Source organism: Dunckerocampus dactyliophorus, chromosome 13 (assembly GCF_027744805.1).
Source record: "Dunckerocampus dactyliophorus isolate RoL2022-P2 chromosome 13, RoL_Ddac_1.1, whole genome shotgun sequence".
In the NCBI taxonomy this organism is placed as follows: domain Eukaryota; kingdom Metazoa; phylum Chordata; class Actinopteri; order Syngnathiformes; family Syngnathidae; genus Dunckerocampus; species Dunckerocampus dactyliophorus.
The window spans coordinates 8,329,351-8,451,576 of record NC_072831.1 but is presented as its reverse complement, the minus strand read 5'-3'; the positions used below and the strand labels follow the sequence as shown (position 1 = coordinate 8,451,576).

At 43.1% G+C, this 122,226-nt stretch overlaps 7 protein-coding genes and 1 long non-coding RNA gene across 30 annotated transcripts; 2 read left to right on the top strand and 6 right to left on the bottom strand.

The window, feature by feature from the left end:
- Positions 1 to 11,548: 11,548 nt before the first annotated feature.
- On the bottom strand, positions 11,549 to 16,874 carry trmt61a (tRNA methyltransferase 61A). Its single transcript, XM_054796796.1, has 4 exons — positions 16,733 to 16,874; positions 15,869 to 16,210; positions 14,150 to 14,416; positions 11,549 to 11,995 (listed from the first exon to the last, which is right to left on the bottom strand). Exons 2-4 carry the CDS (start codon positions 16,197 to 16,199, stop codon positions 11,709 to 11,711), a joined length of 885 nt encoding a protein of 294 aa, XP_054652771.1. The 5' UTR covers positions 16,200 to 16,210; positions 16,733 to 16,874; the 3' UTR covers positions 11,549 to 11,708.
- A 610-nt stretch (positions 16,875 to 17,484) lies between these two features.
- Positions 17,485 to 23,404, top strand: ckba (creatine kinase, brain a). Its single transcript, XM_054795541.1, has 8 exons — positions 17,485 to 17,649; positions 17,916 to 18,117; positions 18,386 to 18,540; positions 19,216 to 19,348; positions 19,455 to 19,626; positions 19,688 to 19,811; positions 22,229 to 22,418; positions 22,495 to 23,404. The coding sequence occupies exons 2-8, from the start codon at positions 17,925 to 17,927 to the stop codon at positions 22,671 to 22,673; spliced, it is 1,146 nt and encodes a 381-aa protein (XP_054651516.1). The 5' UTR covers positions 17,485 to 17,649; positions 17,916 to 17,924; the 3' UTR covers positions 22,674 to 23,404.
- On the bottom strand, positions 22,116 to 63,532 carry mark3a (MAP/microtubule affinity-regulating kinase 3a). Of its 23 annotated transcripts, XM_054795530.1 has the most exons (20): positions 62,948 to 63,532; positions 55,666 to 55,848; positions 53,370 to 53,423; positions 46,884 to 46,932; positions 44,642 to 44,707; positions 38,979 to 39,049; positions 38,554 to 38,610; positions 36,614 to 36,850; positions 36,401 to 36,541; positions 35,042 to 35,141; positions 33,674 to 33,786; positions 33,449 to 33,596; positions 33,149 to 33,366; positions 32,884 to 32,987; positions 32,469 to 32,645; positions 31,131 to 31,400; positions 28,941 to 28,967; positions 25,850 to 25,929; positions 25,157 to 25,201; positions 23,981 to 24,203 (listed from the first exon to the last, which is right to left on the bottom strand). In XM_054795530.1, exons 1-20 carry the CDS (start codon positions 62,996 to 62,998, stop codon positions 24,127 to 24,129), a joined length of 2,268 nt encoding a protein of 755 aa, XP_054651505.1. In that variant the 5' UTR covers positions 62,999 to 63,532; the 3' UTR covers positions 23,981 to 24,126. The 23 variants fall into 23 exon arrangements, 18 of the variants coding, with proteins under 18 accessions (XP_054651497.1, XP_054651499.1, XP_054651500.1 ...); XM_054795522.1 differs by lacking the exons at positions 25,850 to 25,929; positions 28,941 to 28,967 and having other exon boundaries at positions 22,116 to 24,203; positions 62,948 to 63,129; positions 63,200 to 63,532; XM_054795535.1 differs by lacking the exon at positions 25,157 to 25,201.
- Positions 63,533 to 64,595: 1,063 nt separating this feature from the next.
- Positions 64,596 to 70,038, bottom strand: eif5 (eukaryotic translation initiation factor 5). Its single transcript, XM_054797272.1, has 12 exons — positions 69,945 to 70,038; positions 69,122 to 69,342; positions 67,710 to 67,989; positions 67,539 to 67,620; positions 66,623 to 66,795; positions 66,334 to 66,445; positions 66,132 to 66,262; positions 65,899 to 66,060; positions 65,614 to 65,775; positions 65,371 to 65,535; positions 65,155 to 65,295; positions 64,596 to 65,041 (listed from the first exon to the last, which is right to left on the bottom strand). Exons 3-12 carry the CDS (start codon positions 67,779 to 67,781, stop codon positions 64,943 to 64,945), a joined length of 1,299 nt encoding a protein of 432 aa, XP_054653247.1. The 5' UTR covers positions 67,782 to 67,989; positions 69,122 to 69,342; positions 69,945 to 70,038; the 3' UTR covers positions 64,596 to 64,942.
- Positions 70,039 to 70,264: 226 nt separating this feature from the next.
- Positions 70,265 to 76,144, top strand: vps29 (VPS29 retromer complex component). Its single transcript, XM_054797274.1, has 4 exons — positions 70,265 to 70,347; positions 72,538 to 72,729; positions 72,827 to 73,062; positions 75,684 to 76,144. The coding sequence occupies exons 1-4, from the start codon at positions 70,345 to 70,347 to the stop codon at positions 75,799 to 75,801; spliced, it is 549 nt and encodes a 182-aa protein (XP_054653249.1). The 5' UTR covers positions 70,265 to 70,344; the 3' UTR covers positions 75,802 to 76,144.
- On the bottom strand, positions 71,929 to 76,763 carry LOC129192870 (uncharacterized). Its single transcript, XR_008573513.1, has 3 exons — positions 76,669 to 76,763; positions 76,452 to 76,506; positions 71,929 to 75,392 (listed from the first exon to the last, which is right to left on the bottom strand). It is a non-coding gene; the product is annotated as an uncharacterized LOC129192870 (long non-coding RNA).
- Positions 76,764 to 80,766: 4,003 nt separating this feature from the next.
- On the bottom strand, positions 80,767 to 91,634 carry LOC129193060 (tumor necrosis factor alpha-induced protein 2-like). Its single transcript, XM_054797670.1, has 12 exons — positions 91,475 to 91,634; positions 90,149 to 90,340; positions 89,314 to 89,965; positions 89,038 to 89,149; positions 88,010 to 88,132; positions 87,791 to 87,885; positions 87,615 to 87,707; positions 87,413 to 87,539; positions 86,420 to 86,539; positions 84,693 to 84,848; positions 84,423 to 84,544; positions 80,767 to 81,560 (listed from the first exon to the last, which is right to left on the bottom strand). The coding sequence occupies exons 1-12, from the start codon at positions 91,482 to 91,484 to the stop codon at positions 81,419 to 81,421; spliced, it is 1,944 nt and encodes a 647-aa protein (XP_054653645.1). The 5' UTR covers positions 91,485 to 91,634; the 3' UTR covers positions 80,767 to 81,418.
- Positions 91,635 to 94,729: 3,095 nt separating this feature from the next.
- On the bottom strand, positions 94,730 to 112,511 carry exoc3l4 (exocyst complex component 3-like 4). Its single transcript, XM_054797587.1, has 14 exons — positions 111,894 to 112,511; positions 111,170 to 111,409; positions 110,670 to 110,762; positions 110,370 to 110,600; positions 107,270 to 107,888; positions 105,915 to 106,032; positions 105,239 to 105,364; positions 104,637 to 104,737; positions 104,344 to 104,442; positions 103,062 to 103,185; positions 102,435 to 102,557; positions 101,998 to 102,150; positions 99,950 to 100,071; positions 94,730 to 95,620 (listed from the first exon to the last, which is right to left on the bottom strand). The coding sequence occupies exons 2-14, from the start codon at positions 111,360 to 111,362 to the stop codon at positions 95,386 to 95,388; spliced, it is 2,337 nt and encodes a 778-aa protein (XP_054653562.1). The 5' UTR covers positions 111,363 to 111,409; positions 111,894 to 112,511; the 3' UTR covers positions 94,730 to 95,385.
- Positions 112,512 to 122,226: the final 9,715 nt, after the last annotated feature.

Below are 122,226 nucleotides of genomic sequence, written 5' to 3'. Positions count from 1 at the left end.
TGCGAAGCATTGCAACTATAACACGCACTTTCATAAAGATACTGTATTTTATCATATAATAAGCAATTATGTCATGATTACGGGCTGCATACCCGTCAAAAGATGTTTCGGATGAATTTAATATATTTTCATGTCATTTGTGACCAGCTCTGACATGTGCTGTAGCTGCTTTGTGTGTGTGTGTGTGTGTGTGTGTGCGTGCGTGCGTGTGCGTGTGTGTGTGTGTGTGTGTGTGTGTGTGCGCGCATCATAAACATGCATAGGTGACTCACATGAATAAAGTCAATGAATACAAAAATAACCACATGGATGATCGTCGGTGTGTGTGTGTATGCGTAGAGCCTGAGGGATGGAGGTAGGCAAGCGGGTAGGGGTTGTATCTGTGCAGGGTTATGTCACATAGCAGGGAGGGGGGCTGGCGGCTTATATAATAGCCCCAACCCCCATGTGTGTGATTAGTGTAAGCTGCTGTAATGGAGCTGAAGGGGTTAAAATCAAATGCTTGCTAATCGCTTTGAGCAGGAAAAAATATGGATTGAAATCCTCAGCTTGCAAACACCATCTTCATCACATCACAACAGCAACACTCTCTTGGATTGATAACAGCATGACATAAAGCTAATATTGTGTCTTATTCTGCTTAATGATGATTCACGGAGAAATGACATAAATGTGCGCCTGTGTGCGAGTGTGTGAACTTGCACAGAGCAAACACAGCTGCGCTACGTTTGTTGTCTTTATTGACAGCTTTCCTCGAAGGCCGCGGGAGTCGCACGCCGACGTGAACTTTGACTTGGACTTCCCCTGCCCCCACCCTCAGACATTAGAATATGCGGCGACGAGAATGAAAACATCGCCGGCAAGGAGGATGTAGTCAAGTGCAAAGCCAGGCAGGGAGCTGATTGGCTGGCAGAACGGAAAAGGCAGGGCTAAAAGGTAACCTGATAGGTGAAAACAATGATATGAAATGTCCACTCATGGGAAATGTATCATAAAATATATCAACCATGATGATGTCTCGCTTTTCTTCCTCTCACTTCCAGCAGAAATGATGTGTGGCGGTTGTAAATGTTTTTTTTTTTTTGCAAGTGCACTGAGGACATTTGGACAGTTTATTACGCTCCACATGACACAAAAGTTGCATAACCCCATTGAGTCCAGCTCAGCACTCAGCAAGCCACACAGTCTATTCATTCTAATACAACACGCTACGCTAACTGAACTTTAGAGACTGGAGAGTTTGTTTACTATTATTCATTTAATTGTCCAAACACGCAGAATGCCAGGCTACAAGTCATAGCTAAGTCATTATTTTAAACACACTCTCTTGTCATCATTAAGCACATTTAAATAAATCCTGTTTTCATATAGTTAAATTTGTCTCGCAAAAGATGGAAAAAAGCAAAGACGAATTAGCTAGCAAGATGGCTGCCAGTAGCTTAGCAACTCTTAGCTACATATTGTAAATTCATGTAGAAAACCTGTAGAAAAGATTGTGTGGTTATTGGGAAAAATTAGGAATTGAACGGGGTAAGTAAATATGTTTAAAATTAATAGTTTGAATGACTGGATCAACTAAGAGGAAATGCTCATTGTAATTGCTAACTTGAGTGCTACTATTCACTTTCTTCTGGTGTCTATATGATGTTATTTAGGTGCAATACAGTGCATCCCCACATGTTCCCGATTCAGCATTCATGACCCTGCAAATTCACAAATTTTAGGTAAAAAAATAAAAAGACAGTCATGCCTCGCTATATCGTGGCTGCCCTCTATATGACGTTTTTTCAAAAATATATGAATTAATAAATCATGCTGTTAAATGGCTATTAGTAAAAAAATTAATGCATTTTTAAGCAAATTGTACATATTTTTTGCCTAAAGCATAAAAATGGAGAAATGAACTCAAATACAAACATAAGACACTAAGAAGATGCATTCAAATTGTGATATGTAGTATTCTAACTGGTCACTAGGTGTCAGTAATGTTACTTTAATGTTTGATGAAACATACAAGCGCCAGACTTGATCACTGGAACAACAGACTTTTATTGCAGGTTTTTAATGTTCTAACAGGCACAACAATAATAATAATCATCGCATCATCATCATCATCATGCAACGGGCTATTGTTGCGTCTGTAACGCATCTTTGAACCCCTGATGTCGCCTTCTGTACTCAACACTTCTGGAACACATTTATTGCAACACACACGAGCACAAGTTTTATTTACGTCTTAAATGGCTTATTTTTGTCATGATATCTACTATATTGGGTAATATGAGTGTAAAGATGACTATGGGGTGTTATTTCATGTCTAGAGGGCTCTAACAATGTTAAAACCCGTATTTACAAGGTCGTAAACAGGTTTTCTATGTTGTCACTCCAAAAATATTCCCTTTATAAATAAGGAATCCAACTTTCCTGCGGAAATTCATCTACAACCAATTAACCGCCATAAATGTGGGATTGCTGCATCTATATTATTTTTGTCTCCAATAATTGGTGTTTTCCCCCCCCACAAAAAACACATCTCATTCACCCTTGGTCAGTAATTTAATAAATAAATACGTGATACACACACATGCATATATGCATACCATACATGTACCACAGTTAGAAAAGCTCACCACTTTTATATGTTCACATATAATAATGTTTTTCCTGAAACGTTGAAATTTTCCACTTTGTTTGACGGTCCTTGAACGCACCCTAATTGCTGTGAGCCGCAAAAGTGACATATAAATTGGCATATAAATTACATTCGCTGGTGGTCCCAGAACCCACATAAATGATGCATACGATTATGGTTGTGCCCTCAATTCAAACATAAATGTCATCTCCGTATCTTATATGAGCACCAAAACACTTCGGTTCCAATTGATTTGAGTTCCTTTGTTGCCGTTTCAGACGTTGAGAAGAAACATGGAATTAGTTTGTGACTTTACTTGTGTCCAGTGGCAGAAACGAGGCGAGGCAGCTTGAGATAAACGGCAACAGCGGCACCTGACAGTGATGGGTCGTAGTCGGCGAGTCGCCACGGCAACAGCAGGAATTACTCACTCTCAGCTGCCTCGTGAGCGTGTGTGTTGGTGTACGTCCACTCCGAACAAACACATCTGCAACAAGGACAAGAAATGTCACGTTGGTATTTTGAGAGGGATTTCATCCAATCGAATCAGAACCCAAACTCAGGAGTGTTCTTTTTTTTCAATTCACTATAATCCGGTTCAGTATGTACTGTAATAATGGAAGCCATTCAGTGAAGCAGGTCGCCATGTTTTATTCACGTTCTGCTGTCAGCAGCACTGCAGGGTCTGGAGCATGAGTCCAGCCTAACCCACCAGCCTGCCGCTAAGTCCTCTTTTGAGTCCTCTTTGAGACACGTTGTCTTTTTAGGTCAACAGGAAGTGGACTTTTCCTCCTCCTAAAATGCAATGCCAAAGTCTAGACAATGCCACGGAGGTCAAAGGTTGCCACTGAAGAGAAAACTACAAGGAAGCGAAAGGAGACAGAATCTTTGTCATTAATAGTTGTCGAAAAAAATGTCGCACATGTCTAAATTGATCATCTTGTGATTACAGACATGGACTATCGGAACACATGTTAAAAGGACGAACAATTCAAACGAGGCAAAAGTGACTTTTTGATGACATCCTAACACACTTGTGACAAAGCAGTTCATTGAGCATCTGATACACTCCTGATCAAAATTTGAAGACCAGAAAAATTGCAATTTACATTTTGCACTGTTGGATCTTAAGGAGTAAGTCGGGCTTCAAAATGCAAAAAGAAGAAAAGGGAGTGTGACAAAAAAAATAGAGTAAGCAATTTACTGTAAACAAGCATTAAAGTGAAATACGCTGTTCACCAGCTGATCAAGAGTTTAAGACCACAGCCTTTAAAAGCCAAAATCTTCGCAAAAATGTGGATTCAGTGTCTTTTTCTTTCAGGTACTCACACTGTTTACATAAGATCTCTTGATGGCGAAGGCCAAAAAAGCATCTCTTCGAACGCGGTCGGATTGCGTCCAACCTCAGCAACAATGGCGCGCTGCAAGAGGCGTTTCTTATGCAGCACAGCAGTAAGACAGCCATTTAAAACTTCCTCAAAGATCCTGAGGGTTATGGAACACAAAAGTCAAGTGGTAGACCCAAAAAAAAATTCACAGGCCCTAAGCTGGAGGATCCAATTGGCTGTCCATCAAGACACGGAACTATCCTCGGTCCGAATGAAGGTTGTTACTGATGCAGAGTGCAGTCCAACAACCATCAGACGGCATCTGCATCAAAGGTTTTATGAACAAAAACTGTCTTCAAAGGCCTCGTCTCCTTCAACGCCAAAAAATTGTCTGTGTGGAATTTGCACAAGAGCACCAAACATGGGACATTAAAAGATGGAAGAAAGTTTTATTATCTGTTGGGATGTATCCTTGGTGTAACCCTTCCAAGGTTACTGGCATGACAAGATTTTCCACACGGCACAGTCGTGGCGGCGCCATCATGATCTGGGGTGCTTTTTCCTTCAATGAAACAATGGAGCTTCAGGTTGCGCAGGGGCGTCAAACGGCAGCTGGCTCACTCTCATTTTTCTTTTTGCATTTTGAGAATCTACTTAGAACCTCAAGATCCAACAGTGCAAAATTTTAACTCTAGCAATTTTTCAACTGGTCTTAAAATTTTGATCAGGGGTGCAAGACACACATAAAAAATCAGCCACAACAGGTATGTTGCTTGACTGGCAGTGACTGACACTGACAGATCAATGCAGAGACTTGAAGACACAAGACGCGCAATACTCCCTATTTAAATAGCCTGGAAATTTGGCATGAAACCTATAGTATTAGTCTAAGATTTGTAGACTATATCTAGTAGAAAAAAACTGGATTTAGTACTTACTGCCACCTTGGCACGCTTTTCCACAGTCAAACATCTTCTATTGTGTCGCAGATCACTTGCATATCCCGATTTGAGTCAAGAACAGACAGTCAGGACAGCTGGTGCTAGAAGCACCCTACGGTGATACACATTCAACCCCAAGCGTTTCTTTATCTGAGGCACAGGATCAAAACAACTGTGTGACTTTGAAACTGCGAATGGCGTCTTTTGGAAATGTGCTTGCTCTGTCAGCGCAAGTGTTCTAGCATAAGCCCGCCACATGAGCGGGCATAATATCAAAAAATATATATCCAGGAAATCAACAAAAAATGCACTAGAACAATATGAAAACATTGTACTCCACGTGTAGGTCCAAAAGGGCATGTTCTCCAAGTGCCGTCATTTCGTCCTTCTTCCTCTAGTCTCTGAAAGGATTGTTTTTCATTGGAGAAAAAAGTTTTAAAAAAGGGTGAATATTAGGGATGCTCCGATTGATCGGCCACCGATCAGTATTGGCCGATTTCCGTGAAAAATCATGTGATCGGCACATGCCAAAAAATGCCTTTCAACACCGCTGGTGACGCGTATGGTGACTTTTCGAGGCTCGGTGGGCAACACTCGCCCGTATGTGCGTGACAGTCAGAAGGCTAAGCAAGTAACCCAAAAAATAAGTGAATTCATCCGACGAAATGACTAGCCTTTCTCAGCGGTGGAAGACACCAGGTCTGCCGACTGCTCTCTCACTTGGAGCCCACCTACAGTACATGCTACCTGGAAGTCCTGCTAGGGACTCCCATCCAAAGTCTCCTTGAAGAAGGCGTCTCATCCTCTGTAAGTTTCATGAGTGATATATGTTCTCTTGAAAAAGTAAGCCAAATGTGTTTTTGTCTAAATGAAGGTGATTTTATGGTTCCTTTTTCATACCACATAGCCAATAGCAGGGTTGTATTTACCTATTTTTGGGCCCCCTGGCAGTCAGGGGACCTTGGAATTGTCCTGACCTTTCCTGTTTATACGGCACCCCTGGCCAATAGCACTCATCATTAATAAATAGAAAATGTTATAATTAATCAATGTGATCGGTGTCGGCCGATTTCACTCATCAAATCCAAGTTTATTTATTGTATAGCACCTTACAACATCCCAGTGGTGCCCAAGGTGCTTCACAGGAATAAAAACAACTTACAACAAATAAGAACAGGGTAAGATCGAATAAGATATAATAAGAACAACTAAAACAGAAATAGATATACATGTACAGAATCACATGTAAAATACCTATACTCATCAAATGAGTTTTTAAATGAGATTTAAAACCTGATAGCTCCGTGATAGACCGTGGCGCGGGTGGAAGGGAGTTCCAAAGCGTGGGGGCAAAGGCAGCAAAAGAGCGATCCCCCCATTTTTTGTCTCTCGTCCTTGGGACTTCCAAAGTTGTGTGCTCAGAAGGGCCCTAAAATTGGTGAGGGACAGTTAAAGGTTCAGCCGAGTATGCTTGAACCCAAACAGGAGACTTTAAAATGGATTGTAAAATGTATCGGGCGCCAATGGAGAGAAAAGAGAACTGGTGTGATAAGGGCGTGTTTTGGAGCATTAGTGAGAAGGTGAGCAGCTGCATGGATGATTGGTATCGGAATCGGCAGAATAGAATCCTGATCGGAGCATCCTTAGTAAAAATGTCGACATTCGAGCACAAATCTAACACAGGAAATACGCCTTTTAATGTTATTTTGCATGGCAAAAATAACAAGATGAATGTGTTTTGGTGCCATGAACACTTTAAAGTTATAGCAGGGCTTACTCATAGCATTTTTATACTGTCTAAATTCGAGCACCAAAGCTAACAAACTTCTAATCCACCATTGTGGCACCTCTGACACCTGTAAATAAATACTATTATAATGACACCTTTAAGGTGCATGGATGACATCATCAGCAGCCAATCAGCAGTCAGCTTGTTACATCACCATCATGCACTCATTGCTCTTGTGCTTAAAGTCCAGCAAGGCTCGTCAAATGAAAGACAGTCCAAAAAGGTCTTGTTTTATGATAAGGTTCTTTCAAAGTGTTGGTCGTGCAAGTGAAGACGGGCTAAGCAGCACGTAGACACTTCCTGGCAGGATAAGAGTGGACTTCCAGAAGGAACACCACAATCGTATACTTGTAAGTTGTTGTCGAAGAAGGATGCTTGTCGGCAGGGGTGCCGCTTGCCACCAGGCATGTCAGGAAACCGAATGGGGCTCCTGCCTAGTTGGGGGCCCCCGAGGGCTGACAAACTTTGAACTTGAGTAGTGCTATGCAAAGGGGTGCCAACAGACTCTAGAATCACCTCAGCTTGATAGTGTTCTGCGCGCACACACACACACGTACACACACACACACAACCTCCATCACAAACAAGTCCAGTTCCTGACAACAAGGTCACGTGATCAGTCCACAAAGCATCCCAGTGTTCCCACTGTGCAGCACTGGATCCTGGCCAAACAGACACTTTGGACCTAGAAGTGAGTGACTGCAATTCACAAATGGACGACAGCGGCCATTTAATGAGGCTCATTCCCAGAAGAACACACACCCTGGAGGAAGTGGCCTTCAACTTTGACTGCACATTTGATGCTAACGGACTATTTGACCAATCCCTCGAATTCCGCTATTACGGACTTTCAACTGCTGTCTCAACTGATAACTTGAACACCACTAAAATGTCAGAAACATTACATAATGCTACCCTAGAATGAAAACACCAGTGCATCACAGCATATCATAGCAATCCCCGCATTCATTCATTCATCTTCTATGCCGCTTGTTCTTGCCAGGGTCGCGGGGCGATGCTGGGCCCTATCCCAGATAAATGCACTTTATGTGCAACATTCTATTTATGGTTCTGACCGGGGTCACTCCACAGTGCAGCAGAACCAACATGGCGTCGGAGTGTAAGCATTTTTGCATGTCTTTGGTCTCACAAATGGAGGATGTCCAAGTGAGCGGAACCATGACCCATTTGTCTTATTTATAAACTGTGCTCGTACTGAACGCAAGAAGCAAGAGCGTACTTATAACCTACTGAGTTCTGGAGTTCCTTGCGTGGCTCCAGAGAAGCACGTTCACCCCTGCTGAAGGTCAGACTGGACTCTATTCGGGCTCATGAATGTCACGGGGGTGCATCCTCCAAGGGGCTGACGGGACCAGAGGTGCCGGGGGGGTCAGGTCTCTGGATGCTGACATCATGGTGTATTCCTCCCTCGTGGTCCTGTTTAAAAAAACACAGCAGGAAAACCCACCAAAGTCTGTGTGAGTGTGGAAATTACAGTTGACTTCATGAGGAACACCTTTCTTTGCTTCCTTGTTGTCTCCTCAAGGGTTAAACGTCTGCTGACTTGTATGAGCAGGGTACAATAAGTCACGTTAGCGCTTTAGCAACGTTAGCAAATCACCTACACTGACTGGACACTTATCAGGGACACGACCCAACTTGCAACTTGAGAAGAACGTATTGTATTGGATCTCATGAGAGGGTGCGCCTAATGTGAATGCAAAGCATGCACGCAGGGGCGCTACCAGGAATTCTGGGCGCCATGAAAAAAAAATCACATTGGGCCCCCCTTGTTATTTTCTAATGTACTTATTTAGTCAAAGTAAATTGTTACCTATTTTTGGGGCCCATGATTGAAACACTCCCCGCCGCCATACGGCACCCCTGCATGCACGCCAGGGTTTGTGCCCTCTTGCTCTCTAGTCGTGGTGTGTAACACCATAACCTGAGGTCAGGATGTTTGTCGGTTTTCAGCAGACAAGCTGCTTACGCCGCGGGATCAGAAGCTCAGAACTCCTATTTCCAGCCTAGAGGGAGCCAGATTAGAAGCTCCGGAGCCGCCCGCTTGACGCTCCTCTGCCGCGCGCTAACATGCTTTGTGGATCTTTAGCTTTAGCAGTTAGCTGTGAGGACACGCTCGCCTAAGCCTAATGTGAATACACACATCATGTATTTTTCTTAACTCTCCTGTTTTGCTTTGTTGATTTTATTTTTAAGTCATTACGTTTATTGGGACACTTTTGCAGAGTTGGTGGAAACATGACTTTCTCTTGGAGATAATGAAGTGTCCATCAAAACATCTTAGCTTTGTGTTATAGCTGACAAAGCTACTTAGTGTAATATCTAATATCTAAGGTGTGTCTGAAAAGTATCGGGGCTGGGTGTGCTGTATGAGCCACGGGCAAAAGAGGGATTAGCATGATATCTAACATGATGTCTTGGGAGTGTGTAACGGCAACCTTTACGTTTTTTTTTACATGCTTTTGTATTCAACTCATCTCAAAGCAAGACAGTCAAAGTCAAAGTCGTGTCGATCACGTTCTTCGATGTTAGAGGCATCGTCCACCGTGAGTTCTGACGGTCAATCAGCATGTTTACAGTTGAAATCAATTGTTTGTGACACCAGTCCCCTTACTTTTCAGACACACCTTGTATAGCTCATTAATAATCAATTCCTTTTCCTTTTACAGTATGCCGAGGGACAATAAAAAACAAGCTGTGAGCTGAAAATGGCGCCCAGGGACGCATTTTGGACACTGGAGTTTTTGCAACGGCGTTGCTCAAAATGATCACCAGGAAATGTCCTGGTAGGTCAGATCCTCCCTTGTTGACTTGAAAGCTTGAAGATGAGTTTAAAAAAGTTGTTTTTTTTTACAATTACAAATACTAGCCGCATCTCAATCAAGTAGGATATTTTGAAAGTGAATTTATTTTTGTAATTCAACTCACAAAGTCAAACTCTTCCACAGCTTCACAGCAAACAGTGAAATATTTCAAAACTGCACTTCATGTTGCTGATAAAAAAAAACATACATTCAGTCACCCACAAAATTTGACAAATTTTCAAAACATATTTATTTATTAATTTATTAGTATGTAAATACAGTATATTTACTCTATTTATTAGTGTATATATACACTCCTGGTGAACATTTTAAGACCTGGTGAAACATTGCAAGAATTTACATTTTTCACTGTTGAATCTTCAGGAGGTTCTACGTAGAGCTCCAAAATGGAAAAAAAATTAAAAAATGGGAGTGAGAAAAAAAAATTGAGTAAGCTATCAGTTTAAGACTATATCTAGAAAAAAATCTCTCTCTCTCTCTCTCTCTCTATATATATATATACTGTATAATGTATATACAGGTATATAAATAAAATTTTCAAAAAAGTACCCGGTAATGAGTAGCTGCACCAAAAATTGGTTTCTGCATTCTTGATGCCAGTGTTTCCAGGAGGCTAGCGGGAATGTTGCTCCAGGTGGTGAAGATGGCTTCAACGAGGGCATCCACTGTCTTGAAATGATGTCCACTTTTGTAAACTTCACTTGTTATGTCTCCGGGAGAAGTCCTTTATCAGGCGGGCATTGTGAACTGCAGCTTTGTCCTGTTGAAAAAGCCAGTCATTACCACACAGATGAGGACATTCAGTAATGAGGGATGCTCCCTGCAACATCTCCACATAGCTAACTGCCGTTTGACGCCCCTGCACAACCTGCAGCTCCATTGTTCCATTGAAGGAAGAAGCACTACTTGTCATGCCAGTAACATTGGAAGCCATCAGGACCGTCAAGGTTACATTATTTCCTCATCAAAAAAGAAATCTTTCTTTCACCTTTCAATGTCCCACGTTTGTTGCTCTCGTGCAAATTCCAAATGGGCAATTTTGTGGCGTTGAAGGAGACGAGACCTTTGAAGACGATTTTTGTTCTTAAAACCCTTCTCTCTCAGATGCCTTCTAATGGTTGTTTGGAATAAATTGCTTACCAGCTTACTCCAATTTTTTTTTTGGTCTCATTTCCATTTCTTCTTTTGGCATTTGAAGATCTACTTAGAACCCCCTTAAGATACAACAGTGTAAAATGGAAATTCTTGCAATTTCAACTGGTTATTTATTTTAGTGTTTAATATTTAACTACTGGTTAACTGGTTCACGCTCTAAACAAAAACGGAGCCTTTAATTTGTCTTAACTGAACTCCTGACATGAAATACATTTTGCACCAGTTACTCTATTATTGACATGCGCCTGTAAATACATTTGTATGTAGATGTGTTGGACACCTAATGAGTTAAAATGTATTTTTTAGACTATGCCATTGGCCAATGAAAATAAACTACAGGCCAAAAATGGCCCCCAGCCCACACTTTGGACACCCTGCTTTTGAAGGTCCTTAAAACCTCCCAACACTAAATGCTGGAGATGTTCCCTGGAAAAGTGTTGTCAAAGGTACGACAGCAAGTTCTACCGGGAAGTCCCAACAATAGGAAGTGATCTGTCTTCCACTGATTCACGTTTCCCTTTTGGACTCTTTCCGACTGATTCTGAGTAGCGAGTTGCCACTCATGACTACCCTGCCGAGCCAAACGGGACACACAGTGCTTTTTATAACCTGGAGTAGTAAGTAACAGTGGATTAGCGGGCACGTCGTGTCGCCAACGCATGATGCGGTGGCTGCGGTCGAGTCAGATGGCCGCCCCCACCCGAGTAGGAACACTGAACTGATGTGAGGCGAAGAAGGTACTTTTTTTGGTGAAGGGGGGCACATGCTGGTAAAACGCAGCAGGAGTATCACTTTGCTTAAAAAATGAGCAAACATGGAAGTTGTTAAAGGAAGAATCTTTTCATAAAAACCAGAGATGAAAAACTTCAGTTTATTGTTTTGATGTGAACACAAAACTTCCTGATTCATAAAACTCAAATATGTTCTAATTGGATGTTTGCTTGATGCAAGCAACAAATAAAAAAACAAATTAGCAGTTTTGATGTGATCGCCACAAGCCACGCCCCCTTCCAGACTCTAGGTTCTAGGTTTGGTGGCAAAGGTCAAGTACCCCGTGTGACCGGGGATCTCCCGGGGCGGTGTGGTGGTCTTCAGCATGAAGACGGTCTGATTGGGAGGGGTCTCCTTCTCTTGGGCGGTGTCGTGGGGACCAAAGTCAGGCATCGGCAGCGAGACAGTGCGTACGTCGTGGGTCCTCAGCAGGACCTCCATGGTGCTGATCTCCTGGAAGCCGTGCTTCACCAGCGCCTCGCACGTCCTCTGGACCTGCTCGATGCATGGCGAGAAGGAGCACACGCGGCCTCCTGCGGGGTGGGGGAGACCGACGTGGAGACATCTGATTTAGTTAAGATGCTGAAGACAACTATTGCAATCAACCAAGTAGACTTCATGAAGATATTTAGTATGGCTAGGACATTTTAAATGGAAGCACCATGACAGGCAAAAACAGCGGCGCTATTAACACGATTTGCATGGTTGGCGAGGCTAACGCAAACTTTGTCGATTGAGATATACTGTAATCCCTTGTGTATCGCGGTTAATTGGTTCCACACGTGACCGTGATCAGTAAATTCCACAAAGTAGGATTCCTTATTTATAAATCGGATATTTTCGTAGTTACAATACAGAACACCTGTTCATAGACTTCTACTGTAAATATGAGTTTTAACATTATTAGAGCCCTTCAGAAATTAAATAACACCCCTATAGTCACCTTTAAACTTGTATTACCCAATATAGTTGACATAATAAGAGTAAATAAGCTATTTAAGACATAAATAAGAATCGTGCATGTGTGTGTTGCTATATACAGGTATGTGTTCTCTAGGGGAGATTAGTGGCAGACAGACAGGAAGTAACGTCGGGGGTTGGTGTGGGTTACTGCAGCAACAGTAGCCCGTGTCTTTATTAGAGATTAGTGTGCCTGCTGTGCGATCATTCAAACCTGCAATAAAAGGTGGTTGTGCCAGCGATCGTGTCTAGCATTTTTGAGTGTCTCAGCGAACATTACTGACACCTAGTGACCGGTGGAGAATACCGCATGTCACTTACTTTGTCTTTGAACGAGTCTTCCGAATGCCTTATATTTTATTTTAGTTCATTTTTGGGCTTGTAAATGTTTAATTCTGGAAAATGTGTATAAACAGCATAATTAATTAACATAGTTTTCAAAATTTGCAAAGTAGCGAGGGACCACTGTACATAAAATTTAAAGAATGAGGGTGGAGGTGGGGGTACTTTGATACTTTTTGTACATTAAAAATGCTAAAAGCAATCCAATGTAGGTCAATATACGCTAAACTATCTGAACAAAACATACACATTTTAGCTTTGTGTTATAGCTGACAAAGCAAATTAGCGTCATATGTCATAATATATCTCAATATAAATAAAAATACAGAGCTGCGGGCTGACAATGGCCCACCGACTGCACTTGACACCCCTGAGTTAACATGTTTTTATGATGGCGTACGACGACAGCGCTGCTCAAAATGACCAACAGGAAATGTTCTGCTAGGACGGCCAGATCCTTGCATGTCTTCTAAGTATGAAGACGTTTTCTAGAAAAATAAATAAATCCATTAGTATGTAGTTGTATTAGAAGCCTGCGGGGGGCAGCGACATGTTTTTGAGCAGTGCATGCCCTTCCTTCAGCTAACAGTGGCTGGGAGTGGAAGGATAAGGAAGTCGAGGTTAGGCGACCATAAAGCACGTAGTCTCCATAGAAATCAGGAGGAGCAAATATGGCGGGGTGGGGGGTGGGGGTTGATGATTAAACAATTTCAACTAGCAACAAAGCGACACAATCACTAACAACGCAACGCAAGCTACATTGTTCAAGTGAAGGCCTGTCTTCATGTTTGATTTCTGGGCTTGCATAAAGGGGATGGTGGAGGAGGGGAGTGGCGGGGTTTAGATGTCAAGGCCCTGATGGAGAGCAGCTTCTTCTAAACAAGGAAGCCGGGCTGCCGGCCAAAACACGCCAAGAATTACAAGCAACGAATGGAACCTTTCTGTTGCTCCTCGCTTCAGACCGCTTGAGCAGAGCTGGAATCTGAGCGGCAAAATGTGCTTTAAATACAACGAGTGAAGAAAAAAGCTCTTGTTTGTTTGCTGCTGGCAATGATGCTGCCACTGAAGGACAGATCCAGTCTGAGGACCAGGAATCCTTATGGAGTCACTTTGTGTCCATGCTGTATGACCCTGTATGGGCATGCGGCACTCCTGCAATGCACGCCATGCGTCCCTGCGCATGAACATGAAGCCACACCTCCATAAAAGGAGTCGGAGAGCATCTTCACCCTCATCGTCCTCTACGGTCGGTTTTGGCTTCATCACACATTCAAGTGACCGTAGTGCGCTACAAGCTGAAGCAGGTGGGACGGTTGCTCAGTGACCTCAAACATTTGCATTAGCGACCACTCTTGACCTCATCTGACCACACACGCTCTCCTTACCGTGCTTCTTCATGGCTGCCTTGGCGTGGCCCACCGCCTCCCAGGGGCTGGGGATGTCCAGGAAGACGGCATCAGCAACACCGGTCACGCCGAAGCCGTCCTTGCACACGTCCTGGTTGCGCACGGTGACCAGGTGGTCCACGCGGTGCTCCCGGAACTCCTCTGCCACCTTCTCGGCGCGCTGCTGGTGGAACTCTACCGTGTGCAGGTAGCCTGTTGGCGCCACGGTACGCAGGATGGCGTGGGAGAGCGAGCCGCTGCCCGTGCCTACAAACACAAGCACACACTTTAAGGTGGTTCAAAACCACTGAAGGTTGCACCAAGTGGGACAAAATTTTGTTTACTTTTGTTCCCTACAGCAGCCTGACTAGGCAGCAGAAGAGTCGGGTCTACAATGTCAATCAATTATTGTCAATTAAATGTTGGACTTCATAAATGTCAATTGAACAATCAATATATCTATAAATTGATTAACCATGCCTAAAGCTAAGACATGACAAATGCAATCAGATTGGCAAAGATGGGCGCCAACATGGAGGGTGTGTGTGTGATAGAAAAACACTCATCATCAGAGAAGCTCGCCACATACACAGCAAAAAGCCCCTCCCCCTTCCTCTGCCGCCATGACACAATGACTGTGGCTTGCTGACACGCACAAGCGGCAGCACAAACACATGCAGAGAGACGGAATGCGTGATAGCGAGTTCATTTGCCGATAAAGGCGGACGCTATCTTAGCGGGTGAAGGACCTCAACGGGTTAATCAAGTCATGAACTGCTGAGGGGAAGCGTCATGGTCGCCATGGGGACCCACGGCAGTAACGGGAGCCTCATTACCGTGACTCCTGACCTCTATGATTTATCCTTCCTGTCCCTGAGCTTCAAAGAAAGAATCAATCAGCTGGGGGGTGGGGGGTTGTTGCCATGGCAGCCTCCAAGGGGTCGGGGGTAAACACAGCAGTCACCTTGGGTGTGACCAGGAAGTACAGTAATATTCACGTGTGTGTTGGTTTCCTACGGAATGAATTCATCAGCCACAGACACACACGCGCACACTATTTAAGCTAAGTGCACTCAACAGAGTGACCTGCACTGTTGCAGCAAACATGATGAAGCACTACTGCACCAAACACACACACACACACACACACACACACACACACAAGCATCCTCCACCCCCAACCGCACTCACTGCCGCCGCTGGCACACACACAATTGATGGTGGATGCATTCATGGAATGTGAGGATAGAGCAGGAAGTGCAGCTGTATCGCAGAAAATAAAACGTACACTTCTTAATTGATTGTTAATTATATTTACATTGATGCTGGTTTCCATCAGTATTCCCATACCCAAGTAAATTGTGTTATCAATTAAACTGCTCCGTACCACTTTTAGGCACTCTCCTGCATACTGGGAGGGTAGCGAAAGGGGCGGAGCTAGACAGTGCAGTATGTTGATTGGTGGACAGAGTAGCATCACTTCCAGTATGCAAAGAAGACCAAAAACAAGAAAAAAGATGTCCTCCATTATTGTTTACTTTGTTGAATTCAACAGGCGACAACAGGTCGATTTTGGATTTACTTTACATTTCCTTGAGACTCTGATTCAAGATTGACATTTCTGAGACGCAGTCAACTAGTGGGGGGCAGCATACAACCAGGGAGAAAATGCTAACTTCCTTAACCTTAGCTAGAAGCTTCTGGCAGGGTGTTGCTCACCTGACTCACACACGACCGAGCCGGGCTTGAGCTCCAGCATCATGGTGATGGCGGCGATATCAGTAGTGTAGAGGATCTGCGTGCGGTGTGGCAGCGTGACGGTCCACAGCTCGGGCGTCGGGTGGAGCACGTGGACCCAACCGCCTTTGGTGCACGTGACCTTCAACCCGTAGCGCTGGCCTATCAGGTCCGTGGAGTGGCGAATGGCGCCGTAGCGTGTCTGCGTCTGGGCACCATGCTGCACCTTGATGGGCGTCATGGAGTCGTGGCCCAGGTACACGATGGCCACGTCGCCGTCCTGGATGATGTCAGAGTACTCCACGAAACTCATGATGGACCACTCTGCAACATGACAAAATTCTTATTATACCTAAGGTGCAGCAAAACATGATAAAGTTGTATTACATTAACAAACACGTCACGTGTGTGATAATGTTAATTAGGTCAAATATTATCTTAAAAAACCCTTAGACAAATCGGACAGGCCAACACTGATAAGATAAGCCTTATTATTCAAATCAAATATGGTGCAACACCAACAATACCTCCCTTAGCTAATATTCCATAAAAACAGAACATTTCATGTATAAAAGGAATCATAGGATGAATGAAACCACACCTAACGTTGGCTAGCATTACAATAACACAAGCTAACGTTTGCTAACACAGATTAGGATGCATCTATCAAAAATGACATCAGTGACAACATTCCAGATACACAGAAAATGTACAGTGACGGAACAGGAAGCGTGACAAGACAACTTTAATTGGAACTTCTCTGCTTGAAGCATGCTAACCACGTTAGCTTGGCAAATAAAGGACTGCACATACTAAAATTAAACAACCATTTGGCCCTCGACTTACCGTGTACACAACAGTGCTCGTTTAATGTCTCCGCAAACAACAATTAGCAACAAAAACACTACTTTAGCGCCACTTCTGTGCATGCAGAAGCACACCCATTGAGTCGCCACATGTGCTTGTTTTCACAGGAAGTCGGGCAAAGGAGACCGGAAAAGGAATGTTTTCGCGGATTCATAAAGTTCCTGGACTGGATGGTGAGTTAAAGCGTTAGTGCTCATGATTTGTAGATTTACTTTTTGCCTCCTCAACCCAAACTACGAAAGAGTTTGTCTAACGGGTTAAGAAGTTGGTGTATAAACTATATTTGAATTTCAGATAACTGATGAGAACTGTTAAGAACAAGAATACATGCAAAAAAAGTCAAACTATAATATTTTAAAATGTCTGCAATAGTGGTTGTAACCTAATAGTTTTGGTCATTTATTAATTATACAGGCAATACATTGACTGGTATATTTTGCCTGCGGAAGGTAGTTTTTAACTCTAGTAAGCATATGCATGGGTAATTCGTGACATACCTTTTTGTTTTCCAGCATGGACACTGTTTTGACTTAAAACTTATCGCCTCAATGCAACATTGAAAAGAAAATACACTTGTCTTGAATCATAGTTATTTGGCAGCCATATGAGTGCAGAAGGGTGAGGAGGAGGCAGGCTGAGTATTCCGACGGTCCAATCAGAGGCCTCCGTGGCGTGAATGGAGTGAAAAGAGCGTCCAATGGGAGGAGAGCATGGAGCCTATAAATGATGATGTCAGCTGCTGCTTGTGAGCGCATACTAGCAGATATTGTTGGGACCCTTCCACTGCGGTCTCTGTTATTGCTTTCTTTGCTGGCTCATCGGCTGGAAAAATAGGGATCTTTGTGTCTGTCCCCGCTAGTAGTTGTAGCAGTCAACCACACATCCGCAAACAAAAGGTAAGGATGTTGATTTTACTGCACACACAAGAGAAATGTTGATATGATGGCATGGATTTAATCATGGGATGGTATGTGATCGAGGGTGGCCTTGTGCACAATGGACACAGTGGCTTGCATTAATTAACATGAATAATGTGCTTCCAAAGTCACTTTCTACAATCTGATACATCTGTCTGCACCTGTGATGGATGCCTACACTATTGAATATTAAAATGCTGCCTGCTGGTGCTCCTTACCCCTCCTCCGCGACCCCGGGCCTGCAGGGAGCAGCCATGCCGTTCGGGAACACACACAACCAGCTGAAGATGAACTACGCCTCGGACCAGGAGTACCCGGACCTGAGCAAGCACAACAACCACATGGCCAAGGTGCTGACGGCTGACATGTACGAGCGGCTGAGGAGCAAGCAGACGCCCAGCGGCTTCACGCTCGATGACGTCATTCAGACCGGGGTCGACAACCCTGGTAAGAGAGAACAAAAGGCCTGTCAGTCACTGAATTAAATGAGTGCGCCTCTATTGGGCGCATTACTGTGCTTTTACGGCAAGATTAGGAGTTGCATAACACGCAGGAAGAAGCTGACAATCCTCAAATGATTTATGCTGCTACTTGTCAACAGAGTGCATGGTGGTTTATGTGAAGTAAGCTGAAGTAGGCTCCAGATTCCTGCAACAGGATATAAAATGGATGGATGGGAACAGGAACATGGGTCTGTGTGTGTGCGTGCGCGCAGGTCACCCGTTCATCATGACTGTGGGCTGCGTGGCCGGAGACGAGGAGACCTACGAGGTTTTCAAGGAGCTGCTGGACCCAGTCATTGAGGACCGCCATGGTGGATACAAGCCTACAGACAAGCACAAGACCGACCTCAATTCTGGCAACTTGAAGGTACCGTACGCACGCGTGTATTTGATCATTTGGGGGCCCAAGACAAACCCGGTCATCGGGGCCCTCCACTTCCTTGTACTGCACAGACAAGTTTTATTCCACGTAACACGAACATTTAATGTGGTTTACCACTTTAATACTCGCATCTTTGTGATGAAAAGCGTCACTCTGGGCTTCATCTCTACAACTACTACGTTCTCCTCGGCTGGCACGGAGAGCAGTGCCGCTGCTGTCGTGTGTCAACGTTTGTTGTGACTGTAAAAAAAAGGTTGACACCTTTTTTGGTAGTTTTGTTCATCGATTTTTGTTGTCCTCTGGCCTTCTCTTCTGAGGTGACTGCGCTTCATTTCTTTCCAAACTGCGCCAACGAGTGTTTCTGCCGTCTTCTTGAACCAATCTGCGTATGCGCAGTAACATGGAATGGTCCGTTGCATGAAGTGTGGGGGGGGGGTCGAAACTATCATGATGGGTTACGCATTTTGATGTAGTTTGAAGTACGTGAATTAAGACAAACGGCAATATGTACTTTAAATCGAGGAGGGGAAAAAAATCCAGTTTTTAGATGTTTGGGGGTTCCTGGGGCAATTGCCTGTGTTTGCCTAATGGTAAGTCCGCCCCTGACCGTCTGTCCGGCATCTCAGCTCTCTTGTCTTGACTGACACCTGGCATCCTTAGGGGGGCGACGACTTGGACCCCAACTACGTCCTGAGCTCCCGAGTCCGAACGGGCCGCAGCGTCCGCGGCTTCTGCCTGCCTCCTCACTGCAGCCGAGGAGAGCGTCGCGCCGTGGAGACCCTCTCCATCGAAGGTAAACTTCTCCAAAGCTGCATCACAGCAGCATCTCTGGAGAGTGTGATGGTGGTGGGCGCCCTCTGGTGGCAGCAAGTGGTATGACGTGATCTCCCCTGTTGCAGCTCTGGCCTCCCTGACTGGGGACCTGAAGGGCAAATACTACGCCCTGAAGAACATGACGGAGGCGGAGCAGCAGCAGCTGATCGATGACCACTTCCTGTTTGACAAGCCCGTGTCCCCCCTGCTGCTGGCCTCCGGGATGGCCCGAGACTGGCCTGACGCCAGAGGCATCTGGTAGGACTGCACCTTGAGACTTTTAGGAAAGACGGTGGGCTTCATAGTCATCTTTTTAAAGGCACAACGACAACAAGACATTCCTGGTGTGGGTGAATGAGGAGGACCACCTGAGAGTCATCTCCATGCAGAAAGGAGGCAACATGAAGGAGGTTTTCCAGCGTTTCTGCACTGGGCTCACTAAGGTTAGCAGGACATCTCAACCTTCTCCCTCCCTTTACCTGAGGAACTTCTCATTTTATGAAACTATCTATGCTTATTGTATTTCATGTTGACAATGCGTAGAAAGGCTTCACTGAAGACTCTAAATTGCTTTCAGTGTTCATGAAATGGTGATGTACGTGAGGTTGGAAGCCCCAAAGTCGCCTGTGATGTTTACAAAAACACACATGTGAGTTTGGATAACGGGTCTGTTAACGATAACATGTTGGGTTACGACTTCAAGTCACTGAGGTTCATGAAAACTTGTAAGTTCAGTGACCGAAATTCCTTTTTGAACTGCAGATTCTAAAATGTTTTAGAAAAACGCATACAGTAAGGATGATGACTCAGTCGTTGTTTACAAAAACGTGCTTTCGGGCTGTTTTTTTAAAGTGTTAGTTTTACAAAAAACATGAGGTTTGTCTTAAGTTTTTATTTTCCGAAAACACCTTTGACTTGTCTCCAACCAAAAGACATAGTTAATCGTCTTTAAACGTGCATTACGTTTACGCTCAAAGTCATGTGAGGTTTCACCGAAGACGCGAACAGTGGCATTCTTGGTGACCGTTTATCATCCCCTTCCGGGTGGTGTCATTGTAATTTGTTTTGTGTTTTGCACTTCTCGGCTACCGACACCCCGGAGCCGATTGGTCCAAACGTGATCATTTCCTATACCTCTGGGATTTAGTACGTTCCCTTTTCGGCTGGTGTAATTGTAATTTGGTTTACTTTTTTGTTGACCTGTTTTGCACTTCCCTGCCTTCATATTTCAGATAACAGATAAACTAACTCTGTGATAAAATGTCTAACAAATTACCCGTTCACTTGTAGCGGCTATTTATGGAAGGGGAGTCAATTGTTTGATTAGCTCTGCTTTGCATCCCGAACTCCACTATAGAAATGCGTGTTTTCTACACTTGTTTCGTAAACTATTTCATGATGAATTGGAAAGTGCCCAAAGCTGAAACATTTTCTATGTTGCCTCGACTTCGGCTGCATTGTCTTTTGCATAATCATCATTTCTTGTATATTTGTAATGTTTGCTAGCAAATGCTAACCGGATGTAATACATGAATGCTATGTAGCTATTGTAAGTGACATAATACTCGGGTTATATACAACCATTGAGGAATTATGTGCAATTATATTTATTTCCTTATTGAATGATAAACTATTTTGATGACCTGTACATTTTACCGGTTATTTTGTTTTATAGAAAGGGGTAAATCATTTTGACTTGTAACCTGCATGCTGAAAGTGTGAGCACCCCTGCACCACCCATATTGTTAGTTTCTGAAAACTTGTGTCAAGTTAAACTGGAAGTGTTCAGTTGACCAAAAACGTGCGTGAGGGTTGTTGAAGTGTTTCCGGTGTGAACAAAAAGACGTACATAAGTTAATCGCCTTTTTTGAAAATGTGCGTTGTGTTCAATGTTTACAAAAACGCATGTGAGGATTAGTGTTTTTTTATGGAAACACTTGTGAAGACTTGTCTTCAATGTTTTAAAAAAACAAAAAACCCATCAGCAGTGCAGTACAGCAACAGGGATCATTTAAGTGCTGGGTTATTTAAGTAAAGAGTTTCTTCTCAAGAGTGATACATTTGTATCTCAAAATGTACTACACTGCTGACGGGGCTGTCATACGACTTCATCTCAAAAAATCCCAACTATCCTTTTTTTTTTTAAGACTTTTCAAAAGTAATTGAGGTTTATGAAAACGCATCTTGTAAATTCAGTGACAATTTTCTTTTGAACTGAAGATTGTAAAATGTAAAAACACAAATTGCACTGGGGACGTGTATATAACCTTGACGTTTTGGATGTTTCTGAAAAAGATATGTAAGGTTTGACTGTAAACGGTTACGTTACAGTGTAAGTTACAAGACGTGACTCGTATATCGACTCTAAATCGTGTTCAACGTCTCATAAATTTGCTAGTCGTGGATGTTTTATGAGACCGTGTTGGATTAAGAATTATTTTTTTTTTTAAGTCATTGAGGTTTCCAATAGCAGTTTATGTAGGATCGGTGACTGACGTTCTCTTGCATTGAAGATCCTGAAATATCCTGTATGAAACCCGTACATTAGGTTAATGGACGACTCAGTCGTTTTAATGTTTACGAAAACGTGCGTTGTGAAAATCGAATGATGTTTGAAGTGTTTTTTGTTTTTATAAAACACTTTGGTAACTGTGTTTAACACTGGAGACGTCAAACTAACCTATCATCTTTTTAAACTTCATGTTTTGATCAGAGGGGCAAAAGTCATTGGAGACTCGTAGATGAGCTTTCTTGAAGCCTAAATTGTCTTCAAAGTTAAACACGTCTTAGGGTGGTAGGTGTGTTGAGACAGCTAAGAAAGGCTCCTGCACGGTTCCTCCATATTGATCTTCTCTTTCAGATCGAGTCCTTGTTCAAGGACAGAGGTCACGTGTTCATGTGGAACGAGCACCTGGGCTACGTACTCACCTGCCCGTCCAACCTGGGCACGGGCCTGCGCGCGGGCGTGCACGTGAAGCTGCCAAACATGAGCAAGCACGCAAAGTTCGAGGAGGTCCTCAAGCGTCTGAGGCTCCAGAAGCGTGGAACCGGTGAGTGCAACGCTGCTTGTCCTGCTGTCCAGACCGTCCTTGTTTGGATGAGCCGTTGACCTTGTTTGTCCACCAGGGGGCGTGGACACAGCGGCTGTGGGCGGAGTCTTTGACATCTCCAACGCTGACAGACTGGGTTTCTCTGAGGTGGAGCTGGTGCAGATGGTGGTGGATGGCATCAAGCTGCTGGTGGACATGGAGAAGAGGCTGGAGAAGGGCCAGTCCATCGATGACCTCATGCCTGCCCAGAAGTAGACCCTGAACACCCCCAACCCGATGCTCTTGTCCAATTCAATGAACGTCCAACTATCCTGGAATGCACTCTGCTTGTTGGTTTGTCCCTGAATTGTCTATTTAAACATCTTCTGTAAGATGAAGACTGAGGTGAAATAAAATGATCTGGAAGAGAACCTTCTCTCCTCTCAATGCAAAGTCAACTACATGGACAAAAGTCATGGGACACTCTTAAAGAATCAGAGGTGGGACTAAAGTCCTTAATTGTCCCCACATATGAATAATTCATCATAGTGGACACATTTTGGACTTTGAGGGGGGGAAGAAATCTCACAAATGTTCCCACAGTCGGTGGGTGCTTTTCTAGCTGTAAAAATCTTTTCCTGTAGGTCAGGGGTGTCCAAAAGGTGGCCCGGGGGCTATTTTTGGGATGCAGCATCATGTAAAAATAGAATTGTGACAAATTAGTGTCTATAGCACAAACGTGTTCAGGTAGTTTAAAATATATTGCCTTATAATGGATCCCTTTTAGCATCTTTAATGAACAAAATGCATTTAAGTGAAGACCCCCCCCCATCCTTTAATGTCTAATGTATGCAACCCTCACTGGACGAGTTTGGACACCCCTGCAAACTACAAGCACATTAGTAATCATGTTTTTTGTTGGCTCTGATTCAGTGTATTTTATATGGAAGAATAAAAGAGCGCGAGTGGAGATGTATTCAAGTTGACAGACACTTTAATTGAGGCATGTGACCCTTAAACCACGTGGGCGTTTACACGGACTCGCCGCCATCTCTACTTTTTTTCCAATTTAAACTGAAATACAAAAAGAAAAAAACGAGTCTTGAACGTGATACTATTTACAGGGAAAACAAAAATAAACGCTACGTGTTTTTATTTTTTTCTGAAGAAAAAAAGAAAATAAATAAGACAAGAAATACTTTGTTGTTGTCCACGTTCACAGCATGACAAATCAACTCGCTATGTCGCCCCCTTGTGGCCAGAATAGACAGATTAGTAGGTAATTCAGTGATTATTGCCAAAAGTCTTAGCCTATACATTATAATCAATACATACTCTGTAATTTGTTTTTGTTTTTTTGTTTTTTATAAAAGGAGACATTTGGAAACTGCTACTTGGATGATTGTACAGCTTAAATACTTCTAGATATACGGATACTTTTAACCCCTCTTCAGTTTTCCTCATAGCTTTAACTCATTGGCAACTTTGGAAGCAATGTTTTTGAAAGCGATGGATGACCCGGCTATCCTCTTGAAGCGCACGCCGTTGAGCGAGAGGCGGGGCAGCTTGCACACCTCCATCTCCCACTGCACCAGGTTCTCGGCTCGCCCGTCGCCGTGCACGCAGAGGAGCAGGAAGCTCTCCTGCTGCTCGTAGTCGCAGTTGTTGGCGTCGAGCACCTTGCGGATCTCCCTCATGATGTCGCAGGGCTCCATGGAGCTGGTGGTCCTCATGCTCCAAGTGAATCGGAGGGAGCGGGGCTTACCGTCTTTGTTTTCCCCTTTTTGATCCCCAGGTACATGGCGACTGCAAGGAGACACACACACACACACACACACACACACACACACACACACACACACACACACAGTTAACTTGGTAGCATATTTGGGGGAAAAAAGACAAGAAAAAAGCCTTGTTTTGTTGCTGCTTTCACATTCAATGGACATTTCAATCAAAATTCCTGGCAAAACAACAACAAAAAAAGACCAGACTGAAAAATATTGTTTGTCATCCAAACCCAGATTGTGCTACTCAAGCCTTCATGATGCATTTGGGTCACAGAGCTGAGCTTCTTCATGAAACAATGATCTCTGATTTACAAGCGCCTGATTAGAAGACAGTAGAACCCTCTGAGGATCAACACGAACCACGGTGGAATGCCAGTCAAACTACCGCTTGTTTGCATTTGGTCACAAGTCAACAAATCATCATCTTTCCCTGTCGTACAAGTGTAAAAAGAAGTTGACCACTGTCAACAAAACACTATATTTGAGACAATGTAACGTGAGGATGATGCACACCAGCGACGTGCATTCTTATTTGCTGTGGGTTGGAAGGGAGGAGTCAACAAAACGTCGGCGCTCAAACTCATCTCTGTGACCACGGTGGAGTCAAACCGAGGCTGGACGGGTCCATTCTGCAGCAGGCTTGGGAGGGTTCTGGGAGGGTTTGGTTGCGGGGGGAAGGGGGATGTGGGTTGGGCTAAGGGTTTCAAGGCCAACATGCAAAAAATATAACAAAATAAAATAAAATAACAGCAAAACACAATTCCGGCGTCGGCGGCCCCATGCAGTCCAAGAGAGACAAGCCAACAAGACACACTGGAGGGACGACACTCCTGAGGACGTATTCAGTAACGTCCTGTTGATACAAAGCGGAGGGGGTGGGGATAGAAAGGGGGCGGTGCCTGTGACACCTGTGGGCTGGGGACTGGGGGAGGGAAGGTAGGGGGCGGCGCTTTAGCCGGGTATGCTCACCTTGAGCCCTCAAGTCTCCCGTTTCTCTCAAACTCGGTGGAGACTCTGAGGCGTGTGAGAAGATGAGACCACGAAGGAAGAGAAAAAGAAGAAGAGGATGTGGATTGTGCACTATCAACATGTTCAACCACACAACAACAACAAAGCTACACCTGAGGGGGAGCCATCAAACACTGACCCCCGGTGAAGAACCATGAGAGCAACAGAGATAAATGCCGACACAAACAAGCCTCCAGCAGAGCGGGATGGAAGCGCAGCTCGCCGAGTCACATGACACCCCGACGACGACCTCGTTTTTGTTTAGTTGGGCTAAACACTCCAGCAGAACTCAGCCCTTTGGTACATTAAAAGGTACAAAGAAACATGTCTTCTACTCCAGATGACTCCCAGCATGCACTGCAGCATGAAGGGGGCGGGGGAGGAAATGTGGAGGTGGGAAGTCAAGACGGAGAAAGAAGTAGACAACCAGTCCATAGTTTGGACCTTAAAAGACTCTAGAACTTCCTCCTGCGGTCTACATGGTGATAGTAGAGTAGATTGAGAGACGAGAAGTGACAGGGACAGAGGACCATGATGGAGGATGCGACGTCTGCAACTGAAGCAAAAATATGACAAGAGGAGAAGGATGATGATGATGATGACAATGAGAAGGAAGAAAGGAAAGACAGAGGCTGGAGGCCAAAGAGGACTTACTAAGGCTCTTTCCTCCCTGGGCGGAAGAGACGGCCGGCCCACTTTTGGCCGTCTGCCGCTTGGCCGGGTCAATAGTGACCCTAGCGGAGAGGGAGAGCAGCCAGAGGTTAAAGGGCACACAGAGGTCAAGAGGACAAAACACACGCACTGTGAGGAGGATGGAGGAGGATGTCCTGGGAGGAGGTCAAGTGGTTAAGCAGCAGGATGTGATGAAGAAAAGTGAAAGATCATCAAACAAAGAGTCCTCCTTTCATGGAGCTCATTGCAATCAAAGATGAACCCACATCAGCCAGGAAGTCACATGATTAGGCCCGTCACGATAACAAATTTTGCTGGACAATAGTTGTCCTACAAATGATTGTCGATAATCGATACTATTGACAACATTTTTGGAGGCCATTTTTTCCCCCCATTCATTTTAAGGCATAATGAGTACATCGTATCAAAAGCAATAACATTTCATTTCTCAAGAGTATTTAACATTGTAATTGGAATGTCAAGAGCTCTTCAATAAATTAAACAAACAGCATAAATTAAACCAACCAAAAAACAAACAAACAAAAAACCTCAAGAAAATAAAAAATAAATCGGCTAAAGGAATCTTTGGTTCAAGGAGTAGGACGAGGGGGCCGACGACGAAAGGAGCAATATGATTTACAAAAACGCCACAGCCGAACGGTGCCAAGACGAAGAACGGTCAGAGGAGTGAATACGCAAGAGTCACTTAATTCCTTGTGTCCAACCTGGTAGATTGATCATTAGAATCCAAACGAAATTTGAACTCTGAGAGTGGTTAAACAAGGGAGAAATGTGAGAAAATGTTATTGCCCATCTGAGAAAAGTGTATAAAAGAAAAAGTATATTGCGAGCTATTTTGGGAACCTATCCCCCGCGCTAAACGAGGGAACACTATAAACCGTACTTTCAAGCCAAATGCTTCTTGTAAAGCGGTCATCAGTGAAATGAACACCGCAAAAGAAAAAAAGCAAAAAAAAAGAAAAGAAGTCAATGTGGGCTTCCATCTGTCTCTCGTTTTCTGCACTTTGTCATTTTTGTCTTAAACCTTCCTCTTTTGTTTATTCGGCTTCAGCTGAGAGGTGTTTACCCCGATGACGTCACTTCCTGAACGAGACTGAACAGCGAGAGATAGATCGTCATGGGTGGCGCCATGATCTATAAATGTAATTTTTTCCCAATTTACCATTTGCTTTCAAAAATCGAGCAAAGTAGAACATAATTACAAACAATATATAACATATTTAAGCAAAGCTGATGAATCATGTCAGGGACCAAATAACAAATAACAATAATGTATGTTATTGCAGTGGAACCTCTAAGGTATAACTACCCCTTCTGAGACACTGGTCCATTTGTTTGGATTTGGAACATGGGAAATAACTTAAATAGTAATCTCTAATGTTATGTACGTGGCCCACGCTGGAAAAAGGTTTGGACACCCCTGCTGTACAGGCAATGCTTTAAGTCACATTAAGTGCCATACAAGTGTAAAAAGCAGTGAAGCAGCATTAAAGGGGATGTATGCAGCAAATTCCTCCAGCTGCCTAGAGGGCGCTAACGTTCAAACGCATGAATAGCATCATATCCCGCCTCTTAGTACCCCAGATGTACCACACACGCGTTAGATTACGTTAGGAGCTGAAGCTTAACTATCATTGAATGGATAGTCTATTAGTCACATAGTGACTCCAACCTGCGTGACTCGGACATGTATGCCAATCATTTTATTCAGGCTGAACTTTTTTTTTTTTTGTGTACAAAGTTTAGCTTCGAATTGTGACCCAGACATTTATTTGTTCAATCTGTTCTTTTAAATCACTATTGGTAACATATGCTAGCCAGTAGTAGTGTTCTTAGATTTTTTGGTTTAAAAAAAAATGGACCATAATTTGCATATAGTCCCTTTAATAGCATCAAATGTTATTTTTGCTAACAAGTGAGTTCGCATTTGGGAACACTGGAGTCTCACAGCTTTGAATCCGAGTCCGCGTAGTTCATGCAACTTCCCGTCTTGTTGATGCTCAAAAAGAGGTCATCCTTTCAAGCTCTCTGAACTGAATTTGCTCGATGACAAATTTTATGACCTTCGGAGGTCCCACGTACTTTGAAGGGGTCTTAAAAAGTTGCGTTTCTGGTTGTGTTCACTGTGTCGCTGTAATTAAACTTTCACGCAAACATGAGGACACAAACACACACACACAAAACAAAAGGAGAGGTGAAAGACAGGACAGATCTCCACTAGGCCACCAGGGGGCAGAACGAGGTGACACTGCCAAGGTCGCAGAGAGCAGTTGAAATAAATCCGTTTTTATTCAAATGAATAATTACGTTAAACGATCACATTATCTGAAGTGGTCTGCAGGATTCAATCAACTCTCTTCTTGCTCTAACAAACTAAACGTCAGGACGGACCCACAGGTCTTTTCAGAAACACTCACAATGTCTGCAGCAGAGTGTAACGCAAACTATCACCATGGCAACACACAGCTACCACAGTCCTGCACAAGCTGCTCAAAGCTCTCCACCTCGTCAGGGTGATAAGTCTCCTCCGGCCAGTGTAAAGAATGCTTAATGACAGGACATGATGCAAGATCAAAGTTTTGATCACACGTGCAAGAGTGGTCAGTCGTTAAGGTGACATTTAATAAGAAGAAACAAACCATGGCAGCACCCCTGCATGCACGAGCACGTGATTAGTGGCAAAGTGCTCGCTGATTGTGCGCAACGACTCACAATCAGACCCGACGTAGACACTCGCGCACACACACACACTGAAGGGTATTGAACATTTTTGGTTGGACTGAATCCTCCACAACACTTGTTTGCCGTCCCTCAGAGTTTGATTAGAAAAGTCTTACAGTAAACCAAAAACAAACATGGATGACACACCACACACTGGGTAGAACTGTCCATGAAATTCTCTGTAAGACGGCAAATAAGCAAACTTGTCACACAAGTGAGTATAAAACGAGTATAGTGTAGTGTCATGTAGTGTGTGTATGTATGGAAGGAGGTCGTGTAGCAGCTCGGCGGCGTGTTAGTGGCGTGCCAGCAGAGCGACAGGCAGTCCTACCTTTTGGTAAACCTGAACGACATGTTTCTACAACAGAACCAGACAGAGACACAAGTGAAAATGGAGGGGGAAGGATGGGGGAAAGACGAGGACAACCTGCATGAGCGTACACAAAATGGGGCGATTGAAAATCATTGACTGTGACGGTGAAAGACTCGAGTGCGTCAGTGAGGACTGCTGCTGACCTGGCTGCTGCTTCTGAAACCTTTTGTCACAGACAAAAATGTGGTGATGCTGTTGAACTTGAGCTTCTGATGGGAAACGATGCACATTTGGACCATGCATCATCAGCACGCGTGTGACAAAGCAAAATGGTGACGACAACGCAGTGGAACCTCTCGAGTCGAGTGCACATGAGGTTTTTAAAATACAATTAACTGTGCATCACTTCTTTTTACACTTGTGTGACAGTTAAGAATGTTAAAGGCGTACTCACACTAGGCCATTGATACTGTGATACTCTCCTCTCATGGCCCCCGCCGGCCTACGCTCACACTGAGCATTCCTGCTACAGCTTGTTTGCTTGTCTTATCACTTCCATTCTGCTGCAATACTGCAATTTTCCGGACTTCGTGGATTATATCCACTATTTTGTAGTGGTTTTGGTTCTTTCAGACCTGTCAACCTTGAAGAAATTTCATGAGTACGGTACCCACACCCACAAATCTTTGTGTTATTATTAGTTATTAATATCAACATAACTTTTTCTTGTTACATTATGCATATTGCTCTATTTTTCCCCATTTTTGCTGTATTTGAATTTCAATTTGATCCAACAAAGCGCCGTGGGCCAATAATCGAGCCACGGCCCCTGGCTGCACTTTGGACACCCACGGGTTGGGCGCGTGACGTGACATCAACTCTGTGAGCAACCACAACGTCTCTCGTTGACTACTTAGCTTGTTGTTCCCACATGGGGAGTGAACGATGGTAATTAAAAAGAGAGAAGGGGAGTGGAACTAAATGCATTACAACACTCATTTTTATTGCAAATGTTGGTCCGAAATTGGAGGAGAAGGCATTCTTGGATGTGCATGTCCGCCCTCTGAACAAGTTGTATACACACAGGAAATAATGTTCTACAAGTTGACCAATCACAGCCTTAACAGCTCGCATCGCATTGTACACGTCACACCACGTGCAGGGACTGGACTACAAACTGAAACCGGCGAAATGCAACGAAATGCATACCCGGAGAGCGGTGAGGTGTATTCAATGGGCAACATGCGTGCCGTGCACCAAAGAAAGAGTACATGATAGCAGGTCTATTATTGCTTTTGTGCAAGTGGGCTGCTGTCATTGAGAGGGGCGATCACATGAGTAAAATGTCTTTATTACGCACAAGAATGTACAGTAGACGTGGGTGAGCCAGCGTGCTGTGGGCTTCTCTTAGATGAGTCTTTGCATTTTATTAATATTATGAATGGCGTTGGTTATCCTTGGTCGACAATCGCATTCCAGTCATTCTATGGCTCCGCTACATTGCATGCATGCATGACCGTGTGCATGGAATCGGAACAGGCACTGGCCCACTTCTTATAATTGTGCTGAAGGGTGTGGATCAGTGCGCTCCCACTAGCCAAATGTTTCGTACTTAAGGTGTGAAGTGGGCCCAGGCACGGCCTAGGGAGTGACCTAGCTAGAGTATGCCCTTCAAATGTTACTTAAAACACTACCTGGTTTTATGATGGCCACAGCTTTACCCTGGAAAGAACTATTGTCATTATTCCTAATTGGGAAAAAATGTTGGAAATTTGCTCAATCAGCACCCCTAAACGGATTGTGTTGGACCTTGGAGGTTCCACTGCATGCCAGATGCATACGGAAGCCAATCTAAGGTTGATTTTGTAAAGCTCAAGCAGCGAGTGTAGGACAAGAAGCTCAAGATCTGCTTGTAACAAGTAACATCACATGACTTGTTCCATCAGAGGAAAGCTAAGCACTTACAAGATGGTGCAGCTCTAATTCTGGAGCAGGTTTGTCTTTTCTTGGCAGCAACCAGGCAGCGACTGGTGACCCAATTAGAGAACAAATCCCACAGGACAGGACAGCCAGTGTTCCCCAAACATTGAACCCATCATTCTAAAAGGCCGTGTGATGATTGACTTTTATTGGCCGAGGCTATTCCTCATCTCATCAGCGAGGCACGGACGCTAACAAACACGTACTAAACCCCGACCCCTCGCCTACCTGCGGGTCAGCTTGGAGGTGAGCTTGGAGAACAGGTTACTGGTGCCACGGCTGCGCGTCTGGGAGAGCGGCGAGGCGTCGTGCGAAAGGGTGGGCGAGGCTGGCGGCCCATTGTACGTAGCGGTTCGGCGGTCCCTCAGCTGGCCGCCGTGGAAGGTGCTGCGGCTGGCGGTGCCCCGCGGGAAGCGCAGCCGATCGGGCGTGGTGGCGTTGGAGATGCTGTGGGTGGACGCCACCGGGTTCCTCTGGCCCCCCGGCGACACGGCCACACTACCGATCGGAATGAAGACAGGAAGTCAGCGTCCATTTGAAAAGCAGAAAACCAAAGTGGCAAACTTTGCTGGTTGACTGTGACGAGATGCTATCCCTACATGGAATTTGCATGAATGTAGCAGGTTAAAAAGGAGCAGGGCAGGAAATTAAAGAACCAATTGAATTCAAATGATGTTAACCATCATGGTGTGTAAATGTAGCTAATAAATACATTTTAATCCATTGAGGCCTTCTAGAAGTCACCCAGGGAAGGATACATGATGATAGATTTAGATGGAGGGTTTGGTTGTAATAGAACCGACCACCTCCCTTGCCCTCCTAGTTGTGACTCCTGATGCAAGCACAGCTGCTTTACTGGGTTAGTTGTATAGTTAGTTGTGTTAATTTAGCTGACTCCTGAGCAGGAAGCATCCCAAATTTAGAGATGAAATCTTTGAATCACAGGTAAGGATGGTGAAAGTGTACAGGTCACATTCCGCCCTGGACGTCAAGCTCAAGGTGCACGAGTGACGCTGACCATTCATCATCTTGAATGGAGGAAGACAATGGGGGAGGTCAGACAGGGCAGATAAATGGCAAATGGAGGAAAGACGAGGAGCAGAGTGGTGTTTGGGGATGATGAGGGAAAATTTAAATATCATCAAAGCACATTTCAACACCTTGTGTAGTGTCATGTGGATGAATATTTCTCTCATCACCATCAGTGTCTCAACATGCTCCAAACAGCCAATCAGAAGCTGTGGGTCCTGCTAGAGGGGGCGGGGCCAGATGTGCATTTGCACCAGTAGATGAACTAGCTGGTTACTCCTTTAGGTGGGATTTCCTTTACATTTTAGAGGCAAAAGGCACAACCTTAATAATATATTTATTTGGTGCGAAAGTGATGCATCATTAAAGCGTGTCGACTGACGAGACACTAGAGCAGAAAGCTGCAGGTTTAGTCGGCCTGTGACAGCATGAGGCTGGCTGCGTGTGCGGGTTAGCGAGGACCGAACAAGGGGGCGGAGACACGAGGAGACAGACGGGTGCAGGTGGATGGGGTTGTCAGGACCCCTGCCATCTTACTTGGGCGAGCAGTAGTCCAAAGCGTAGTAGGAGTGGGGCAGCGTGGCCCAGCCTGCCTGGCAAGCGTACAAGGGGCTGGCCGTTTGATATCTCAGCCGCACCGAGCCGGACGAGGCGCCGAGCGCGGCGGCCGCAAGGGAGGGGGAGGGGCTAGCGGCGCGAGCCATCTCGGTCATGCTGGCCATGCCACAGTAACCCCCGCCCCCACCCCACAAACACACAGGCAGAAATGAAAAATAAGATTGTGAGAAGAGGGGAAAGTAAATGCGAGAAGACGGAGTATCCTGGCGGAAGATCCTGGCTGATCTGATCTGGGTGCTAGAAAGCATTTGGACCACAGTGTATGACTCAAAGTGAATGATGGCCATATAAAGTCACTCACAAACCAAATCATCATCAAACCTCCAGCTCTCACCTGTTCTCCTTCCCGTTGGGAATGACAGAAAGGCGGTCAGTGTTGTTCCTGTCGCTGCACACGTACGTGTTCCTCCGGGTCATCCCTGCGGATGTGGTGTTATTCTGCAGGCCAACAGCACATAAGTCACGAAAAAAGTGCTTTCACGCTATGGCTACATCTACTTTACTTGTAATTGCAAGAACAAACATGGAAACATCAGGATAACGCGTTCATTTAGTGTCACTAAAAGTGTAAGGTGAACAGTTGTCATGCAAATACTCACACTCTGGCTGGTGGCGGCACCTTTCCTGCGGTCAGGGATGTCGGCTTTGTTGGGGTTGTTGGCGTTGCCCAGCAGCGGGCTGGACGGCGGAGCGCCACGGCTCCCCGGGGTGCCGGGTTTGCGAAGCTGGACGCCGCCTTCGTCCTTCCCACTGTTGTCGGCAGCAGTGGTCTGACTGCGCTTTGGATGGGCCATACCTGGAGGGACGTTCTGGCCCACTACAGGTAGACAAAATGATGCAATGTCCAGATGTTCTGGTAAAGAATTTTGAGACTGTTCTTCATGAGTGTCCCTCCTGACCTTGTTCACTGTAACGTCTCTGCTTGTGGTTGGACGAGACGCTCCTCTGGACTTTGAGGTGAGAGGGCGACTGACCGTTGAGCTCGCTGTTGGGTCTGGGCTTGGCCAGGGACAAGTTGCTGCTGGAGGCCGAGTCGCTGGGTTCCAGCTGAGGGGCAGACAGACAGACAAACCAAGGGTCAGAAAATCTACCAAAGCAAACTGTTAAGTTTGAGTAGTCTCTACCTCTGATGCCTTCCTGCCCAGCAGCAGGTAGGTCGCCGTGATCTCGTCGTACTTCATCTTGGCTAGAGAGTCCTGGATCTCATCCAGGTTGTAGCCCATCCCCACCATCACATCTGGACACACACACACACAAACAAACATGTACACACGCACGTTAGCCTTCAAAGAAACCATTAAAAAAACAACGTCACAGTAGATATTTGTCGAGAGCAAAAAGGAGCCCCTACGTGGTCAATAAAAAAAAAAAAAAAAAAAATACTGATTATAAACATGAATGCGCGCGTTTAATGAGGACCCCTCCCCCTCGACACTTTCACAGCAGATACGATTGGACACCAGGAGCGCTCACATGTGCAGACACTCGACTGGCTCCACTGCGTCACCTCCCCCACCGGTGAGCCGGTAGCAGCACAGCAGGTGAAGCGGAGCGCGTGTTTCCCGTTTCTGTGCACTTGTGGGGACCGAAGCCATATTGTGTGATCATTGTTTCCCCTAAAGACCTCAGCTTATAGCATTTTCTTCATGTCTCATGTCGCATTAACAGAAGAACATATTCATGAACGTGCTCAATAATAGTTTTAAAGGCTATTCGGATCTCACAAGCTTAGATATCTATTTTATGCATTTATTTGATCAGTTTTTAGGCTGTGCTTCCTTTATCAGTCAAAACGTAAAATAAAATTCCAAAACAAATGATTCTGGAGAGACATTTCTTATGTCTTGTGCGTGAAGGCAAATCAGATGTTTAGTTTTGTTGTCTGTGAAGGCCTACATGCATTATTTAGAGGTGAGGGATTCCTCCACACGATGGAGCTGCCCCCCCACCCCCCTTCTCCCAGCAACTGTTATGTAAGACACCCCCCGCCCCACCCCACATTAAGCCTTCATCCAGGACACGATGGGGAGGCTTCTCTGCCTCTCTTTGGCAAGAGCTTGTGTTTACTTATTCATTATCACGTTTCATCTTCAGCTCCGCAATAACGAGAGCGCCTCGGTGAAGCCTCACGCAACCTCTCCCCGTGGCCCGCCTGTATGTGTACGCCGCCAGCAGAGCGGGAACGTCTTTGTGTTGCCTTGTGGATTACACAAGAATCTCAAAAGGAAGATAACACAGCGCCATCCTTTCCCAGCGTTACAAACCATGCACACTGGCAAAACAAGGACAATTCCCCATAAAAAGATTAAATGAATGTTTGCATGGTCAACTTCCGTCAGGTGGCAACATGCACTGGCTGCTTGAACACGTGATGCCAAGGACATGCCGAGGACGGCGTGCAGCTTCTTCAACACATGCGCACACACACACATTAGGGGAAAAGTAACCCCTTTGCAGCACATATGAGCAATACCACAAAGTGTTTAATTTACCTATTCTCTTCTGATCAGTGATGTCCAGCTCAGGTTCAACATAAGGCTTGAGCTCGTCTTCTTCGAATCCTGCATTGATCCATCGATCCTTCATGATTTGCTAAAAAGAAAAAAAGTTAACGTGACAAAATAATAGTGAAAAAAATATTTTTCCAGCATTTACACAAATACAAAAACCTATTTTGAAGTGGATGGACTCTCACAGTCCACGTTGTCCTGCATGCATTTGCATCTTTGTTTTCATTTGCTGCTGATCAATGTCTCTGCGAGCAGTTAATCAGGAGAGCAGCTAATTATCATCGATCATTCTCTGATATGATCCATGACTGCCACAGGCCATCCGAGGCCGACGGCAGCATTTGTGTGTGTTGTTTATTTGTCTCAATTGCCACGTTTCTTTGCGCACAATACTGCAGTTAAGGTTCATATTGTCTTTAAGACTATATGTGTTTGCATCCACAAGCAGAATAAGAATAAGAATACAGTATTCCGTTTACATGTTAGTATATTCCCAATATTGTTGGTAATAAAGTCATGACATAAAAAAAAATGTTTTTCCCAGCCAAAAAGCTGGATCTCCAAGGCACGATGCTTGCCTTGTTACATTGTTGATTCAGCAGTGTTGCGTATGGACAAATCGTCTTGAAGTTTTTCCACGTAGTGGTATAACCGTATTAGTCTTGATACATGCACTCCGTAATACTGTAGTCTACCTTTGCCACCTATGTTCCACGCCATGTCCCACCCAATAAACTCCCACAATCCTTTGTCAAGTGAACAGTACGCATGACGAATAACCATTTTCACATTTACTGTAAGTCTTTGTACGAGTTAATATTGAGGTTGATGCAGGTGTATGAAAGGCGTCCTTATCAATAATGAAGAAGTCCATCCTCAATGTGGACGGGTGAAACTGAGGCCAAATTGTGGCGTAAATTTGACAGCAACCTAAAACACGCTAATCCGGGTGGATGCTAACCACTGCTATACATAATCGTTAATATTATAGCACTTTTGTGCAACAAACTGTACAAAGCTTTAATGGCGTTTCTTTCCTCGCACTCATACAGACAAAAGAAGATAAGATGGCGTCATGGACAATGACTGTGTGTGACGCAAACACAACAGTGAAGGTGTTTCAACATCAGGAAAGAGGAGGAGAGGAGCTTGTGATCCAGAACAGTAAACAGAATTGGACCTCTTGGGTTGCTACTTATGATGACGCAGGTGGGTGGAGGACAGATGCAGAGGCCAGGGGGATTGGATGGTGGTGAGGGGGTGAAGGGATGACATTCTCCAGACGGTGCAGACGGTGTGCTCGTGAGGCGGGGGGTTAAAAAAACTGAAAGGTATATTTACGTTTTCGACGTCCTCCCTCACCTCGAGAGTACCGCGCTTGGCTGGGTTGAGGACCAGGAAGCGCTTGAGGAGGTTCTCGCAATCTGTGGACATGTAGAAGGGGATGCGGTACTTCCCTCGCAACACCCGCTCACGCAGCTCCTGCGGGGGGGGGGGCACAGGCAGGACATTAGCAAGCCAGTCAGACATGTTTAAGGTGACATCAGGTCTCACCTTGAGGTTCTGTCCGTCAAAGGGCAGCGAGCCGCTAACCAGCGTGTAAAGAATGACCCCCAAACTCCAGACGTCCACCTCCGGCCCGTCGTACTTCTTGCCTTGGAAGAGCTCAGGTGCAGCGTACGGCGGTGAGCCACAGAAGGTGTCCAGCTTGTTGCCTAAAGTGAACTCGTTGCTGAAGCCAAAGTCTGCAATCTTTATGTTCATGTCTGCATCCAGGAGAAGGTTCTCAGCCTGTGAATGAGACGGTCAAGGTTATGACAGACAGTACCGACTTTGTGCATTACCGCCACCTACAGGACTGGAGTTGAACAGTAAACCCTGCCTAGTCATCCTTTAATTACACCAGAGAGCAAGTCTCAATGAAAGCGCTTCCATTGAGTTTATTTCTTGGCTTAGCTGTAATTTCTATTTAATTAGGTGTGATTCCATCAGATGTAATGAAACATCTGCTTGTGATCCCATGCTGCCTAGGGCAGAATAATTGGGAAGCTGACGCTGCGTGAGTGAAGGAGTCATCTGTTAAACTGAGGGGACAACAGACATTGGATGCATGCTGGGAAACACAGCGCTCATCCCAGCACTGCTGAGCATAAAGTGTCAGCAAACACATAAGCATTGGTTGAGACACAAGTGAGCGCTCATGTTTCCAGCCTCATGGATCATTCATGGTATTCCATAAGGAAATATGGTGGCTGAAAAGCTCTCTCTTAGGCCACACCCGTATGAGCATCAATATTTCTATAGAGGGATGGCATGCAATGCCCGTGTAGCGGAAGAAATGCTGGTTCTAGATGTTACACGCAAATGCATCCCCAACGTGTGCCTGCTTCACTCTGACCTTTCTAACCAGTGTGAGTCAGACTTAACCAGCCTCAAAAAAAGGACACAATTTTATTATTTTAACTCTTCATTACGCCACAGAGGAAGATAAGGGCTGATACCATCTGAGAGCTTTGCTGGACCTCATTTGTGTGCATGCTTGTTTTGATCATTACCTCAGTCAAAGCTGTCACGGTAATCAACTTCCTCTCTACCGTTTTTCCACATACAGTGGATGCCTGCACACAACTGAACATTCAGATAGTTGGTCAAATTAAAAGAAAAAAAAAAAGTCTCCCAATAGTTGAGATTCCGCAGAAAACATCTCATTCACCATAAGTCAGTGATACCTTATAAACACGTGATAACGCAGGTACAATGTACAGCATACATGTACCACTGTTAAATAGCCCGCAATTTTGACATGTTTATGTCTTTACACTTCACTGATAATGTTCTTTCCACAAGTGTTGGGATTTCCCACTTTGTTCGGCACTCCTTGAATGCACCATACTGTAGTTGTGTGCTGAAACACAAAAGTTTGTTTGGCTACGGAAGCACTAGCTTCGACAGTGAGTTGTGTTAATATACGATTGTATCAGCCTGGATCTTTTTTATAATGGTTAGGTATTTTTCCATGGATGTTCCCAAAAGATTTTGGTGACGTCAATCCATCCCCTATCTGATGAGAACTAAATGTGCTGGGTATATGCAGGCTCAGTAGCTGAAATGTCAAACCAAATTTAATCCGGATAGGACGTGTTCAGACTTTTATACCTGCATCAAACCTCATCAGATCGAGTTGTCATTTGTTGTGCTAATGTAGGATTTTACTATATTTTGTACAAGTCTGGATCTAGATGAAACTTGACCTCTTTTTAGCTCTTCAGATCCTAAAAGGCAGCAGTTCGCTCACTGGTGACAAATGTGCAGGTCTATCTGCTTGATGCCAGTGGCTCAATGAGACAAGCCCTCATGAGGCCACAGGGCATTCTGCTGTGCTGAGGCTGCAGATCATTAGTGACAAAACTGGTTCTTCAGCCTTTGGGGAGATAATCTGCTGGTGATGTGGCACGCATGTGTGTGTACGTGTGTGTGTGTGCGTGCGCACTCACCTTGAGGTCTCTGTGGACGATGTGCTTCTGGTGGCAGTACTGCACCGCCGATACTATCTGCAGGAGGGGGGGGGACAAGCAGTTTTCCTTTTTGCTGAAGGTGACACTTTAAAATTGCCACTGCTTACAATGATTAAAAATGCTATTTTATTTTACACATTGTATGAATTACCCTTTTTTTAATTAACGGCGATCTATTATGCATGTCAGTCCAATTCTTTCGCTTATTTTTTGTGACTCTTGACGAATAGTGGCCTTGTTAACGCGTCATATGACCTTGATTAGAAAAGCCTTATTGGACGATGTGTGACTTAAGTCCGAGACAGATGATGATTTTAGGACCAGTGCCCCAGGAGGAGAGCAGCGTCTGTCTCGGTGCAGAGGTGTGAAACCAGAGCACTGCAGGAGGGGGAAAAGCTGGGTACCTGTCTAAATTTAGCTCTGGCCTCTTTTTCCTTCATTCTTCCATGTGCTACCAGGTAGTCAAAGACCTCTCCTGCAAAAAAACAAAAAACAGAGAAAATGAAGCAGTGAGAAAGAGAGAAGATGGCAGGAAGGCATCTTGCATCGGCAGCTGTTCACCCCATGTGCGTGTTTCGAGGCACTTCGCCGACCGCTTCTTGCACATGGAGCCTCTCCTGCGGGCACAAGCTGCTGCTGTGCGAGACTCTTCCCTCAGCCCACACTTCTGCATACATCCCGGGCTAAATGTGATGAGTGTATGGCCTGTGTAAGCGCACGTGTATGTACTGACAGAAAACTTTGCAAGAAAGGGAAAAATCTGCCCCCCCCCAGAATCCTCAATGCGCTCCCACTCAGCATGCTGACCTGCGAGGGTGTCAGTCGACTTCAGAGGCCGAGAAAGACAACAACTCATCGACATTCTGACTCATCCGCAAAAGATGTTACATGTGTAAAGTACAGGGATGCAGCTTAGACAGATTGTGTATTGTTTTAAACCAGGGGTCACCAAGGTGGTGCCCGCGGGCACCAGGTGGCCCCCCACGACCACATGAGGTGCCCGCAAGCCTGCTTTTCATTCAGGTTTTCAGTTAATAATGAAAGAACAGTAGAAAGAAATGCATTCTGAAATACAAAATGTGAGTTGTGGACACCAGCATTTTGTTAATGTTCTGGTAAAACAAGCATCTTCGCTTTGTTTGGGTTTAAAATAAGCTCTGAAAATAAATGTTACAAAAATGACTAGCTCTTGGCCATTTTCATTTTGTAAAAGTAGCTCTCAAGGAAAAACGTTGGTGACCCCTGTTTTAAACAATAAGTTGGGATGTAACGTTACGCTGCAACCGCAGTTCAGTACATACCTGGGTTTGAAGGTCACGGCTCGGTTCATTTTGGGTATAATACTGAACATATGCAATACACAAAAACTGCTTATCTGTACTTAAACAGCTTTAATGATTTTTAAAACAAATCATTAAATAGTGCCAACTGCTAGCAGGTAACACTGTAATCAAGAAAATTGCCAAATAAATAATTAAAATTTATAAATATGAACTAATACACTATTCACAAAAGGTTATGGATACTTGGCTTTTGGGTGACATCTGAGAATGAAGACAAAATGCACTATAACCTGTCCAGGTGAACCTAATTTGTCCTTCTCTCAACTTTTGAATGCACATGTCCAACTGTTCAATGTTTTTGAACAGAAACTCTAACAATGAGCTGAACGACAAAAATCCCAAACAGGTGACAGGTGTGTGTGATCCATGAAGGAAGCAATAAATGTCCTGGTTCTCGTCTTCATGTTGTTCACATTTTGACATCATGAGACCAAGACCACGCCTCACAATTGATCTACAATAACTCACCATGGCCACACCTTGGTCTCACATCATTGCGACCTTCTTCTTGTGTGTGTGTGTGTGTGTATATATATATATATAAGTAGAGCTGCAACTATTCATCTGCACTTCAGGAAAGGAACTACACTAAAAGTAAAATAATCAGCACCCTGTGAAAAGAAACACTGTAAAACAAAGGTGCGGCCTATAGGGGCCATTTTTGGCGAGTAGATTTTTCTTTGACAGCTTATTCTAAAAATAAAAGTAAATAATGAGATATATTATTAGATATTACACTAATTTCCTTTGTCACCTATAACACACAACATTTGCAGTGATGAAAACTTTGCATCGGCCTGTTGTGATGAAGAGGGAGCTGAGCTGAAAGGCAAAGCTCTCAATTTACCAGTCGAGCTACGCTCCTAGTCTTACCTATGGTCATTAGCTTTGGGCTGTGACCAAAAGGCCAAGATCACGGGTACAATCATCCAAAATGAGTTTTCTTCGTAGGGTGGCCGGGCTTTTCCTTAGAGATAAGGTGAGAAACACTGTCATCCGGGATAAGCTCGGAGTAGAACCGCTGCTCCTCCGTATTGAGAGAAGCCAGATGAGGTGGCTTGGGAATCTGGTCAGGACGCCTCCTGGACGCCTCCCTGGGGAAGTGTTCAGGGCACACCCGACTGGAAGGCGGCCTCTGGGAAGACCCAGGACACGTTAGAGAGGCTATATCTCCCAACTGGCCTGGGATCCACCGGGAAGAGCCGGACGAAGGAGCCGGGCAGAGGGGAGTCTGAGCATGACATCGAATAAGCGGAAGAAGATGGATGGATGGATAGATGGACTTGGACCACAAAGCTTAGATAGCTTATAGTACAATGTACTGACCTACACTGGATTGCTTTTGGCATCTTTAATGTACACATTAAAGTGGCCCCCCGCATTCTTACATTTTTCTGTATGCTGTATCAATATTTGAAAGAATATTATTGGCGAATTACTGCAAATGTATTTTAATACTTCATTTTAAAAACTGTTAAAAAAATAATAAAATTGGGGAGGAAAAAAAAAGTACCAAAACCAGAGCACAAAAACTGAGGTACGAACTGTACCGTGGGCTACCTGTACCGTTTTAGCCCTCGTATGTTATGTATACAGTAGTTACTTTCCTTTTGTGCACTGCAGGAACCTGCTGAAAATCAACATCCACTGAGCAGGCCACATTTGTTTAATAAACAAAATAAGAATAAAAAAACAATTTTAATGTGAGGCTTCAAACAGGATGTTCTCAGAGTGCCACACAGTTTTGTCAGCAGGTTGCAGTAGAGCTGTGATTCTCAACTTGTGGGTCGCCCGTCTTGTAAAAGTGTAATGACTCGATGTCCATGAATGCACCTCGCGTCGGTGCCTTTTTTTTTTTTACGCCGCCACAAGGTGCATGCCATGTTTATGGACGACTTGACCAGGCTTGAGCAGGACGTGAAGGACATTGACTGAGAACTAAACGTATCGTCTGTCCAACGCAAAGCTAAATCGCCTTTATATCTGCTGGAGAAGAGCGCACTATAAACAGCTCATGCTGTGTTGCGTCTGAGTTTCCTGCCCAGTTTGATCTATTCATGCCCAGTTTGATCTATCCCAGGCAGAGTTGTGGTCTCCAGAAGAAATGGAACTCCTATTGTTATTAAACTAACCTGCTGAGTTAATCAGAAAAAAAATATATATCTGTATATTTAAATATTTTTTGAATTGTACTTTGTTTATCTCAGGAGTTCAAAATCAGCGCAACTGGACTAGCTTCATTTTCTTAAAAAATGTTTCACCTATCATCCAAGTGCAAGTCCAGGAGCTGTCATTCAACTAATCGGATGTACCATGGACTGAAAACCTTTACACACACACACACACTTTTTGATCAAATAATTTTTGAATTTGTGGATAAAAATGTATTCTGGGCAGGGTATAATGCTTGCAACGCGTTAGAAAGTTACCGCCCTCTAGGCAGCCGCGTAATTGTTGCAAACAGGCCCTTTAAATATAAGGTATTTTAACATTTTTAGTTTGAAAAATTTACACAATTTGGGTCGCCACTTTTCCTTGAGGGGTGATTGTGGGTCCCGCAGCCAAACCAGATGAGAACCACTACAGTAGACACGATACCAACATTGCAGCATATCGTATACCGACCGATACACATATCGATCCGATACCATCAGAAAGCACACAATTATTTTGCTTATTTGTTGTGTGGAATGTATCAAGTGATGTTACTCAAAAACAGTAAGCAAAAGTAGGTATGGAAAAAAACTGATCCATATACTTCTTTATTCATCTGGGGTATGGTTTTAGCCACAATGTAGTGGCTACTTGGCACAATGTCTTATGGCTCAAGGTGCTCCAAGCGTTTAAACCCAAAATTAGTCACCTCCGACAGGTGCTGGCTCATTTCTATAATGGCTAATGACTTTTTGCCGCCCTGCGAGTCTCACGCTTCGGAAAGGTTTCGAATAGCGTTGGATGTTTGAGGGAGCCATGGTGTTGCGGAAATCCTCATGCCATTTTTGGTGATGCTGCTCCAAATGTGTAGTAAGGTTGGACGGATTAAATTTCCCCGGTCCCGTGTCACCACGGGAAACTTGTCCATTCCATGTTTTGCACTCCGCTGCAACGTCTTCTTTTGGATTTTAACAAAAAATACTGCCACACGGCCAACATCACTCCTACTCGTTGCTATTGTTAACACACTCCTTTGTTGTGATCATGTGGGCTCCATCCGGGTGCTGCTGTATAGAAGAGCAAGTGTCTGAAATTGACTGCTTGTATCTGAGTGCCAATATCAGATATTTTCAAGGGTGTCAAACTCGTTTCCACTGAGGCCCACAGTGCAGTTATGGCTGCACTGTGGGCCACTTGTAACTGTCAATATACTATATATGAATATAACTGCATGATATTATTACACAATTGCGCATCCATTTGATTGTTATATATTTACTAACAATTGATAACTTGCTTTGAAATTAGAAGTGACGTGAGAATGTGAAGGTGACGAGCAGTTTTTTTCCATTTTTGTGAGGAAACAAAAGAAGGAAAAGGAAAAAGGCGAAGTGCATTGCTGACACATTATTCCCAGGCTTTCGTGGGCCACATCTGTGTTTTAGATGCTTGATAATACATTCCAATATTAGTTTGTTTTTTTTTGTGGTGATATTGAACAGATATTCAATATAAATATCGGATCAGGACACCCTTAGTAGAGATACAGAGAGGCTGGAAGAGTCACAGAAAAAGTTTTTAAAAAAAGACAAAGTTTGTGAATTTTGCCATTCAGCTCCTTGTACAGACAAGTGCCAGACAAGACAGGGCTTGTAGCCCCGTTACCCATCTCTACTGAACAAAGGCAGCCCACTGCTTTAGTCTCACCCGCTTGTCTTTGTCCATTTCTATAATTCACCCAAACGGGAGACTTTAACCAAAGAAAAGGCTTTTCAAGCTGTGGCTTCTCCTTGGCACCATAAGTACTGTAGACATGAGTCCCACTAGCCAATGGCTGGGCAGCATCTGTATTTGTTTATAGAGTAAACATGTGACACCCTGTCACTCGCTCAGGGGGTAAAGTGTGGGAAATCAGTACGAAACCTGTACTGTCCCAAGCCAAAAATGAATACATGTACTGTTACACCCCTATTAATAATATTAAATTCAGTTAATAAGACACTTTGTTGCATACTATCTGAGCAAATTATGGACAGACGAGCTGTTTTTCTGTTGACATATTTGTCACACTGTCAAATAATCAGCTTATTACAATGCAACAGAGAAGACGACCTATGACCTTTCTGCCCGGCTTGAATGAAAAGTAAAAAATCAATGCCTCAGCTAAAAAAAGAAAAAAGAAAAAACATTAGATTGACTTTATAAAGAACTAATGCAATTGGCCTCTGATCAGAGTGCTCATCTCAGCGCTAATGCAATTTTGTTTCAGACGGCCGTCTTCGCCGCCGCCTTTGCCTGCCGTCCCAACGAGACCTTTTCCGAAAAATCAATGGGAAGACATCTTGTGTAAGGTCGTTTGAGTGTGACACCGCATTGAATGAGGACTGGATTTTGAAAGGAAAAGTTGAGAGTAGTTTTTATGGATACGGGTGCTGAATGGGAATGGGACATTTAAAATCTGCAGCGTAAATCCAGTCTAAACCAGCTTGTCTGTGCACACTTCTATGATAAATCATCACTTGTTTGCAGGTTTTTAGAACTATTTAGTGAATGATGGAGGGGTGGCTCACCTCCGCTGGCATACTCCATCACCAGGTATAGCGTCCTCTCCGTCTCAATCACCTCAAACAGCTTGACTGCAGGACACATGGAGGACAGACAACATCAGAGTGTGTGTGCGTGTATGTGTCGTGACCATGAAAAGAGCACCGCTCAATAAGAAGCACGCTGCAGAGTTTGTGGCTATGAAAGCGTGGGAGACCGGCTAAAAATAGACAAGGTGGGATGGGAGACAAATAGCTACAAAGACATTCGAATGGTGAGTGTTTACTATCAGCCTGGTAATTACAAATCACAATCCCGCAGAGCATGTTATGGTGCACAGGAAAGAAATCAAACATAATTAGAGGCCAATCAAGCACCGCCGCTGGCAGTTTTTTTTTTTTTAATCCAACATTTGTCATCTTTCTAAGCAACCCACATGAAGAATAATGGACATAAGTGATATTTTTAGCTGTAAGCACTTCATAAAATATTTCACTGTGTCAATTATATTGTCATATGTATGTGACTCACTGCACATGAACGCTGAACAGTCAGGTGGGAAAAAGTGCTACAGTAGTGTGTGTGTGTGTGTGTGTGTCTCTAATAGCCACCAGGTGGAAATTAAAGCACTAGAGGCTGTAAACAACCAACCAATCAAGATGGCAGCAGTCAACAGAGCATCAAAACAATCAAAGTCTGTGGCATGGTTGTCCAAAGTGCAGGCCGGGGGCCATTTGTGGCCCACAGATTGTGTTTTTTTTGTTGTTTTTTAATTGGCCCACAGTACATTGTAGAAATAAAATTAAACCAAAATAGACCAACAAGGCAAAATGTTAACAAGAAGAATCTGAAATGTTGATACTGATAACTACTAACAAAACTAAGCTTTGTCTTTAATTCTATCAACTTTTTTTATAGACTTTTTCCAAAATAAAAAAATATATATAAATATCAAAGTGGCAGCCTGCATCCTTTGATTTTCAGTATGCAGTCCTCGGTGGAAAAAGTCTGTACTTTGAATTTCTGTGACCTCCTGATATGAACTTTTAAAAAATATATACACTTTAGGGACTCCAGTAGATGCAACCGTTATAACGATAACGACCTCATGTAATAAGGAGTTAATTGAGTTAGACTCCTTTTTTAAGACCCCAATATAATGTTTGACATAATGATACAGTGAGTACACTGGTACAGGACGGAAACTTTATTGTACACGGAATAATGACGTAACGTATGACTGTATATGGGAATGATTGAAAGTACTGAAATAATATTACACCAGTACAGTGCTTCCCACAGGATTGCAATCTACTTGTGGTGGTGGGTGCAGAGGTGGTGTGTAATTTGCATAATTGGACATGACGCTTAAGACGAATAGCCTGTGGGAGAGACAAACACAAACACAGAGTAAAAAAAAAAAAAAAAAAAAAAGACATTAATGCTAATGTTAAGTTGGCAATACCGATCCCTGCAACGTCGTCTTATTCTCTGGCAGACCAAGTGTGTATAAAGTGTGCTAAGAAGCAGAGTTACAATGCATACTCCCACAGTTCCATTATTATGTGTTTATGAGCGAGGGCGAACGGGTCAGGCCAAGTTTAATCTATGGTGGTCCGAATGTATTTGTCGCAATTATTATACATGTTTTAAGGCTGTAAAAACCCCTCACCATACACTTTATACACTTTTTAGACAGGCATTCATATTTCGTTTGAATTTTAATGATCAACCTACTAGGTTGGACACAAATTAGTGACTCACGTTATTTCACTCTGACGTGCCTCGTCGGCCTGGCGCTGTTCGGCTGTAGCGTTTTTGTATCCTTGTTAAAACACACTCTCCTGTCATCGTATTTCCCTCACACGGTTGTTTACAGTACTGGCGGTTAGCGAGCAGCTCACACAAGTTAGCTAGTTTGGTAGCCATGACCACAACAGGAGATGGCACGAAAAAGATTGATTGACCATGGTCTACAGCCAATCAGGACGCAGAAGACAATGGGCGGTGCAGACAGAAGAAAGAATAGAGAGACACTCGCCTGGTGCTAAAGCAAAGAACTACAAAACTCAACTTCCCACAATGCAATTCTTCTTAACAGGGCCAGGCTTGGCCTGTAACAGCCTTAAGCTGTAAACAAAAAAAAATTGCACTTTAAAAAAATCTGCGAGAGGTGAACCCTGATGGAGCAAGGGAACACTGTAAACCTAAAGAACAATGAATACCTGAAATAACCATGTGTAATTTTAAATTTCAAGTCTGACTTACCAATATTGGGATGATTCAAGATCTTCATTATTCTGACTTCTCTGAAGAGCTGAAAAAGAAAACATGCACATATTTTCAGTAGAAAAATCAGAGATTGTATGGGCCATGTATATCAGGTGTCCTCACAACGATACTGTCTACGCTTCCTGTTCATTTCATGGGCTTAGAAAATGTTGTTGGATCTCAGTGGGGCACTATAGTAAGTTTATTTTAATAGAATAAATCCAAAATCCATAAATCTCAAGTTTTGTACAGCGCAAATCTGCATTCTTCTCTTGGCTGACACGTTTGGATTTTGCAGCCTCCTCCCACGACCACGCCTACTCTTTTGCGATTGGTCAGGGGTTGAGGCTTGGCTACAGACTGCCACAGCCCCCGCCAGTGCTCAGAGCTGCAAAGAGACACGGCCTCCAAGTAGTTTACATGCTAATGGTTATCAGCAAACAAAAAGAAGAATTGGATATATATCATATAATTGGATGAATATTACAAAATCCGGCGTCAGACTGTGTGCTCTGCTCTCAAAATAGCTGTCTGAAGTAGTCAGAGCAGATGAGCAGTGACTGTGAGGTAGGTCTTTAGTTCCTCCAAAAACAAACAACAAAAAATCCTCCCACTGATGCCATACTCCGGTTTAGATACACAAGTCTAACATCTGGAAAAAAAACCCCCAAAAAAACACTTTGTGGCAGCCATTTTCAAGAAAAAGTGGCCAACGGTACTGAGCAGTGGTGACCACTGGAAACCTGGCGAGTTGTCATACACGGACTTCCTAAAACTGTTACGTGTGGAATTCACACGATCGCGTGGAAATCTCGTGATGTTCTTGTACTCTACTGTTCACAACATTTAGGAGGGGCATAAAAATGAAACCAGGGATAACTTAAAAACACACCAACCATGACGATACAACACTTCCACATCATGTAGAACAAGAGTACAACATTTGAAACATAAGTCTGATATATTACAAATGTGGGATTTCGCCCCTTGAATAATTGGTATTTTTTTTATAATGGCAAAAGTTTTGTTTCCTATGGGAGTGTTTCCTATGGGATTATTAATTCAATATCCGAACAAATTAAAAGTTGCGTAAAGTAAACAGCCTTTTAGAGAGCCTTTCCATGGGTCCTGGGTGTAATTAAGACATTCCATTTACATTAATGTTTTATGCAGTTAGCAAATACATATGCACATTAAAGTGCCTTGCATGCTTCATTAGTCTTGATTGGTGTCGTGAGGGGAGGGGAAACATGTCTGCTATGAGGGCACATTTGGAGAGAACACTGTGGGCTCACAGATGCAAACATTGATCTTTCTGCTTGCCAACATTGGCACACTTGTCAGGGAAATGTGACCGCATCGACTCCAAGAGACCTCCGCTGCAGGAGAAGACAGGTGAGTTGCAACATGTTGACGCGCGTTAAGCATCTACTTTTTGACGTCACACAGGAGGTTTGACACACTATCAGACTTCAGCGAGAGCACACAAGCAGACTGGAGAGAGCCCAGAAGGCTTTCTGTGCTTGTGTCGTATGTCAAAAACAGGAGCACGCCGTTATTCATTATTGACCGCTCAGTACTACAGCTCACTCTGGACCCTTCCATTAAATATAACATCAATATTTGACCAGCCAATGGTAGTGCTGGTTAGCTGCCGTGTGCATGTAGCCACATGCACAAATGTCTAATCAACACAATACTTTTATTTTTGTATTGGACCTCATCATGTTCAGTATGAATAGTCTTTAGCTCAATACTTCTAATCTGTAGAAACATACTATAGTTGTATTTTTGTCCTTCTGCAACCAGAAAGACTGGTCTCTGATAAGTGAAGCAGAGCAGAGACAGGCCTCCTGACACCTGGACGGATTGAACAACACCCCTCCAAAAAGTTGCATGGGAACACTTTGTCGGGTATGCAGGGCCGTAAACACAATTAGTGGGAAAACATGCACGATGATTCACCGCATAATGCGAGCGTAAGCTGGAGGAGGACATAAAGCTGCCGCTGATATGGTCATTCCGCAGCAATGAAGTTATGAAAGGGGTCTTGTGATTGACACACAAAGCACTCCTAGGGCCACAAATTGAGGGTCACTCCTGCAATCAGTGGACTTACTGGAAAAACTCCAGCCCTGCGCCTCTCAAGTTTGACTAGCATGGAAATGTGATACCAACCGGTGGAGCTCGTAAACACAAGGCCATTAGATTGGCCAACAGGATGCTTGGAGTAAATATGATCCCACCAGTTTGAAAACAGAGATGTGACGCCACAGAAAACTTACACGCGGCCTACAAATGCAGCTGAGAACGACCTGCATGCGTGCACGTTTGCTGGCTGTGATTACAGCACAGCGATATGAGCGTGAAGCAACTGGGCTCCAGACTGCGACTAAATGGTCCGATTTGACCAAGACCAGCAAAATTATCGACTTCATTTTTATTTATGGGGAGATTAATTGATTTGATTAACATGACAGGTCTGTTTGAGACTTTGCATGCACATTTTTTAATCTACTCGCGCGTGTGCGAGTAGATTTTATTTTAGTACTGAATATTTTTTTGTTGCTGACAAACTTCTGCCACACACTTCAGCCCAGTAGTTGACATTAATACGCAAAGGAGCGAGTTTACCAATCAACATTAACTCCAAAAGAAGAAGAAAGGAGACGAACAGTGAAAACGGAGTGAAAAGCAGACGGTACTGGAGTTATAATGTATGAAATGTAATACTGTGTTGTGTATAAAACAATCAAGCAAAATGTAATCAAGGGTCTTTTTAAGATGAACACTAAACTTATGGAAGCTTTGCACAATACACACTTCTGGCCTTCACAATAAAAGCGCTGCATGTTACATACTGTCTGACTGCCAACAAGTCTGCGAAAAGTAGCTTCCAAGAGCATCAAATTAAAAGCACAAAATGAATACAGATTATCACATATATAACAGGATTATCACATCGTTGTTTAATGTGGGTAACAGGCAGTGTGCTAGCATAAATTAACCTGACACCAAAGAAAATACAAACACTAGCGCTCAACACAGACATAATAACATCATCAAAACTCACCCTTATTCATTCACTCACACACACACACACACACACACACACACACACACCAGCATAACAACGATGAATGGGAAAAATATAAGTCTCAGAATCAGACAGTCATATGTAACTCTCACTTTGTCTCGGTGTGCACCAGTCTGGTGCGTTCAATGACCGCTGGGAAACACTTGGTGAAACATAATCAAACAAAAACATGCAAAAACTACAGGCTTTTAACAGTATATTATTTTACAATAAAATAACAGCCCTTATTACCAAATTTATATGCATTTACATATTATTCTATGTAGTCATTTTGAAAAAGAGGGGTTTTTTTGTTTGTTTTTTTTAAAATCATTGTTTCTGAAAGTTCTCCACGGCCCAGTTTGTCGCTGCACTGTGCTCCTCATAAAAAGTTAGTCTGGAGCCCTGAGCTATCTAACCACTTATCAAACAGAATAATCTCTCAATTTAAGATTTACTACTTCAACCGCACTGAGGGCCTAAGAAGGCACTTAGTAGAGAGCAGACAAAGTTTGATCAAGTGATATTACTCAGACAGAGAATAGGTAGCAACAATAGGTATTTAAAGCAGCCATTACTGACCACCGACAGGGCCTCTTCTGTTACAGCAAATGACTTAAATGTTTTGAACAGTGTCGGATGTTTGAGGAAGCCAGAGTTTTGGTTCTTCTCCTCCGCGGTCTTGTGAAAAACCCCATGCTGTTTTGTTGTGAAATAATGTCCTATAAGCCGAGCAAACAACCTTTAAAGGGGTACATGTTAAGCTACGCGCAGAGACTGAATTGGAAACTGACATGGCTCCTCCACACACGATACAAAGAGCATATGATAACCTGTAAACGCGACCAGGTAAGACATAACATGTTGGTGTGACCATTTAGTTTAAGAAAAGGGACAAGGTATAGACCAGTTCTATATGAAAAGGTATCCTAAAACTACTTCGGTTATCTGGTGCGATACCAAAAATACAATTAAATTAATTTGACCTTCTTGGGGTTGCCGTGCTGACCCCTAAATACAATGGTAGGGTAAACACTGCTATAGCTAGACTTTAAAAGATGAAAAGGAGCAGCTCTCTCAGCGCACCAAGGAAGAGTGTTTACATTTAATCAAATGCCTCCAATGTCAATGTCGTTGCTCAACTTTTCACCCAGTGTATCTGCTGCAGGTGGAGCGCAACAGAGCATGAGTGAACTTCCACTCCTTGCTATTGAGAACAGTAGGTAGTTGAAAATGAGACTACATCTTCGAACCCCACCTTGCCGTTACATAAGAGGTCTGCTCACAGTGGCACTGTAAAGCAGCAGCAGCAGCTAAAAGCTTCAAGCGAGATAGCTGGATCCCAGGGCAAGAAAACAAACTTAAGTATGTGATGACATTTGGTCAACATCTGCCTCCCAAATAAGGCTGATTCATCCGTACTGCATCAACATCAAAAACACAGCAAAAGTCAGCAGCATCTCTCGAGAAAAACTACAACAAAACTAGTTAGTCGCTAAGCTTGCTGAAGTCAGGTAGGCAAGCACAGCATTCCCTTGGGGGGGGATCTAACGATCATCCAAATATATCCTCACCAGCGGATGTGTAAATGTTGTCAACATGAACAAAAAGGTCCGATCTGCAGGATTAAAGCCCGGATTCAATCCTGGAGCTTTGTATCTTTGACATCAGTGGTGACGTTCATCTATCTCGGGATTTGTCAACTCATCAGCAGAATGGGAGATGAGGTGAAGCTCATGTATTTATAGACACACACCACTTTGAGTTTCACCATTTCATGTGAAAAAGTATTTTAAGATTTTTAAGATTGCTCTAATTCCTTAAAATAAACATGAGAGAGGATAAAGCTCCCTGGCAACTCTGTCCTAAAATCAACAAGTGGACAAAAAAAAGTGGACAAAAGAGGCCTGGCTAGCTTTGTGTGTGTGTGTGTGTGTGTGTGACGCTGTCATGACTCAGTGCTTTTTTAGGGAGCCTCTGACATACAAAAGGCCACAATCAATGGAGCTTTGGAAAAACTGATGGAAAACCATCACTGGTCGAGCAGAGGGGGGCCGGCCGGGCTGTACAGAAGCCATGTACCAGCAGTCGTCGCGGCAGCAGTGTTCCACCCGGTCCCACTCGCGTCCCTATGATGACTAAAAAGGCCTCCGGAGCTGCCACCGTACGCTCGATAAGCTCTGACCTCCCAGCAAGAGACAGAGAAAAAAAAACACATACAGCACACCAACACACTTCCTGGCCAGTCCAAAAAGACAATGGCAGAATGTTCACACTGGAGTAAACTCATGTCAAGAGCACAGAAGTCACGCAACCTTCAAGTCACCTTTTGTCGACATTCCTGACCAATCTGCATTGGACCCTACAACAGGGGTGTCCAAACTTTTTCCAGGTAGGGCTGCATACATAAAGATTAAAGGCTTGGGGGCCACTTTGATACATTAAAGTTTGTAAAAGCAATCCAATGTAGGTCAATATATGCTGAGCTATCTGAACAAAACATCCACATCTTAGCTTTGTCTTGGTGGCGACAAAGCAAATTAGTGTAATATCTAATAATACAGTATATCTTATTTATAATTAATTACCTACCCAAAACGCTCTACAAAATCTCTCTTTAACTTCCTCATTGCATTTTAAACGGTTTACCCACTTCCACCGGATTTGCTGTTATAAATAAAGGAGGTCCAACCAACTTTGTTAACTTCCATTTTGTTTCCTTGTTGACATCATGATTGGATTTTTTCACGAGAGGTGTATCAGTACGCCACTGATGGATGGCTGACTACTGACCAATAGAAAGGTGAACTTGGTTAAAATATGCAGTGACACAGATCAAAACGGGACACAAACACATCTGCTTTGCTAATAAGAGCTCCTCCTTGAATGTGTGGAGTGAAAGAAGAACTCGTCGTCTGCCAGCAAAGGGAGCATTCTCTCTCTCACTCTGTACGTTCATTTGCATGTGAAAAGAAAAGCTGCTTCTTAATTTGGTTTAAACTAACAAGTTGAACATGACTGTAATACCCCGTTGCAGGACAACCAACAACAGAGAATGGGGAGGGTGCCTCTAGAGGTCCCCTCTCAACAAAACAGACAACATGGAGACTAATGTAAATGTCACGTCCAAGGTAGGCAACTTTGTTGCCAACTTGTAACAACAGAAACCCACGTTGTCTTTATTGACTTGTGGTCCAGGAAGCTTTCCACTTCTAAATGTTTGTGTCCATCTCGACGTCAAATCAACATCTTAACACCTTCAGAAGATAATTATAAACAAGAAACAAGCTTCTTAATTTTCCCCCCATACAAAACATATGACCTCATTTGCAGCTACACAATTCATAGCCAGTCTGGCGCTTCATGAATTAGTGAACGTGTCGTGCACGTGAGTGAGGGCCGCCTACCTTCTGAAGGCTGTTTGGGTTTAGTTGTGTCTTGTCTATTATTTTAATAGCCACCTGCGGAGAGAAGACAGCAAAAAAAAAAAACATGAGAATTGAAGGAGAGGAAATGTTAGGGGAAATCAAATGTAAAAATTGTGAATACAGAGTCTGGAGGTAGAAGGAAATACGGAAGGTAGGAACACCCCTCAGTCAGAAGAGAAGAAGCTTTGTTTCACACATTTGGAGGCTGAGGTGCTGTTTCCATAGCTACAATTTAATTATAAAAAGGCTTCGTTTTGGCAGCTGGACAACTTTACACCCCGCTGTTAGTTAGCAAGCTACTTCTTGCTTCATGCAGACTTATATAAGACCTTTGGATTGGATCATATCGGTATCGTTTTTTTCCTGATACTGGCACGCAAACGATGATGTGCTCCACAGAGCAAACAACCTCAGTATGTCCGTAGTCTGGAATTATTTCCAAGTTTTGCCTTCGAATTGTAAAAATGCCAACTGCAGTGACTGTAAAGTGTTATGTTTTGCTCTTTTCGTATAATGCAGCTCCACCTAAATAGTAGCACTGACTTTAAATGAGAAACAGGCACCGCTGCACGTGCTATCCAGCAACTGCAAAGCAGCTGTACAGCGCTCCAAACAGGAAACCAAAATAAGAGCACAAAACAGGAAACAACGTGATAACTAAAGAAAACCAAAACTAAAGTCCAACCTGTCACACCGAACAGATGCACAGATCTGTGCATCTGTCTCAACGCCTGGACGCTCTTCGTGTCTGTTGTGTATAAAACTCAAACTGATGTCACTTTCAGCACGTTTTGCGCATCGACATTTTATGACAAAGACCAATAAATAATAGAAAATAGTGGAACATACGTGTCAGCTGCTGTGATTCCCTAAGTACTCATTCCCGACGTAACTCCGCCAATGATCAGAACACTCATTGTGCACCAAACTCATTGTGCTATATCCAAAATATGTACTTTGACCAAATTCCGACAAAACGTTACTCCTCATTAAACGTAAACTGCATATTCCACATAGAATTGTATATGTAAATAAGCCGACGTCTGCATTGACACACAATGTGAACTTCAGATTATTTCCGGGTTATTTCTCAGTTGTTTTGTAAATTCTCACAATAACAAAAGTGACATTGATTCAAAATCAGAAATATGGCACAGTGTCCCTGATACGCGATACGTTTCGTTTTTTTACTGATCTGTTTTTTCCTAATCAATACACGCTGGGGAACTATTGATTTATATCATGTTTCTGCACGCATTTAATTTATTTTATTTAAAAGCACTTGACATTCCAATTACAATGTCAAATACTCTTGTGAATTTAAAAGATTGCTTTTTACTCACATTGTTATGCCACATATTATCATTACATTAATGAAAATACAGTCTCAAAATAATGTTGACAATAATATTGTTTATCGGAAACAATTTGTAGAACATTAATCGTCCAACAAAATTTGTTAGCGTGACAGGCCTACTTGTATTGCATATTCCAGTATTTGTCTTATTTTGCACAAAAAATGTTTATTTGTAAAATGCATCCAGTGGCATCACAGTAAAACAAAAGCATAATATGTTCATTACATTAGTTTGAGAGAAGAGCTGTTGCCTATAATTGGTAATTGGTAAAAAACGCTGCAGTACATCCAGAATGCTGCTGCTTGAGTCCTGGCTAGAACCAAGAAATATGACGATATTAGTCCAGTACTCAGGTCTCTGCACTGGCTTCCTGTCACTCAGAGAATAGACTTTGAAACAGCTCTGCTAGTGTACAAGTCTTTTCATGGTCTTGCGCCAAAGTACATCTCTGACATGTTACAACCACATAAACCATCTCAAGCTCTGAGAAGCTCAGGGAGTGGTCTCCTGGGGGTGCCCAGAGTCAGGACTAAACACGGTGAGGCTGCGTTTCAGTTTTATGCTGCCAAATCTGGAACAGTCCTCCAGAATCCAAGCTGAAAACACTTCTATTCAACTGAAGTGCCGGACAATTTCGGATATCAATAAGAAAGCAAATATCCATCAGCTCTACTTTTGAATGGAAGATGAAGCTCAATTACTAAATTCAATTGGTTTGCGCTCCTGTCAAATCCTGGCTCCTGCCAAAAATTGGATTAGTTTTGTGTGTACTGCTGCTAGCTAGTAGCAATAGTATACTAGTAAAGCCATGTTTATGGTCTTGTGTCACTCATAGTAACAAGCAAGAGGAAGTGCTTAATTGTGGCTTTGTGTGTTTGTGACATGCACAGTAAATCAAATGACAAGGCTCGTCTCACCTCTCTGCCCGTGAGGATATGTCGGGCCAGCTTGACCTTGGCGAAGTTTCCTTTCCCAATGGTTTTGAGGAGGCGGTAGTTTCCCACGTGCGGCTGCTGCGGCTCCTCCGAGCTCCGAGTCCGCACGCCAGAGCGGGACGAGCGCGAGCTGACCTCCTGTCGGCCATTGCTGTGAGACGTGTGCTGCAGAAGGAAGGAAGACACTTTTCTTTAGCCTGCTAGACTTCCTGTTGGACCAATGACACGTGTCACGGTGACAATGGCGACATTTCCAAAGCAGGGCTCCAAACTAATTTTTTTTTTTTACTAGGAACACAGTGGCCCCTAACTTAAAATTTAGCACACCGAAATCCACTAGCAAAGTAAATATTCACATTTCCTCTCATTTTCACAGTATGACTGATAAATGGCAACTGTCTTCTCTAACCACCCTGTTTCCCTATCTTCTGGAAGGACACATTGGTGGCATCATCCATCCATCCATTTTCTATGCCGCTTCTACTCATTAGGGTCGCGGCGGTATGCTGGAGCCTATCCCAGCTGACTTCGGGCGACAGGCGGGGCACACCCTGGACTGGTCGCCAGCCAATCACAGGACACCTACAGACAAACAACCATTCACACTCACATTCATACCTATGGACAATTTAGAGTCGCCAACTAACCAACATGCATGTTTTTGGAATGTGGGAGGAAAACAGAGTACCCGGAGAAGACGCACGCATGGGGAGAACATGCAAACTCCACACAGAAATGCCCAACGGAGATTCGAACTCAGGTCTTCTCGATCTCCTGACTGTGACTGTGTGGCCAACATGCTAACCACTAGACCACCGTGCGGCTGGTGGCATCATGTACATAACTATTTTAATTTTCTTATAGCATTCTGTCCTGCTTAAACAGGACAGTATAAAACAGTATTGACTGACCATCCAGGTTTATGATAGTGCAGGTGGATCCAACTGCCATCACTATTAAAGCTACTTTGACAAAAAGAAACAAATTACAACAATTAACAAATAACAAATTAGACACACAACCTGTGTTTTGAAGACAAGACAATTATTATAATGGTCACAAGAGAGTAAGGTTGTTGAGAGACATTTAAAAAACGAAGTTAGCATGAAACGCTCCGAACCCCATTGCTTGTTTGTTTTAAAGACAAAATGTCACTGTGGTTAAATTTGATTTTATTTTTTAAGCCCCATTTGAAGACCGTGGACCAGAGGCTAGGCGGATAATGCCAGAGAGACAGTAAAAGGGAATTAAAATAAGTACCGTAAAACAAGATGGCCGATAAGTCAAACTGCAAGGAGATTCAAGCGATCACACACACTGGCATCGATAGGCTTAGACTGTGACAAGCTGTCGTCAATTGACACCACATTTAGTATACTATTTTTCATTCTCATGGTAATAAGGGACAAAGTACTTTTTGCTCTGGTCGCACATGCGCGAGGAGATGAAAAATGTACTCGCAATGTCTCAAAATGTGACCATTTAGTTGCAGTCTGGAGCCCTGCAAAGTCCTCTTCATCATAATGATTTTCATCAATGGAGAAGTTTAGAGATTAAGAGCTGATCCAAAAATAATCCTCAACAGTTTCATCATTTTAATGGTGAAAAAAAAAAGTGAAAGGTGTCCCGGAGTCAACTGATAGCAAAACAAAAATACAACATTGAAGAAAATAAAAACCTGACATGATATAGTTGAACTCTCATTAAAGAACACCAGCATTGCCACAAATAGATAAGGTCACTTTCAAGTTTAGAAGTTACTAAAGGTCAAGAAGCAGACAGATGCTGTGTCTCAAATGCAAATGGAAATTAGCAAGTAGATTAATGAGAGTCAAAAGAGAGAATAATACAACACAGAGCAACTACACTGTAAGTGAACACATCCAAAAATGGCGCAATACGTTACCACCTTCGTAACCTGTCACCTGTTTTGAAATGCTTCTATTATAATGATTCATAATATGGATTTCAGGCCATATCGCCCATACCTATGTAGACTGTGTGCTTAGTTCCTAAGTGCACAAATTTTGACAGTGCAGTGCTGTCCCACTTCCATTACCATCGTTGCGCACTTACTGGAAATGACAATGGCAATATTCATCTGCTTCTTCTTATCTCCTTTTTAAGTATGGAGAGGTCTGGTGGTCCCTCTCCTTCTGCTACGTAGCCAAGATGGTGACTACTGTATTGAGGGTGGCAAGTGTCCATCACTGTGCACTCACCATCTTGGTTATTTTGAGGGCAACATATAGGTACTGACCGTGACTGCATTTTGACAGATTTTTCAGTGTGTGTGCTCATTCAAAAACACTAAGTATCAGCACGGAAGTGTGCCAATGAGACACAGCCAATGTTTGACCTCCACTCTGATAAACGTCATACTTTTTCAAATTCTGAGATGGCAAAATAAAAAAAATAAAAAAAGCTTCTTGTTTCAAGAGGCAGTTACACCCCTCCTTTTAACTTAAGCTGCGTTTCTCATCTAATGTGAACAAAATTTGTTTAAATATCACATGTGGAGTACCCCAGGGGTCAATATTGGGACCAAAACTGTTCAATTTGTATGTCACCAACATTTGTAAAGTGACAAAGGATTTAAAGTTGGTATTATTTGCGGATGATACCACTGCCTTTTGTTCTGGGAGAAAGCACACAAGAACTAATTATAAAGGTCAAGGATGATTTGGTCATATTAAAGACATGGTTTGACAGAAACAGATTATCCTTGAACCAAGTAAAACTAAAATAATGCTATTTGGAAAAAGCAGAAAGGATACGTACGATCAAATACAAATAGATGGAGTGGATATTGAAAGAGTTGAAAGAAAAAACATTTCTAGAGATCATGATAGACTAAAAAATGAGTTGGAAATCTCATATCAAAAATATACAACAAAAGGTGGCGAGAAATACTTCAATATTGAATAAAGCAAAATTTGTTCTTGATCAAAAATCACTCTACACTCTTTACTGTTCCTTGGTATTACCATATCTAACTTATTGTGTGGAGTAATGTACAAAAAGTACTCGATGTACTGCAAAAAAGATCGGTGAGGATAATTCATAATACTGCATATAGAGAACATAAAAACCCTTTATTTTTAAAATCACATATTAAAACTTGTTGTAACCTGCATGCATGTTCAAATAAAAACCAAACTAAACCAAATTTGAAGGGAAAAATGTGTGAATAGGTGTTCAAACAAAGTCATCAAGTCATTTGCTTTACATTAAAATAGGACTGTTAAAAATAATAGGAAAACGGCAGCAACTAAATTATTTTTTATATTTTTTTTTTTTACAAGATTAACACATGTGCTTCACTGCAAGCCACACCGGTTATGACTAGGTATGTCCCGATCCACATTTTGTAGCTTCCGATCTGTAATTTTTTGATAGTCTTGCCAATCCAATCCCGATCCTTTTTTTTTTTTTTTTTTTTTTAATAATAAGCTTTTGTTACCAACACAAATTTGTGGAATTGAATATGGTTACGGAAATAGCTCTTCAAAGCATAATGCAACCAGTGTATTGCTGAATTTACCTTTTTATTACACAGCATGAACAATATTGTTTGGCTTTTGTAACAAACCTCTGTGAGTTAGGTCCCGAATCCAATAAAAGATCCAATAAAAGATAAAACTGGAATAAATGGGTGCGCAAAATATTGTTAGGGTAGGACTAATCTTTTCACATGATTTTAGATTCATTTGTAGTGTGATTTAGAATATATGACATTTTTTTTAAGCAAACTCTCTAGTATAAACAACCAGTGATTACAGCGACACTTCCCGTGCAAGCTCCCCGCACCATGACACAGCAGTCCCGGCACAGTGAGGGGGAACTAAAGCTGTAGCTAAAGAGTCCAACATCCATCATCTAACGTGAAACTAACTTTACCACGGTACGCCGCAGACATGTCTCCATGGTGGTGTTGCGTTTTCTTCTTCTTGCGGGTGGCGGGAGTAGAGTGGCAACAAGCTTTGAGGTGCATTACCGCACCTACCATGTTGGAGTATGGCCCAGAGTTACAAACATTATACGGCAACCAGATCGGCCCGATCTCGTAGTGGAAGCCGATTTTATCCGATCTTCAAAATACAGCGGATCGCCAGCTGATCATTGATCCTGAAGATCGGATTGGGACATCCCTAGTTGTGATGGCAGACGGAAAGACAGTGTAGCGTCCCCACTGAGTCACACAGAGTCTGACACTCTTCTTTAACTTTATTTTGATCTGAAGACATCAATAGCAGTGCAATTCCGACACCATATCTGTATCTCCAATTTGCAAACGCATCTCTCTGTCATTCGCACCACACTTGCACAAGGTGCATTCACAAACACTCTGAACATCTTTATTACACGTGTATTTGTGGTCTAAATAAACAGAAAGACATAGAAAAACAATAGGTGGATATTTTTACTTTGTAAATATTAATGCGGAAGTACAATTTTCTGCATTTAAGTATGATGTGGGGTCTTTGACGCAACCCCTCAATGCCCATAAAGTGCAAATGTTGTTTTACTATTAAAGAGACAAGTGTTAGGCAAATACATTTTCAGACATTTGTGGTCTCTTTTCAATCGATTTAAATTTTATGTTCATTTGGAGCTGTTTATAGATTAAAAAAAACAAAATAAAAAATCCTGTCCTTTCATTTAACTTTTTATTAAATACAGTAAAAATACAGTATTTTTCAGACATACTGTAGCTGCATATGGTGATTAATCATTCATTTGAAAACTGATTCATCCGATTACAAATTTTAATAATTTGACAGCCCTCTTTTAAATATGACTTACATCTGTCTGGTTAACAACATCTATCTGGAGGAAGGTTCAAAAATGCTTGTTTCGGCAAACTAACAATGTTTGACGCTTGCACACAGAAGTGGGGTTCCTGAACCACCAATGACAAAATGTGAACATCCTGCGAAGCGTACACGAAAGGAACAGCTCAATAGGAACCTAATTAGTCAGGTTGCGTGTTTAATCTAAGAGTTGTCATGTGTATTTCATTGCTGGGTGAAGCTCTCACAGCACATTTTCTTTGAATTGGTGCCCTGTTAAAAAATGTTGGACCTCTGATTGATACATTTTTAAAAACTGACAGGAGATCTGTATCAACCCAGATGAGGGTGATGCTTGGTGGGGCCGCGCCCGGACCCGCAGAACGCCTCCCACCCCCACCGAAACTGGGCCCAAATTGACGCTGAACAAAATTTAAGTGCATCGGAAAGAACTACAAAGTCAGAAACCTCATTCAAAGTCAAACGACAATTACAAATTAAGCTCCAGCCCAGTCAGAAGCTCACGAGACAACAGCGTTATCAGGTGGGACAAGTTCACCACCAACAGAATAACAGACATTTAAAGTCTTAATGTCACACGTTAGCTCACTACAAGACTACTTGAGGACTTTAGAAACACAAGAACATGTAAGACAAAGTGTGTTTGATTGATTCTGACGTGAAGATCATCCTATGGCCAAAGACATAAACATCCTTTAAAGCCAGCTGACATTCTGTTTCTGCCGTTGCGGTTCTGAGGTTTACTCACAAGGCTGCAGTGCCTCCTCGCTGCCTGCGAGCCCGTCATGTCTCCGCCCGAAAGCCCACTGGACGTCTGACGATGCCCACAGACTCCCGCAGCTCCACTTCCAACTTCCCAACTCTGAGCTGATAACCACAGAGACCCAGAAAGGAGGGAAGATCGTGGAGGGGGGTGGGGGTAACCTGTCTACATCAAGCCAGCTACAGGCTAGTAACTGTGGCGAGGAGCTGGCCTTTCAAAATAAAAGCATCCAAAAACATGTCGCCTCAACCCTTCACATTCGAACCATAAGGAAGACTTTTATTGTCCGTAATGATCATTGAGAAATCAACTTTCAAACAGATTGGGCCATCAACTCCACAGCCGTGCATTCAGCAATCTTAGCAGCCGCAAAGTCATAAAACGCACAGACCTCTGAGCCAGATTATTATTTTTCCAGGCCATAACACGAGTGTGAGCCAAGGACCACAGTGGGGAAACCAAATATCGTTTTGTCCTTCATAAAATATAGTCTTGCATCCACCAGCAAATTGAATGGTATGACAGAAATTGGACAAGTATGTGCCTCACAATAACCCATGTTCTTACATCGTAGAGCCTTCGACAATTACCAAGTACCACAGATGTTGTCTACTAAACATCTTCTTCAAGAAAAAAGGATTTGAACTAAACATTCTTAAGTGCACAAATTCTTCACCTCTGATTCATGTCACATTATAAAATGATAAAAGTCTATAGAGTTCCTGCTAAAGGACGTCCCAAATCCAACCCCATGACAGCGTGCATCTCGTCTGGCTGCCGGCTCTCTCAATGACACGACATCCCTGACAGGGATCAATAAAATTTCACCACATCATCTTATTGAGCAGACCGGAGCGTTTGTTCAGTCTAGCCGTTATCTCCTGCTGCCTGCTACTGTGATGACTCACAAGATTCCAATGATAGCATATGGAGAAACTACATTGCTGCCATTGTTAATTTTATTTTAAAGGGTGATGAAGGTGAAATGAAGTAAAACAGGGAAATTATGTGAAAGAGACAAATATTTTAGCAGGTAAACAACTGGGATACACGAGAAAGAAAGAAAAAGAGGTTAATTTCAAAATGACTGTTTAATAGCTTATTATTGTATGGATATATCACAATAAGATCATTTCTAAATGATGAACGAACTACTTGCGACATGTGTGACTTTACTTTATTTTGAAATTTATGGCGGAAATCCTGCTGATTGTTTTGACCAGTGAGTCAGGCAGGGTGCTCTGTTGGTCACTAGTGGGCGGGACTAATGAGGCCGTATTTGAAATGTGAACGGGCTAAATATGTGATTGACAATTCATTTAGCCAACCAGAGGCCAGAAGACCGCAGGACCATCAAGAGAAGCACTGTAGTTTTGTTCACGACTGGGCCTGAAGTGTCCCAAACGTATCCTAATGAGAAACTATTGCTACAAAACTTGACACCCGCAAACCACAGTACAATTGTGACGTAAACAAGCATAAACTTAAATACTGAAAGGCCTCGGAATAAATTTTGGGCCGAAGAGGAAGCGACTGTTAAGATTCCAAAAGTGTGACCAGTCGTGAGGGACAACAAGAGATTATTCTGTCCCATATTGCAGCAAACACTGCACTTCTGTGTGGAAATATTCGCATCGTGTAAGCAAGCAGCAGCTAAATAACTGCATAAGCAAGCGCGTATACTCACACTTTCTGTCGCCTTCTCGTTGACGGTGGGCAAAGGAGTTTTTGTTGACATCTTTAGCCGAGAGGATTGTTCCACAGAGCAGCCTAAAGTCCAGTGACACCTTGTTCAAGCCGACAGCGGAAAAGGGGGACACTTGCAGAGTCTCAGCATGAATCGCCTCCGTGTTCAAGCCGAGCACACTTCTGGAGCCAAGCAAAAAAAAAATCAATCCTCGCTGTAGGAGTTAGCAGTTAGCCTCTGTCGGCTACTTGCCTGGCGGGCACACCCCGCACACGACCTGGCTTCGACTCTCACCAAATCTCGGTCCGTTCGGGTGAAGCTAACTCCGCCAACGATCAGGCGCTGTCTGTCGCTACTTCCAAAAACCGCCCCGGGCTTTTTTCCTCTATCCACAACAGCCAGTCCGCCTAGCAACTATGAGCCATGGCCTCAAATGTCACACGTCCGTGAATCTAGAGGGGGTTCAAATGGGCTTGCTGGTCGAAATACTCGCCGTCGGCTCGTTCTCTTCCATCTCCGGCGGCCCAAAGTAGAGCTAGGCTGTCTGTTTTAGGTGGGACCAAAATGGCTACTCAGCGGCTGGGCTGGATTAGGAGGCGTTCAAGGACCTCTCGCTGGCTCCGACATACAGGTTTTTATAAACAGTGGCACAAACCACCGGGATTTTAAATAATAGTAGCCACACATTTTACACTGTTATCCAGTGATACAATGCATTTTAATTAATGATCACATGTACATATATATATATATATATATATATATTTATTTATTTATTTATTTAAAAAATGTTCTCGCCCGCCGGGCAGGGAACTCCTTCAAGTTTGGATCCTCTACCAGAGGCCTGGGAGTTTCAGGGTTCTCCGCAGGATCTTGCGCTCTTTTTGACAGAGATGTTACATGTTTCTGGTATCTCTTGGAGCCATCCATCCAGGTTGGGAGTGACTGTCCCTAGTGACCGGATCACTACTGCCATCACTATTGACTTCACACCCCACATTTTCTCCAATTCTTCCTTCAGCCCTTGGTATTTCCCCAGTTTATCGCGATCCTTCTTCCGGATGATGCTATCAGTAATTCTACCGCGCACCATTGACTAGACAACCGTTGTTCGCTAGTTTCCGACAGGCACTGAAGGCAGCATTAGCGCGCCTATCTGAGCAGGAGGAGGAAGTGAGGAAACTGACCTCAGTCCCATTGAGAGTCGAGCTGTCAACACTCACACTGCAAACTGTGGGAAGCTTTTCGGCTGCTTTTTTAGTCTCGCACTTTGTCCATTCCCACTTTGGACATGTCGCGCAAGATCGCTGATCATGATTTTAACCGGTTATAAAATTAGTATGGCTGCCTTTTCTTGAAAATGTTTCACTAAGGTTGCTGAAAAATTCAGTGAAATATTTATAAATACAAGTGAAAAGAAAATAGGCATTTATATGTATAACTGCCTTTTCTGAAAATGTTTCACTTAGGTTGCTGAAAACACAAGCACAATGAAAAAAAGGTATTTTGTGTTACTTTTTCCCCACAAGACTTCATTGATGCCATAATAGTCCTTTAAGTAAAAGGTTTCTATTTCACTTCCCGGTGTGCAGCTTCCTCAGCAGTAATAAGCATCACCATAAACAACTGACACCAATAAGTAGACATGTTGTGGATAGCAAAACATTCATTCTTTATTAATTGGAAAAATACAAGGGGACCAGAAAAGTGCACTCCAATGATCCCAAAACACCCATGATGATTAAAATCCCCAAAAGCGACATCATTTCAAGAACTGAATACATGTCTACATGACAGAGTGAATGTGCAGCAAATTAGCGAGTGCTAGGTTACATCATGCTGCAAAGCAAGTGAGGAATAGAGTGGAAGGGGTGGTCGGGGGGAGCAGGTAGTTACGGGATGGTGCTAGGTGTTAGGGTTCAGCTGTTTAGGTCAAAAATCATAACAGAGTCAAAGCCACAAAAAACAAGAAAGCATCATCCTCATCCGAGCGTCTCAGATGGCGTCGATATCGATGTCGTCTTCTTCTTTTTCAGGCATGTCCGCTTTCACTGTTTCCACTGTGAGCTCACGGGCCGAAGAGGAATAAACCACCTGGTGGGAAAAAGACATTAAGGTATGATGCTGACGGCAATAAAGTAGAATCTGCTCCACCTACATATAAACATCAATTGTCATATCAAACTACAACATCACCCAGCCCTGACCTCAACGTTTTCGTCATCTTCTTCCGCCTCTTCCTCGCTCCCCTCACTCTCCTCCTCTGCCTCCTTCAGCCACTTGACAAAGGGTGCAGCCTTAGCATGGATCTCTTTGGCCAGTTCCTTGGAGACATACTTCTTAGAAACCTGGAGGACATAAAACAATTCTATCAACATACTGATTGACCATGAATGTGGCAGTAATGGACATCGCGCTCTCACCTTCTCAGCCCAGGCAAATATGACGTCTTCCTCCAGCAGATCGGCATCATAGAGATCTTTGAGGATGATAGGAACTCTCTGCAAAAGCTGAACTTGGTGCAGCTTCACCACACACTCAAATCCTCCCAGCAAATACTTCTGGGCCTTCTTGTTGTTGTGGCAGAACTGAGGTCACAAAAAGGATAACGCTGAACATGTCCACAAGGAAGAGTGCCATTCATGTAACTGGAGCTCAAGACGTACCCGCAGGAAGTGACGTTTGTACTTCTTCAGCTGCTCGCGGATGTTTTCGTCAAAGAGCAGCTCGCTCAGAATGAGCGGGCCCATTGCCTTTACGTCCAGCCGCTCTGCCTCAGCCAGGATATCCCTGTCGGCCGCGTCAATGGTGCCGCTCTCTTTCCTTTGCTAGACACAAAAATGTGACAAATTTTTCTTCAAGTGACTTTTTGGAGTCTGTGTGTTGCTTTACAGTTTCATCATGCCGAAATCTAAAGAAGCTGAAGAGGATCACTTAAAACAAACACTGACTTTGACAAAGTTGTAGAAGAGGTTCACTCGCTCCTCCAGAGGTTTCTCCAGGTCCTCGCTGAGCGTGAGGTTCTTGGCGTGGTCGCTGATCTCCTCCATTCGCCTCCTCTGAGCTTCCTTGGTGGTCTCCTCCCCCCAGTCTTCGTCATCATCATCTCGTTCCTGACACATACACACACACTGACGCAAAATGCAAAGCAGAAAGCTCACACACTAGAAGGCGAGAAACACACCACAGCCTCAGGGGCATCAAAGTTCTCTTGGTTTCCAGCCTCTCCGCTTCCAGAGCCGTTTTCCTTGTCCTTCTTGCGATTCTTCTTCTCCTTCTCCTTCTTTGCAGATGCAGATCCACTGTCAGTGGCCTCTGTCAAGGGAGAAATTAATATTAAAAATAAGTAAAATTCCCGATCCAGTCTTCACGCAGAAAAGTCTCACCTGGTGGGTTTTTAAGGATGAACGTGCAGAGTTTGTGCCTGGTGTCAAGCATGCCACGGTACCCACATGCCTTGCAGGAAGTGCCAATGGTTTGTTTCTTGGGATTCACATTCTACAGGAAAACAGCACTTGTAAATGACAAATAATTCACTTTATAATCAATGCAAAATTTTTTATATAATCACATGCTCTAGTAAGTTCCTATATCCTCCCATATTCAAGTACTTAAAAGGGTTAGTCACTGGTTATCTGGGCTGCTGTTGACCCACATACGCTGTGAAACATTTACCAGGTCAGTTTCTGGGTTGTCACACTCGGTACACAGCACAAATCTTCTGATGAACCCGTCAAGCATGTCTTGCAGCTTGTTCGCCTCATGGGATCCGTTGACGATGTAGCGGTCGTTTTTGGTATCAAACTGGGTCTGAGCACCGAGTTCACAGCCAAAAAACTTGGTTGGGTCTGAAAGAGAAATAACAAACATCACTGCTGTGGAATATTTACCACAAAAGTCCAGGTAATGTACTAAGAGACATTGTAATTCATGAGTAAAGCTGAAATTATGGTCCAGCGCCACGGTATTAGCATGCACAACTCCCCCTGTCTCCACCCCATCACGGAGCTTGACGTGCACCTCCAAAAAGTTCTAACTTCGCGTCACCAGCAACGTGGACCGCAGAGCTGTAATTTGTCAGCTTTTCTTTGAACATCACTTCCTTTTCTTCTCTCCAAAAAGTCCGCCATTACCAAAGAAACAATGGAGCAAACTGAATGTCTGAACCAAGGTTCCAAACAACACAAGATGAGATGTAGATTTCCTGTGCGAACACACGCAAATAACTGTTACTGGACAGTAGACTTGATGGAGGTTGTGGGAAAAATTGAAATTTACGGGAGGCATCCTCAGTAGTGTTCCTCTGGGTCATAGGGTATCATGACGAACACCACATGCAAATACAAACACCTACATAATACGTTGGTTTTATGTGAATGTCGCCTCAGTCGCCATTATTTACCACACTGGAAGCTAAACAGCTAGTCAAAGAGAAAAGAGTTATGGTTGCTCACTTCACAGCCCCTAGCGTTTTGGTGGAGAATTGCACATCAAGCACTTGCCCCAGACTGAAGGGGTACTCCGCCTTAATACTAATACTTGTGATTGCAAAACATACTGGATGACATGCTACATTAACCAGTGAACGTACATGTTGGAGGCCTGTTCAGCGCCTTTGCAACATCAACCATGTTGACAATGACCGTCTTGATTCCATTCCCTTTGCCTTCCACCTGGAGAACAACATGGATATTCATTGGCATAGTGCGACAAAGCTCATAGTGGTGCTGGTCTCATCTTTGGCATCAGTGCACTCCCTTACCTTGGCAATCAGACGGGGCATTTTGTAGCGATAGAACTGGTCCGACACGCTGCGGTTGACGTTGACAGACATTTTGGCTGAATGCTAGTACTATCAGTAAGGTAAGAGGATCTTGGTTGGGGATTTTCCGGGATCTTCTGTCTGGAAAAGAGGGGATGACATAAACGACTGCAAGCGTGCTCGGTCTCTGACATGAAAAACGCTGTGCCGCTGTGGCCGCAAGCTCCTCGCTTGAAGGCTAGATTTCCACCACACAGGTTCCGACGGCTGCGCAACAGCTCTGGAAGACAAATGGGAGGAAAAAAAAGTTATCAAATTGAGACGTTGTAAAGTTAGTTATGGTAAGCATCACGAGAATCCTCCACTATAATTCACTCTACTCATTTGGTGACTAATCCAGTGTGATTCTCAAAAGAATAAAATGTCAGGAACTCTCTAGTTTAACTTTCCATTTGGGCTCCAGATGTCCAAGACACCAGATGGTGTTAGATGTCCTAACACCACATTGTTAGGGGCCATAATCACCTAAAAATTGTCTGTAGTCTGAGATTATTGAAAATGACGATGTTCAACGACATTGAGAACATTAAAAATACAAAGTAGAAAAGTAGAGTCATGTTTGCATGTGGGAATTGGCAGCTTTCTACGCATAAATATCATTCTAAAAAGGAAGTAATAGTGTATATTCCTTAACTGCATAAATATCACCCTAAAAGAAAGGAATAGTGTATATTCCTTCACTGCCACACATCTGTGGGTGTCACTGAAGCTTCTGTTCACAGTCACAAAAAAACAGCTGACAAATAACAAAAAACAAACCACCCCTTGATCCAGCAGAGGACAAGCAGATTAGCGCAGAAGAAAAGAACAAATACCAACTACAAGTCTGAATGGCTACTGCAGCTTTTTGGGGCCTCGAAAAATGCAAAATATGTTCGTAAAGGCCCATCATTGTGCAAGAAGGGCCCAGTGGGGGGCCTTTGGCGTTACTGCACACAAGGCCAACTCTTGTTAGGAGGTCACCAACAGTAGGCCTAGCGACAGCTAAATTGGAACACATCACTTTATAAGTCTGTACTAGCGTTACAGTAACAACTGTTTTAAACACCACACATCTATTTTGATAGCGGCGCCGTTAAATCCGGTGCTGGAGGCGTTCCGATGGGCTATTTCTAGGGGGACTTCTTTGCTTATTTTAGCCTAGTCTATCTTAGCTAGCTAGCTAGCTGCTTGGTGCAGAGTGCGTCATCCAGTCAATGCACACGAGTGACTGGGAGGCGCCATTTTGATCGCTCGCTAAACAAATATTATACACAGACGTCGCCTGTAGCCAGGTTCATTTTGCTGCCATGTGCCCCCAAGTTGTGTTCTTAAATTATAATTTCATTTTAAAAATCAAGTGTGCGACTTACCGTTTTCGCAAAACAAAGACATAAACAACGCTGATCGTCCAAGAGCCGCAGTGAACGCTGGTCGATGACTGCCGCTGGTCTTGTATCGATTGCAGCAGGGCTTCTTGGTGGGGGTTTTTGTGAGGAGGGGATGTTCAAGTTCTCTAAAGCGTCCACACGACGAATGAGTCAAGTTTTAAGAAAGCACCGCTGTATCCGGGATGTCCCCTGGGTGTCGAGACCTTTGAGGGAAGATGCGTATTTTTTTATACACTCAGGCAACTGAGAAAACTGCCAATGTTAGCAACAGCCATCGAAAGTGGTGCTAGTAGTTTGACAAAAAACAGATAGATGAGTAAATGGGTTTAGAACTCGATGAGGGGCATCTCCTGGTGCTCCATTCTGCCCGGAAGCTTCTGGATTTACCGTTAGCTTCAAATGGAGGAGTGACGCTTATGCAAGCACATGTTCTATCGTCATTGAGCCCGCATTTTGACAAGACCACGATCGATTAATATCAAAGCGGAAGTCAAAGATTAACCCCAACGACATTAAAAACAACACATCCACAATTTAAGGCGTTCAGTGGATGAAATTTGTGAATGTCTTCCAGGAAATAGTCCAGGCCCCGACTCCCAGAAAATAGTCGTACGCCAGATGCTACAGAGAATAGCAGTGACGTCGTTACTAGTTTAGGTACTGCCGATGCCGTTTGATGAAGAGGAATGTAATAAAAAAAGACAACATGAACATTATTTTGTCTCGGTGTATTAAACCAGTGAAACTATAACAGTAACCGTATAATCTGTGTGAGCAGAGTGTGACAAGACACATTGTATCTTACCTCTCGAATGTTCTGCAGTGCGAAGTACTGCTACAAACGTCGCTTTGACGACTTTGTCATGTGTAAATTCACGTAGGCGGCACACGGTGGTACTTCCGGTCGCAGCGTTTGCTCATGCTTTGTTTGATCAACGAAATGTTGAATGTACGCATAAATTGTTTTAAATGTACACATATAAGATTAAAACGTCCACAAGTAACCCTTTGAAGAGAACTGACTTGGAATTCCTTTCGCAAACGTTCACATTGACTAGCTTTTATTTTGAAAAAAATGTTGTTAAAATGAAGCCCTATATTGTACTTGCCAGATTTGTGTTATATTTTCTGATTGGCTGAGAGAGTGACGCTACACGTACGTAGGCGCTTCCTCAACTTGACTACCACAAACAGCGGAATAGAAGATGGTGAGTACGAAATAACCATAAAAAGACACAATTGCACTCGTTCAGGCCTCGATTTCCCAGTACTTTCTTTACGCGTTGTACTAGAAGACATGCGAGTGACATTTGTTTTCATTGGGTCTCAGCTTCATGTTTTTTTGGTGACACCTCAAGTCCGAGATGGCTCAACGATCACATGACAGCTCAGCAGCATAGTGGCAAAAATCAATGGCACAAACATTCCCTAGGTCTTTATTTGAAGCCTCTGAGTGCTCTTTCAGCTCAAATCTTTGTCTGCATGACGACACATTTATGCTAACGTTACTTTTCCCTGTTTGTCAAGTGGTTAGCTTCCTGTGCTAACAAGCTAGCAGCTACTTCATATACACAACCTGTATGGGCTGAAGTATTATCACTCATACATGGACTCATTCATGGACTCATTCATTTAAAGCAGTCTCTTTTTAACCAGACATTTTAACAAAGGCAACCAGTTTTGGCTGATTTGAGTTCTGTCATTGTCTATTACATACAATCACTAATCATGTCTAATAATGATATAAGAAACCCCTCACTGTCGCATAACATTTGATTTACTTTGTTTATATACGTATCTGCCCATTCACGTTTATTTTCTAATTTCAGTTTCCTCCCTTTCCCCCGACTTTTTGTGCTTGTCTTTTCTCTCTTTGTCCTCTCACCAATCTGTGATAATGACGATTGATGATTCATTGTGTCATTCTGTCCACACACACATATCCTTCCTCCTCCTTTCCCATTTCCCCCATCCGTCTGCCCCCGCTTGCTCATCTCCAATCAACCAGGCTGGTCACCGGGTAAGTGTTCTCGTCCTACGACGAATCAAAGTTGTGTTGGCTGTGCCTTGCTCACTAACATGGGAGTGGACTTTTGTGGCTTATGGAGGTCTGCGGCAGTGGCAGTCAAAGCACTTGCTGTGATGCTTTAATTACACAAACACCCTCAGCACACGCAAAGTAAAAGTTATAAAGATGCCCATTTGATTTGCAGGAGTGAGTGAAATTACAACATGAGAGGGGAATCCTTCTGGTCACATAAACATGCAAAAAAAATGATCCCCTGTTAGCCTGCTTTATTCAAATGAATGGACTGCAATGCATGACTACCATACTGTTGGGAGGATGTGTGTCCAAACTATAATAATACAAACATTTACAAACTCCGTGTGAGTGATGAGGTTCTCTGTGGGCTTTGCATTTTGAGCCTAAATCTTTGTCAGTGGTTGTTTCTTGCAGGTCTGGTGTGATCTAAAACGTCTCTAATGTCCAACTAGTCTCTTATTGGGTGTCTGACACTCCGCATGTCCACCAAGTACATACATGCCCACTGTCATAATGGTGGTGTGAGTTGAGACACTCAATAAACTCAGCTTTGTACTAAATGGCTTCATTGTGTGTTTTCCACTTTATGGAGCTAATCTTGACTTGACTTTGGTTTGAATCCAGTAACATACTGTACAGTGTAAACTAGGGACGCTCCGATAAGGGTTTTATGCTGCCGATTCCGATCATCCAGGACTGAAATCAGCCGATACCGATCACATCACATAATAATAATTTTTCGGGTTATTAGCTTAGCTGTCTGACTGTCACACACATCCGGGTGAGTGTTACTTACATGGCTGCATTAGCTGCCGTTTGATGTGAGCTGCCATGAGCCTCCAAAACTCACCATACTCCGTCAAGTGATGGTTCTTCAAATGACGTATTAAATTCAAGCTTTTTAACGTGTTACCCCCGCAAAATAGTTTTTGTGCTATGTGTTAGCAGCTCAGTTCCACACGGCAGCCATGATTGCTTTTGTTTTGAAAGAAAGTGGGACGACGACGCTGCCCAAGACGTCAGTTAGGGCAAGAAGACACTACACTACATGAAAGGGTTACTGGGAGCTGCAATAGTGCTAGCCACAGGTGTTCGGCTTTTGTGATCAGAGTTTAAAGGCATTTTTCGGCATATGCCAATCACACGCTCAGTGGCCGAGCTATCGGAGCATCCCTAGTGTAAACAGTATTTTTCTGGTTGTCAACAACAGAGCTTCTAGTGGTCCTGGCATCCTTCTTTGCTGGAGAAATCGACTTGCGTGTACCCCAGGGAGACCTTGTTGGTCCACTCCTGTTTTCAGTATAGCTCATTGACGAGAAGCTAACCTGTCTTTTTGTGTGTGTGATTCCACCAGTTGGTCCTGGTGTTAGGTGACCTGCACATCCCCCACCGGTGCAACACCCTGCCAGCCAAGTTCAAGAAGCTGCTGGTCCCGGGAAAGATCCAGCACATCCTATGCACGGGCAACCTGTGCACCAAGGAGAGCTACGACTACCTGAAGACTCTCGCCGGCGACGTCCACATAGTCCGAGGAGACTTTGATGAGGTTTGTTTTGTGTTTAAACAACAGTAGAAGTGGTTTACTTTCTACTGACGACAGTTCAAATTCACAACCGGCTTTTTTTTTTTTATGTCCCATTCAGAATCTGAACTACCCAGAACAGAAGGTGGTGACGGTGGGCCAGTTCAAGATCGGGCTCATCCATGGCCACCAGGTGATCCCATGGGGGGACATGGCTAGCTTGGCTCTGCTTCAGAGGCAGCTGGATGTGGACATCCTCATCTCAGGCCACACGCACAAGTTTGAGGCCTTTGAGAACGAGAACAAGTTCTACATCAACCCAGGGTCCGCGACAGGGGCTTACAACGCACTAGAAAGGTACAAAGACGTGTTTAAACCATAATCTTTCTGTTATAGGCACAGTTTGGAAAGTGTTTTTTAAAAATGATGAAGGTTCAGAAAAAAGACGGGTGTTTGTAGTCAGGACTAATGACAATTTATTTACAAACAAAAAAATACTAGCTTATTGCAGTGGTCAGCCATGATTTTTGGTTAGTAAACTCAGTCATATACAGTGGATCCCTGCATATTCGTAATTCAGCATCGGACGGCAGTGACTCAGGAGGTAAGAATAGGTCATCCAGAAACTGGACAGTTGGTGGTTCCTACCACACTTGCTCCATCCCAGTCACTGTTGTTGTGTCCTTGGGCAAGACCCTTCTACCCACTCCAGTACAACCCACACTGGTGTATAAATGTGAATGAAAGTTAGCCACTAATTGTCTACCCTGGGGCATCTGTGGCTACAGCTGGAGATTACCACCACCAATGTGTGACTGAGGACTCAAAGAATAGTGTCTTTCATTGTGAAGTGCTTTGGGTATCTTGAAGTTATACAGTCGTCCCTCCTTTATTGCGATTAAATGGTTCCAGCCCCGACCGTGATAGATTAATTTCTGCAAAGTAGGATTCAGTATTAATAAATGGAATATTTTGTAGTTATAGCATAGAAAACTTGTTTATGACCTTTTAAAAATGTTTTTAACATTATTTAGAGCCCTGTACACACGAAATAACACCCCTACAATCACCTTTAAACTCGTATTACCTATTATAGTAGACATAAGACATAATAACCCATCGTTAGCATTGGGAGTTTCTTGTTGTTGTAGCATCTCGAAAGTAATGTGAGTCGATCGCATGGCATAAAAAAAAAAAAGATTGACATCAGCCTATCATCCATCCTCACTATGACGTTTGTCACTTGGTTATATCAATCTGCCAGACATACACATACACTCAACGACAATACTGCTAGGTTTGTTTTTTTCTTTTTACATCACACCGTGCACCACTTATGTGCAGGCTATGGTATCACAAGAGACGGCTGCCGCTTTTACCATAGCAATCTACTGAGCTAACTAGTTAGCCTCCAAGTTATTTATTCTAAACTTAAGATTAGGTTTGAAACTGGGTGGGGAAGAAGGACAAAGTACGAAGCCAAAAATGTACCACTGCAACACGGAATGTGGGAGAACTTTTTTTCCACCATGTCATGTCAGACTCATCATCCATGGCTGACTTAATGCAGGTAATGTCTCATCAGTGTAACTTTACTGACGCCTAGTGACCAGAATACATATGACCTGTCTTTCAATATTGTGTATACAGTTTTAATGTAATACTGTATATATTATAGGCCACAGTCAACCATGAAATAACAATCATTTACTCATTTTTGAAAAAAACACGATCGAGCGAGGTTCAAACCGCAATGTAGGGAGGGACGACTACATATTATTATCGTATTAGCTTACATCAGGAGTTGCCCACCCGTCGATCGCGATTGACCAGTCGATCTATGGGTCTATGCCAGTCGATCCTGAAAATATTAGGAACTAGAGAAGCACTCGAAGTGAGCAGACCTCCGCCAAGCGCCATAATTCCCCCCATATTGTGATTCACACAAATAATAATCCTACATTTTTTGGATCAGTCTTTGATATTTTGTAGAACCTGTTGGAAACTTGGCCTGCATTTTTTTTGTGTGCTCTGACCATTCTTTGTGTAGTTATATGCACAAATGCCGAAAATTGTGCTATCTGGCGATGTTAAAGAATCCTTTAAATAATTCCTGGATCCAGATGGTGATCCAGATCACCCCCAAAATGTAATCAGCTCTTTCATGTCCCATTGCTGACAATTCCTGAAAATTTCATCCAAATCCAAGTTATTTTGAATACAAACAAACAGATAAACGCTGGCTTGCACTTGGCGGAGGTAAAAATAAATTCATCATCACATCAGTGCTCTCCCCTCCCAGAGAGTGGCCAACTAACAGGCACACATTTTGACCCCTGAACATGCCTGTAAGCCTCGCCGCTCTGCCTGCACACACCTCGCAGCTCCACCTGTGCGCCTCGTCCCTAAAACGCTTGCCCTGCACCAAAAAAAAAAAAGTCTTTGGGTTGCGTCGATGCGCATCATTAAGGCTAACTAACTATTGTAAGGCATCGACTAGCTCCAGCAGTAACAAAACTCCCCCTCAACCACTGTCCTTCACCCGTGACAGGAAGCCATCAAGCCAAATAGAATTGTGCTGTGCTGTGTTTGCTCACGGAGCTGATGCCACACGTCAAAGTCCAAAGTGCGGCGGAGTCAGGGGCCATCCGCGTCCAGTGACTCATTTGTCTTTGGCACGAGGCACACTGCAGTAACAAAGTTAAACAAAATGGTCAAAACCGAGCAAATGGCACAATGACAAAAAGCTGTTGACCCCAACGACCAATTAACCATGAATAACCCAAAGCTTTGTCGTTAAATATCTCTACATGTTGTTGGAAGCTTGACACATCCACTTTGTTGCCAGTTCTTCTTCAGTCTGTTGAGGCAGAAAAGTGTTTGGGCCTGAATTGATTGATAGTTGAATTGCATGCTTTCATTTCCTCAACGGAAAGCTGTCACTCAGAACTAACAGACCTTTTGTCCTCTCTTCCTAGCAACATCATCGCCTCCTTTGTACTCATGGACATCCAGGCGTCCACGGTGGTGACGTACGTGTACCAGCTGATAGGCGACGACGTCAAGGTGGAGCGAATCGAGTACAAGAAATCTTAAAAAAAAAAAAGAAAAAGAGAGCGAGCGAGTGAGAAAGGGAGCCGAGGTCGTGTGTTGTTGCATTCCTTTCCACTAAGAGGCAGTGTTTGCCCTGCAGTCACCACAGCATTGACACTGACCTGTATTATATTGTTTATATTACGTCATCTACATTTGCTTGTAATAGAGTTCTCATTTGGTAATTGTAGTTAAAAACAATGATGTCACGTGACCCGGCTGTCCAAATAAACATTTGGTGCCATTTCTGTTTGTCTCCTCGTGTGGTCGTAACCAAACGTTCTTTAGCTTCTCATTCCTTTATTTCTCACACACAATAAATATGTGATTTCACTCCAAAAGCTGTTCTGTCTTTAGTACTAAGTATAAATTCACAGTATATGGTAGTGTGAGCAGAATGCTGAATTATTGCCTTGGAGTTGTTTCCCCAATGCCACACTTAAGAGTTTACAACAGGAAGCCACGGAAATAGTAACTGGTGTTCCAGGGTTTGTTTTCGACTGTGGGTGGAGGGAAGAAGGAAATAAGTGGGCGGGACATTTACAAGACAAAAGTCATACACGTGCATATTGACTGTGGTAACAAGGAACAGTAACGGTAAATAAATCAGCTTCATGCTTCTTCCAAGTAACGTTAAATATTATAAAAATTACCTAATTTATTGGACTTTACAACGTCTCTCTTCATCTGACGTGTTGACCTGGATGTCTGAAACACACGAATAACACAATTATTCACAAAAGACCGACACCAAGCACACAGTTCTTGTGTAGCCACTGTACGTAAAGTGATCACGATTTTAGAAACACCCCAGTTTGATTGTTAAATGTGTTCAATAAATTGTGAATTATTGTGTGTCGACGCACGCACCTGGCTCGTGCCTTGGTGATTTGGGGTAGAAAGGACTTCCCAGCATGCCTTGCACTCATGTGTTTTAACATTGTTGTCCTTTGAGGCGACACGGTTCCCATCAAGTGTTTCTCTCACCGGGCTGTAGCTTGAAATAAGACACCATCACATGTACTGTATGTAGCGCATATTTAAGGTGAATCGTACTGTTTATGTGTAGTCGAGTGAGTGCATATGGCTCACCTGCTGGGATGCACCTGTGCAGGACGTTCATGTAGTGCTTGGTGAGGATGCTGCGCATGTGGGTGCTGCTGGAGGAGGCAGCTATGGTGTGAAGATATTCCCTTTGGGCTGGTGTGAGTGCTGCATACTGGAATGCACACCTACACGTCAGGTTTCCATGCTCGTTTTCAGGTTATTTTTGTTGTTTACATACAACACTCCTGAAAATGAGACCATATATGGCAAGGCAAGGCAAGTTAATTAACAGAGCACAATTCGTACACAAAGTAATTCAAAGTGCTTTGCAAACAAGAGGGTAAATAAAATCATTGCATAAAAAATAAAAGTAATAATTACGGAAGTTAAAAGTGAAGAGTGCAGATAAAACACTTTCAGTTGTCATTTGGACAGTTTTCGGTTTGGATTTTAACATTGTCACAGTTGAGGCCTGTCTCACATTTTCTGGAAGACTGTTTTAGATTTTAGCAGCATAAAACTGAAAAACCCCACTTAATGTCTGACCTCAAAGTCTTCCTAAACAAAAAACATGGCTGACCTCACTATGCGTGGTGTTTATTCAGTATTAGAAGTGCATTAAAGTCGATATGTGTGACGTTTCCGAGTTCGTGAGCCAACATTCCAACTTTCCACTTGTCTGGAACGCATAACAGCTCACTGCCTGGCCTTCTGGAACATATAATACTGTATTTTAAAAAGTATATTTATTGTCTTACATAAAGAAAGTAGCTCTAACGTTGATTTCCGCAAACAGAAAAGGTGGACACATGCTAAGTCTGGTAATGTTTACCTCGGCCCTAGGTAATCAAAACCAGGACATTCGTCCGGCATACTCAAATGACACCGGAAGTTTACGCCAAGTTGTCTTATAATTTCAATACATTTAAAGTGTGTCTCCTCTGTGTTGATAGAACATTGTAATATCATAACATATATTTAATTATAGTTCCAAAATATATAATTCAAAAATGTTCAAAATCCAGCACAAAAATGTGTCCAAAAATAGAACAACACTGGAACCTGAGGTCAAATGCTTGTTAGGGCCAGATATGACCTGAGGAGAGGCATACGAGAGGCCAAAAGACAGAAGCTGGAGGGCTACTATTCCACCTCAGACTCTCGACGCATGTGGGTGGGTCTTCAGCACATCACAGAGTATTGACGGAGGAGTAGCGTAGCCACATCCAGCCAAACCACACTTCCAGACGAGCTGAATGAGTTCTACGCCTGCTTTGAAGCCCAAAATCCTGACCATCAGAGAGGGATGCTGAGCTTGGGCACACAGGACTCACCTCTCATGGTGCCATCAGCAGATGTGCGCAAGGTTCTGAACAAAACAAAGCTGTCCCTTGCACAAGCATCTGTACCGACCTGCTTTAAGTCCACCACCATAGTGCCCGTACCCAAGAAGAGCAACGTGACCTGCTTAAATGACTATCACCCTATAGCACTCACTCCTATTGTAATGAAGTGCTTTGGAAGAATAGTCATGACCCACATCAAAAAGAGCATCCCGGCCACTGTGGACCCTCTACAGTTTGCATATCGCCAGAACCGGTCCACTGATGATGCAGTCAACACTGCCATCCACACAGCCCTTTCTCACCTACAGGGCGAGGACACATACTGTATGTAAGAATGCTATTTATATACTATAGCTCTGCTTTTAATACAGTCAGCCCCCACAAACTCACAGATAAGCTCCTCACACTTGGCCTGTCTCCCTCCCTCTGTAACTGGGTGTTTAACTTTCTAACAGGCAGGCCCCAGTCAGTCCACCATCGCACATCCTGCTCAAGGATTGTAAGCACTGGGACCCCACAGGGGTGTGTACTGAGTCCGCTCCTCTACACGCTCTTCACCTACGATTGTGTGGCCTCCCAGAACAACACCAGTATCATTAAATTCGCAGATGACACTACAGCCATGGGCCTGATCACTGGTGGGGTTGAAACATCATACAGAAGAGAGGTGGCGGACCTCATAGCTTGGTGTCGTGATAACAATCTCCTTCTCAATACAGATTAGACCAAAGGGATGATCATCGACCCAAGGGAAAAGGAGCCGCATAAAGCCCTGTTTATTGATGAGACTGAGGTGGAGAGGGTGAAAACCTTCAGGTTTCTTGGCACATACATCAGCGAGGACCTCACCTGGTCTCACAACACCCAACAAATTATCAAGAAGTCCCAAAAGAGACTGTACTTCCTGAGAAGACTGAGGAAATTTGCCATGTCCACCAAAATCCTCAGTTGCTTCTATAGGTGCACCATCGAAAGTGTCCTTTCCGCCTCCATCACTGTTTGGTACGGTAACTGTACAACACGTGATAGGAAGGCACTCCAGCGGGTAATCAAGACCTCACAGCACATTGTTGGGGCGGCCCTCCCCTCACTGCAAGACATTTATAAATCTCGCGTCCTACGAAGAACAAACAACCTCATCAAGGACAGCACACATCCACAACACTCATTCTTCACACTACTACCGTCAGGCAGACGCTACAGGAGTTTGAAGTCCAGGACCACAAGGGTGGCTAACAGCTTTTACCCACAGGCCATCAGGCTTCTCAACGAATCACTCACACACACCGAACGCAACACACACACACACTCATAACACTGAACATCATATTGTTGCTTTTAATTTATTGGTATGATTGTTCCTTCTGTTCTTATTCATTTTCTTGTGTTTTCTTTTTTTAATAAGAATTTCATTGTGAAGTATAACTACCTGTTTTGCTGTGCATATGATAATAAAACTCTTGAATCTTGAAGCTTTGGAATGTAACCAATAGTTTGGGGAAAAATGTGCCTCCAAAGTCCTAACCCACTGAAGATGTGACTGTTCCCAAAGACGATCGATGTGGCAGCGAGATCGACCACCATCACCTTCCTGTTTTCAGTCACGTCAAGAATCACATCTTCAATGAAGGTTAATGTAACCTTAAATGTTCATTTAACATTTTTGGCTTCCTGGAACAGATTAATTGGATTTACATTACTTCTAACGGGAAAAGTTGATTCAGTTAACGTCCGTTCTGGTTAAGAGTCTGACCTTCTTTTTTTTTTTTTTTAATCTTTTTTATTTATTTATTTATTTATTTATTGTATATTCCATCCATCCATCCATTTTCTATACCGCTTCATCCTCATTAGGGTCGCGGGGGCATGCTGGAACAAATACATGAGCAATGACTAACCAAGGTTCCACTGTATATTCTTTCCCGTGTTTTTAGGGTTTAGTGTGTTTGGTGACATTTGTGGCTAAATGAACAAAGGTGTGAATTTAAAAAAAAACATATTAAAACTCAAAACTCAATGATGTGGCTCTTTTAACAAATTATTTTGGGTGGGCGCTTTGCACTGTCGCGGTTTGCCGTAATTAGGAATTTCCAGGCTCCAGCTTGCCATTGGCATCCATCCCAGTCTTTCCCACTTAACCTCCCACTGCTTTAATGTGGTGTTCATCCTCTTCTCTAAACGGAATTTGCAACTCTGACCTTCATATTCCTGAGCACATCCCTTCTTCCTGCTGGGAGGCACAAAGAGAGACAAGCTTTTAGGAAAAGCCACAGTCACTTACGGCAACCTTCGACAAGAGTAGCAACAGGAATAATAAACTTGAAAACACCTCAACCGGGCATGCCTGCCTTCTAGTCTCACTCAATGATTTCCAGGAATTGTCCAGAACACATTTGGCTCCTGGTGATACTTGGTGAGTCAGCCTCTCAGTGGCAAGCAGCCAGGATTGAAAGCATTTGTGATAAATCAGTGGATTCATTCAGTCTCTTCTAATGGGTTCTGCAGGTTTTATGTCATGACATGACATGCTGTGTTCTCACGTCTGCTAGTGTTCAAATTTACCTGCTCAACAACTATTATTTTTTAGTAATAATGCGCAAGATTTCCATTCATTTTTTTGTTGAAGATTTTGCCTTGGTTTTCATACACTGTCTCAGTTTTTGTACAATATCGAACGTAACAAACTCTTCCATTTTGCCTGTACAGTATCGTTCCATGAAATCGAGCGCCCAAACAAAACACCCTATGTGTTGCTGACTCACTGTCCTCCCATATTTCATTGAATGCGACTAAGTAACCCACCATGCGGCCAAAGAAAGTTGCGGGTGCCAACAATGTGATGAAGGCGAAAAGCACTGAATTAAACTCACTGTGCAGAAAGTCCACGTGAACAATAATCTAGTCATCCTTTATAATTATTTTGCTTTGTTTTCTGGATGTGAAACTACAATTATTGTCTTTAACATGTATTTCTGTTAATATGTTTGAGTGTTTGGAATGGATTAAATGGATTAACATTATTTCTATGGGAAAAATTGCCTCGGTTTTTACCTGACCTTTTGGAACAAATGAACAACAATAGACGAGGTTCCGCTGTGCTTCCCTTTATTGACCATATATACAAAACTTACATCTTCAACACATACAAAAAGACATGCACCTGATGACAACCACATTGGTTTTCTAGATTCACACACACGATGACTATCTGGCGCCGCCACAGCTCACTATTTGACTGTCACTCGGGAGAAAAAAGGGCGAGATTCGCCGGAATCCTTGGGAATGTCTGACAAAACTGCTGTGACATTGTACCTGTCCTCCTTGGTGAGGTTGTTCTTGAGCTTAAGCAGAGACATCACATGTTTTTCACTGCGGAAAGAAGAGGAGAACACTTTAGGGAGTGGAGTGTTGATGTGCCGTTTTGTGGTGGGCACACTGAAGCAATTTGTGGGAACAAACAAAAGGAGATGGTATTTGACTGTCTGGTTCTATGCACTTTTGAGATATGCTTTGCTTGTAGCCTGTCTGCAAACCTCCACCGAGGACAGAACATTTTCATAAAACTGTGTTTTACTTGTTTGTGTCCAACTTCCTGTCTGCAAGTTTTTATTCATACTTGTACCTGAAAGCTGTTATTGGTTTTGTTTAGCAGCTTTTTGTGAACCAAGGACTGAGGACTTTCTGTGTTATGCATTTGTGGTCCATCCGTTTGCCGATTCGTTAGCTTTTCCATGCAAGCCGCTAGCCAAGTTAGCGGCCATACGTGGTCAAGAAGTAGTGTTTTTTATTTAATAACAAGACATTTATGGTTGATTTCATTGCATTTGTACAACAGTTCAAGAAAAATCACACCTTTCTTTGGAATTTTGCCCATCATCCACAATCCTTATGTGAGACATGAACACATATGTCGTTCTCTTTTTTGTGCGTTTTAAAGGGATACAAACAGATAAAAACAGCCAGCTCATTACTGCACTTATGCAACATACTTATTCCTCCTATAAAGTCATCTGAAAAAGTGTCCGAAAAGCGTCAACAAAAGCTCCATTTAGATATAATGTGACATGCATATTAACAAAGCTACAGCGACATCTTATTGTTATCATTAACATTGTTATGCCGATCGAACTACTATACTGGCATATTGACACTTAGCCATGCTAGCGACTAGCTTCACCACAGACTAGCCCGTAGCGTGTCAGCGTCGCGCTCACAATACCTCAGACACGACCAAAAGGTAAGACTACATATCTGCCACTGCTGCTGTGTTTTTATTTCTGAGTTTGGAAAAGTTAAGGTGGTCTAGTGGTTAGCATGTTGGCCACACAGTCACAGTCAGGAGATCGGGAAGACCTGGGTTCGAATCTCCGTTGGGCATTTCTGTGTGAAGTTTGCATGTTCTGGATGGATGGATGGAAAAGTTAAGGCTAGGTGTACAGGTAGGCGTTCATTTCTACGGAGGTTGCTATGTGAAATCAATACGCCGAGCAAGGAAGCTCCGGTAATGCTTAGAATGGCTGAAATACACAAAATACTGTGAGTATTACATGTTATCACGAATGGTCACAGCATGTATATAAAACCATAAACCCTTTTTGTAGGTGTTCTAATATCGGCTTTTGTGGACGGCATAGGTGTATCCCATTACGTGCACTACTGAGCTGTCGCTTTTTATGTGTTTTTATATCTTTGAAACGCACAGAAAAGTCTTTGTGACATATGTCCCACAAAAGGATTGTGGATGATGGGCAAAATTCCAAAAAAAGTGCAGTTTTCCTTTAATGTTCCAAAATTTGATTACTCCTCATTAAAGTGTAAAAAATGTCATTTGATGGATTATTATTAGACTGGCTAACTTATTTTTACAGTTAAGAATGTCAAAATGTTACTAAAGGCTACTACTACTAATACTACAGGCGGCCCTCGTGTCCTGAAGCAAAAGAGAATTATTTACAAGTGCATGGTAGAAGAATATGTAGTCGCACATGTGGACAAAGGACAATCACGTTTGTTCTTTTTAGTGAACTATTTTCCCTTAATTGTGTCTCCCAAGCATGAGGCAGACACTTCTGATGGCAATATTTCAAAGAAAAGGACAGTGAAAGTTCAAGCCGCTCGAACGCCACAACCATCATGAATAATAAAGATCCATCCATCCATTTTCTATACCGCTTCTCCTCATTAGGGTATGCTGGAGCCTCTTAGCTGACTTCGGGCGAGTGGCGGGGTACACCCTGGACTGGTCGCCAGCCAATCGCAGGGCACATATAGACAAACAACCATTCACATTCACATTCATGGACAATTTTGAGTCGCCAATTAACCTAACATGCATGTTTTTGGAATGTGGGAGGAAACTGGAGTACCCGTAGAAAACCCACGCACGCACAGGGAGAACATGCAAACTCCACACAGAAATGCCCAAGGAAGAATCGAACCCCAGTCTTCCTGATCTCCAGACTGTGTGGCCAACATGCTAACCACTAGATCACCGTGCAGCTCTTTACGTTGGAATAAGCCATGAATGACTCTCTCGTTTACAGTTAGTCCAGAACTCTGCAGCACGGCGTTTAACAGGAACCAAAAAGAGGGAGCATATTACCCTAATTTTAGCCTCCCTGCACTGGTTGCCTGTGCGTTTTAGAATTGATTTTAAGATTTTATTGTTTGTTTCGAAGGCTTTGAATGGGCTGGCCCCTCAGTACATCTCGGACCTCATCCAAATTTACACTCGCGCACATTGAAGTCCGAAGGCCAGCTCCAACTGGTGGTGCCTAAGACCAGACTTAAGACCAGGGGGGACCGGGCCTTTTCCGTAGTTGGCCCGTGAGTCGTGTGGTCCTCTGTGTCTTTTATTCTTGTATAGTTTTAATGGTTTTATTTATTTTCGTTTTTTAAATTTAATTTACTTATTTATTTTTTAACCAACTTCTTTGATTTATTGCTTTTATTGTTTTTACTTCTTGTTTTAAATATTTTACTGTTGTACGTTTCTTTGTTTTTATTTGATCTTTTCGTTTCTACTGTAGTAATTTTTACTTTTACTTATTATTTATGGTTTTACTAGTCTGTGCAGCACTTTGGAAACAGTGTTTACAAAACATACTATATAAATAAAGTGGATTGGATTGGAAATACCTATGTAAAGCTTTAGTGGTTTTGGTCCCACTTCCTGCTCTCTTTGTTAATGTCAGAGGTCAAGTGTAGATGTCAACATCACAGAAAGGTCACCTGAGGTCAGGGAAGGTGGTTCCCAATGACGCCACTTGCATCTGGATGGCAGGGACATTCTGGCTTTCCAGCACTTCTGCGATCATGCCAAGGACCTCCTTAAGCCACGCCTCCTTAGAGCCCTGACAACACACAGTGGTCAGATCCAGTCAAACTTTGGGGAGGATTTATCTCCCCTGTATGAGCTTTCCCAGAAATGTCCCACTCATCACTGGTGGACATTCTCAGGTTGAGCAATAAGACGTCAGACCTTTGTTGACAATGTCTTACATATTTGATGAATAAGTAGTGCAAACTCTCAGTGTTCTCTTTCATGAGGATGCATGCCCGATGCTGCTGCTCCTTGTCCTTTAGTTTCAGTTCTCCTTTCAGGAGTCGCCGCACGTATTCTAGTGCCACTTCCTGATGAAGTTGACCGATAAGCTCCTGGAATGAAAAAAAAAACCCAGCACATTCTTATCCAACATCCTTATGATATCGTACTGTATGTTAAGTTGTCATGTCAGATCATATCTCAAGTTGCCGTGTTGAATCATGTCACACCTGAAATCATCATCTCATATCAGGTCGGATCACGTCATAACTCAAGTCATCTTGTTGGACCATGTACTGTATATATTATCTTATGCCATATGCATTGTTACGTGCTGTACAGTACATCATACCTCATATCATATCATGTGCTGCCTCAAGTTGTCATGTAGTATCATGCCTCAAATTGTCATCTATCATGTCATAACATAAATATAAATTATGTCATTCTTCATGGTACAGTGGGCCGTCGATTTTTGTAGGATTCGGTTTTTGACAAATTATTGACAAAAATGTGTCTCGTTATCGTACGACCAAACATTGCGCCTAACAAAGTAGTCGAGTGCCCAAATAAAACATCCATGAATTGGTGACTCAGCATCCGTGAAGAATGGATAGTGGTTCTTTGACAGTTGGGACGCTAAAGACAGCTTCTGGCCAGGGAATCCTTTCATCATCTTTATTATGTGAGTAGGTTATTCATAGAATGCACACAGAATGATGAACAACTCCGTATCTGTCTCCTTCCAAGCACTGTGCTGTGCTGAATTCAAGAAAGAAGTTGTACCAAAGTAGTAAGGTAGCGTCTGTTAAAATAGGATTGTAATGTAAAGGCTCCAGTTAAGACAGGTTGCAGGGGGAATGGTTTAATGGAGACACACCCAGAGTGTGTAATGATCATTGTGCCTACTGCTGAGGTTTACAATAAACTTCAAGTGAGCAAGTATACAGCTCAGCTTGTGGCAGACTAGTCTCCTCCACTCCTCCCTCCACTCACCTCTGTGTTTGCTAGTCTTCCGTAGAGTAAAAGTCATGTTAAATGTTCATTTACCCATTAAATTTGTCACTTATGTGTATTTCGCATTGTCTTCTGCATGTAAAACTATATATTATTCTCTGTAAAATGTGTTTTGTGTTCATATTTTTGCGTGTCGACAACAAATTAATTGTTTTTACATTATTTCCTATGGAAGGATTCATTCAGTTTGCTTACCTTTCGTTTTTCGTCTGACATTTTGGAACCGAATCATGCGGAAAACCGAAACTCCACAGTATATCGTATCATCACATCATACCTCATGTCATCTCATAATGTCGTATAACGTCGCATCATGCCTGAAGTCATATTCCGCTATGTCATTATCATATCAAAATACAGTATGCCATTCTGCAATGTCTGGCATCATATTGTAATGTGTCCTACAGTATCATACCTTATGTCACAACTTATGTTCATCAGTCTGTACTTTACTGTATCATGTCATGTCATGTGGTATTTATATTGCATTGCATCATATATTATATCTTACCATATGTCATTTGTCATGCCATGTCAGTTTGTAATGTCAATATCATTATCATCAGTATGATGACATGAGCAGAGTTGATAAAAGAAAGAAGATAACAAAAATAAATAACACATAGATGCAGATTTTGATATTAGACAGTAAAATAAATAGATGTACCTGGTGACATGACTCGGAAGTGCCCTGAAGTAGCATCATCTCCTCCTCCAGGCAGACGCACAGGTTGTCAAAGGGCGATTTCGTCAACCAAACGTTGGTTCCAAGTCTACGGTAGTGAGGCTGTGTTGTCATGGCGACAGTTTACAGTCACAAGGTTTGATTTCGTTCTATGTTCATTCAAAAATCTGTACTCCAAAGTTGGAAGTATGCAATGGTACACAGTATACATCACACAGTACAGTGGAACCTTAGTTACTGTCATTAATTTGTTCCAGAAGGTCCGACTGTAACCGAAACAGACACAAACCGAATGCATTTTTCCTATAAGAAAGAATGTAAATCCAATTAATTCGTTCCAGAAAGCCAAAAATGTTAACACCAAATACGTTTTTATAGATTTACAATTACAGTTTTACGTGCAGAAAACAATTCAAAATCCATAGAAATATATAAATGATGAATGAAAACAGGAATGAATGAAATGAAAACAGGAATGTGGTGGTGGTTGGTCTCGCTGCCACATTGTGTCTTGGGGAACAGTCACGTCTTCGATGAATGTAAAAGTAACCTTAAATGTTCATTTATCCCTTTCATTCATCATTTATATACATGTGGTATTGTTTTATGCATGTTAAAGTACAACTGCAAAACTATAAAAACGTGTTTTGTGTTAGGAGTCAACCGCTGATGACATCATAGATGGGCTATGTAACGTAGCTACTTCCAGTTCTGTTTGCCATTTTGTTTAGCTAGCTAATAGGATGCTGACAAGGAAGCACGTTTTATGATTTAAAAAAAAAAAAACACAGTTGGCCTCATGCAATGTATTATCAACACAACAAGACGCAAGCCATGTTGCATGCTAACCGGAGAATACACACAAACTGAGGCAAAATTGTGGTGTGAATTTTCAGTGTTTACTGAAAAACACGCTAATCGGGGTAGACGCTAACCCAGGTTCCACCCTATGTAGTGTTTGTGTGTGAGAAGCACCTTGAGGTTCTTGTGCACAGACCTCAATAGGTACTCGTGTGCACATTCTTTCATGTCAGTCAGGACACTCTGACAACTTTCCTGAACTTCCTCTGGGAACAGACTGCTTTTCCTTACCAGGAAGTCCCTGCAAACAGAGTGAATCATAAATGAATGAATTCATGAATGAGAGGTGAGCAAACAAAAGGTGCATATTCATTACCTGAACTGAGCCACGCAGTCCAGGTTGGCCTTGACGAAGGCCACGCTGTTTGTTTTGTTAAGCTTGATGACATCCACCTGGAAAGCCCTGAATCTGCGCAATGGGGAGGAGTCATAGCTGTGAGTGATTGCCGCCATGGCGATGTCATGAGATATTTAGAGGAAGTCACTGTGTACCTGTGCAGCAGATTTTGCAGCGGGCAGGTTAGAACCTGCGCCTTCTGCAGGTCGCCTACTACCTTCTCTGCTGCAGTCACGATGCCGTTAACCAGCTACAGACAAACAACGCTCATTAAGTACTGCAGAGTCTTTGTCAGACTCATTTGCTAAGTGACCATGGCGTGCTGTTCCACTAAGTCCTGTGGGCAACAGTGTTGTGCATTACAAAAAGAGTACCTGGATAATGTCATAGGCCATGGGACTGACGAAGCAGCCGTCCTCCCTCAGCGGATCCTCCCCTTTTGTCCATGCCTTCCGGGCCTCATCCAGGATGCGTCCGATGTATGTGGTCAGCTCCCTCTGAACAACAACATCGTCAAACATGGCTTCTCCGGTCGCAAAATAAGACAAACAATAAATATGACAAAAGGTACGACACAGCACAGTCATATAACCACAGTAATGCATAATATTGATACAAATGCAGTTGAAGTATCATGAGCGGTCGGCATCCTACAGCTTTATCTACCTTTACATGCGCTATAAAATGTTGGTATGGACCTTTACATGCGCTATAAAATGTTGGTATGGGTACTCGGCTGTTGGTGTGAAACTACGCCTGATGTAATGTTGTTTACAATGAACGTATGAGCGCCATTCATGCTGGCTGAGCAGTTTGCTACTTACCGCTATTATAGCATTGGTTTTATTGCTGCTGTGTTGTGCAAAATACAAAAAATGTGTGCATTTTCAACTCCAACTATCACCTTTTCCCAATTAACACTGCGTCCTCTTTGCTCTTTAGCTAAATAAAGGCCCTGACATGAATTAGAGCATACGTAATATGTAATGGAATGATGCGCAAACAGTCCGGTAGCTACATTTGAAGAACAGCTTTATCTCATTCTGCATGCGCTGTAAAGTGTTGCTACTCGGCTGTTGGTGCAAAAAGTCAAGCGTCTTACACTTGCCGTACTGGTGTTTACAAACAACTCATCAGCGCCATCAATGCAGGCAGTTTGCTCCTTATTGCTATTACAACATTGGTTCTGTTGCTGTTGTGTTGTGTTGTTAACAAACGACCATGTGGCCAAAGAGTGATGTTTTTCTTTTCCACTTTCTCATGCACTCCAAATCATGACGAAAATGAAAGAATTCACATTTAGAAAACAACAGCCTCGCTCCAGTTATCGTCTGCTTCCGGTTAGCGTCCTCTTAGCGCTTTCAGTGAATCGAGTGAGCGATGAGGGGGGTTCTAGAGGTACCTGTTGTCTGCTCAGGTATTGTTCCTCCAAAGGTGACAGCAAATTTTCAGGTAGAAGTTCTCGAAGAACGTCAGTGTGGATGTCACCAGCCAGCTGAAGTTCTTGAAGCAGTCTGACACATAACCAACATTTCATCATCATTAATGTTGCTTTACCAGGCCAATCTTTCATTCATTATTTTACTTTTCCATTATTCTCATTATTTTTCCTCAATGATTGGCTGTTAGAAATCACATGGGGCAGTTAAGACAAAGACCAAATATGGTTCCTACTCACTGTGGGTAGTACTCGTTGACCCAGCGTAGCAGGAAGATGCAGTCCGGGTCATCCAGACCAAAGTCAGCCAGTTTCCTGAGCCTGGTGCTGAAGGTCTGGTGGTAGAGGTTGGCATACAGCTGGCAGATGTTGACACTCTCAGGGTAACACTTCTTCACGTGCTGCACCACCAGCAGGAGGTCCTGCCTCAGCTGCCTGCCCATGCCGTGCACGTCCACCTGAATGGACGACTTCCCTGCCAGGTCTGTGGGGGGAGTCATCAGGACGTCCATGCGCTCCTCCACCAGGCCGCGCAGCGTTTTCTCATGAACTTCCCTCCAGTTGCTGAGCCTCCAGGGAGGCGGCGCCCCACCTCTCTGCTCCCACAGCTGGTCCTGGTCGTCCTCCTGTCGCATGAAGACCACGGCCGACTTCAGGGCCGCAGTGTCAGCTTGATCCTGGCTGAGGGAGCCTCTCAGAGTCTGCAGCACGGCGTCCTCCAGGGCTTTGCGGTCTGCCACCAGAGTGTTCAAGTCCTCTTTCCAGCGTCTGACGACGTCGTCGTCGTCTTTATGCCGGACCCCTACAAAAAGACAATTCTCTCTGGCGAGCAACAGCTGTCCCGCCTCACTCAGGTGGCGTTCCTCAAGGTGTTGCTCAAAGGTGAGCGGCACTGTGGGGGTAGAGCTGAAAGTCAGTTTTTAGCCTTGAAGATAACTTCTAACTCTTCCAAGTGGCTTCTGATTTTGTCCATTCCGCACACATTTCTGTCACTATCCCATGCTAAGCTACAACACAACACTCCAAATACTGCACATGGTGCCTTTAACAAGTGTCATGTGACCTGTAACCATACCTGTTATAGGCTGGATGTCTTCAAGTGCAGGGTGTCCATCGGGAGTGCTGGTGGCGATCTGTACAACTTGACCCGTGTTGCCAGTTCTCCATAATTTGGGGAATTTTAGCCTCAGCTTCTGGCCTCCCGTGGGCTTCCCGGTGGGATCAGAGGAGGAATTCCCTTTGATCCCGCCATGTTTGTGTGTCGTGTCTGTCGCACATGAAACGTTTGAAACATTTACAGTACATGCACATTTCATTTCATTACTAATGAGTTCCGACACAAGATGTGGCAAGAATCAGGCTAAAATTTGCTATAGGGTTGGGACAAATTGCCTCCCTTTTTAACTCAAAACAGGACACTTACTTTTGTTTGTTTTAAATACTGGACGATTCAGTTTTTCAACGCAGCCCGAGTGGTACTGTCCAATCTCCTCCTTTTGCCTTTCTTCCTTCTACTTTCTCGCTTTCCTTATTGAAAACCGGATTTTATTTTAGGACTCAGCAAAACTGTAGTGCGGCCTGTGCTCTAAAGCAGGACCAAATATTTCATGCAGATATAGGGGGGTGGTCGGTCAATATGGATGTTTAACTTTTATTGCCAAAAACAAATAGATTGTTTTATGAGTATACTTCTCATAAATCTCTACGCAGACAGCAAAATCACACTTTAATTTGTACCTATTTTGGGAGGCCCTCCTAAATGTTCCCCCCTTTACGTTGCCCCTGTTTACTGTTATTTTACTGGCGTGCTTTTATTTTGAATGAAATACACTCGAGTGGATCGGCAGCTTTGTTGCTCCGACAGCAACAGAGAGGATGTTCTTTTTTTTTAGTTAAAATACAGGAAAAACATACAGAAGACTATTAAAACGCGAGGGCACAGGCATAGATAGACAAAATACGGGAGTTTCCCCGGTTTCGGCTTGATCAAAATTCAATATTATTATCTAAAACGTATTATCTAAACTGTCCCTAATGAAATGCCCACTGAGTATGCGTCCTGTATTTGTGCTTTAGATACATTTGCATTTTTTAACAATTCTGCTCCACAGGGTCTTCTCAAAATAAAAACCCACTCCAGTACGTACGTGTCCGGAAAACGCAATGTAGTTGAAAAAATAGTTTTTTTTTCTACCAGAAAGTGAAGGGTCGAAGCGGAAAAGCGAGCCCATTAACATTTAATTCAAAAAGCTAACATTCAAACATAAAAACAGCTAATAGAAAACGTGAATACGGCGGTAGACCGAGTGCCAAGTTACTAAACTTGACATGACTTTTGTTTTTTAAGACAAAACAAACGTGTATTTAGATGCACTTGAAGTGATATGTGTTTGCGACTCACCTGATCTCATTGTCGCTCCGCTGTAAAATAACCAACAGACACACACTCACACGCACACTGATGCTCTTTTAAAGTGCAGAAATAAGACTACGCCCACATCCTCACACATACGCACACACACACGCGCACACACATACGCTAGCCTTTCAGCTAGCGCCACCCGTAGATCAAACCTGGAATAAGAGTTTACATTGTGCACTGTTGGATCTTAAACTGTGAGGGCATCTGAAAGAGTCGCTTCAGATAATAACCCTCCCATTTCCTGTAAATCCAACGCTGCAGGCTGCCTCGGGCCTGTCCCACCATGCATGCGCCACCCTGAGATATTTTCACTTTTTGTTTTTCCCTCTGATGCAAAGCCATGCGTGCTGTCAACACTTCTGCTTTGTTTGTGTGCATTGGGAGTAGGGCTGGGAATCTCATGGCTCACGTTGGCGGTAATATCTTGATACGGTGATAGGGTGACACGCACAAAAAAACCATCATAGTTTGTATTACCCGGAACCCTAAAGAGGACAAACAGTATAGAAAATGGATAGACTTTATACCGCATATTTTAACCAGAATACAAGCAGCAATGCTGCAAAAACATTTTTGCACTGTTGGATCTTAAGGAGGTTCTAAGTAGAGCTTCTAAATGCAAAAAGAAGAAATGGGAGTGAGACAAAAAACATTTTGAGTAAGCAATTTATTGCAAAGAGCATTTAAGTGAAATACAATGTTCATCAGCTGATCAAAGGTTTAAGGCAACGGTCTTTAAAATGTGGATTCAATGTCATGTTCTGACAGGTATTCACACTGTCATGATCTCTTGATGGCAAAGGGAAAAAATGCTGTCCATCAGCTATCAGCTGATCAAAAGTTAAAGACTATAGCTAAAAAAAAAAAAGAGCCCCGCTTCTAAGATAGAAATAAAATGTTCATTAAAGAACACCGTAATGAGGAGCTGTGCCAATCTTGTTAATCACCTCACAACTTGGTTTGGGTATGCTTGATGCCAGTGTTTCCAGGAGGCTAGTGCGAATATTGTTCCAGGTGGTGAAGATGGCTTCACGGAGGATGGAACTGATGTCCATTTTTGTAAACTTCCCTTGCCATCCATCCCCAAATTTTCTCAATTGGATTTAGATCAGGGGAACACGCAGGATGGTCCAAAAGAGTGAGCTTATTCCTCTGGAAGAAGTCCTTTCTCAGGCGGGCATTGTGAACCGCAGCTTTGTCCTGTTGAAAAATCCAGTCATTACCACACAGACGAGGGCCTTCAGACATGAGTGATTCCCCCTGCTACATCTCCACATAGGCACCTGCCGTTTGACGCCCCTGCACCACCTGAATCTCCATTGATCCATTGAAGGAAGAAGCACCCCGGATCATGATGGTGCCCCCTCCACTGTGCCGTGTGGAAAACATCTCAGGTGGGATCTCCTTGTCATGCCAGTAACGTTGGAAGCCATCAGGACCGTCATCGTTGCATTTTTTACTCATCAGAGAATAAAGCGTTCTTCCACCTTTCAATGTCACAAATGGGCAATTTTGTGGCGTTCAAGAAAACTTTTTTTTTTCTTAAAACCCTTCCTTCGCAGATGCCATCTGATGATTATTAGACTGCACTCGGCACTCATAACAACCTTCATTCGGGCTGAGGATCGTCCCTTGTTTTAACAGACCGGCTCAGGGCTGGTGCCATTTTTTGGGGGGTCTACCACTTGACATTTTTGCTCCATAACCTTTGAAGAAATTTCAAATGACTTTTTTACTGCGTCCAACCTCAGCAGCAATGGTGGCAGGGGCCCGAGGCAGCCAGCAGAATTTACAGGAAATGAGAGCTTTATTATCTAAAGTGACACTCTCAGATGGCCTCACCGCTTCAGATCCTTGCCGCAGGAACTCTCACACAGATTCATGACTTATCATATTGCATTTTAAATCAGTGCCATCATAGGGGGAAGCGCTTTGTTAATATTTACAGTTTGTTTTGCAAAAACATCTCTCCCTTTAAAGCGGACTTGTTTTTAAGTCATGACAGTAACAACAGAAAAGAGACGTAGAAACCACCACTTGCAAGACAACCATAAAAAAAACAACTCAGAAGGTCTCCAACATTTCATCACATGACTCCACTTCCTGTTGAAGAATGGCTCAAGATGACAGCTTTCATGATAAAAACCAGAAACATCTTGGGGAAATACAGTGTTTTGTTTAATGGGGGAGATTCTCAGTGTATTTTTATTATATTAATAGTAATCAGTCCTTGAACTCCGAAACGATAAAGATGTTAAAAATTCAATAGGGTTGAATCATTCATCAATTTCTTGCTCCACTTTTTGCTCCTCAGAATATCGATTTGGAAATGTCTCCCAAAACGATATACAGTCGTCCCTCACCGCTTTGCGCTTCAAATTTTGCTTTATTTTCAAAAATGGATTAATACATTATGCTGTTTCATGGTTGAATACAGCCTAATATGAGTAAACAAATATGCATATTAGAGCAAATTAAGCATTTTCAACCATAAAAATTAGGGATGTTTGATATTGGCTTTTTTGCCGATAACCGATATGCCGATATTGCCCAACTCTCAACTTCAGATTCCGATATCAACCGATACTTATATCAATATGTGTAAGATCACATATCTTTTTCTTGAGTAAAATTGTTAAGAGTAACAATACTCTTAAGTGAGTACAGTTGTTTTATTGGCTGGTTTTTGGTAACTTCATGATGCAGCAATTTCAGCAAAGCTGCAATTTTGTGACATTGGTGCTTAAAGGGCTGTATCAACTTCTATTATAGGGAAAAAATCTGATACCGATACTGGTCGATGTTACATTTTTATGCTGATATCGGGACGATGATATCGGACATCCCTAATAAAAATGACGAAATTAACTAAAATATAAATATAAGGAATTGAAAAGATAGATGTTGATATGTAGTATTCTACACTCGTCACTGGGTGTCAGTAATGTTACTGTTATGTTCGGTGAGACACACAACCACCGGACCTGATGACCGGCACAACAGGCTTTTATTGCAGGTTTGAATGATCTCGCAACAAGCGCAATAATCCTTAATAAAAACACTGGCTACTGTTGCGTTTGTTAACCACGCAAAGCTGATACTCAACTCTGAACCACTGACGTCACTTCCTGTCTACCCTGAAAGTCAAACGCTGCATCTCAATTGGTGCACTTTCATACTTGAACTTCTGAGAAGTACGACAAAATGCAGTACACTGTCAGTACTGTCAGACCCAAATGTTGCCAATAGTGCTTTGTGGGGTGGTTGCAATTTACCATTAAAAAGAAGAGAAGAAGAAGGAGGTACAGTAAATATTGTGATCTTCATTCAGAATTCACACATTCAGGAACTAAGTACACAGTGTACACCGTATATTTATTGAAGTGTACTGACTGAAGTATTCAATTTGAGAGACAAAAAAGACCCAATGAACTCATCAAAAAGTGAGTGTTACAAATAACAGTGAGATAACTATGGTTGTAAGAAGATGACCACAACCACATGAGGCGCCTGCAAGCCTGGTTTCAGTTCAGAAAGAAATGCATTTTGAAATAAGAAATGAATATGGGCACATTTTCTCTGTTGGTGTTTTAATACAAAATGTGAGTTGTGGATACCAACATTTTCTTAATGTTCTTGTGAAACACAGTTATTCAGCTTTTTTGGGTGGAAATAAACTATGAAAATAAATGTTCCAAAAATGAGTGGCCCTCAGCCATTTTCATTTTGGAAAAGTAGCTCTCACAAGAAAAAAAGGTTGGAGACCCCGGGTCTAGTAGATCATCATCAACACGCTGTTGGCCCAAGAATCTTTGTTTCAAACGCAAAGCAGATGTTGACCCACTTTTAGTCCAACGTGTACGTCTCTCAGGTGGAAAAGTGCAGAGGGACTATCTCCTGTGGCGGATTAAGGTCAGGCAGAAGAAGGAGACGTTGGACAGACAGTCCGTGTGAACCGTGACCTCCATGCTGCGGAAGAACCACCTGTGTTTGTCGTCACAGTCTTTTAAGGCTGTGGCGATGGCCGCCGTCTTCCTCAGCTGCCTGAGCCTCAGCAGGATCTGCTGGTGCTCGCGACCTCGTAGCAGGCCTCGGAAGGTCAGCACGGCCGTCAGGTGTGTGGAACTGTGGACGACACAGACTCATCAGGTTCAGGAAAAGTGATGACGGTGCATTCATGGTAGAGACTTACAATTAGCGTTGGGCATCGAGTCTCGAGCATCGATGGGAACCGAGACTAAGATTCCAATTCTCCTGGCATTGTTCTAATTTTTGAATTTTGATTCCTACTTTTGATGCCCAGTCCGCCGACCGGAAGAAATAAAGTTAACATCAACGAAGAAGAAGCCGGCGAGCACCAACAAAGAAGAAGCGGCTACAATGTTTGGCCTACAAGGTTGAACACAAGAAATTATTAAATGACTAACACGTATTTCACTCCTCTGACCGTGCCTTGCCCCGGCGCCTTTTGACTGTGGTGTGCTTGCATCCTTGTTAAAATGGTTAATGGCGCCCTAAAGCCAGTTAGCTTCTTCTTCTTCTTCTTCTATTGCTTATTGGCGGTGAGCAAGCAGCTCACAAGGTTAGCTAGTTTGCTACCGACCACTGACCACAACAGGAAACGCACAAAGAGATTGATTGACAATGGTCCACAGCCAATCAGGACACAGAACACAATGCACGGGTTCTCCCTTAGCCAATCATGACTGTTGTGGCTGGTACAGGCACTTAAACACATACAGTACTGAGACAGGTGAGGGATGACGTCTTTACTCCAGCTGCACATGGCTTCAACTCTCACATGAGCATACAACACCCTCTACTGGCAGAAGTAGTCAATACAATAACAGACACATACAACAGAGCACCGGTAGATCGCTCTAATACACCACAGAATTGGAACACACTGCATTCATACGCTGTAAAAAAAAAACAACATGCAAAATTGCACTTAAAAAAATCCACGATAGAGCGAGTCCGCGAAAGGTGAACCGCGATGTAGCGAGGGAACACTGTAAACAAAGGACGAATGCAGGATGCAAGTATTCATGTACGCGGAACGTCTCTTTTAGCAAAAGTCAAGAGACCTTCTCAACTCACACAACACTGCTTGCGGTCTTCAAAATAACAGCAATGTGCACCACATCCTGTTTACTTGTGGTAAAAAAACAAGGGTGTCATAAAAAATAGCTTACACCAACATTAAGGCAGCAAAGTATACTAGAGCTAATGTGGTAGCTCCAGCCTCATAGCTCATAGACAAACCTTTTACAAGTTGTTTGATATTCCGCACCCATGTGCAGCATCACGCACTGACTAACACATGAACAACAGCGGTGTGGAGATGTTTTTTTCATGACCTTTTCAAAAGTAAACATCTTTTGCGAAAGATGAAAAAATAAAAGTTCATATCATTAAAAAAAATCATGGAGAAGTTCAGACATTTCATCCAAAAAATTGAGATCAGTTAGGAACCGGAATCGGAGGCAGAATCGGTCAAATTCAAACGATGCCCAACCCTACTGTTAAGAATGTTAACATGTGTCCTAAAACTCAATAAAAAGTGTTTATGATGGCCACAGTTTGAGATTATTTCTCCTTCCATGACTTCTTTTGGGAGCAATGGCATAGTGATTACTCAGAAGCCGTCTGGCCCAGCCACAACTTGAACGTTACTACCTACTCAGATTCTACATACTAGTTTAAAGGCAGGAACACTTTGGTAAAAAAGCCTTAAGTGATGTTGTTGGGGGCTTTTTTTGGATCTACATCTAATTAAAACTTGACACCCACTTTAACCACTTTCCAGTGAATGGTTTCATTCACAATGCTGCCAAACTCCTGCTTAATTGTTACCGTAATCTTTGCTCATGACTCATCTAATGTGGCATGTAAACAAAACGTTAGAAATAGTTCTTTGTATGACACAATAATAAACATATTGTTACATAAATACCTCTCAAAAGTCAACATTATCATCTTTGGAAAGGCTGAATTTATAACATTTATGTACCTCAGGGGTGTCCAAAGTACGGCCCGGGGGCCATTTCTGGAGAACAGATTGTTTTTCTGTATTGTTTTCCCTCAACTGTCATTTCTGTTTTGCCTGCCTGATGTCTTTTTGCTTTTTCACACGCACATCCTCTTTCGCTTTTGTTGGGCGTATTTGGCCGGGTGGTTTTTCATTGCAAAAGGAGCAAGGCTGTGCTCACACTACTTTTTTTTTTTTTTGTGGTCTGAACTTGGGGTCTGTGTTTTATTTATGTAACAATTTTTTATGCATTTAGTAATATATTTATCAGCGTGCTCGTTTTATTTTCTTTATAGAAGCAGCAACACAAGCTGTGCCATTCTTTGTGTGCAACATGTGACTTTCTTTTTAACATTCTTGGTACATGAGAAAGCTCCTCAACCACGTGTTAGCGATTGTGACACAGTTGTGCAACTGGGTAATTTCCTCCTGGGTATTAACAAAATATTCCAAATGGAAACAACAGCTTCTATTTTTACACGTGTTGCACTGACTCTCTGTTGCATCTTTTAATGCATTTTGTTATTTTACAGTAAATTTCCATCAGGGGGGGTGCCAACTTTTTCCAGCGAGGGCCTTATATACACAAACACTGAATTATGCGGGGGCCACTTGGATACATTTTGTGCATTAAAGACGCAATAGGGTACCCTCCGGGAGTATTGGAACAGTGAGGTCAATTTCTTTATTATTGCTGAAAAACATTTGGGTTTGACATCCAAAGATGAATATAAGACCAGAGAGCAACATTTCAGCTTTTATTTCCAGGTATTTCCATCTGGTTCCAATGCACAACTTAGAAGATAGCACCTTAAATAAAAGCAAATGAAAGCTGAAATGTTGCTCTGGGTTTTCAGTCTACAGCAAAATTAAAATGAAATGACTTCACTGTGGGCCGCACGGTGGTCTAGTGGTTAGCACGTTGGTTAGCACGTTGGCCAATACAGTAACAGCTTGGAGATCGGGAAGACCTGGGTTCGTGGGCATTTCTGTGTGGAGTTTGCATGTTCTCCCCGTGTGTGTGTGAGTTTTCTCTAGGTACTCCGGCTTCCTCCCACATTCCCAAAAACATGCATGTTAGGTTAATCGGAGACTCTAAATTGTCCATAGGTATGAATGTGAGTGTGAATGGTTGTTTGTCTATATGTGCCCTGCGATTGGCTGGCGACCAGTCCAGAGTGTACCCCGCCTGTCGCCCAAAGTCAGCTGGGATAGGCTCCAGCATGCCCCCACGACCCTAATGAGGAAGAAGCGGTATAGAAAATGGATGGATGACTTCACCGTTTCAATACTTTTGGAGGGCTCTGTATTCACTAAGCCTTTTCCAGAAGCCCAAATCTTTTCCACCAAGGTCCATACCGAAAAGGATGTGGGAGGCCACTTTAATATTTTAAAATGTATTTTTTCATTTGTAAAAAGGCTAAAAAAAAGTTCTACACAGTGTTCCCTTGTTTATAATAGCTTGTTTATAATTGTATAAAATAGCCCACAATAAGTGAAATCCGCCAAGTGGCCAACTTTATTTGTTTACAGTTATTATATGCGTTTTAAGGCTGTAAAACCCCTCACCATACACCTTATACACTTTTCTCAGACAGGCATTAACATTTGCTCACATTTTAAACACTCTCAAAGTTCAAATTTAGTTGGAATTTTAATGATCAATCAATGAGGTAGTGGCTCACGTGTATTCACTCCTCCGACTGTGCTTCATCCTGGCGCCGTTCGGCTGTAGCGTTTTTGTATCCTTGTTAAAACTCCTTGAAAATTAATTTAGCCGGTGAGCTGCTTCTTCTTTTTCTTCTATTGTTTATTGGCGGTTAGCAAGCAGCCCACACAGTTTGCTAGCGACAGCGCGAAGGAGATTGATTGACAATGGTCTACAGCCAATCAGGACGCAGAACACAATGGGCTGGTTCTCCCTTAGCCAATAAGGACTGTTGTGGCTCTATATTTAGCTGGCTATTGTCTACTGTGGGTTCCGCGAAAGGTGTAGAGATGTAGAGAGGGAACACTGTATTTCCAAAGACAAAGCGTTGTTTTATTACTAATTATTAGTGTCAACATTTCAGCTTCTTTTCTCTGCATTTTCCCCATTTTTGGTGGGTTTTTTGGTTTCATTTTATTTCTACAATGTGCCAATAAGTAGCTGTGGGCTGCAAATGGCTCCCGGGCTGCACATTGGACACCCCTGTGCTAAGCTATCGACGTTATCCATCCATTCATCCATTTTCTATGCCGCTTCTCCTCATTAGGGTCGTGGGGGTATGCTGGAGACTAGTCTGGTTGCCAATTGTTTTTCATTTTCATCCACGTATCCCCAATGACAATTGGCGTACAATTGGTTGTAAAGCATACAAGTATTAGGATACTGTTCTAGAACGTTCTATGTATTCTTAGTATATGTTTGCTTATTTTGGTACCTAAAGTCGGGATATTGTTCCAGCAGAGACTGCAGGTGGTTCTTGATGTCCGCCTTGTCCTTCTGACCGATAATGTCACTGAGGCGGTCTCCAACAGGGTAGAGCCATTCCTCTGACGACCTCTGCCAAGAAGAAGGATAAGTTTCATGGTCAGAGTTGCATCATGTGACATGTCTAAATAAAGCACGGCATGCCATTCATGTCACACAAGTCAGATAACACTGAGGGTAAAGATGAATTCCAACACATACTGTGACATTGTGAAGGAGAACATCAGCCCCGTTCCTTGGGAAAGTGGGCCACATGGCAGCTTTGATTACCGTGCATCTTGTATCTGTATGTATGTAAATGATGGAGTGTTCAAGTACGTCTCCTCCACACCTGCACCCATTTGGGCACCTATGGGGCATCCTCGAGTGGAAGGAAGGAAGGTGGAGGAGCGCATGGTGTCTCACATCGACCCGCTCCACTAGTGATGTCATCATGGAAGAGAAGAAGATTCCAGTAACAACCTGTGCAGTTCTGTTCACTTCCACAACGGTGGACAATGCTAACACTAAATATTCACACCAAGGACACAATTTGGACATGTTCACTATGAGGTGTGCTCGCTTGTATCGCCAACTATTTAGACAATCATGGCTGTGTGTTGACTTATTTTTAGTGCATACGACATGTATACTTGTATACAAGCTGTACACTGACTACTTTAAATTCTATCCAAGTATACTTTCTATTGTATTGTCCATAGACAAGATATACTTTAACTTAAGTTTCCCAAGGGAGGGGACCATGCTTTGCTTCACCGTGTCACAGTACATGCTGGAATTCATCTTTCCCCTCAATGGGAAAACAGCTCCCCAGTGACAGCAGCACTCGTGCACGCTACCGCCACCATGCTTGACTGTAGGCAAGACGTAATTATCTTGGTCCTCATTTGTGTTCAAGTGTTCAAGTACACTACCGGTCAAAAGTTTTAGAACATCCCAATATTTCCAGTTATTTATTGAAATTCAAGTCATTCAAGTACAATGAATAGCTTTAAATGATACAAAAGGTAGTGCCAGGGGTTTAAAAAAAAAAAAGGTAAGGTTACCCAAAACTGAAAAATAATGTGTATTTCAGAATTACACAACAAGGCCTGTTTAAGGGAGCACAAAACGGGTCAACAATTTAAAGCTGTTCTGCAGAAATGGAGGTTGATCAAGCCTTGGCTGCTGGTGCAACTAATTCCTACAGGTGTTCCAAGTTCTGGAGTACTTACTACCTCCTCCGTCTGCATAAAAAGAGTGTTCGGAACACACCGTGGTACTATACCCTCATGGACATCAGTTGAACAGCATTGTACTGGAGAAAGTCATTTGTTGCAACAAAAAGTGGCAAGAAAAGAGGGAATTAACAATGGAAGAGTGACAGACCATCTTAAAAATGTGTTCCAAAACTTTTGACCGGTAGTGTACATGCAAGTTTGCTTTCAAGAGTATCGTCTCTTGACAAGATATACTGTCATAAAAACAGCCATGCGGCCCAGTTTGCCAAGGGAGGGGATCAGCGTCACAGCGCATGTTGGAATTCATCTTTCTCCCCAGTGAACTGCAGCCCCCCCATTGCCGGCAGCACTCATGCACGCTACGACCACCAAGCCTGACTGTAGGGAAGACACAATTATCTCCCCAAAAGACCAGGAGAGGTTGCTAGTTTTGTCGCTATTGGCAATTTCAGTCGCCAACATCTAGGAACAAAGTGTGACTACTTTGCAGTACCTGTCAGGAAGAAGATGCATGATGTGCTGCAACTCAAGTGCCGGCAGCACTCGCGCACGCTACCACCACCATGCTTGACTGTAGGCAAGACAGTTATCTTGCTACTGCTTTGTGTTGCCAGCTATTTAGACAATAATGGCTGTGCATTTTCCATACATCTATACTGTCATACAAGCTGCACACAGACTACTCTATAGTCTCTCCAACTTTTCTTCTTTAATTGTTGACCTTTGACTAGATATACTGTAAATTTGTATGGGTGTAAGTGTTGCTGTTTTCTTCTACCATGTCCTGGAAGAGCTCTCTGAGCTTGGAGCACTGCGCTCTCATCGTGGCAGCCGCCTTCTCGTGTTTGCGGTTCTTGCACGAGTAGTTGTTCTTCATCAGCTGGCCCACGTACTCCTTCATCACGTGGTGGTGTAGCCGGCCAGCAAGCACCTGACCACCAGAGAGAGAGAGAGAGAGCGAGAGCGAGAGCGAGAGTGAGAGAGAGAGAAAGAGTCTTCATCATCACACCATCTGAGTGCCACCTCCACTTCCTCCTATTGACTGAACGTCTGCGTGGTGGTCCTCTAACAATGCGCGGTTCTCCTGCACCGTGACACACCAATCTAAACATTGCAGGCACATGACAAACAATCATGGAGGAAGCGTGTGCTATTTTCCAACAAACACCTCTATTGTATGACCAATCTAGGAGAGCATGTCTTCCTCTTCCTCACCTGGCCGTGCGGCGGCCTCATGGCATCGCAGTGCCGTGAGAGCAGCTCGGTGCGGGTGAACAGTTGATTGAAGTCATCGTCGTTAGTGAGCCACTTCCTCGTCATCATCCTCCTCAAGTAAGGCTGGAAAAAAAAAACCTGCACCTTTTAGAGACACTAACCTTTGACCTAGCTACATGAATGGGTCAAAATATTAGAAACACCAGTACACTCATTTAAGCACAATTCTAAACATATTAAACAAATACCTCTTTGTGAGCATGATTACTTTTGCAAAGGCCGACTTTTCTGTATTGTATCTCATTAGATGGTCTACCTAATGAAGTGTTAAGTGTGATCAGGTGACATATATTTACATATTATAAATATATTACATTAAAAAAGGTGTCAGATTAGCCGTGCAACTCCTTGTGATAGAAGAAAAGGAGAACCGAGTTGTAATATTTGGGTTACATATTGTGAAATGCTCATCACGGGAATCCACCACCACTTTTCTTTCTTGAACATCCTCTTTACCCGCTAACAGGAACTTGCTTCTCCTTTGTCCCCCCCCCCCGAGCTCTCTGACTGATATTGCTGCACAAAAGAGACGGACAGTGAACGTGAAGAAACAAAGAAGACCCACACCTTGACCTCCTCCTTGAACTGATCCTCCAGGCCTTGCAGGAGCTTGTAGAGGAGCCACATCACCTCCTTCTTCAGGGTCTCCACAAGACCTGCACACTGGTGCTCGTACGCCTCCATGTGATGTCTGCAGAAACAATGACAATGTTATTAGCAGTTAGCACTTTATAAAGGATGTCAAACAATTAAATATGCCTAAAGGCTAGTTGCTATTTGGGTGCATTTGATGGTTTTTTTTTTGTTTTTGGTTAGCTACATACTCGTTAGTTGTTGTTTACCAACTATGTATTAACTGCTGGTTAGTGGGGCCTGAGTTCTAGTCATGTTAGCGGTGTGCTAACTGTATTTTTTCTGGTCGTTTATGGAATGCAGTTCAGCCATGCACCCTTCTTGGACTCAAACCCGCATCCACACATCCCCACTGACTGAGAGTTAAGTCCAGCAGCGCTAGCCAACGGCCTAAAATCCACGGGCTCTCAACCAACTCGTTGTCCAGTGCAGCTCTTAAAGCGCCAGGGAGTGACGTTTACCAACAAACTATGCACAGCCACACCAACTGGCATCTGTTACATTTGAAGTTAGTTGCGTTTTAGCCTGTTGGTAACTGTGTTAGTTCCTTGTTAGCAGGGGTGCCACCAGGAATTCCGGGCCCCATGAAAAAAAAAAAAACACATTGGGCCCTCCCTGACACGTGTTGTCTATTTTGGGGGGCCCCTTTCAGTATTAGAATTGTCCTGACTTTCTTTAACTAACATTTAACTAACCTAACTTTTTTGCTGTCAAATTCATTTAGATTAATTGCGATTTAATATTAATTTTAAATCTATAGTCATGTTTCGTTTTGGCTGAAAAGAGACTCAAGAAAGAATGTGGGCGACGCGTTAAATACTTACAGAACCCCCGACTAAAATATGCTTTGCGTTATTGTGGTATTTTACGCATGCATGCTGTCCCTATTATTTTGTGTGCGTGTGTGTGTGTGGGTTTTTTTTTTCCACAGAACTCCCTGGGGGGGGGTTCCACTGGGCACAACTGCTACTGAACCTTTGGGAAGTGGCAGCAGCAGCTGTACTGCTTCTGGAGACACTTTCTCTTCCACTTTAACGCAACGGCCAATCATAGTTCAGATTGTTGGCGTGTCATGCGGGTAGCGTGACCTTATGTCAGGTCATGATAAACACTGAACCTCTTGAGACGTTCCAGACTGTGCTGCCATGTGAGTATCGCCCACACACAGAGGTGTTTGTCTGATGCGTGTCCTTATTAGGGCGGTCACGTGACTTACAGTAAAGCGGTGAAGCTGTTGATGTACGTGACGTGGTATTCGCTCCACAGCGTCTGAGGACGTAGAGGTGAGCAGTACTGCTGGAAGGCGGCATCAAACCTGCGGGGGACATGGTTGCGATCAACACCATGATGGACGCTGATGCCTCCAGCAAGGGGCCAACTTCGGTGTCAGTAAAGGCAGGAAGGTTTTCTAAAATTTCCCAACCAGGAAAACGTGCTTCCTCTTTTATGATGTAAAGTATGTAAACACTCTGTTAGCTTCCTCATTTATTCATTATGTGAGGAAAGTACCTTTTTGGGAAATCTTTCAGCTCCTGCAGACATGAAATTATGACTTTCTGCTCCAGCTGCGCGTCGATGCGTCGAGCGTTGACGACGTTTCCTTTCACTTTCTGTTCACGCATGAAGAACACGTGGCAGCGTTACTCTGCTGCCCCCTGATGGACACACTGGAACACTGCACCGGCCACAACATTACGAACCCTTTCGAATATTTCATTTTTTTCTGTGCTTGATGATCAAAATATAAGAAACATCTCCCAATGTGAGATAGTACGCTCGTAAACACACAGTAGAACCGCTAATGCTGCAATTTAGCCCATAAGAAATCATGTAAATAGAAATCATTTGTTCCAAGTGCGGCCATCGCAAAAGCTTAACTGTAACATAATTAAGTGTCGTGCGAGTGTAAAAAAAAAAGGTAACCGTAAGGTACGCTGACGTTTACAGTCGTCTTTAAAAAAAAAAAATCAAATTATATGAGCCAAACATCAACTGACTTGAGAGGTTCTGCTGTGTCGTTGTCAAAGTCAGCATTATCCTCTTCATTATCCTATTGGTGGTCATTAGCGTGTGTACCTAATGCAGTGTCCTACGATGTGAAGGTGTCTCACCGTCCAGATGTCCATGTGGAAGTCGGAGTTGAAGAAGTCCTCCTCTTTGTCAGGGTGCTGTCTGGAGGTCCACATGTCCTCGTTTTCAAGCTCAATCAGGCGATCCAAAAAAGCTTTCATCTCCTCCTTTAGAGAGTAAAAAAAAAGATATATGTTTTTGACGTCTCTAAGTGGGCGTTGCTAAAGAATGTCAATCGACTCTCAGGTCAAGTGTCCATCAAGCACTTTGCTATATCTCTGTTGTCGGGCATGGGACACAGACTCAGGCTTGATCACACTGTAGTTGGCCGCCTTTGGTGAGGGTGTCAAAGGTGCACTACTGATGATGTGTCCCAAAACTGACATCCTTCCCATGGCTGAAATAAAGTTGCCACGCCACTCTCAACATCCACGCCTCATGTGATCACCATCTTTTCCATCAAGTCCTGTGTATTTATGAATCTACTGTACTAACCGCAGTGGTAGGGCCTAAAGGGGCGGAGCTAGATAGTGCTTATTGTTGATTGGTGGGCAGAGAATGGTCACCAAAAATGGGGGAAAAAAAACAAAAAATAGGAAGAAAGATGTCCTCCATTTTTTTTTTTACTGTGTTGCCATGCTATGATGTCACACTATGATGTCCCCGTCTACTGGACTGGAACACCTGATGGAGACATTAGTAGAAGTGAGACGTCACCTTCACTGTGGTGCAGAACTTCTCTGTCAGCTGCAGCAGGAAGTCCTCGTCCAGCTGCAGATCGGGGTTCTCGTCTTTCATGTCAGGCTGCAGGGCTGGACTTCCCATGATCCTCTCACTAGTGAGGGACACACAATTTAAAGATTCCATATTATGCTATTTGACTATACTGTATTTTAACCAAATTTTAAGTAAGTGTCCCACCATTGTGTATTTGAAGTGTGTTAGCCTTGATGCTGTAATTTAGACAGTTTAAAAGTGTTTCCCTACAGGGAACATGGCATTTTGTGTGTGTGTGTAGCTTTAATGCAAACAAGCTGTGTTTATCCACATTTTACATGCACAGCCGTCCCTCGCTACATCGCACTTCGAGCATTGCTGCCACACTCTATCGCGGTTTTTCAAAAATGAATTAATAAATAATGGCTGTTTCGTGTTTGACTATGGCCCGTTATTAGTCAAAAAATATTGAAAGACAAGTCATATGTAGTATTCTGGTCTGTAGGCGTCAGTAAAGACGCAAAGCATTGATGAGACATGACATTACATCACATTACCTGCACACTGCACAGAGTTAGCCATGGCATCTCCGACATGACATAGTTTCCCCACTCCGTTTGAAGCTCCGTTTGAAGTTTAGAATAAATTGGCGGCTAAGTGATTAGCTCTAAAGCTGTGGCCGTCACTTGTATCCTGCAGTGATCCTTTAGCCTGCTCATAAGCGATGTGGTATAAACAAAGAATAATAGGAGTGTAAAGGTGACTATAGGGGTGTTATGTGGTGCTCATAAACAGGTCCAGGGACACATTACCATTAGAGCATCATTAAAACATCCCTTTTGCACCACGGGGGACGCTGAAGACCTCTATTGTGGATGAACATTGTACAATAATTCCATTAGACCTGCAGCCATAAATGTATTTTTGGCCTTTCCTCCTTTCCAAGTGGCGTTCCAAGCGCTGAGTTTGGCTGGTGACCAGTCCAGGGTGTACCCTGCCTCTCGGCTAAAGTCGGCTGGGATAAGCTCCAGCATATTCCCGCGACCCTAGTGAGGCCAAGCGGCATAGAAAATGGATGGATGGATGGTGTTCCAAGCGCAGTTTGGGGGTAAGGAGGCCTGATCCCAGGAATGCAGTCAATAAAGTTTCTTCTTGAAATGCTTCCCACATTCCGACTAGCTGAGTTGAAGTTTCATACTTTTGTCTATAAAAGCATGTATTTTCGTCTAGTGATATCTCGAGTCGGCAGATGTAGTGATTTCTAATATTTAGAGCCTACTAGGGAGAGCAAAGTGATGTATGAAGCAGTCCAGTTCTTCAGATATTATTATTTGTATAGGCAGAATGTCACTCACCTGTGGTAGCGGTGGACGATCCAGTCCAGCAGAGCGTAGAGGTCCTTGAGGTGTGTGGCCTGCTGCAGCAGCTTATTGAGGTGCTGCCTAATGGTGGCGTGGTAGCTCTCCACGTAGGTGCTGAAGACCCTGAAGCTGGGAGGGTAGGACCAGCGGATGTCCCTCTTCACCATCTCCAGGTCCTCCACCACGGCCTTGCCCAGCAGCCCCAGGTGCACGGCCAGCCACGAGGCGTTCAGGTGGCTCTGCTCCAGATGGATGCTCTCCACTTTCTCCCTCACCCCCTCCCCCACAGCCTCCCTCCAGGCATCCATCCAGCTCCCTTGGAGACCCCCGGGCTCCTGAGCTCGCTTGTCCTCCTCCTGGACGATGCGGGCCACGTGGACCAGTAGGCCCTTGTTCCTGGAGGGGAGGGAGACGGATGTACGCACGATGGACATGAGCTTGTGGCGCAGGTCGGCGTAGAGGATGCTAAGGTCCTTCTCCTTTTTGGCTAGCTCCATGGAGGAGTCCTGGCCGCAGCGCTGCCATTCCTGCTGGAACTCCACGCGCAGGGCCAGCAGGTTGAGGTGGGCCTCCTCCAGGACCTCCATCTCGATCAGCTTGTTGATCTGCATCACTGTTCACACATAACATCACAGTGCACTTATTACTGTCGCCAAAAAGCTTAAACCTTCTCATTAATGTTTGTGTTCCACTTCCTGTCTATGCAATATTTGCTAAACACAAGCCTGGATCTGGTCTACAACCATGGTGTTGGGCGAATCAATTAGCTATACTTAGTTACTTTTCCAAAAAAGTAATTTAATTAGTAACTGAAATACTCCTTCATAAATGTAATCAGTTACCAAGGAAAGTAATTATTGTGTTACTTTGAAAAACCTTCAAACATGTCAAAGAATTTGGGATTTATCTTTGTAGTGCTAAGAGATTTTTCATGAGATTAGGATGAGCTCATGATTTAAAGTTCAAATCTGTAATGTCAAATGGAGTTTAATCCAGATGTGATCCAGATTGTACATTTGGAAGCAATGTAAACGTAACAAAGAAAATTAAATCTTAAATCTCATCTGGTCAACATTGTTTGGTTCCATCTGGATCTGGATCAAACTGGACTTCATTTTATCTATTTAGTTGCTAAATTTAACATTTTTATTGTTTTCAAATGTGTAAAATGGATCCAATCTGGATTAAACTGGGATTGACATTAAAAGGGATAGTTGTGTGACATTCCCACCAGCAGTGTAGCACATCAACAGTTACTTGCCCCCCCAATTGAGTCCAGTTCTGGTCGGATTTCTGTGACGAGGAACGGAGTTTCGCTTAGTTGCCCGGGCCATTAAAGTAAAGAGTTAGGCTTCTCAAAACAATCAAAAGAGAAAATACATTTGCATCATAAAAATGCCTTCTTGAAAAAAATCAGACCTCACAAATCGCTCGGCATTGTAGTTGTTTCCCGCCGTATCCCTGCGCACTGCCGCCTGTGCATTCTTGTGTATGTGACGAAGACACTCGCATCGTCTTCCGCGACGGAGCACCGCGGCCATCTTGGATAACACCAAGCAATTTGTGAGGTCTTCATTTTTCAAGGAGGCATTTTTGTGATGCAAATGTATTACTTTTTTGAACGCTTATTGTTTTGAGAAGCCAAACTCTTTACTCCCAGCAACTAAGCGGAACTACGTTCCTCGTCACGGAAATCCGACCAGAACTGGACTCACGGGACCAAGTGGGGGGTAAGTCACTTTTGATACACTGCGCTGCTGATGGGGATGTCCAACAACTTCATGTCAAAAAGTCTGAACTATCCCTTTAAAAATTGGGGGAGGATTTTTCTCAGGGTACACGATAAACACGATGTGACGTGGTGGAAACTCACCTGTAAACACTGTTTCAGAGGAAGACATTTCTTGTGCTAGTTGCACCATATGTGTACCATCAAATCTCCAAACATTCCGCAATGAGGGAACTCATTGCCTTACCAGCCGCCTGAAACGGTGGCATCACTATAACACTCGGGGGCCCGGGGCTCGTTCCTATCGCTGCGCCGTTTGATAAGTGCAAACAGTTTGTAGGAGTCGATTTGATGCCTAACGCAATCTGTGATTTTATCATGTTAACAATAGCGGCTTTTGTCGGCTAGTAAACCACTTGGAGCCACGGTTTGTACTTCTGAGCCGCCGCTGTTTTTCACTTTTGTTAATAGTAGTGATGTTTTGATATTTGGTTAGGACAAATCTACAGGTACAGTGTTTCAAATCCAACTTTGTTGGAGTCACTGTTACTTCTAGGTGTGCATAAACTACAGTTATTTTAAATCCAAATTTAAAAAATAATCATACATTAAAAACCGTAATGGTTATCGGTATCGGTGTTGAGAAGCAGGAAGTTTCACAAAATATATATTGTGCTTCCCTAGATTTTAGTAAAAGCTTCGGTATCTTGAAATTATTCATCATTAACTTCTAGTTTAGTAAAAGCAATCCATGATATCAAAAACTGCAGACAAGACCAAGCTAGCAAGCGCCGATAAAAGCAATAACGTAGCAGTCAAAAATAGTGACTAGTAACATTTTTCGGCCACAAAAATAAAAATGAGGCGGAGGCCATTTTGACGTAGATATGCTCTGAGGCTAACAAAGTGTTAGCATTATTAATGTCACCATTTTTCTGTTTTTAATTGTATTTTTAGAACGTGCCGTGGGCCAATAAATGTGGGCTGCAAATGTCCCCCGGGCCGCACTTTGGACACCACTGGTTTGCCTTTTTTTTATATAACCATGAGCGTCTGAGCATGTCGAGACAGAGTAAAGCAGCGTCCACCAGGACAAAGACGACCATCATGATGAATGTTGCCAAAACACAGACGGATAACAGCGGGAGGGGGTGGGGACAAGAAGCCGTGGGACACTGTGTCCTTAAAGCTGAGGACGTTGCAAAACAAACGTGTTTTGATCGTGTTGAAATACACAGTCAGTATTGTTGCCTATTGAAGGCTTTTAAAAAGTGAATTGGTGAGATATTGATATTTCCTAAAGCCTTGAATGCAACGTCTTCCAATATGGCTGCCGCAGGGTTGCCTGAAGTGAGGTCACGTTACCTGACAGAGGCGTGTGAGGTAATTCAGGCAGCGTGTAAGTCTCCTCCATCTCCTCCCACACCTCTTCCACTTCCTCTTCTTCTACATTCTCCTTCACCTCCTCCTTGGAAGCCCCCTCCTGGACGCCGACAAAGGCCTCCTGTTTCTTGTCCTTCCACGAGGCAAATTTCAGGCTGCGGCGGATGGATGCTCCCTTTTTCAGGAGGGAGTCCAAAGGTGCCATGTTGGGCTCTGAGGAGTGAGGAGGTTTAGAAACGTATAGGAGGCTTTCATCACTTTCAGTGTGACGTTTGTGCACACCTGTCTTTGAACACATCATGGCTCTGCCTTTCTCGCCGTCATCGTCCTTCGTCTGGAAGAGCGCCACCACGGTCTTCAGAGGGGACGTGACACCTGACACATGACAAAATTAGCTGACTACCTGTCCTTAATTTGGTGATTAAGTGACCATGACAAACGTGTGGTACATCACAGCATATCATAGCAATCCCCAGGTACCATCTAAATGTGCCCCCTAGAGGCTGTGAGCAATATATGACATGAAAGCCTGGTGTTAAGTGCTAGCACCTTCTAGTGAGGCCATGACAATATTGCTTTTTTGGGGTTCACTTTTAGTCTTCATTAAAAAAAAAAAAGTCCAATATTTCGGAACCAGTACGTGTTTGAGCCGGGAAAAGTAAAAGCACACCTGTCCACACATGTGGTGCATTGTTGAGCTCAAATCCGTTGAGTCGTGATGATGCTTTTATTAAGCGTTATTAGGGACGATTTCAAAGGGTTGGTGCGATTGAGTTACTCACTGGGAGAGGGCGGAGCTTTGGAGTGCCCCGACCCTGACTCGCTGACCTTTAACCCTCTCTGTCCAGGCAGGAGCGGGCTCTTCTCCGCCGCCATACGGATGCTCTTACGGAACGTCTCCAGCACGCCCACCATCTTCTTAGCGGCGCCCTCATCGTCGTGGATTGCTGTGTTTGCGTCCATCATTGGGGACATGGCGCCACGTTGGAGGACGTTTGGCGGTAAAGTGTCAGTCAGGTGACCTTTGTGTAAACACACAACACGGCGGCAGATTTTTACGTCCTTTTGACTTGCTTAGTCTTCTCTCAATTTTTACTTTCACTCCAATACTTTTGCCCAAACTTGATACCGTTGCTATGGAAACATCACTCGCCTACACAGTCATACCAAGCAGGTATATCAGGAAATAAACTGCTGACACCTAGCAGAAGTGGAATATGAAACACATGAATAATAATTGTGCTTTATAGCAAAGAAGAAATAGAGAGTGGTTCAAAAAAATCTAGTGGCAAGTAATACTACAGTATTATTATTATTACTGCCACTTTCTGATCAGTGTTGAGCAGTTATGATGCAATAAAACGGAATGATGGATGCATAAAACACGATTATTAACTTTAAAAAACAGAAAACAGAGCAAACAAGTGATTAAAAGTATCGTGTGGGACCAAGACAAAAGCCGTATCCAGCGTTTTACAAAGCCATTTTTAAAGCGAAAGCACTTACCTGCTCAGGTGGGAAGAAGTCACCTTCTTTCTTTCTTTCTTTCTTTCTTTCTTCCTTTCTCTTCTTCAGCTGCTTACGTGTATGGCCAAGGTGAAAGAGGATAAATGTGCTCTGCGGCAGTCAAGAGGAATGAAAAAGTCGAGCCAAGGAAAGAAAGCGGTGCCAAAGATCACCTTCCTGCCTCCGTCAGGTTTAGGTTAATGATTAGATCCTCCAAAGTGAAGGGGGCTGTGACGTCCTGCGTCCTCACACACCTTGCTACGGTATACACTCGTCTGCTTTACGTTTGGAAACACTTTCTATGTTTTTTTAAACACCTGGAATGTAGCGTTAAGTGCTGCCTTCAAGTACCTCCGGAAATCTAAAGATCGTCAGCGTTGGGATGTTTTTGGGGGGGCACGTGTCATACTTAGTAGAACAGAACCGAGTCATAACTTAACAAAGCAGAAGATAATTAAGTCCAACTTTCACTCTTTCACGTCACTTCTGTCTGATAGAGGTGGTGGGATCACTACAACAATAGAATCGGTATCGAGTCGATACGAGTGTGACTATAGCGATACTTTTGCGTTCTCAGATATGTGTTTTTTGTCGTGTTGGTTAAATATGTTGTTTATATCGTTATATTGTTTACAAGCTCCAAGAGCCAATAGTTTATAACCAGCCAGTAATCATAAATGATAAAACAGGTTCAATATTTATGTCTTTATGCTTCACCAATAATTTTTTTTGGCCAAAAATTTAGATATTTGTAAATATGATCAACATATTAAAAATAAAAAACACAAAGTCATTCAGTTATCTAGAAAAACGTCCAAGTAAATGTATTGGTATCGGTGATACTATCTCTGTACAGTATTTACTTGGTATAGATATCAAAATTTGAAGTATCGTCTACATTTACGGGCATTACTATGGCGTCCACTAGAGGGAGACAAATACACTTAATATGACATAACGAAACATAACCCAGAATAAAAACACTCATATTAAAAACACTAACTGTACACAATTTACGCAATCTGGAGGATAAATAAACAATTTAAGATGCTTGACAGAATTTTTTAAATTACACTTTCTTTTTAACGCCACTTCGATCATGCCGATGTGTTTTACATTTAGTGTCGCTTGTGTCCACTAGAGGGAGATATTCGCAGTGAATCTGTCCAAAATAGATGACGTATAGGGTGTCCAAACATTTTCCATGGTGTTGCGAAATAAATGTATGATACATTTGCGTGCAAAATAAATATTTCAAGATAGGATTTAAACAATCTAGATGTTGACTTTTTGCCAGCAGAGCAAATACTTACATAATGTCTCCTCGTGGATGACGTTTCTACACTAATCCTCAATACATTTATCCTTACAGGGGGTAGATTTATACATATACATATTATCATCATGTACATTATGGAATTACACAGTATTAATTCCCTTTTTTCATCGTCTGTTTTGACCTCGTTGCTTCACTGCACCCACCAGTGAGCACTCAGATTAGTGCTGCGTGTTAAATGTAGATCATCTATCTGCTCATACGCTGCTGTCTTGTCTGAAGAAAAACAATACACCTACTCGTTTTCATTATGGTACACTGATAAAGAGATGCACATTTGAAATGAAGGATGTTAGTGCCATTACCGCCGAAAGGGTACTAGTGTTGGCAAAGAGGAAGGGCGTGATGATAACCCTAGAATCGCAAATATAACGTGTATAAGTAAATCCGACATACGCTGTACACGCTTATTAAACACAAAACATGTATTAATGACAGCAATGCCAACAAAAGCCCACCTTCCTGTTCCCCCATAATGACTCTTTTAAGGTTTTTTACTTTATTGTACTTTTATTATTAACAGTGGGCAAGTGCTTTTTACAGTTGTTCGACAGTTACGACTTCAAACATTGCCTGTAAAAAAAACAATCTTTCATGATGACCAGTTTGACCCTGGAACAGATTATTTTTTACATTCTTGGATTTTATTTTTTACTGTGGAGTACTGCATCCTGCTAAGAGATTTTGAAAAGAGATTTTTATGTGCTGAAGTAGCTAAATAAGTTAACCAAAAACTATGAAACAGCTCCCAACAAATGTATTGTTAAATTAATACTAAAACAGTGCGCGTTATTGGAAAACTCCATTCTTTTTACTGACTCCAGTCGCTCACTGAAGTGAATCGGGTAGGGATGTCCCGTTTCGATATTGATATCAGCTATCCGGCTGATGTCAGCAACAAAAAACAATATCGGATTGTATCGACCTTCATCTCAAATATCCGATATCGGCACTCCGATACAAGCAGTCCATTTCAGACTCGGCGAGCACCCGGAAGTCAGAAACTCCAGTCTGCATCAAACCCCCGTGAGTCAGTGAAATTAGAGTCTTTGACAACTTGTGAGTCAGTGAAACTGGAGTCATTGTCAAGTACTTGTGAGTCAGTGGAAATCAAGTCTTTGTCGACCTGTGAGTCAGTGAAACTTGAATCTTCCTCAAGCACCCATGAGTCTGTGCAACTCCAGTCTTTGTCAACCCCTGAGTCAGTGAAACTTGAGTCTTCGTTGAGCACCTTTGAGTCAGTGAAACTGAAGTCTTCGTCAACTCGTGAGTTAATGCAAATTCAGTCTTCATCGAGTACTCGTGACTCAGTGGAACTCAATTCTTTGTCAATGTGTGAGTCAGTGAAACTTGAATCTTCCTTGAGCATCCGTGAATTTGTGAAACTGAAGTCTTCGTCAACCCGTGTGTCAGTGAAACTCAAGTCTACGACAACCAGTGAGTCAGTGAAACTTGAGTCTTTGTCGATTACCCATGCGTCAGTGGAACTCAATTCTTTGTCGACGCGTAAATCAGTAAAATTTGAATCTTTTTTGTGAGTCAGTGAAACTGGAGTCTTCGTCAACCCATGTGTCAGTGAAACTCAAGTCTACGACAACCAGAGAGTCAACCGGCAACCGGTGAGTCAGTGAAGCTGGAGTCTTTGTTGAGTACCCATGCGTCAGTGGAACTGAAGTCTTTGTCAACACGTAAGTCTGGGAAAATTTGAATCTTTCTTAAATACCCGTGAGCCAGTGAAACTTGAGTCTTCGTCGAGCACCCATGCGTAAGCAAAACTGGAGTTTTCGTCAATCCGTGAGGCAGTGAAACTTGAGTCTGAGTAAACCCATGAGTCGGCAAAAGGCAAGGGCTGAGCACGTGAATCGTTGGTTTTGTTGAGCCCGTGATGCCACTCGGGCAGGAAGTGGAAAGGAGAACTGATTTGAGGAAATGAGCAGATCTGTTGCTTTTTCCACAGGGTTAATACCTTCATACACATGTAGTTATAGTAACAGTTGTGCAATTAATGACCTGGTTTCCTTTTTTAATTTAGATAGCTGTAGCAGGGTTTAGTAACACGTGAACAAGTTAACAGAGACAAGTAACCGTGAGTCCTGACTGAGTTTTGAACGACTCATTCATGACATGCACATCTCTAATGAGCATTATCTTTGTCAAGGCAGAATTTTTGAATTGGATGTCGTTAGATGGCGCACCTGATGATGTAATAACGATCCAGCGTGATAAGGCGTTACTGAGAGAGACGTGTGAAGATGACCCAGGCGACATGAGATGAGACAATGAGACGCCTCATGAGAAGCTCCCAGGTGACCCAGAAGAAACTGAGCGTCAATCACACGGAGACAGGAAATGAACGGCTGGAGCCTTGGCGGCAGAAAATCCTCTTAATAAAAAGCATCAGCAGAAACTATCTGCACCGTGAAGGCTGGGCTTAAAGTGTGCCAGCATTTTAAAATGAGTGCTGCGACAAAAATATCTCTTCACCAGCTCGCCTCAGGTACATTTGAGCTGTCACTCAGCGTTTCTGTTGACGAGCCTCCCTCCTCCACAGTATTATTTCATTATTATTTGTCACAGTGACACAGTCACGCTGCATTCTCTAACGTTATTTATGTTGTCAAGGGGAAAGAGGTCATCCCTTCTACAACCAATAAACTACTGTATTTATTGTCCACAGAATAGCTGGAAACATTGTCTTCACTTACATGTTGCTAACTAAGTTAACTACAGCGTGCTAACTTATCAGAAATAATTTCACTTTTGGCCAATGACGCTAGCAACAGCTAAAACATCTTTAGTTTGAATTTTCTGAAAGCTAGGCTAACAATCACTCCGTTACATAGCGGAAAATGAACTCTCCATGTTATTTTTGTAGTTAAATGACTGATACCAGCACAAGTTAAACAAACATCTATTTTACTTCTGGCTAGCACCTCCGTTAGATGATAGCTTCACTTTACACCTAGGCTAACATTAGCTCAGTTCAAGAGCAGCAAACATCCCCAGCTAACCTTTGGATAACAGTATCTGCTAATTTAGCTAAAAATATTATCTTCATTTTACTTTTGGCATTTTTAAAGCCAGTTGCAGCTGGTTTACTGAAGTAATATTTCTCTTTTACTTGTTGCTAACTAGGCTAACAGTTCATAGGCGATAACATAGCCTCCAGCTTACTCACTATAGCGAGTTAGCTGAAAATATCATTGCACTTTTCTTACCAAGAGTTAGCTGTTGTAACCCAGCTGTATTTTTGTGTGATTAAAATAAATGTTATTTTTCTATATGTAATGTTCAGGGATTAATGCCACTGTCTGTTATTATCATTTAAGTAGTATGCTACTAAATTTCATACTTTCGTTGTTTCATTATAATTGTATGTGATTCTCTTTAAGAAATAGACATCTTTACGAAAGTTTTGCGACAGTCGTTGCTTACCATGGTGCTCCTAGTGAGTGCTGTAGGCTCGCACATGGTCAGAAAGTGTATAGGAGAGCCACCTGTGTGTGACACTGCATGACACTATGCTGTTTTCCTGCTAGGTGAGCATTCATGTGAGATGTGCAATGTCATTTATATTATACAGCTGTGTAATATAAATGTAAAATATGTAAGCAAAATAAGCAAACTAATGGTATTAGTGTGTTAATCGCTAATTAGCTGCTTTTGCTAGGCGGCGTTTGCCATTCATTTGTATTGATGTGATACACTAATCTTGTTAGTTCATAGCAGAAGGTTATTCTACATGATAAAAGTAACTATGTTCCGTGTGTCTGTTTATATTGCAGTGTGCATTATACTGTTACATGCAGTGCTGTAGGCTCGCACATGGTCAGAAAGTGTATAGGAGAGCCACCTGTGTGTGCCAGGCCTGTCTGCTCAATCCATCACTGCATGACACTATGCTGTTTTCCTGCTAGCGAATTGGATGTGAGAGACTGTTGCTGTTCCTTGTTGGCCATAGTGGAAGAAGAGGACACCATCTACCTCCTCGTCATCGTCATCAACCTGCCGCTGCTGGAGCATCCCAGGCACGTCAGCACACACTCACTCCTTCATACAACGCACATACTGTACATATGCGTATAGAGCTCTGTAGAATCTTTATTTTCGTATGCTGGCCAGCAAATCTTAAATTGTGCTCAGGACAGTTTAGGACATTCATGTTGTCAGTGTTAGTTTGTGAGGAAAGAGAAGAGATGCATTTCAGTCCAGCAAATCATTACACCTGGATTGATCGTAAACTGCTATCAGGACTGTGTCTGAATTACTCATTGGTGACACTGTCACATCTTTTCTCTTTTATTTCTGGCTAAATAAAAGGTATGCCTCCAGAAGATAGCTGACTATGTTATTCCTACAGAATATTAACTTAACACAATAATTTCTCAAGGCGAATGCTAATGCTTAAATACATGAACAACATCTAGTATTGAGCAGTTGTGCACGCACAATAATAAAGATATTGTTACATGACGCATTATTAGCTTTGTAAGGGCAGGATGTTTGATGTTGGATGTCATTTGGTTGTGTAACTAATGAAGTGGGGTTCAAATGTAATTCAGTAAAAGGGGCATATGACCATCACAAACGTGTGTTCGAGGTTGAAACATCAAACGTGATTTCAGGTGTATTTCGTGGATGAAGTGCAATGCGGTGGACTGAATAGGTCTTTTAAAAGGATCCACTTCCTTTCTTCTCCCTGCTGAAGGCTAATTGAGGTTGTGCAAATGAACAGAGGGGGCTGTCAGACGGGGGCGAGCCTGTGGGGCTGTGATTGGTCAGGACAGGCATTGATGGAAGTGCTTCCTCCTCTGTGTTTCCCAAAATAACACGTACATGGACCCCCCCGCCCCTCCCCTCCGTGGCTTGAGCGCCCCATACTGCTGACCGGGTGTCCCAGCTGTCACAGCTGAGCAACACACACATGCACACACACACATCATTTATAAATACGTGATAATAAAGCATAAAATGTACAGCATCATAGTAGAACATACATGTATGATTGACGGAGGTGGCACCACAACAGACAAAAGCGCGGTTGTAGCAATAGCCTGATGACCACGCTAAAGGCTAGATTGGGACTCTGATTTCATCTGTTCATGCATCATCTTACATTATCGTTCATTAACGGCGAGTACCTAATCATTTTATACTTCAAAATGCCTTTAATCAGTGTGTGAGGCATATTTAGGGCATAAGACTAGATTCTATGCGTTTAGCTTGTTCGCGTCCTTCGACTCGAGGAAACAATGGCAATTTTAGAGAGACAGGGTTATTTGAGTTGAATCAAATCTAATAATTTGTCACTTTTATTGCAAATATAGATCCAAAATTGGAGGAGAACGTAATCGTCAAAGTAGCAGGAGGGTTAGAGCCAGCGTAGTGTAAATTGGTGCCTCGATGCAGCAGCATAATCCAGGCTTCATAAGAGTGTCAAAAATAAACCTTTTTTAATTTTTTTTTTCTCAATTACTCTTTTTTTTCAGTATTCCAATATACTGAATATTCCAATTTCAAGCATATGATGAGCATATGTTCGACCTCCAATCTGTATAAAGTTGAATGCTTATTATAGAGGTGTCCACAGTGTGCCCGGGGCCCATTTTCAGTCTTCAATTCTTTGTTGGCCCTCGGCATATTGTAAAAATAAAACGAATTCAATCACAAGGCGGCTCAGCAGTATAATTGGAGCCCAAAGCGAACGGATACAAAGAAGTAAAACTACTAAAATTTAGTAACAAAATGGATGGTGGATAAGAACAGACAAGAAAAGGGCAAAAACAAAAAGCGACAGCGACATACGGTTTCTGCTAATTCAAAAATAAAGATAAAGTACAAACTAAAGGAGCAACAAACTAAAGCAAGGCAGCAGGTAAAAATACTAGGCACCTGGCTCAGCACAGGCACAAGAAGCTAATCCAGCGCGTCTTGATGTTTTTTGATGAAGCGTTGCAATTTGGATTGGCCACCCATCAGTATCGGCCGATTTCCGTGAAAAAGCACGGTATCAGCATATGCCGATACTTGCTTTTTAACGCAGATCACCTTCGCGGATCAGCTTCACCGCCATATAGTGATTGTCTCCTGCCCACTTTCGCTTCACAAAGCCAAAACAAGCATGTCTGCCATGTTGGACTGACTGAATTGTGAGAATGATGTAAGTTTTGCACCTTGCAAAACATGCCATGAAAAATATCTCCCCGGGGTAGCGCTTTAAAAAGCTTTAGTTTGGTGCGGCATTTGGGGGGCGGGCACTTGGAAGGACGTGGTGAGTTTTCGCGGCTCGCGATGTGATCATCGGTCGGGCGGCGGCTAATTAGCCAAAATGCGGGACAGGTCTAAGTCGGATAGCCCAGTCCGTCGGACTGGATGGCCGGCCGTCGTCGGCAATGGAGGACACCAGGTTTGCCGACTGTCTGGGGGTCCTGCTCGAGCGCCATCAAGCTGCTCTTGCATCCAAAGTCTCCTTAAAGAAGACGAGTGATACTCTAAGTTTCACCAGTGATTTTGAAACAGTAAGTCAAATATGTTTATGTCTAAATGTTATGGTTACCCTTTCATATTATAGCCAATAGGACACTTAAAAATGATCTGTATCGGCAGCTGTCATGATAAAAGTCTTTTAATTAAGCAGGGATGAACAGAGAGCGACAGAGGTGAAATAAGGCTCTGTGACAAAACGTACACCTGTAGTCCAAGGCAGTATCGACAGGTCAGAGGTGTCACGCTTCGCGTACGCGTACTTCCTGTCCTGCGCCATTATTCTGGCAAGCGATGCTTTCGGGGTGGCGGAAGGAACTGCCACTCCACGCCTGGTGGCCGCACAGCTGCGGTCAATGCTAATCAGTGACAGTTAAAAGACCAACGCCGTCGTATGCGCGGCTGGTTCATTGTTGTTGTCATTTTCATCGTTGACTTTCCCGTGCTGTCACCTACCTGTTTATATTTTGTATTATTTTTCCCACAGGGTTTTTCCTCTGTCACTTTTAGTTTTTCCTTGTCCTGTGCAATAAAATTACTTTTATTTTTGCACTTTGCCGCCTTCTCTCTGCACCCTGGGGGTCAACCTGCCGACAGCTTCAACGTATCGTGACAAGAGGAACATTATGTGACAGCACGGGCGAAGAGAAAAGGTACAATGAACCAGTGCGATACTTTGCTTTTTCCCGCTAATTGCAAATGCTGCCAGCTGCGCAACAAACGACTGGGGTGAAGCGGCTGCAGCTTCCCCCCAGCAGGAAGTGCAGCACACCAAAATAAGAGCGCATGACAGGAAGTGCTCGCTCCTGTCCTGCGGAACATGACAGGCAGCATAAAACCCTGATTGGAGCATCCCTATTAATTAGCTTTGCCACCTATAAGACAAATCTAAAATGTGACGGTTTTGTTGTTCATACTCTGACCGACATTAGCTTTGAGGTTTATGAACATATTGGATTGAGCCAGAGCACCGTACAGTAGTTGTTCAATAATAACATTCATCCTTATTAATACTAATCATTATGCACACAGTGTACATTTGAAAGACATCCTCCTTCGCCCCTCCCGGCCCCACCTGCAGAGCCGCCTCATTGAAAATTGATGATGTTGACATTTCGTATTTCTAGCAAAGGTTAGAGGAGTATGTGTGGCGCTTGCTGGAGTGTCAGTCACATTATTTCCGAACAAGTGAAGAGGCGCTCTTCACTCAACAGCTGAATGATAACTCCACAGCCGATTGCCCAATTATGAATGATTAACTTCAGAATGAATTTGTATATCATCACTGCATCTTCATTTGCTTTCTTTGGCAGAGAGATAAATATTCATACGCATTATTCCTGCACTATAAACATTAAAAATTAAATTTACGCTGAAATAACACTGAGAGATGATGTCCCCAAAGAAAGAAATTCATTATAACACTGGTTAATCGATCACAGACCTACAGTATCATAGCGATCCCCAGATATCATGCAAATATGCCCTCCAGTGGTTGTGAGCAGTATAGTGGTTGGACGCTTCGTAAGTGCTGTCCATAGGGATGGCGATTTGACTAAATGTAATGAATTAATTCATCACTAAGATTAATTAAAATGTCAATTCTTATATATTGCTATAATCCCTGCAGTAAATAAGATGCAAGAGTCAGGTTTGAGCCTACCATGCTGGACTATGAGCAGAGACAAGGATAAACAATATACTCATATGCGCTTCATGTTAAACGGCATGCAGGGCGGCCATGATGAGCACAGCACGGAGGTGGTTTCACTCAGCGTGGGCGTCCAACAGAAAAGCAGAGAGGCCTCAGAGGAGCCAGAGCTCCTGGCTAGCTTGCGGGTGTCCATACGCTAAGTGCTCTTCATGCTCTTCATGGGCTCACATCATCACGCAGCTCGTTGCCTTTCCATGTGGTGATCGTGCACTCGCCAGCTTTACCGCTTCCTGCCCTGTTTAATCACTTCTGCTTTGTGCCTGTGTCCTATGGAGTAATGTCTTAATCATCATCACCTTACACATCAGCATTATCATTTGCATCAGCGTCTATATCACCTATTACATCACCATTGTCAGCATCAGTATCCCCATCATCACCTTATACATCATTATCAGAATCTCCATCTTTGACACCATAGTCAAAGATCCTCTATATAACAGGAGTTCTCTGCTGTTTTTAAGGATCAACTGCTAGTCAGAGATCTAAAGACCTACTGCAAAAACGTTAATTAAAGACTTTCTATATGACAGTAGCGCTCTGCTGTTTTTAAGAATGTAAGTCAAAGATCCTCTACTGCAATAACGCTAGTCAAAGGTCCTCTAATCTGCTGCACTAATCTTAGAAGCGCCCAAGTTTTGAACTGAATCGGTGTGATGTCAATGACGGGCCAGATTTTGGACCACGGGCTGCCAGAGAATCAGTGACAAAGGGTAGCATTGGAGGAGACCAAGTCTGACTGGCTGGTACAATGTCAACCAAGCAGATACTGATTGTACAGGCGATTTGTCCAGAAGACC

Bases quoted from the DNA above. Each gene is read 5' to 3' on its own strand.
- trmt61a (XM_054796796.1), bottom strand. From the start codon at position 16,199: ATGAGTTTCGTGGAGTACTCTGACATCATCCAGGACGGCGACGTGGCC. The intron at 14,417-15,868 runs GTGAGCAACACC...TTGTGTTTGTAG, and splicing joins CTCGGTCGTGTGTGAGTCAG to GCACGGGCAGCGGCTCGCTC. The intron at 11,996-14,149 runs GTAAGGAGAGCG...CCCACCCCGCAG, and splicing joins GGCAGCCATGAAGAAGCACG to GAGGCCGCGTGTGCTCCTTC.
- ckba (XM_054795541.1), top strand. From the start codon at position 17,925: ATGCCGTTCGGGAACACACACAACCAGCTGAAGATGAACTACGCCTCG. The intron at 19,349-19,454 runs GTAAACTTCTCC...CCCCTGTTGCAG, and splicing joins GGAGACCCTCTCCATCGAAG to CTCTGGCCTCCCTGACTGGG. The intron at 22,419-22,494 runs GTGAGTGCAACG...TTTGTCCACCAG, and splicing joins GCTCCAGAAGCGTGGAACCG to GGGGCGTGGACACAGCGGCT.
- mark3a (XM_054795522.1), bottom strand. From the start codon at position 62,998: ATGTCAACAAAAACTCCTTTGCCCACCGTCAACGAGAAGGCGACAGAA. The intron at 44,708-46,883 runs GTAAGTCAGACT...TGTGTCCTGCAG, and splicing joins CTTGAATCATCCCAATATTG to TCAAGCTGTTTGAGGTGATT. The intron at 33,597-33,673 runs GTAGAGACTACT...TCTGCCCCTCAG, and splicing joins TGGGCAGGAAGGCATCAGAG to CTGGAACCCAGCGACTCGGC.
- eif5 (XM_054797272.1), bottom strand. From the start codon at position 67,781: ATGTCTGTCAACGTCAACCGCAGCGTGTCGGACCAGTTCTATCGCTAC. The intron at 65,776-65,898 runs GTCAGTGTTTGT...TTTTGTGTCTAG, and splicing joins TCTTCTACAACTTTGTCAAA to CAAAGGAAAGAGAGCGGCAC. The intron at 65,536-65,613 runs GTACGTCTTGAG...TTGTGACCTCAG, and splicing joins ACAAACGTCACTTCCTGCGG to TTCTGCCACAACAACAAGAA.
- vps29 (XM_054797274.1), top strand. The intron at 72,730-72,826 runs GTTTGTTTTGTG...TGTCCCATTCAG, and splicing joins TCCGAGGAGACTTTGATGAG to AATCTGAACTACCCAGAACA. The intron at 73,063-75,683 runs GTACAAAGACGT...CTCTCTTCCTAG, and splicing joins GCTTACAACGCACTAGAAAG to CAACATCATCGCCTCCTTTG.
- LOC129193060 (XM_054797670.1), bottom strand. The intron at 88,133-89,037 runs GTACCTCTAGAA...GTTGTTGTTCAG, and splicing joins AATACCTGAGCAGACAACAG to AGGGAGCTGACCACATACAT. The intron at 87,708-87,790 runs GTACACAGTGAC...CCCATTGCGCAG, and splicing joins CTGCAAAATCTGCTGCACAG to ATTCAGGGCTTTCCAGGTGG.
- exoc3l4 (XM_054797587.1), bottom strand. From the start codon at position 111,362: ATGTCCCCAATGATGGACGCAAACACAGCAATCCACGACGATGAGGGC. The intron at 107,889-110,369 runs GTAACGTGACCT...ATGTGTGAACAG, and splicing joins ACCTCACACGCCTCTGTCAG to TGATGCAGATCAACAAGCTG. The intron at 95,621-99,949 runs GTACCAAAATAA...TGTCGTCCACAG, and splicing joins GAACAATATCCCGACTTTAG to TTCCACACACCTGACGGCCG.